Source organism: Pan troglodytes, chromosome 6, assembly GCF_028858775.2.
Source record: "Pan troglodytes isolate AG18354 chromosome 6, NHGRI_mPanTro3-v2.0_pri, whole genome shotgun sequence".
Classification (NCBI taxonomy): domain Eukaryota; kingdom Metazoa; phylum Chordata; class Mammalia; order Primates; family Hominidae; genus Pan; species Pan troglodytes.
In genome coordinates this window covers 23,193,093-23,337,271 of record NC_072404.2, presented here as the reverse complement: position 1 = coordinate 23,337,271, position 144,179 = coordinate 23,193,093, and the positions used below count along the sequence as shown (strand labels likewise).

The following is a 144,179-nucleotide window of genomic DNA, read 5'->3' as shown; positions in this document are numbered from 1 at the left end:
AAAAAAGAAAAATTCAGAATATCCAATCCTTTGACCATCTTAAATTTAACCAGTTGTGTTTACATATGATCTTTTCTGAGATCCTTTTTAAAATACTGTAAAGTGAGAGGTACAACATTTTAATGTTGTATGTTGTTTTTCCTTAAAGGACCAGAAAGTACTGACCACACACAGACAGATTTTCTCTGTGTTCTGCTGTAAAGTAGATCACTATTGCTGTTTTCAGAAAATGAAGCCAGTCTAATTCCAAAGAGTTCAAATTTTCATCAGAAATACTGCATTGCCTAATCTCGCACGATAAACAACAAGATTCACTTTACACTGCAGAGATTCTTGGGAGGGTGGTAGTGTTCGCTTGAAGCAGCTCTTCTAGAGATGCTAGTAGTATCTATAAGTCACCAGAAAATTAGTTGCTAGTTGCATTTCTGAGAAATTTAAGTCAGAGTCTTGAACCCCACCAAATTCTCTATCCTTTGCCTAAATGCAAAGCACTTAGAGCCCTGTTTGGCATAGCATCAGCACTGTACAATTGTTAGCTTTTTATGGAATAATAGCAGGCATGCTGGTCTTGTTTATTCTCTTATGAAGGAAATGCTTTCACATTTTCCCATCAAGTACCATGTTTACCACAGGCTTCTGTAGAAATATTTTATTAGGTTCCTTTCTATTCTGAGTTTTCCAGGAATTTCTTTAAAAATCATGAATAGGTACTAAATTTCATCTAATACTTTTTCTGTACCTGTTGAAATGATTGTGTAATTTCTCTCCCATAACCTGTTAATGTGTTGAATCATTGATTTTATTATACTAACTTTCCATTCTTGAGATAAAACCAAATTAGTCAACATGTTTTGCCTTTTGTATTTATTACTAGATGTGGTTTGCTAGAATCCCATTTTGGTGCATCTCTATTCAGAATGAATTTGACTGTAATTTTCCTTTCACTTAGAAACCTTCTCAGGTTTTAGGATCAAGTTTTTACTACTAGATTCAGAAAATAAGTTGTGAAATATTCCTTGCTTTTCTATTTTCTCGATTAATGTTTCTAGGGTTAATATTATATGGACCATAAAATGATTGGTAGACCTTGCGTGTCATGTCATTTAGTCTTTTGTGTTTTTTTGTAGAATTATTATAAACTGATCCATTTTATTAACTTGTGTGTTTCAGTGTCTTTTTGCATTTCTCCTTGAATTGATTTTGTTAAATTATTAAAGAATTTATTCATTTTAGCTAAGTTTTCAAATTTAGTGATATAAAGTTGTTCAGACTACCCTTTTAATCTTTGCCATTGTGTCCCTCGTTTCATTTCTAATGTTTGTGAATTTCCTCTGGTCGACTTGTTCAATCTTACTGTAGTCTGTCTTTTTTTTTTTTCTGGTTTCTCAGCCACATTAACTTTATTATTTATTTATTTATTTATTTTTAGTCTTTTTTTTTTTTTTTTAAGATAGAGTCTTGCTGTGTCGCCCAGGCTGGAGTACAGTGGTGTGATCTCGGCTCACTGCAAGCTCCACCTCCTAGGTTCAAGCAATTCTGCTGCCTAGGCCTCCTGAATAGCTGGGACTACAGGCGCCCACCACCATGCCCAGCTAATTTTCCACATTTTTGGTAGAGATGGGGTTTCACCATGTTGGTCAGGCTTGTCTTCAACTCCTGACCTCAAGTGATCCACCCACCTCAGCCTCCCAAAGTGCTGAGATTACAGACGTGAGCCACCGTGCCTGGCCATCTTTTTGTATTTTGGTATGTCTTTGGGGAACAGGTGGTGTTTGGTTACATGGGTAAGTTCTTCAGTGGTGATTTCGGTCCACTTGTCACCCAAGCACTGTACACTCTACACAATGTGTAGTCTTTTATCCTTCCCTCTCCTCCCACCCTTTCCCCACCGAGTCCCCCAAAGTTCATGGTATCATTCTTATGCCTTTGCATCCTCATAGCTTACTTAGCTCCTAATTATGAGTGAGAACATATGATGTTTGGTTTTCCATTTCTGAATTACTTAAGCTAAAATAATAGTCTCCAATTTCATCCAGGTTGCTGCGAATGTCATTATTTCATGCCATTTTATGGCTGAGTAGTATTCCATGGTGTATATCTACCACATTTTCTTTATCCACTCATTGTTGATGGGCATTTGGGCTGGTTCCATATTTTTGCAATTGCAAATTGTGCTGCTATAAACATGTGTGCAAGTATCTTTTTCGTATAGTGACTTTTCCTCTGAGAAGATACCTAGTAGTGAGATTCCTGCATCCAATGGTATATCTACTTTTAGTTCTTTAAGGAATCTTAAATCACACTATTTCTCATAGTGATTGTACAAGTTTACATTCCCACCTACAGTGTAAAAATGTTCCCCTTTCACTACATCCCCACCAGCATCTATTAGTTTTTGATTTTTAAATTATGGCCATTCTTGCAGGAGTGAGGTAGTACCTCCTTGTGGTTTTGATTTGCATTTCCCTAGTACTTAGTGATATTGAGCATTTTTCCATATGCTTATTGGCCATTTGTATATCTTCTTTTGAGAATTGTCTATTCATGTTCTTGGCCCACTTTTTGGTGAGATTGCTTGTTTTTTTTTCTTGCTAATTTGTTTGAATTCTTTGTAGATTCTGGCTATTAGTCCTTTGTTGTATGCATAGTTTGTGAATATTTTCTCCCACTCCATGGGTTGTCTGTTTACTCTGCTGATTATTTCCTTTACTATGTAGAAGCTTTTTAGTTTAATTAAGTCCCATCTATTTATCTTTGTTTTTGCTGCATTTGCTTTTGGGTTCTTGGTCATGAAGTGTTTGCCCAAGCCAATATCTAGAATGATTTTTTCTTCTAGAATCTTTATGGTTTCAGGTCTTAGTTTTAAGTCTTTGATCCATCTTGAGTTGATTTTGGTCTAAGGTGAGAGACGAGGATCCAGTTTTATTCTACTACATGTGGCTTGCCAGTTATCCCAGCACCATGTGTTGAAAAGGGTGTCATTTCCCCACTTTGTTTTTGTTTGCTTTGTCGAAGATCAGTTAGTGCCCTATTCCCAACCTGCTGGGATTACAGGCGTGATCCTCCTCACCCAACCACATTTCTTAGTTAATATTTTTAGTTGCCAGATAGAAGAAGTTTAAGATTTTAAGCCAACTGAGGGGGGTCGAGGCTAAGTGTTTAATTTTAAATGCCTTAAATAGCCAGTTTTGAACATCTTTAAAGGCCAAATCCTTGTAAGGATTTGGCATTATTTCTGTGTTCTCTATTCTGTTCCATTGGTCTATGTGCCTATTTTTACAACAGTATCATTCTGTTTTGGTGACTATCCTTATAGTACATTTTGCAGTCGGATAATGTGATGCCTCCAGATTTGTTCTTTTTGCTTAGTCTTACTTTGACTCTTTGGGCTCTTTTTTTGGTTCCCTGTGAATTTTAGAATTTTTTTTTTCTAGTTCTGTGAAGAATGATGGTGGTATTTTGATGGGAATTGCGTTGAATTTGTAGATTGCTTTTGGCAGTAAGGTCATTTTCACAATATTGCTTCTACCCATCCATGAGCATAGGATGTGTTTCCATTTGTTTTTGTTATCTTATGATTTCTTTCAGCTGTGTTTTGTAGTTTTCCTTGTAGAACTCTTTCACCTCCTTGGTTAGGTATATTCCTAAGTATTTTATATGTTTTATAGATATTGTTAAAGGGGATTGAGTTATTGATTTGATTCTCAGCCTGGTCGCTGTTTGTGTATAGCAGAGCTACCAATTTGCATACATTAATTTGGCATCCTGAAACTTTGCTGAATTTATTTACCAGTTATAGGAGCTTTTGGAATGAGATTTTAGGGTTTTCTAAGTATATAATCATACCATCAGCAAAGCGACAGTTTGACTTCTTCTTTACCAATATGGGTGCCCTTTATTTATTTCTCTTGTCTGGGTGCTCTGGCCAGGACTTCTAGTACAATGTTGAATAGAAGTGGTGACAGTGGGCATCCTTGTCTTGTTCCAGTTCTCAGGGGGAATGCTTTCAACTTTTCCATGTTCAGTATAATGTTGGCTGTGGGTTTGTCATAGTTGGCTTTTATCACCTTAAGGTATGTCTTTTCTATGCCAATTTTGCTGAGGGTCTGAATCATAAAGGAATGCTTGATTTTGTCAAATGCTTTTTCTGCGTCTATTGAGATGATCATGTGATTTTAAAAAATTTTCTATTAGTCTTTAAAAATCAGCCTTTGGGCATTTGATTATCTCTATTACATCTGTTATATGTTTAATTTTTATTCATTTTTGTTCTTTCAGTTTCTTTCCATTTCTTTAGGTTTTGTTTATTATGTTAAGTTGGTTTTAATTTGTCTCCACATTTTTCCTTTTAAAAACTGGTCTGTCTGTCTATCTTTCTTTCTTTCTTTTTTATTTTATTTTATTTATTTTATTTTATTTTTTTTACCAAGTCTCACTCTGTTGCCAGGCTAGAGAGCAGTGGGACAATCTTGGCTCATTGCAACCTCCGCTTCTCAGGTTCAAGCGATTCTCCTGCCTCAGCCTCCCGAGTAGCTGGGACTACCGGTGTGTGCCACCATGCCCAGCTAATTCTTTTTATATTTTTAGTAGAGATGGGGTTTTACCACATTGGCCAGGATGGTTTCAATCTCTTGACCTCGTGATCTGCCCACCTCAGCCTCCCAAGGTGCTGAGATTACAGGATTGAGCCACCATGCCCAGCCACATTTCTTATTTAATATTTTTAGTTGCCAGATAGAAGAAGTTTAAGATTTTAAGCCAACTGAGGGGGGTTGAGGCTAAGTGTTTAATTTTAAATGACTTAAGTAGTCAGTTTTGAACATCTTTAAAGGCCAAAACTTGACGATGAGCAAATGAGGCAAGCACTTGTCTCTGCATTTCATAGGGCATGGCTAATGACTGAAGTGTCCTTTCTTTATATCCTGCATGTTGTAATGAATGATGTCATTAGAAAATTATCCCTTTCTTCAAGCAGAGGTATTAATCCTTGGATGTTGCTCAACCCACAGACTAATTAAATCCTTATTTTCTCTCTTCTCTTTCCAAAATTGTATCAATCATTGAGATATAGAATGTACATATTGTAAAAGCCTTATTGGTAGAAGCATCACATGACTGAGTAGTTTCTTCTATCCACTTGTCCATGCATAGCAAAAGCAGCATTTTATACATGGATTATAAATTATATTTTACTGTAAAAAGCAGAAGGACAGCACAAATCTGATCCTGATTTGCAACATTTCCTATTAATTGCTTACACAAGATATGTATTTCAGTACTTTTCCAGTCCATTTCAGAGTTTCTTCTGGAGAAAAACATTTCCATGTTTAAGGTGCCATCATTATCTGTGAATTAGGGACTAAAATTAACTGCATTGAAAGCCAATGCTGTCATATTTGTGATTTTAAAACAACTGAAGTATGAGATTTTCCTCCTTTAAAATCTTTCTTCCAAATAAATTATTTTAATGACTATGGGCATGTTTCCTATATAAAATGTGCCTGGCCCATGTAAGTGTTTAATAAACTTCTGTGAATGAAATGAATATGACATTTTTTATTTGAGAATTCCTGCTATGTATTGTATCTGATGCCACAATTTTAAAGGCATAACTTGACATTCTGTAGTTTCAGGAAAAATATTTTGTAATTCCAACAGCTACTCGTGACAACACCTGCAGTCCCTGGGTGGTGGGGCTGAGGTTGTGAGACCCTGCCTGTTAAGGCATTTCAAACCAGTATTGAGGCTATATGTAGGACTTGGACATAGTCCTGGTACAAATTATTTCCCTCCAAACCAAAAGAGTATATAAATTCAAACATGTTCAAATTGATTTATGTGCCTGATATTTTTTAAAATGAATATTTCAAACTCTTAAAACTGTCCATTGTGTTTCATTTTTGAGGAATGAGCCTTTAACACTAGCAAAGATGTTTCCTTAAACATGTCAAATCTCATTCTATATAACAGTATCAGATGAAAAGGGACTTATATTTTATTCATTTAGCAATGTATCTGCCATTTTCTGAGGTGTGTGGGCGGGGGGTGGGTTGTGGGAAAGATAGAGTGTTGACCAGTGGTGATTTCAATTCCTAGAAATGAAAATGTTACTAGCTTTGGAGACAAAACCATCTTGGATTAGAGACAATCACCAGGATTGACACTATTTACACAAATGTAGTCAGGCACCCACCATCAACCTACCCAAAATCTAAAATCTATGAGGTAATATTCTGTCTGAATGCAGATGCTAGGTCCTGGTATATTATATTTCCAGTTCAATAATGTGAATTGGAGGTGAAGGTAGTTTGACTGTGATTTGAATAACAAGAATAAATAAGTGATTTCCTGGAAAGAAGAGATTGCATTGGATTGTAATGAACAGAAAATTATTTCAGATGGATTAAGCAATACTTTGGGGAATACACTGTAGTCACCTTTGAGAAGGCGAGCTTCTTCTACTTAATCTTCCAGTTCTTCAGCTGTATGTAACATGATAGGCAATCTATTATTTTGTTCAATCTTTGGTTTTTCATAATAACATCGTCACCTGTTTTTCTTAATGATTTTCCTCTTGTTTTTGTTTCTAGTATCTGCTGTATGAGAACATTTTATATGCTTACTCTCAAATTTTATTTTTGGTTTAATAATTCTGCTTTTTCCAATAAACACCTTTTATGGTTTGAATAGTTTCCCTTCCAAAACTCATACTGAAATTTAATCTCCAATATAGTGGTGATTACCTCACCTCCAACTGAGAGATGAGGTCTTTGGGAGGTAATTGGATCATGAGGTCTTGGCCCTCCTGAATGGATTAGTGGATTAATGGTTAGTGGGTTTTAATGGGTTATCATGGGAATGGAACTGGTGGCTTCATAAGAGAAAAAGAGCCCTGAGATAGCACACTTGGCCCCCTCACCATGTGATGCCCTGTGTGCCCTTGGGATTCCTCAGAAAATGCCCACCAGCAAGAAGGTTCTCACCAGATAAGGCCCCTTGACCTTGGATTTTTCAGGTAAGGAATAACTAAGAAATAAATTCATTTTCTGTATAAATTACCCAGTTTTTCATATGCTAAGCAACAGAAAATGAAGTAATACAACATATTTTTTTCTTTTAATGATTATACCCCTAAGATGCTATATTGCTCCTCCCTTTAAGCTCGTGTTACCCAAGGCACGATAGTTGCTTAGACAGTAATATGTGTGAGGGTGACCCTCTTGATGAGTTGAGTTGGTTTAGAGATGTTGGTAGTGATTTTTCCCTAGAGGTGCTTTTTAAGAAGACCATTGGGATGGAGTAAAGGACAGAGTGGGAGGATGGGAGAAGGACATGCTCAGGAATGGACAGATTTGCTTATTCCTGTTGTTAACCCTTCACCTTCCAGCCAGGCCAGAATTGTGCTCCAAGTATATTCAGCCACCTTCAGTGGGCACTGGATGGGCCCTGGCTTTCCTGTCTTGTGGTGGTGATATGTAAGGCAATGATGTGCTCAGAGGGATGCAGGAGAGAGAAAAGGACACACAAAAATCGCTCTGCCCCATCCACTGTGTCTTTGAATCTGGAGGGTTGCCTGAGTCATAGTGGAAGAAGCTGGAAAGATGGGAGACAGGTGAACAAGAAAGCAGTAGCTGCTGGGTGACTCAGGAGTGTGGTCAGTCCTTGTGTGTGGCAAAGAACAAGGAAGGAGATATTTGTGCAACATATATCACCACTTCCTGGTCCTTCCTATCAGTAAATCAGTTCTTGAAAGCACTCCCTCCCTATTCTTGTATTCATGACTCTTACCTGAACAACATAATTCACCCTGCCAGGGACCAAAAAACAATTCAAGAAACCTTTTCTTGGACCCTTGCCTTCATTGTGCCATGGTCCACAGGAGGTTGTATAATTTATTAGTGGGCCTTTTGTGTTTTATCATTTATGTCCCTGTCTGATGAGTAACCCATTTTATTTTTTAGGCAGCTGATGTGGCAGTTGCATCAACAAGCAGCTATAAAAACTAAGCATCTGTAAATCCTTTTGATAAATATTTGCAAAGTTTCAGAATCCTCATGTCTGATCAGTGTAAATCAGCAAGCAAGACAGTCTCCTAGGAAAGCCATTTGGAGACGCAGTAGTGCATTCTGACCATGGGAACTTCCTCATGAGGGTCAGGGATAAGAAACTCATGAGGTCTTCAGCAAAGATAAATTAGCCTTCACAGAAGCAGATGCTTCAGACTATTGATATTAAATTTTACTGGGTCAAACATTGAAAACCTTGCTTCTGAGCAAGGAGGAGTTGGAGGATCAAAAGTCTGGTTGAAGGGGGCAAAATAAGAGTCCATAAAAGACATCCCTGCAGTTTGCCCTCCTATTCTCATTGAACAGAGGCAAAATTGTACATGATGTGGAAGAAAATTTTAAATGAAGTTTATGTAAATTTGCAACTATAAATAAGCAAAGTAAATAGACTTTAATATAGATATACCCTTTATGATATTTTCCTGAATTTTGAACATGGACAAAAATATCCTCCCCCCTGCAATATATTTTTCACTTGGGCAATCCCTAATATTACCTGCTTTGTTCACTAAAAAGATATTAGAAAGTAAAATCCCAACTGGATCAACAACCTAATGGGCTAAACTCAGCAGTATAAAATTAGAAAATAGCTTCATTTTTCTTCTACCAGTTTTGCAAACCTCTCTGTTAGATATTCCTTCCTTTTTCCCCATGATATTTTATGGGCACTTTCAGTTTCATTTTTTTCAGGTATTAAAAGTGCAGTCTGGTCTAAACTAAACTTCTGATATCCAGTTTAAAGTTTTTCCCTTTCTTTTGGGCCTGACCTAGAAGGTTGGGCAAGAGGTGTGGTGAGTCTCTCCTCTCTTTCTTGTTCCATATCCTTCTGACATGAAAGATGTCATGGTGGTGATGTGCCTCTGGATCTTCCAGGGCTAGATGGGACAGAGGATTAAGACCTATTAAGACCTAGAAGACAAAAAGAGTCTCATGTACTTAGCTGGTACTGTTTGTAGAGCTTACTTGGCTGTCATGGGCTCTCTGTCATGGCAGGCTCTTTCTTTAATAGGGCACTATTGTGGGTTTCCTGGTCAATTCCTTGCTGCAGGAGTTGCACTTTCTGGTGAACCCATTTCCTTCTGCTCTTTTTGCCTGTTGTAGTTATACCTGCCACCCCACAGTTTTACTTGCACTGGGATCACTCAGATGTGCAAACAGCTTGTCTGAGTGAACTTCTTTCAAGGTTACTCAATCCCAGTGGTCTTCTATAGTCTTCCAACACTGGGAATACGGGCCACTTTTGAGGAGTTCATCATTTTATCTAATTGTTACATCTTGGAACAGGTTCAGCTTCTATACCTCAGGAAGTATGATGGTAGCAGGGGGGCGTGTGTGAGAGTGATTTTGGTGAGAGAGACTTGAGCAGTTTCTGCTCATCCAGTCATGGCCTGTAAAAGGCAACATTTATGCTGGTGGAATGAGGCATAGGCCAGCTGAAGACATTTACATTGTTGTAGTTCAGTATTAAACCCAAATAGCCAGATGAAAATTTCTAAACATTTGAAGATGACTTTTGGAGACAAACTGATGTATTTTAAGATTCAAATGAATCTGAGACGATGTCCACTAACTACCATTCAGAATCCACACAGGGGTTCCTGACTGGACCAGTGAGAGTGTTTTGGTTACAAAGGAGGGTTGAGAATGTTTTTATCTGAATGTGCCTGTAGGTGTCACCAAAGTAAATGACTCCTTTACCCTTGGTTTGATAACGGGGGCAAAAAAGTAAAGTAAAAAAATGATATTTTGTAAAGCCTACAGGGGTAAAAAAGTAAAGTAAAAAATGATATTTTGTAAAGTCTGTCTATGTTGTTACATTGACAACACAGAATAGCAGCAACAAGGTCATTCACAGTAAGTCTGCAAATTCTCCTTCGATTTTGCAATTACGATTTATCTTAGATAATGAAAGTGTACTTGGCAAGGGAACAGTCTTCAGTGTATAGCAAGCAAGGAAAACTCCTTTCTCCTCCCCAACAGACACGCCTCCTTCAAGACAGGAGAAGTTTCTTCTTTACCTGATTCTAGTCACTCATTAGACACACTGTCTTTAGGCAAGGAATACTGATGCCTCATGAAAGAAAAAAAATTACATGGGCATTGGTAGTTAAAGAAGAAAAAAAGTGAAGACAACATTTAAAAAAATGATTGGGAAACATTCAATTCCAAAAGTATTTAAATTTTTTTCCTCTGTACTTTTTTTTTAAACTATAAATTTTGATTCTTTAGAAAAAAAATCAAAAAATATTTTTTCTTCAGAAAAAAAATCCTTCCTTTTAAGGAAGGAAAATCCACTGCAAAATGATCAGCTAGAAACTCTTATCTCTGAGCTTTCACAGCCAGGGAGGGTAGGTGATGTTACCCAGAAAGTACTTGGACTTGGCACTTGTATTTCAGTACTGTGAAGGATGTTTCCAGCTGGGCTCACATTCTGTACGTCATTCTTCTCACCAAGAGGCTAAAACAGCATTTCATCACAGAATGGCCAAGACCGAGACCCACTGAAAGAAGAATGCTCAACAAAAAGGAATTTACACAGCTCCAGTGCCATGTTAACAGAGTGTGAACAGCCTTTCTTATGTTAGCAAGAATTTTGTAGGCCTAATGAGAAAAAGAATCCTCTCTAGAAACTTCTGGTATTTAAAGTGAAATCTAAGCAATTGAAAGACACAGAGAATAAAGTCTCTGGAAATGTTATTTGTCAGTGAAACATGGCTCAGGACAAGAAAGACATAAAATACTGAGAATTATCAGCAGAACGTAGAAGAAAAAAAAATTCAGACAAGGACAGACTATACTTGTTATTCTAGAATAAGTACTACATATTGTGTGAGGAAGAATTGAAAGTTGACTGTAAGTCTTCATTGTATATGCTTTGTGATAAATAAGCATATGCGAATACTAAGAGTAATCTTAGGTATTTCAAAGTAATATCTTCAGATTCTAAGTAAGGATTTAAGCATTTTCTACTGACTTTTTTTACCTATAAAGCCCTATGCCTTTCTGGTATTATTACCTATAGATACATAGTACAGTCATAATTCTGTTGTCCAGATTGAAAAAAAAACAAAGTAAACAGCATCTTTTACAAAGTTCTGTCATAATGAGACTTATTTATGTTTGGAACATTTTTTTTCTCTTTGGTAATGTTGCTCAAAAAATTATTCCACTCAGTATATACAGTAAAAAGTTTTAAATGTGCTTTAAAAATATTTCTTAAAGTTAAAGATAGAATTACCACATGGCCCAGCAATTTAACTCCTAGGTGGCATATACCCAAGGGAAATTAAAAAAAAAACATATGTCCACACAAAAACTTGTGCACAAATGTTTAAAGCAACATCATTCATAGTAACCAAAAGATGGAAAAAACCCAAGTATCCATCAACAAATGAATGGATAAATAAAAGGTAGTATATTCATATAAGGAAATATTATATGACAATAAAAAGGAATGTGGTGCTGATACTTGCCACAACATGGATGGATTTTGAAAACATTATACTAAGCGAAATAAAAAGCTGATCAAAAATGACCACATATTATATGATTCTATTGAGATGAACTTTCCAGACTAGGCAAGTCAATAGAGACAGAGATGGCTGACAGGGATGGGGCGGTCTGGGGAGTGGGAAAGGAGATTAGGAGGTGACTGCTAATAGATATGGGAGTGACTTTTGGGGGTGATGAAAACATTCTGGAATTAGATAATGGTGATGATTGCACAGCGTTGTGAATATACTTAAAAACTACTGAGTTGTGTCCTTCAAAGGGGTAAATTTTATGGTATGTGAATTCTATCTCAATTTAAAAAGATGGATTGTTTGTTGGACATGATGAATTCAGTTTGAATTTCCTTCATTAATGCTTCCATGAAGAGAAAGTTTCTCATTTGATCAATTAAAGAGTGAAAGGGTAGTCATAGGACTGTACCTCTGTTTTACTTGTAGGGATAGAGAAAAATGTCTAGGAGACATGTATTATACTGGGGTAGACAGATGGATGTAGTCTTTTATTAGTCACTCTGAAGACCTTTTTCCACTGTGCAGCCTGTCAGTGAATACAAATAAGTCATTGCCTAAGGTAAATGAATCACATTAAATTCAGGGGGTGAGGAATCCTAAAATAAACAGTGGATTTATATTAAAAATAACACATTTGGCCAGGCACAGTGGTCCACACCTGTAATCCCAGTATTTTGCAAGGCTGAGGTGGGCAGATCACTTGAGCCTAGGAGTTCGAGACTGGCCTGGGCAACATGGCAAAACTCTGTCTCTACGAAAAAAATACAAAAATTAGCTGGGTGTGGTGGCACACACTTGTGGTCTCAGCTACTTGGGAGGTTGAGATGGGAGGATTGCCTGATCCCAGGAGGTTGAGGCTGCAGTGAGCAGTGATCACACCACTACATTCCAGCCTGGGTGACAGAATGAGACCCTGTCTCAAAAAATAAAGAGAAAAGTAAAAATAACACATTTGCAGAGTTTTGTGTGTATATGCATAGATATTATACAGGAAACCAATTTAAAATTTTTCTGTTTCTGCTTTTACTCTTTCTGAGTGAAATATAGTGATACCCAAAAACACCTTTAAAACTACAAGTATAATTATTTTAAGTACAATACTTTCCCCTTGCAAACAATATGAATAAATTACATTCAGTTCCAGACAATCTTGTCATTATATGGTTTACTCCAGTGGCTTTGAGTATAAAGTGTATTTATGAAAACCCAATGGAGTTTTGTAACTAGCAAAGCCCCAAATATGCTCCTAACTATAACATGTGGTGTTCAGTCTGCAGGTGGATATTCTGAAGGCTTTTTTGTACACCTTGGACTGTTTGTGTTTTACCATGTGCTGCTGTTCCTCTGGCTCAGGATGGATCCCTGTGAACAATAATCAGTAAATTAGTGACAGTATCTGTGATGACATTTATTTTCAGCTCTTTGAAATGTTTATTTTTACTTCTTAATGTTTTTAAGTGCACTTAAAAGGTGTCTAAACATTGTTCCCTCCAGAAGCCAAAAAATAACAATTTTTACATAGTTGCATCAAAACTCATTAAAAAGTACGGGTAAAGCTCATGCATTTCTAGGCAGCCTAACGCTTAAAAAGAAAAGATGAAAGAGTAACAACAAAATAAATCTAAAGCCTCTTCTCCAAAGACATCAAGAACTACAGACATAAAATTAGGTCTTCCGGGAATAAAGACCTCATCACTGCATTTGGAGGCTCTGTCCCCTCTTCAGCCTAAATTCATTTTCCTTTATTGTCCTCGCCAATATGAAGCCTGCCAGTAGACAAGGTCCACCCATATTTGTTTGAAAGACCTCACCATGAAATAAAAGATAACAGCAGAGGGGACTCATAATTTATATCCTAGAAAATCAACCCAGTCCACTATTCTTCTTCATAAGAAGACAGCCAAAGATAACAAAAAACATAAATAAAACCAGCAGCACAAAATAACTAAAACAAGAACATTTACTTTAGAAGAAACAGATAATTCAGAAAAAGGAGAATGTTAAAAGAACCTAGTTATGCAATTAGCTTGAAAATTTGAGACGATATTGCATAAAAATTTGAGAGGATATTGCATCGAAAAATAAGACTAGAAAAGTACAAAAGAACAATGGAGAACAAAATAAGATATTTTGTCTTGAAGATGCAATTGCAAAAATTCAGTAGACAGTTATGAAGATGAAACTAAGAAAATCAGAACAAGAGAAAAAAGACAAAAGAAAAAAATTTTAAAAAGATAAACATAGAGGTTCAATCCCAGAAGCTTGACATTGACCTCATATTCTGGGAAATAAGAGAGGGAATTGGAGTGGGAGGAAGTTAGCAATGGAAATATGCAAGAAAAGTTTTCAATACTAAAGCACCAGAATTCTTTAGGCCCATTGGGTTGCCAGGATGCTGAAAAAATTTATATCTGAAATTTCAGAACACAAGGAATTTTTTTAAAACTTTATAATTAGGATGTAGTGAACACAACCATATTTATGATTCATAATGTTAAAATAAACCAGATTGACATCAGACATCTCACCAACAATACAAGATCTGAGAAGCAATGAAACAATGCTTTTGAAGCTCTGAGAAAAATTCTAGGCTTAGTCACTTGGCAATCAAGTGTGATGGTAAAATATAGCTATTTTCAGACTTTCAGAAACTTTCTCTTATGTACTTCTGTAAGGAGGTTACCTGAAGATTTGCTCCAGTAAAACAAAGGTAAAAACCAAGAAAAAAAATGGGGGAAATATACAGAAAAATAACCCAGTTCTATTGAAAACAAATCCCAGCGCACACATCAATTATATACGAGATCTGGAAATCTAAGCCCAAATTACCGTAAGGCATAATCAAGCTGAGACCAGCAAGGTGGTATCAGAGTTAGTGTCTAAGGTTGCAGGGAAAGGAGAGAAAGAACTAATGACAAGGACAAGAAATGAGACTGCAAAGTTACAGGAAGTAAAGTTCGTTCTGATTGTATGTGATTTTTCTAAGAGCAGTGAAGACTGAATATTAGAACTGAACACTTTTGATAGGTATAGACAGTATTAACTAGAAATTACTATCTGAAAGCATGTGACAGCAAAAATACAAAATTAAGAATGGCTTAAAAACAGTTTGTTCTATTCTAAAAAGAGCTTCAATAGTCAGAATTTTAATAAAGAATTTCCATTAATTCACAAAGTCCCAGGTTCCATCCAGCTATTTTCCTCTGCTGCCCAAGGGTATGATCCGTGTCAGTATTGTCTGCATTCTACCCAGCAAGAAAAGTGGAGGCAAAGCACACAGCGCTTGCTTTGTGGAGATTTGCTCACCCCATTTCTGTGTACATCTCATTGACTAACAGTCACATGACTGTACCTAAATGAAATTGGGTGTCACTGTGTACCTGTGGAGGTTTGGGCAGGGGGCTGTCTATCTGTGAAGATAATGAAACTGATAATTGGGGACATAAAGGGCCTTTTCCACAGACCCCAAGCAAAAGTTCTTTTGGTGGTAGTTTGTAAAATAGGTCTTAATGGCACATTTTATTCCCTGTTGAATTTCCGTTAAAACTTCCATTGTATTTGTGAAGACACAGGATGCAAAGATTTTTAGAAAACAAATAGAATGGCTAAATCAGGGCATTAGGGTTTTTGCAGAGATCCATGAATTGATAAGGATCTCCAATATTGTTATTAAATAAAATAATTTTTACGTATTTATTACTATTCATATGGGTACACTTCTGATTCATAAAATACAATTTCACATAACTGAATTTATTGTAGCTTATTGCATTTTTCATCAATGTCTACTTGTGTAAATAGAATTGTTGGGTATCATGGCTGTGGGGGGCATATTGTCATTTGGGGGTGATCTGTGAAAATTTCTGATTTTAGAAAAAGTGACCTCATACTAAAAAACATTGGGAACTATTGTTATCAGATGTTTTGGTAAAGATTTGTGTGTTATTTATTCTTGGCTTCGTTTCATAAGCTCTGCCTTGTCTTTTTGCCTGAATTATTTCTCTTCTCATGTTGCAATATTTTATCGTTTGTAGGGAACCTTATATTGTTTTTGAAACAGGTTGGGTATAAGCATAAAATCTGATAATAGCTTCACCTTCTCTGCAGCCAGGTACTGGCTACTGGGGTGGATAACATTTTAGTATCTAGGAATTGCAAAAGAACTCTCATCTAGGTGTATAAGGATTTCCAAGTTGTTGGGGCAGTGGCCTTTGGATGTATAATTGTCCTTTGAACCCATATTTAATTTTGCCCTTTTCTCGTTTGAAATGGCTTGAAATGTGCATCAATTTTCAACTGGCTTCTAGTTTCCTGGAAATCCTGGTTTCCTGTTAAACCCTTCAGAGTTTCTTCTCACACTCAGTGTGCCCCAGACTTGCAGTGCATTTAGCTCTTCATCGCCTTACTCATCATCTCTTTTGAATGCTTCGTTTCTTTCCCTCCTTCAGTTTTTCACTTTTGTTCCCTGGATATTTAACATTTTTGTTATATGTGGTCAGTTCTTTAAATCATAAGTGGTACTATTGGCTTGTTTCCCTTTTTTCTTCTACGATGGGGAGGAGATACTAAGTATTTTCCCCTGGAGATCTTTAGTTTTCTTTTACATTTATTTGTAGCCTTCTCTGGGGCTATTAAATGTAGACTTCCTCTAAGTTATCTTGAGTTTCTATGGATTAGCTTGTCAAAATAGTCAAACATAACTGACAAATATACAATCTTCATCTTGGCTTGGGTCAACCCCCTGCTCTTTTATGAGCTGTACTGAGACCTTTGAAGTACTAGTTCCTCTCTCCACTGATGGCTGCTGGCAAAGATGCAGGCAGCCTGAGGTTGATGGCGACATGGGCAGGTATCATTGCAAATAGCTGCGGCATTGTAAACAATGCAGAGTATCTTGCCAACGACTACTCATTGACCTTGTTTGGCTCTGGGAGCAATGAGGTAAGGCTGTTGAAATAAGTTTGAGATTATGAAACACTAGACTACCATCAAAAACATAAAAATAGGATAATCTTTTTCAGCAGAGTATGTAAGAAATTTTCATAAAAAGAAATAATTATCACTCTGTACAGACTGGGGATTTTCTTTTGGTTTGAAGAATTTGACATTTGCTGTGATTTACCAAAATAAGTGTTGATGGACCTAAGCTGAATGTAACCTGAGCTGTGAATAGAGCCAGAACTGTGCAGAACTTCCAGTCATCTCCATAGAAATACAGAATGCATAGAAAATACAAGGGTAAGAAGAGGAATCATATGGAAGAAGAGTAAACATCTGGTATTCAATGTTTATAACTCCCTTTATATAGGATATGCAGATCTTTTTAGGTTAAGCAATTACCCAAGTGCTAATCAATAGTACAGAAGTCCAAAGAAAGCCAGCTGGAGTTCTGATCAGGAAGTCCATATTCCACAGGAGGCTAATAGAAGTGCTTCTGTTTTTTGTGTTTCAATTAGCAATCCATATGGAAATTAGCAGATTGAGCAGAAATTTGCTTGTATTGGTGAAGTGGGTGACTTATAAATTAGGATACTTTCACTGCTTGGTAAAATTTTAAGTTTTCAGGAGAAATGATTTCTTTATAAACATGTTAGAGACATTCTGCATATTTATATGCCAATGGAATAAGAAACCAGTGAGGCCTTACCATACCCTTAAAATAGTGCCCAAGGCTTGATCCCTAAATGGTACTGTGGCCACCCATTGATTTATGATTTTTTCAAGTTGTCTGGAGTTAACTATCAGGGTACTAGGCCCTGCTTCTGGAAGGCTGTCATAATTGGCTTCATTAATTTTTTTATGTTGGTGGGGCGGCTGATCACTTAAAAGGACAATGCTGGCATTTCAGTGAAACTACAGTACAGGTTGTTTTTTGCCTGCTTGTTAATGAATGTTTATATAACTGTAAGTGTGGGAGAATTTTGTATGAGACTTGCTTTCGTTACAACTTGGCAGCTCAGTTTTACTGAATGGTTAACTTCCAAATCAACCTGAGAAAACATAAGAACAAAGAATGTATTATTGGCTATGCCTATCATTTAAAATGTTAACTATTTTAAAGAACTAAAAGTATGCCATTTTCTTTAAATTTTACTATATCTTTGATTATTAAAGGTGAACATTATTTGTGTTAGCCATGTGTATTTTTATTTTTCTGAATGTTCAGTTCATGCTCTTAGTTGAATTATCTTGTATATATTTTATCCAGCTTGTTTTTACTATTTAGGTTTCTGAGGTTTTACAATGGGCAGAAATAAAAAATTTTAGATCTTTAAATCTAGTAATCTGTTCCTTTGTTTTTGAGCTTATTATGCTTTTCTTTTTCTTCTGTGAGTGACAAATTTGCTTATTTAATTTTATTTTTTATGTTATAATATTTGGTGTTTTTTTACATTTTACTATCATTATTTTGGAATTGTTCAGAACTGTTTCTCAAACAAATCTCCTCCTCATTCATTTGGAAGGCCTCATGTATTACTTTCTTGATTCTTACGTATTTGACAGTACCGTGCTCTTCACCTCGTTAGAACTTCATAACATGTTAATATTTCGTAGTGCTAAACTCTCTTCTCCCATTACTCTTCCTTTTCAAAATGCTCTTAACTCTTCATTATTTATTCTTTCACATTAAATCTAGAAATATTTCAAAAGAAGCCCCCTTGACATTTTGGTGTAATTGCTTCACAATTATAAATTTGAAAAGATCTAACATTTAATAATAGTCGATTTCCTCATCCATGAACAGGGAAAATTTCACCATTTGTTCATGTTGTTTAAATGAATAACTCAGAAAGGACATTCATGGTTCTTGCTCATTTGTTTAAAAAGACTATTTCTATATATTTGTCGTCCTTGTCTACTATTTTTGTTCTATCTTATATTTTAACCAGCTATTGCTGACATGCCAAAGAGTGATTGCTCTTTTGATTTTATCTGGTATCTATCTGATTTACTGAAATTTCTTATGTAGTCTAATAACTTGTCAATTGATTATCTTGAATTTTCTAGGTAGACTAGCAAAATTCTTTTTCCTTTATATTTTGATAATAGTTGAAAATCCTAGAAAAATTCAAAATACTGGGATTATGAGCATCCTTTGTCTATTCCAGATTTTAATGTATGGGCTGCCTAATAGTTCCTCTATTAAGCAAGCAAATAGCTATTTTAGGTAGATTAATGTTTTTGCATATAAATAACATACTTTTTCATCCTGATGCTAACAAAAATTTTAAATCAGAAATGGGGCTGACTTTTATCAAAATGATTTTTAGCAGCTTTTGAGCTAATCAAATGTTCTGTGTGTTTGTTTTGCGTCTCTTGATATATTACATAGAGTTCCGATTATTAAACTCCATTTATCCAAGGAGATGTTTCCAAAGCTAAAACTCAATGAACCCAGCATACATTAACACTTTATTAAATCTCTCATATAGATATCATATATATAACAAAAGGAAATTTTACTGACATGTTTGTTTTTCTTAAAACAGCTCCTCAATCATATCAGATATCTAGAAAACAAAGTTGAATTTTTTTTTTTTTTTAATATTAAGGCTGAACTTTCCCCACCCTTCATTTGTTTATTTGTTGCCTTAGGCTCGGAAATGGGTATTTTGCTTGGGAAGATTTTTCTCTTTTCAATTATATTTGGAAATTTTACTGTTTCACAAAATGGCTTGCCAATGTTTTTCTTTCACATAGCTTATTCCTTCTCATACCGGTTTCAGGAAATTATCTGTGGCCAACACTGTTTTGTTATTTTTGTTAGCATGTGACTCACGTCCTCTGTCTTCCTTCCTTCATTTAGTTTTTAAAAAGCTTAAAGGAAAAGACCAAGGGATTGAGTCTATGTAGCAATGACAACAATTGAAAAAAATACATGTGTAAATGCTAAGATTGAAAGAATCATTATTTAACTAATAATCTTCAATTTTGTACAAACAAATTATATGTAACCAAGGTACTTTGTGAGCTATCGGGGACTTAGACTGTTATCTTTTAAAATTGAAATTTGCAGGCTGAGGTTGTTAATACCATCTTTTTAGGGAAAGTCCACATTAATCACTTTTTTTTTTCTTGGGGCTCAGCTTTTGTGTTCCTTGGCTGTAGCATTCTGTACAAATTCATTATAAGTGAAGGAGATGAAGAGAGTCAGTAAAGGTTTTAGAACATCTCTTCACTAAATAGCATAATGAGAAAGCCTGAAGACTAGCTAGTATAATGAGAGAACATGAATGGTCAGATACATCATTGCAGAGTACAAAATACCTCTCTTAATACAGGCACTTGTGCCATTTAGTCATGGACCAAGCATCTAGAAGATATTTCGTGGGTAGACTATATGTACTAGCAACTAGTATTTGAAAATAGTTTGATTAAATCCATTAAAACTCAGGGAGATGAAATAGGAGAATCTGAACAGTTACTAAAATGGGGAGGTCAATCACATTATGAGAAAAAGAAATTCAACATTGTTACTTATTTTTTTAACCTGATTACAGTTTATAGTTTAAAAACAGTAACAATTTCTGGATGCTATGTCAACCAATGAAAAAAGGGAAGAGAAATGTGGTTTTGAATCCCCTCTGCCATTTATCTATGTGGTTGGGCAAGTCAACCTCATTCATTTTCAGTTTTTGTATTGGTGAAATACAGATAATGATAAACATCTATCTCATGGAATTGTTTTAATTTTTTCTTGAATCTTCATGTGTAAATATACATGTGCATATGTTTATATATGTATATGTATGTATGTGTGTGCATGTGTGTATATATATTCTCTAGCCCGTTGTTATTCAAAGAAGTTCCAGACTAGCAGCATGGGCATTACCTATGAACTTGTTAGAAATAAAAATATCAGCTCTACCTAATGATAATCAGCATTTTAACATGGACCCCCCCCCAGGGGCTTCCTTTGCACATTAAGTATAAGAAGTGCTGCCCAGCCTAGCACAGGACCTAGCACAGGGTGGTGTCCAGTTAGTGTAGTTTTCTTCTTTCCAAATTAAATGAGTTTTAACCCATGAACTTGACTACCTTTGCCATAAAAAGAAACAAAAACAACCCAACAATAACAACTATAACCGCAAAATACAAGATTGATATATTCTCTCATTTGAGCTTATTTTTGGTAGTCCTCCCAAACAGAAAATATATATACATATATATGGGATTTCCTTCTCTTTGACATTATTTATGCTGACCTCTTGAAACAGAATGTTAAAATTGAATTTTGAGCAAGATACCAAGAAAAAATAGAGATGAATTTCACAAGACAGATCCTAAATGTAGAATTCATCAGTTCCGTAATTCTTGGACCCTTCACCAGATGGAAGATATAAGACTGAGGCAGAGTGTGGATTGGAAGAGAGTGGATTTCAGGGGAGAAGATATCTTTGGAGAAAGCTATGTTATGAGCTATACACCTTGGAGGCGGGGTGCCTGCTCCCTATCATCAAACCTAATGATGAGGCTTCCAAGGATACTTGGGCAATTTCATATGTTGCTCCTGCATTGAGGCTTTTGGTAGTGTGGCTCCCAACAGGGCTATTTACAGGGCAAAAGATGCTAGCTGCTGCTGGTAATGAAGTCAGTAGAAGAGCAATGTTGGGATTTGCCAAACATTGTTGGGGCTAAGGGATGTTTGTTTGCCACGGAACCAGTGCTGTGCTGAAAAACTGATTCTTAAAAAAAAAAAAAAAAAAATCCACAAAAGCAGTCCTCTTCCCATCCTCAATTTTTAGCACTTCTGGCAGTGTATATAGGGAAGTTATAACCTACCTGAAGCTGTTAATTTGACATCTTTAAACGTGGAGTTGGGCAGAAACAACCACAATCTGCTCTATTGAGCTTGTAGGAGCTGGCTCCAGCACGCAGAGAGCTAAAGACTTAAAGTGACTGTAAGACTGTTTATTATCCGAGAGTCAGTCTTTGACCTGGTGCTAGAGGAAACTGCTCCTATTGAATGAGGTTTAGAGGACAATTGTGGGGATAAAAATACCATATTTCAATTAAGTCACGTATCGTCCTGGGTCAGTATAGTAGTCATACACATATAATACTTTCAAGTTTCAGCTGCCAGCTAGAGATTCAATCTATAGGTCAAACTTCATTCCACACTGGATATTCTTTCTGATACTGCCTTAACAATTTAGATGTGTTTTGTAGCATCTTGTATAGTGAATCCTTAACAATTATGATGTTCTTGTGAACTCGACTTTTTCCTGATGCCTACATAAATGTTCTCCTAAGACCAAAGACTGTTTCTTGTACTACCTGTTTTTTTTTTTTCTTTTTTGAGACAGGGTCTGGCTTTGTTGTCCAGACTGGAGTACAGTGGTGGTATCGCAGCTCACTGAAACCTTCCCCACCCCCTAACCCCCACCCTGCCGGCTCGAGGAATCCTCCCAGCTCAGCCTCCCAAGTAGCTGGGACCACGCACCACCATGCCTGGCTATTTTTTGTGTGTTTTTAATAGAAACTGGGGTCTCACCATGTTGCCCAGGCTGGTCTCGAACTCCTGAGCTCAAGTGATCCACCCGCCTTGGCCTCCCAAAGTGCTGGGATTACAGGCGTGAGCCACCATGCCTGGCCTATTTCTTGTACTTGATGTAACTTTTCCTTCTCCACTAAAATCTTCCAACCTTCACTTCCTATTAAAGAATATGGCTGACAGCTGCTTGTTAAAAGAATGGAATTAAATTTTTATTTTCAGTGACTTTTTTGTTTTGTTACTAAAGCAGAAATAAATTTTAAAAGCACATCAAAAGAGGAGAAAGACATTTCTTGTGTAAGCCTGGCAAATTTGGCCCCTTAATATGGAACATATTACAGGGAAAAAGGATATTTGCAAACCTTTTTATGTCGTATTCTTGAAAATGTCATGTTTGCAATCTAAATGGCTACTGAAGATAAAATGTTAGAATTTCTTGAGTATGTTAGGTCAAGCTGCCTTCCCGATAGTACCAAGGTCAGTGCTGTGTGCCTAGCCTTCCATACATAGTAGGTGCTTATCAGTGTTGGATAATGTTCTCTTACCTCTTCCATAATGAGAGACTGAGATGATAATAAAATAAAATTAAATGTACATATTTAACAACAGTCACCAGAATTCTTCTTAGAAAGAATTGGAAATGTTACTTCAAGAGCCCATCCAATAGGAAGTTGGATTCCCAGAGCTTTGGTATTGGCTGGCACCAAGGTTCTGGGGAAAAGGCAGACAGTGCCTATAGCTATGAGAGACCGGGAAAGAACCTGTTACTTCTTCAGAGAGGGAGAAGGGCAATGAGAGAATGTATAAAATGAAGCATGGAGAGAAAAACCAACAAGATGATGAGAGCTAGGATTACATAAAGTGAAAGGCCAGTGGCAAGCCTGGTGGGGATGTAACCAAATGAAATTTTAAGATAGATGATACCTATTATTTCATTTGAAGTTGATTTTTGTGGCTGGAACATGAACTCTTTTCTGCTCTATTCCAGGAATCATTTAAGAAAGTCTACCATACCCTCAATTTTTTTTTTTTTTTTCTCTTGAGATGGAGTCTCTCTCTGTTGCCCCGGCTGGAGTGCAGTGGCGCCATCTCGGCTCACTGCAATTCTCCTGCCTCAGCCTCCTAAGTAGCTGGGATTACAGGTGCCTGCCACCATGCCCGGCTAATTTTTTGTATTTTTGGTAGAGACGGGGTTTCACCATGTTGGCCGGGCTGGTCTCCAACCCCTGACCTCAGGTGATCCACCTGCCTCGGCCTCCCAAAATGTTGGGATTACAGGTGTGAGCCCCCGCGCCCGACAAATAATCCCTCGAATTCTTACTGTGTTTGCTTATTTATTTGTTCTGTAGAAATCAGAGAAGATTTGTTTCAAGTTTAGGTTGGAACAGAAGAGAGAGAGCAAGTGTGAAAGCAGAATTCTAGATCAAGAAGCCACAGATATAAAGATCTTCACCCTCCTTCCCCATGCCATATGAGCGGGTAGAGAATATGGGGAGGTTTTTATTTTTTATATTTACAAAACCCATGGACTTGTTTGGAGATGAAAGGATAAGTGAAATTAATGGGGTGTTGTGTAACTGACATTTGGGTTACAATCTCATTATTGCCTATGTTTATATTTTGGTTTGACAGTTCTTCCTTTTGAAAAAGATCTATCTCTAATAGACTTACTATAAATCCCATGCATACATCACACCAGCCTTTTTCTTAAATATTCTTGAGGTCAAAGTATTAGGAAATTGGAAAGCATTTTCTTGGGAAAAGCTTAGCCCAAACAACATCTTGATTCATCAACTTGAATGGGAAAATTTTTGAGCAGCAATTTAATGGCAGTGAATAATTATAATCAGCTGCCTATATTGGCAAGTATGGCAAAATGCCTGACATCTGGATCTGCACGGCACAACATCAAGATCTTCACACACTCAAAATTAGGAATGGATGAGTCAGTGTAATCCAGCATTATTGTGCATATACAGTAAAATCATCCTAACATAAAAACTATTCACTATGAAGAAAAAAGGAGAAGACTTTTTGTAAGCTACTCAGTATTTTAAGGCTAAAAATGAACTTCCTAGATTAAATCTTCCTTTCTATCTTCCCAGTCTTTTTGTTGTTATTTAAATATCCACATCATATGTCAGAAGACTGACAATGCTAAATGGTGGCATGACTGCTGGATCATATGGTAAGAGTATGTTTAGTTTTATAAGAAATCACCAAACTCTCATCCAAAGTGGGTATATCATTTTGCATTCCCACCCTCAATGGAAAGTTACTGTTCCACATCCTTGCCACCATTTGGCATTGTCAGTCTTCTGGATTTTGGTCATGCTGATTAATGTACTAGTATCTCATTATTTTAATTTGTATTTCCTCAATGACATATGCTGTGGAACATCTTTTCATACGCTTACTGACCATCTAAATGTCTTCTTTGGTGAGGTATCTCTTAAAGTCTTTGGTCCATCTTTTAATCGGGTTGTTTTCTTATAGTTACGTTTGAAGAGTTCTTGTATATTTTGGATAACAGTTTTTTATTAAATACGTTTTTGTAAATATTTTATCCCAGTCTGTGGTGTATCTTTTTCTTTTCTTTATAGTGTCTTTCACAGAGCAGAAATTTTTAATTTTAATGAAGTCCAGCTTATTAAGTGTTTCTTTCATGGACTGTGCTTTTGGTGTCATCATCAAACCCGGTGTCATCATCAAACCCAGTGCCCTCTAGATTTTTTTTTCTATGTTATCTAAGAATTTTATAGTTTTGTGTTTTATAGTTAGGTCTGTGGTCCATTTTAAGTCAACATTTGTGAAGGGTATAGAGTTTGTATATAGATTCATTTTTTTATATGTGTATTTACATTTGTTCAAGCATCATTTTTTGAAAAGACTATCTTTTCTCTATTGTATTGTCTTTGCTTTTTTGTCAAAGATCAATTTACTGTATTTATACAGGTCAACTTTTGAGCTCTCTGTTCTTTTCCATTGATCTGTTTGTCTATTTTTCAACACTATTACATTGTCTTGATTATTGTAGCTTTAGAATTAGTTGCAAACTGAGGTATTGTAAGTCCTCCAGTTTTGTTCTTCTCCTTTAATGTTGTTTTGGCTATTCTGAGTCTTTTGCCTCTCCATATAAATTTTAGAATTGGTTTGTCTACATCTGCAAAATAGCTTGCTAGCATTTTTATTGGGGATGCATTGAATCTATAGATCAAGTTGGAAAGAACAGATATCTTGACATTATTTAGCCTTCCTATCCATGAACATGCAATATCTCTACGTTTATTTAGTTCTTCAATTTTTTTCATCAGAGTTTGGTATTTTTCCTCATATGGATCTTGTACATCTTTTGTTAGACTTATACCTGTTGCATTTTTTTGGTGCCAGTGTAAGTGCTATTGTGTTTTTAATTTCAAATTCCACTTACTCATTGCTGGAACATAGAAAAACAATTGCTGTCTGTATAGTAATCTCATATCCTGCAACCCTGCAACAAAGGCTTATTAGTTCCACGAGGCTTTTTGTTGTGAATTCCGCACCCCCCCCCTCCAAATTTTCTGCATAGACAATAGTGTCGTCTATGAAAGAAAGGCAAGTTTTATTTTTTATTTTCCAATCAGTATACTTTTTATTTCATTTCTTGTCTTGTTGTATTAGTTAAGACCTTCCAGGACAATGTTGAAAAGGAGTGGTGAGAGAGGACATCCTTGCTTTTTTCCTGATTTTACTTGAAAAGCTTTTCATCATTAAATATGATGCTAACTGTAGGTCTTTTTGCAGTTATTCTTAAACAACTTGAGGAAACTCCCCTGTACTGCTACTTTATTGAGGGTTTTTATCATGAATGGGTATTGAATTTTCTCAAGTGCTTTTTCTGTGTCTGTTGATAAACAATATGCTTTTCAGGTGCACATGAAACATTTACCAAGATAGAATGTGTATTGGGCTATAACATATGTCCTAACACATCGAAAAGAGTAAAATCATGCAGTTTGCTCTCTGATCACAACAACTAAATGGAAAAAAACTAGCCAAAAGATATATGAAATACCTTCAAATTTGAAAATTAAACAACACTTTTCATTAAAACAACACAAGGTCAATGAAGAAAAATCACAAAGTCAATAAAAAATGTAATGAAATGACACCTAAAACACAGAATATCAAATTTTGAGAGATGCAGCTAAAGCAGTGCTTAGATTAAAAATTACAGTTTTAAATGTTTATTTGAAGAGAAGGAAGTAGGCCAGGCACGGTGGCTCACGCCTGTAATTCAAGCACTTTGGGAGGCCAAGCCGGCTGGTTCACTTGAGGCCAGGAGATTGAGACCAGCCTGGCCAACATGGTGAAACCCTGACTCTACTGGGAAAAAAAAAAAAAAAAAATTAGCCTGGTGTGGTGGTACTCACCTGTAAACCTAGCTACTGAGGAGTCTGAGGCATAAGACTTGAACGATGGGGGCGGAGGTTGCAGTGAGCCAAGATTGCGTCACTGCACCCCAGGCTGGAGGACAGAGCAAGACCCTGTCTCAGAAACAAACAAACAAACAAAAAGTAGAAGGAAGTATAAAATAAACTCTCTAAGCCCCATACTTAAGTAGGCTAGAAAAGAGAAGGGCTAATTAAACCCAAAATAAGTAAAAAACAAAACAAGGCCGGGTGGGGTGGCTCACACTTGTAATCCCAGCCCTTTGGGAGGGCAAGGTGGGTGGATTGCCTGAGGTCAGGAGTTGAGGCCAGCTTGGCCAACATAGTGAAACCCCGTCTCTACTAAAAAATACAAAAAGTTAGCTGGGCATGGTGGCGGGCGCCTGTAATCCCAGCTACTCAGGAAGCGGAGGCAGGAGAATCACTTGAGCCTGGGAGGCAGAGGTTGCAGTGAGCTGAGACTTTGCCATTGCACTCCGGCCTGGGCAACAAGAGCGAAACTCCATCTCAAAAAGCAAAACAAAACAATAAAGATCAAAATTAGTTAATTAAATATCAATGAAACAAAAGCACATTCTTTGAAAACATCAATAAAATTAAAAATATATAGGGGTATTCATAAAGAAAAATGAGAAAAGACAAATTACTAATATGAAACATGAGTCACTACAAATCCTAGGGACATTTAAAAAAGGATAACCAGGAGAAGTCAGCAATCCCTTTATACCATAATCAGACAGACATAAAAATAGTATAGGCCAATATCCTTTATGAACATAGGTACAAACACTCTTAACAAAGAATCAAGCAATATACAGAGAAGATATTATGGGCAAGTTGGATTTATTTCAGAAGTGGAAGATTGGTTTCATGCTTGAAAATCAATGAAGTTCACAGAATTAACAAAGGTGAAAAATCCTTTATAAAATTATCTCCATGGATGTAGAAAAATACGTGGTAAAATTTAACATTCATTATAAAAATTCCCAGGAAACTAGGAATTGAAGAAAACTTTGTTACCTGAAAATGTATTTAAGGCATCTGTGAAAATCCTGTAGCTAATATCATCTTTAGAGGTAAAAGGTTAAATGCTTCCTCGTCTAAGATCAGAAACAAGGCAGAAAATGAACTCAACTCTTATTCAACATTTTACGGGAGTTCTTATCCAGTGCAATAAGGCAAAACAACACTTCATATTTAAAAGAAGGAAGTAAAACTGTTTTTTATTTGTAAACAATATAATAAACTGTGTAGAAAATCTGATAAACAAAAATGCTATTAACATTGACAAGTGAGTTTAGGTTTAGCTATCTGTAAGCAGCAGTGGTAGCTTACCCTAACTGTGATTTGAAAGTAGAAATAACAGAATCCAGTTTATTCAAAGGCTGATTCTCCAATGACTACTTATTCTTCATTTGATATCTAATTTTGAATATACCATATCTCATGTGCACACAATTGAATTAGTTTTTTTATCTATACGGAAGTTCTCAACAACCTGACCTCAATCCTTGTAGATTGTTAGCTGTGTAGATTAATTAGCTGATAAAAACATTTGGTAGAAACTGTGATGCATACATTTTGGGTTCATGAAATTTAGTTCATATCATACTTCCAATCCAAGAACTAGATACTGATATTTATATTTTGAGGGGAAATGCAGTGGGATATTAATTTATTAAAGATAGAATTTCCGATAGTGAAAGTTATAATTTCCCACTTTGGAAAACATAGACAAAGCATTTTTTCTGGAATAGAAATCCACATGTTGGTATTTTTTTAATAAGCAGCATTTGCACTTAGTTTTTTGGCCAATGCCAGATCTGGGAGTTAAAAATACACTTAAAACACACAACTTGGGAGAACGCAGCATGGTGTTAGCATAACCAACAGAAAAATGTCTTCATTATTTAGTTGCATTGATACTTGTTTATTTACATCATTACTCAAATAGAACATTTTAAAGGAGACTAAACTCCAAACATCTGTGGACATTCCCTGCATCTGTTTCTGAAAATAATCGCTGTGCATTTATTGTTTACATCAATTGGCATGGAGTCTCACTCTCTCAATATTTACATATTGTAAATCTGCCAAGCTGCCTTAGAGTACATGATCATCACATTTGAAGGGATAAAAAACTAAAGATGAGAGTTAATGATCAGAAATTGATAGAGTTAAAAGCTTCCTTGTTGGAATGAGATGAAGGATTTTAGAACCTACCAACAAAAAGAGATTGGTGCCTTGTCATTTAATGACTTCTGTTTTATTGCAGCATATCCATATATCCATGAAAGTATGAATCAGATTTAAATGCAGAGAATCAAGAGCATGGTAGCATTTATAAATATTTGAAGGGTATAAATGTCATGAAGAAGCAAACTTTCACATAGAAAATGAAAAAATGTTGGAACTTGGAGCACAGCCATATATTTAAGGCAAATGGAAGTGTAGTTCAAGTATGTAGAAGAAAAATTGTTCCATGAATAATCATTTATATTATTTTGATTTAAAAATCAGTATATTAGTGGACATGCTATTTTTCCTTATGTACATCCCTAAGGTCTCCTCTTACTCTTTAAATTTTAAAGAGCTCTGGCCCATTTAGAAGTAAATAGCTAAGTGAAACAGACATTTGAACCTCACAAAGCTAAACTATAGCAGATTAATTGGGCATCTAACCATAAAATATTCCACATGAATAGAAAAAGCTTTTTGAAGATAAAGTTCTGGTGCCATTGTTAATGAGACACTGGAATGTTTACAGAAGGGGGGAGAGTGGCAGTTTAATATACTTCATGACTAGATAAAACCTATTTCCTTGTGTATAACACAAGCAAATAAATAAGGCATTATTTTCACACATTTTCAGAAATACCTGTCAGCAGGTGCCTTTAATAAAAGGTTTTTTTGTGTCTTCACTTTTTTTCAGAGTTAATAATTTGTTTACATGCCCTTCTTTTTTCAATATCCTTGTAGCTTCTGGTGAACCACTATACCCCTAAAATAGCTTATCACTTTATCTTAAAAAAATTCATGAAAAGTGAATGAGCAACTGAAATAAAAATACAATAGGACTTTATATGTGTCTACCTACAAGGTTTTGTTTCTTTTTACCATAATATGCTGGAAATCATGGCAACAGCCAAAGTAATTTCAACCATAAATTGTTCTAACCTGAACAGTTAAAGAGGAAGCCCCCATCATTCAATATCAACTCAGCCATATCTTGATTCTGTAAATATATTTAGCTACTTTCACTTTTCCATGAGATTGATGTTACAATAAATTTGATATGAAGAAAAAAATTATTTAGTTTGCTTTAGGAGAATGTGTGTGTCCATATGTCACTAAAGATGAAGGGCTAGCCCCCTTTATTTTTCAGCATTATCTTCTGTGATTTATTTCTTATGAAATAATATTGTTTTCAGTGTGTTTAAGACAACACTAAATGGTAATCTTGTTAGTGCAAAGGGTCTGGAGCATTTAGAGTTGTTGGCCAACATTTTGTACAACTTAGTATGTTGGTGACAAATTTCTGTATGAGCCACCTGACATCTGGAATAATGCTCTCTTATTAAAAAAAAACAAAAACAGATACATCTTGTAACTGGAAGGTATAAAGACTGAATTTTTCTAAAGTAGGGGTGTGCAAACTGGCTAACGTTTCAAATCTGTCCTGTCAGGTTGATAATAAAGTTTTGTTAGAACACAGCTATGTCCATTTATTTAGATTATAGTTAAATAATTTCAACAGAAACAGTATTGCCTGCATAACCTAAAATGTGGATTATGAAACAATTTACAGAAACAATTTTTTTACAGAAACAGTTTACCAACTTCTGCTCTAAAACGTTAGAGAATTAGTGGTTTAAGTTGCAAACTAACAAGAGAAATGGACTTACAACTTTTAACAATTTGGTGTTTGGATTCCATTTTTGCCTGACCTGTTCTTGCCTCGGATTTAAAATGCAAATTTTGCAAATACATTAATAGCTAGTTCTTATGTTAAGTTCTTAGAACTTAACTTGATACTCAAATTCTGTTCCTATAATCAAGACTATTAGTAGTTAAAGAAGAAAGCAGTCTTAACATGGCTCTTGGCAGAGTTCTCTGAGAGGTGGAAGAGTAAAGTAGAGGGGTAGTTGCACCTGAAACCTACTGGATCCTAATGAGAGCAGAAACCTCTCTTAATAGGTCAGTACAGAATTCACTGAACATTCAAAGGTAGTTTGTGGAGAGTCCCTTGATCCATCACAGCCATCCTAACCCCCATGCTCGAGACCTTTTTCTTATGTGCCCAAGTATAGTAGGAGGAAACTTTTTAAGATCAGTGAGAGATAGTTACTTCAACTGTGGCCTAAGAAATATATCCAGGGTGATAATAAAAAGAAGCTCATTATTAAGCTTTCTGTAACTCCTTTTGTTACTTAAAATATGTTTCTATTAGTTGCTATTCAAATTGTTGTATTTCTAAATCTCACAGACTAGATGATTTTCGAGTTAATTCATATAGTTCTAGGAAAATGACCCATAAAAAAAACCTCTAAACCCAAATCATGTAAGTCATCTATTTGTGTAGTTTTGGAAAATATCATTAAGGATTCTTCTATTGAGATTTTTTGAAAGAAGTCAGTATTTAGATTGGTGCCTAGTATATATAGAACTTACAATTTATAGTATTCAATTGATATCAGACATCAAACAATCTTCTAGTATCTGTTGAAGGAGTATGACTATTAAGACATACAAAGTCCTTTTTTTCTTAAAAAAAAAAAAAAAGGAATCAAAGCAGAAAACAGAAAATTCAGTTTTAAAATGCATGGGAACTTAGTATCTTGCAGCACTTACTGCAAGGAATTTTATAGCCAGGGGTGCAAGATAAGTGATCCTTCTGCCTTGGCTTCCCAAAGTGCTGAGATTACAAATGTGAGCCCCTATGTCTGGCTGCATTATCTTATTAAATTGTCCCAAGACCACTATTACTCCAATATTATAAATGGAGGCTTATAGAAGTTAAATAATATAATAAAAATTCAGGGAATAGGGTTCACTTCTCCAGAGATTATTAGAGAGCCTGTAGCTCTCTACATCTGTAGCTATGCCTTAAATCAACCCACTGGTATTCAGGAGATCTAGTTGTTGTTTTTTTTCTGGTTTTTTTTTTTTTTTTTTTTTTTTTTTTATCCATGATAAAGGACAACTGACAAACTTCTAGTGGGTGCATCCTTTGGTTCCCAAACCAATGCTTTATTATGGATCTTATTATTATTTTACTTAAAATTTGCATATAAATAGAGTTTTAGAACTCTAACATGTTTTGAATATTAAAATAATAAAATGAATTGGGAATATTTCCTTTTTTATGATCTGGGATTATTTAAATGACATTTGAATTGTCTATTTTATTTTTTGATATATAGATGGAACTAAGTCAGAAAACCAAGTGGTCCTCGTCTGTTTTTTTACAAGAGGAATTTTAACAAGTGTAATAAAATCTTTGGTAATTGGTCTATTCATGTTTTCTACTTCTTGGGTCAAATTTGGTAATTTATATTTTGGAGATCTGTTGAAATAATGTGTTATCATACAATATGATGAAGTTTTGTTCTAAGAATGCAAGAATTTTCAGTATTGGGAAACCTGTTCAGTGTAGTTCATTACAATGAACATGTTAAGGGATAAAAATCCAAATGTCCATAGAGTAGATGCTTGTAGAAGTAACTGCCAGTTGTCCTTCGTATCTGTTCTTCACATCTTTAAAGATAATAAAATCCCAATTTTAGCTGGCCACATGATTTCCCGGAATAAATATTTTCTCAGACTCTCATGGATTTACTCATGGCCATATCACTAACTTCTCACCAATGTAATGCAAGCAAAAGTAGCATATGCATCTTTTGGCAATGTTTGTCCAGGAAGGGGACTTGCCCTTGATTTTTTCCATTTTCTTCTTCTTGTTTTCTAGAATTAAAACATGATAATTGCCCCTGAAGCAGCCATGGGGCCACAAGCTGCTTGTTGAGGTGGCAGAACAGGAGAGGAGGAGCCTGGGTGCCAACGGCTGTGGGTCTGTTTTACCAGCCCTTGACTTACTACATTTATACAATAGAGAGGAGTTCCTATTTGTTTTAAGCCACTGCTATTTTCAGTTATCCATTTCTCACAGCTGAACTTACCCTATATGACAACCATTGGCACCCAGGTTCCTCCTCTCCTGTTCTGCCACTTCAACAAGATGGTGTCTCCTTATGTTGCCCAGGCTGGTCTCGAACTCCTTGGCCCCAAGGAATCCTACCACTTTGGCCTCCCAAAGTACTGGTATTAAAGGTGTGAGCCAAAAAATAATAATTTTAAATAGTTGGAAGGCATATTATATTCTTAGATGGAAATACGTACCAATATTATAAAGATATCAGTGTTCTATTTTTATAAACATATAAATACAATGCAATTCCTATTAAAATGCCAACAGAGTTTTCTGTACTCAATTTCCAAAAATGATACTTTATAATTTTTGGGGCCAGGCGTGGTGGCTCACTCCTGTAATCCCAGCAATTTGGGAGGCTGAAGTGGGCAGATCACCTGAGGTCGGGAGTTCAAGACCAGCCTGGCCAACATGGGGAAACCCCATCTCTACTAAAAATATATAAATTAGCTGGGCCTAGTGGCAGCTGTCTGTAATCCCAGCTACTCAGGAGGCTGAGGCAGGAGAATTGCTTGAACCCGGGAAGCGGAGGTTGCAGTGAGCCAAGAGGGCTCCACTGCATTCCAGCCTGGGTGACAGAGCAAGACGCAGTCTCAAAAAAAATAATAATATAAATTTTTTTGAAAAAATTAATCCTCAAGGATCACCAATATTTTTTGGGAAAAATGAGGTTAGAATTGTCTTACAAAATATTAGAATATAGATGAGAACTACTTATGAAATCAGTATGGTTTGGCATAAGCATAGAAAAATACATCAGTGGGGCAGAACAGAGAATCAAGAAACGATTATATGTAAAAATGTATTTTAATTTGGTGGGAAATCTATGATTTATTAAGTTGCATTAAACACTATCCTTCTGAAAGAAAGTAGGACCCCTGATTTCTATCTGTTCCATACCAAGAAGGGCTCCAGCTCATTTTTGAAAACACTCCAAACCCCATTTTCAAACTCCATCCACATTCTGTGGAAGCAGCCAACCCTTGGCTCTCTCTCGGACTTAATGGGTACGTGCTCCTACAGCCTTGCCTGCCCTTCGAAGCAGGCCCTCACAGAGCCTATTTGGGGAGGAGTTCTGACGATCACAGGACTTGCAGCAGAGTGTACATTGGAATGGGAATAGATAAATGGACTCAGAGAAGCCATGACCTTTAGCCCTTCAGACTGCTCTCTTCATAAAGAGGCACATGACTAGAGGAAGGCCAGATCAGACTAAAGAGTGTGGACTAGAGCAGGGCAACTCTTGCCTGGGTCTCAGTGAAGTAGTGTCACCATATTCTTTTTCCTTTTGCCATTACAAGTGCAACAACCTCTTCCTCAGCCAGAATATAGGAGTAAAGATAACTTTGAGCAGAAATACAGCTGACCTAAAAAGATAATATTTATTTTTGGGTGTTACAGTGGCATCACTGCTAGCCATTCCTTACTAATACATATGTATATCTTTGTATGTATACATATGTCTGTACATGGAAGTTTATCAACTAGTTTGTTCATCTAAATGACATGTGCCTAAATCTAAAAGGACATATGCCTGTGGGTATCTGTACACAGGGAAGTACATGAAATGATGGGCGCTAAAATGTTAATGGTGATTATTTAAACGTGGTATCTCGGGGGGTGGGATATCATGTTTTTACTTTCTTTCTTAGAATTTTATGTCATTTGAGTTTTCCAAAAGATTGTTATTTAAGTAGCAAGAGAAAAAGAATGAAACCATTTCATTATAGAGGAAAACAAAAGACTAAGCCTGGAGAATGTCGGCCAGTTTCTCTCCTTGAATTGGACTTCCTTCTCATCCCAATGATTGTGACCTCTTTTCTTCTGGTAAACTGCAGTTTGTTCCCAGAGTTTACCTAGATTTCAACAATTTTATAGGATAGACATCATGAAGTTTTCCCCAGTTTCACTAAATGGATTGGCTAATTCATGAGAGAAGGTAACCACAATAATTAAGCTCTTAATGTGTGCTATGGATGTTAGCCTTATGCTGCGGCCATATCTGGGGCTGGTGTGTTGATAGGGTTACCTAGTGTAAAGGGTCCATGATAGTGGTCACATCCTTCTTTCAAACTGATTTCACAATGAAATGATGTGTCTAGGAAGGGAATTTAGGAATCAGTTGTGGAGATCTGGAAGAGATGTTGTAAAACCCCTAGGAAGAAAGAACATCTTCCACCTCTTCATGCTTGGGGCCTGGACTGACCTCCCAGATGCCTGCCTTTAGCCAGTATTTCTGCTTGCCAGTTATAAAAGTTGGGTAACATCTTAAAGAAGATGATAAAATAACCAAGATAACATAAGCAGTAAGATAAAGTGGTATAAAATGAGCACTATAAAATGCCAAAGTAAAAGCCAAGAATTAATAACAAATGATAAACGTTAGAAAGCCAACGATGAAAACTAGAAACTGAAGACTAAAGAAAATAAAATTGAGTTTAAAAATAATAGCTTGAAGAGCAACATACAATCATAAAATACAATATGTAAATTAGCTAAGATAATAAAATTGTTAGACTAATAAATGAGGGGTTAACTGGGACCCTTTGGGGGCTACTGTGAGCAGCAACTGAGCTTCAAGCTCAGTTTTTCCTCCTAGGCTAGGAGTCTGTTGGCAGTGATTTCTGAACTTTGAGGTTCCCATATGGTTGATTTCAGGAGAGCGGAGCCCTGAGGTTTTGGCCGTGAAGGTCCCTTCTTGTATTTTCCCTATCATGACCCCACCCATCATTTCCAGTCAGGCGGTTGACCTCCTTACCTCTGTACCTCCTCAAACATGATTGATGCAATGTTTATTTTAGCACATACTCAAATATTTGCATTTCTTTGTACTAGTTTATTTTGGTAAAGGGAAAGATTAAAATGAAACAAACTTAGCAAAAGCCCCTAAATTTTACATTTAGCCCTTATTCTCATTTTTTTAAAAAAGAAATCATTAAACACATGAGAGTCTCCTAATTTGTAAAGCCGGTTGTTTAAATCACTTCTGTGCCAGTGCCAATTCATATTGCAAAATTATAATGTTCATTTCATTATATATATATGAAGTACTTAAAGATCTGATTTTTCCCCACATTATCAGCTGTATAACAGGAATGGCCTACACTGCTTTGAGTCTTAAAATCTAGTTTTACCAGGGTTTTATTTCAGTCCTGTAAATAAATGAAAAACTTTTATTAAATGAAATTGATGTCATTGAGATTTAAGTAATGAACAAGCTTTTTCTTAAGTAGGTTAATCATTTTATTTAATCAACCTACAATGATTATGTCATAAGCAAAATGATTTAAATTAAACATATATCCTTGAATAAAATTTCACCTTCATTTGATTCCCATTTGACCAAATCAGTTGTAGTCACACACTGTATATACATAGTACTGCATGCATGTATTCACTATAAACAGGCAACAGATGGTAAATATATCAAAACTGACACACGAGAATAATTGTGGTTCAGAAAGATCTTGAAATCTGGGAGAATTTGGTAAGACCTCCAAGGGAGGCCTCATCAGAGGTGCTCAGTGGGAGAAAGCAATAAGGCCATTTGGAGATTTGGGCATTGACTGTTTTCTAATTCATTCATTTCAGAATTAGTGACTACTCTCCTTGAGGTAAGATTTCAGCAATATAGTCTACAAAACCTCTTCAAAAGTATTCATTAAATAACAGCAACCCTAGGATTGCCTCTTAAGGATTAGCTAAAGTTATTTTAGTTTAATATTTCAGACCTAAATGAACTTCTCTCAAATAGTCCTAGATGGTTTAAATTGGTTTTGATGTCACAGTTGTAAGGGAAGCCTCGGTATTGGTGGACCTACTGGAAGATGAGAAAACAGCAGGCATGGTGGTGCCACTGTACAGACTGCATGACAACATTATCTGGCAGAGCTCAAGAGCTGCCCTCAAAAAGCCACAGAACTCAACATACAGCGAAGGGCCACCTGCATGGCAAGGCCATTGTCCCCCTTCCTATGCCATGACTTGCTTTGCGGAACCAAGTTTAAATGTATTTCAGATGCTTACGGATCAAGTATGCTTGAGAAACTATATGTATTCCTGATTCCCAAGTACTTTGGGAAATGATACTGTCAGAATCACTGTTAACTCTAAGTCCCCTCCATCACAAGTCCTGAGGATGGATTGACCGAGAAGGTCTAGTTCAGCCGTTTCTTAGGACATTATTGATCTCAGACAAAACAGCAGCTTCTACAGGAAGCATTTGGCTGTATAACATAATCAAAACTACTGTTTTGAACCCTGGGCTTATAATTATGTCTTTATTTCAGAGTGACCTCATTAAAATATTTGGAGGAATTTGCGTAATTACTTACAAATTTTTCTATACTCTCAAGCAGAACTGACCCTTCTTCTGGGAGTATAGGTGTTACAGATACCACCTACAACTTCGCTGCTTTGCTCAATGGATCTCAGTTTTGTCTGGTGCTTAGAAAAAATATTCATACAGGCTGGGCACAGTGGCTTACACCTGTAATCCTAGCACTTTGGGAGGCTGAGGCGGGTGGATCGTTTGAGGTGAGGAGTTCAAGACCAGCTTGACCAACAACATGGTGAAACCCCATCTCTACAAAAATACAAAAATTATCTGGACATGATGGCAGGTGCCTGTAATCCCAGCTACTCAGGAGGCTGAGGCAAAAGAATTGCTTGAACCCAGGAGGCAGAGGCTGTGGTGAGCGGAGATCGCACCATTGCACTCCAGTTTGGGCAACAGAGCAAGACTCTGTCTCAAAAAAAAAAAAAAGAAAAAGAAAAAATATTCATACAATCTCTGGTTTACTCCATTTTACTGTTATTGGCACCCCACACTTGGGAGAAATCTTTGGTTTGAAGACCAGGTGTATGTACATCTGTGTCTTCTTTGCCCAGTTCTGCCACAATGTTAAGAACAGGTATCTAGGCTTGTTTTATGTTGACTGATCTATTATCTTGCTGACTTTGCTCAGTAAGACTCTCTTAAGTAGCTGTAGCCTTGAAACCTCCCACAGTCACTAAGAAACCAGAACGTTTAGGCTTCCAAGACTATAGAGATATAGTATCCGGGGAGCGAAAGGGACACTGAACACAGGAGTGCATTTGAAAAGTCCACTTTGACCCACATTTTGTAGCAGGTTTCTGCCAGGTAAGCCTTTGTACCTATTTTCTCAGCTTGAGTTCAAGGATAATGTTTAGTTTAACTCACTTTTTTTAGAAGCCTGGCCCTTTCCTGCCCTTCCACATCTCCAAGACAGCTTGCTTAAAAAAAAAAAAAAAAAAAAAAAAAAAATCCCAGTGTATGCTCAGATCATACCAATATAACTTCCTTGCTGTATTTTCTTCTACCTCTTGGATTCCCCATTTTCAGATTCATCTTCCCTGGCTCTAGCTCTGTAAGCACCAACTGTGTGTTTTCCTGACTTGACTTTTGATCCCAGAATCCTGATCATCTCTTACATTTTACATAGTCTTTCTTCAAAACGATAATTGATATTAACCCCCACTTTCAGTATTATCCAATTATTTTAGTACCAATGTACCATTGTTACAGACATTTCATTCCAGGCATGTCTCATTCTACAGGCAGGCATTGGACAAAGCTAAGACCAAGAGAAAATTGATGAAAGTGGTTCAATCCAACGTAAGTTAGTTCAGCCTAGTTCTGACTATAACAAACTTGGTTCAAAGGGATTCAATCTAGGTTAGAATAATTAAAACTGGTGACCACAACTCAAATTGGAGATTCAATTTCATGTAGTTCTGTGCTAGTCAGTAGCCTCTTTAAGATACAGTAGGAATAAATTGGAAAAGGAATGTTTTCTTCATTTGGCATCTTAAGACCTTATGTCTGTAAAAGAATTCTTTACTCAGTAATATTCATATCAATCTACTTGAATCTAAGTAATTTCATTTTGAGAAACACTAGATAAAATGTGCTCACTCAAATGGAAAGAGGTTACCTGAAATCTTAGAAAAATATAGATTAGAAAATACATACCACTTCCAACATTTTTTCTTTGAATTTCTAAATGGTAAAATCATCCATGTCTGAGGATATGAAAACAGAAAGCAGCATAACTTTTAAATCCAATATTATTAAGGGAAATGGGGAAAGAAAAGAGAATGTTAAAACTATGCAAACTATTTCCATTTGAAATGTAGTTCTTAAAATTCTAAACTTTGACCTATACTTCTTAAACTATTGAGTCAACACCAAAAAGTATATATTTTTAGGTATCAAGTTGTTCCAAAATCAAAAGAAAGGAGTCTTGTATTAAAAGGATAAAAATGTGTAGTGTAAAACTCATTTGCCTTTGAAGCAGTGTTCATATCCAGTTTTTAAAACCTACCTAAACATCTTATTCAAGCACCATGTTTTTTCAATCACTTTTTGGCAACATATCTTAAATTTAGAATTAAAACTGTTCCATTGAAGGCTCCCAGAAAAGAGAAAATGAAAAATTAAGTGCTGATTTCAGGCTTATTGAAGTCTCTGTCTAAATCTGCTTTTGAGAATTAATAGTGCCAAAGTTATTTCATTTGTGACTTATTTACCATTTGGCTGAAATGAAAGAATAGAAATCATTATCTTATCACATCTCTGCCCCCAGGGCCAGCAATTTCCCTTCAGTGAGTACCTCCTAAGACAATAATTTTTATAGAGAAGTGATGTCTTGTTTGAAAGCAAATATTCTCTTGGCCTCTACTGGAGATGTCTTTTCACACTTAATGGATGGATGGTGCTTAATGTTTGTGTTGTCCTTTGTGAAAAGCTTGGCATTTTTGATACTTATTGTATTGCATGCCATGCAAAAGAATCAAGTTATCGTGCAACTCTTTTTCATTTAGATGCAGCCTAACTAGTGAAAATAAATAGTATCATCATATGAATCTAAGTGATTTGAGGGCAAATGCCTTGGAAAGAGGAGAAAACTATGTATCATTGAATCAGAATGTCAAGGGATGGAAAAGATCTTTGAGATCATTCAGTCCAAACTTATTTTAGTTAGAGGTGACAAAATTAAAATTTAGAGAGTTTTGGGTTGCTCTTCAAATTCCACAGATTGTTTAATGCAAGAATCAAGCCCAGCTTCCACAGTTTTTCTGGAAATGAATTAAGTAAATGTCCACAGTGTACTTTTAATCAAAAAGGAATCTCTAAAGTTGCTTGGTTGCCCACAAGCACTGTTAGTCAAGCTGTATATTGTGAATACCATGATTCAGTTAGAAAAAAAAAATACACTTCTGTTTTCATTTGAAGTTGGGCCACAAATGCTCAAATATGCAGTTGGCAGAAAGCTAAATTTCCATCAAATAATTTTGTTTTGTTTAGTTGATTTTCCCCATCTGACCCAATGTCCAGCCAATTTTGAACTTAATTGAAGGGCCCTATTGGGGAGCCTTAGATGATCATGATGATAATTATTCTGCATGATTCATAAAGCTTTCTATAGTTCTCTGGGTTAACTTTTATTTCTGGGAAATGGCCATGGCAGTGGTTTTGAACATTGGCTCAACATTGATATCACCAAGGGGGCTTTAAAAATATTAATGTCTGGGTTGCAACTACAGAGATTTTTATTTAATTGGTTAGGGTACCACATGGGTATCAGATTTTAGCTTGAATGCTCTCTGGGTGAATCTAATGTGTAGCTAAGTTGAGAAAAACCACTCGGTAAGGAAAAATGGTTACTGTCACTATAGCCAACTGGAGGACCTTGGAAATCTCAGCTGCTGCTCCAGTCCTCTTAGGAATCCTCTTCTCGCTCTTGTGTCTCAAAGCTAATATGGTAGGCTACTATGTTAGGGGTCTCTCAAGTAGGAAGTGCTTGCATTTCTCCTTTTTGCCCTTAAGAAATCTTTTCCTGGAGAGTTCCTATTTGGACTCCAGTATTTTCCTGTATTAACATGGCAGAGATGTAAGAATGTAAGTGAAAACCAAGTGTACTGCCATGTTGGTAAGACAGTCAAGTAAAAAGGGCCTCTTGGCAGAACTTTCTTCTGGTCTGTGCACTGGGAGGAGTGTGCACTGGGGTGGAGCCTTGGGAAGTTTGCACTGTTTCTGAGGGGAGGAGCCTGGCTTCTCTTGTTCCAGGTGGAATCTGGGATTCAATCTGTGAGGTGGGAAGCCAGCTGGCAGGACTGTTTCCCATTTTTTTTCCTCCCTCTTTGCCCAATACATTCCATTTCTCTCTTCAAAGTGTCTGAGAGCCTAATCTCTCATGGTCATATGACAAGGACTCCGTTTTTAGCTGAACTAAGGAGAAAGTCCTACAACATTGGGTCAGAAGTCCCAATGCAACGCTTCCTGGCTATTAAGGGTTACACACACTGGTATTCTGCAGAATACTCAAAATCAGCAAAGTGATGCTGTGACAGACCCTTTTTTTATTTCTTTTTGGTCTTAAATACACTTTCTAGTTGCCAAAGTTATAGAGGGGACTTGATAAATTTACCTAAACCAACTTCAGTATAATATTTCTGTTCCATTTGCAAAATACACCCTTCCAGACTTCTCTAATTTTATACTAGGTAGTTTCCATATTAACCATAGTAAATAAATATGTACCTGCTATTGCCTTTAAAGTTCTTTGGATAAAGTTACCCATATGAGATAGAGCTTAGTAATATGTCAAAACCTACTCTTGGGACTCACAAGTTAGGGTTTATATTAACATTTTTTGGCCCATAATGTTTTATATTAATATCAATTCTCTCCTAATCAGTTGTTCCCAAGCCTTTGAGGCCACCTCAGTTTTGGTTTCTAGCAGTGAATTTTATATATGTCATATGAGCTGGTTTTCAACTAAACCATCCCAAACATGTCCTCCAAATTTGGAGGAAAACTAAGAAAATTAACATTGTATTTCTTTGGAATGGGGTAATGATAATCAAATAGCCACCCATGTAATTTTATTATATTGATTATAAGGTAATTAACCAGTTCCACAGGTTCTAACAGATCCAGTCACCTTTTTCCTAACACAGTTTGGCAATCCCCTTCTCCTTGGTGCCTCTTTGACAGGCATTGCCATCCACATGTCTTTTCTATTATAACCCCCAGCCCTGACTCCCCCTCCAAACTCTTCATCTTCTAGTTTTCAAGTTACTCTACTTCCCATCACTGTGTGCTGTGTCCAGTATGTTTTTCTCTTTGTGCAGAAACAGCATGATTTGTTCCAGCTCCTTATCCCAATGTGTAGTTTCATTCTTACATTGGGATTTGATGCAAAAGATATTCACCCAGGTAAGGGAAGGGTCTTGAAGTTCAGACTCATTTAAGAAAATTGGCACACTTGCTGAATACCTTGACAGCTTTCTAAAGCAAGAGTCATATCAAAAAGAAACAGTTTAAATTTTAGTTTTCACCAGTCTAGCTTACTACAAAGGAACCAGAAATCGTGGGTTATTACATGAAAGCTCCAGTTTCTTTTGCTAGGCTTCTGATTTGACAGCTAAGGCCATAGATGTTCTAGGCAGCCAAATTTGTCAAAATTTTAACAATCTGACCTCTAACAGAAAAGCTGATCTGTTACAGATGGAAAGAAAATACAATTTGAGATCCATGTGAATTCCTTTTTTTTCCCCCCAAACTATTTACTCATTATACGTTTAAAGGTCACCAGTATACAACGGTGTTTCAACTATCTGGGAATTTATTCACTGCTGGTAACCTAAATGCGGCTGCTCTGTTTTTCATTACTGGCTGGTATTTTTAAGTCTGAACTCTGACCTTCTAACTTAGAACAAAATAACTTGGTTTCAACATTCTCAAACATGGCAAAGAGGTTTCTTATTCCCAAGATGACCACAGGAACCGATGTCATGGTATCTCCTTCAGTAACCAACATTATTCTAAACAAGAGACTCATATTTTTGTCACATTGGGCTAAAGATGAAGCCACCTTTGCAAAATTATAACTGAGGAAATGATGACAGTGAAAGAAATCAGACCTAACTGCCTCCATCTTTCTTCTAACCTTTAAGCTGTCCTTGTTCATTCCTGAGCATAGGCTGAACTAACTTTGGGAAGGAAGTCAGTTCATGGTTTGACTCTGAAACAAAATCGATAATAGTCCTTTCCTGAAAAGCCACCCCCCCACCCTTCTTGCCTGGGGATCAGTCTATCTTTGCAGGACTAACAAATTAGCTACAAGATTAGAAATTACAGTTTAGGGGTCATGCAGCCTCTGGCTGCAAAAGTCTGAACCTCTCCAAATTGCTCCTGGGGATAACATCACTATTATAAAACTTAAGATCAGTGCTTGAGATATTTTGCAGACCCTACACTGGATGGATCAACTGACACCACCCAGACCGGTAATCTGGCTCAACCAGTTCTGCCATCCCACCCAGGAACAGAAAACGCAAGAAAAACTCACTTTGACCCTCTATGATTCCATCTCCAACCTGACCAATCAGCACTCCTCACTTCCCAAGCCCCTACCCACAAAATTATCTTTAACTACAGGAGACAGGAGTAATAATAAAACTCTGGTCTCCCGCACAGCTGGCACCGCGTGAGTTACTCTTTCTCCATTGCAATTCCACTGTCTTGATAAATCAGGTCTGTCTAGGCAGCGGGCTAGGTGAACCCATTGGGAAGTTACACTGATAGGTGAAAGTTTCAGTTAAAACATTGCCAAGTGTCTGTTGGAGCAGGATAATATTGTCTCTTTCAATAACTTGTTTTTATTCTCTCTTTAGAAACAGTTCTTTGGATGGAAGAATAAAGTTATCAATAGTTTTAGCTGCTTGGTGGGATCACATGTGATTTCCATTTGTTTGATGAGGTTTTTCCATGTTTTAAAACTTGTCACTATAAAAATGTGGGGCTTTTTGTAATTAAAAAGAAACCTACCAGATATTACAATTATAATTAACGTTGTCGTTATGCTTTTTTTTTTTTTTTTTTTCAAATGAGTGGTTTTTTATCTGTCATTCTGGGCAACGGTTTTGAGGAGGAAATTTGCCAAGACTGTAGTGCTTCTCACACTTTAATATGCATAGTAACCACCTGGGATGTCATTAAAATGCAGTTTCTGATCCAGCAAGTTTGGGGTGGGGCCTGAAATCCTGAATTCATCTTATGAACTCCTTGGCAATGCTACTGCTGCTGCTCTGATAACCACACTTTGAATAATACCGCTCTGACCCGTGGTTTTTTTAGCTGACACCAAAATCACCTGGAGGGCTTGTTGAAATGCAGTTTGCTACTCTTCCACCTGCCCCACCCCATGACTGATTGAGTATATCTGGGGTTGGGCTTGATAATTTGCATTTCTAAACAGGTTTCCACGTGACATATTTGCTGCTTCAGGAACCTCATTGTGGCCGCTGATCTAGAGCCCTGTTAATCAAAGCCCTGTTTCTGGACCACACCAGCATCACTTGGGAGCTTGTTAGAACTATAGAATCTTAGACCCCACTCAGACCTACGAGGGTAGAATTTGAGAAGCACTACTTAGTCTCTTTGTGCTGCAGAATCAACAACTCAGCTTTAGCTTGTTAGAATCAACTGTGGAACATTTAAAAATCCTGATGCCCAGGCTGAACCAGGAACAGCTTCATTAGAATCTCTGGGGCTAGGGCCAAGGCATCATTAGTTTCTAAAGCTCCCCAAGGGATTCCAGTGTACAGTCATGTTTGGGAACCACACTGTAGATGGAACTGAAAAATCCAGAGAGAGTAATCTTGGTTCCCAACAGAAGGAGACTTGGAGGACTAATTTTCCCTGTTGCCATCCTATTAGACAGTGTGTCATCAGCCACTGGACCAACAGGAAACACTTGGGGCCCAAGCATTAAATTGCTTTGATCACTGGATTTTTAGCAGCCTGCATACACATATCGGCTTTGTTGTTTGGCCTTACTTTGTTCTAGCTTTGTTACATACCAACTGGAGCTAACCTCTCCTGTACTCTGTCATCTCTGGGCTGAGACCTTAGAAATATAGCCCATGGGTCATTAGCTTATTTCCCCACCTCACTTTCATTCAAAAGGTATATTCTCTATCAGATTTTAATGGGAACAGAAAGTTCTCCTGCATGGATAGGTCAGGATATAGTTTAAGCTAGAGAGAGAAATAGTACATAATTTTACAGATACGAGATGATTTTTGCAATGTATTAAATAGAACAAAATACTGTCTTTGAGCACATATTGGTCATTTTACCTAAAAGCACAGTTAGGTTTTGTGCGGGCATGTGAGCTGGAATATTTGCCATTATAAGCCTGTCCTAATATTCTCCAGTTTTAAAACACTAGGCAAGCCAAGTGATTGTGGTTGATAGTTGATTTTGGAAAAAGTCACTTATTACTCACCTATGAAGAAGTGTTACATTGTTATTTCCAAGGGTTATAAAGGCTACATTTAATTCTGGATAATGTTGAAAGGGTGAGCTACATTTCTACATACAAACCAAAGGAATTCCTGCATGGATAAGAGCTGTGATCTATTTTGTTTTGGCAAGAAAAGCATAGTTTATGAAGAGAATTGAATTTATTCCAAATACCCTCCTCAGAGACGAGAAATATGTTTGAAATGTTGCTTCCTTTGTACCTCTGTCAACTTTTTAATTTATTTAAATTTTTTTGAATCACCTTCTACTACCTGTCAGGCTAATGATTCCTGTAAGCTGATACCCGTTGTCTGAATTCATAAGTTCCTTTCACTCTTCCTACATTTCCTTCCCTAGTAAGGTGGCACCTGTTGACCTTGCTGCCTGCCTGATTCCACAGAGGAGACTACTCCCAGCACCTTCTCAGGCATCTCGTTCAGGCTGTGTGTTGTCCCTGTCAAGAAGCTCTCTATCTCTATCCTTATGCCATCTCCCCTGAGGACAGGAAGCACAACTACATGCAGAGTTTCAGATATGCTTCAGTTTGCCTTCTCATTCAGGTGGAAAACAAAATCTCCTTCATAAACATTATTGAGAAAGTTATTGAATAGACAAACCATAAACTATGGCATTTTTATTACATGGAAAACTCAAAAACAAACGTCCTTAAGGAATCCTCCTTCGTTCCTCCATAAATGTTACTAAATGTTTAACAACTATCTTTGGGGGTAGAGGTGAGAGGCTTGATTTGTAGCATTTGCTAATTTCAGTGGCATAAAGATTCCTATCATGAGTGACTTCAAGCTGTTGCGTAGAGATGTGCACAATACACTCTTGCAGGTTATTGTGAGTCAGACCAGGCCCAGCACACCAAAATATTAGGTGCCAAAACATTTGTGATATTTTAGGCTTCCAGATCTCATTTTCCTTTCATTTTCAAATGACAGGGAGACTTATTAGTCAGAAGATGTCTCAAAGATATATATTTCCCTAGCAGATGTTGTCTTTGTAATCTACTCCTGTATGACTGTTTTTCAGGACGGTTTTAGAATCATCTCAGGAATCTCCAGTACAATGTACTTTTTCGTCTGACCAGCATTCTCAAATTCCTGTAAAACTCAGGGTGAGAAGCAAAACAGCTCAGTTATAATCCAATAGTATATTCAGGAATCAAGGTGTAGTGCCTAAACCATAAGTCACAGAGCACGAGAATGTTTAGAGCTGATTTAAAAGCCATCTAAAGTTGTGTTTCTTAAAAAAATGTAAGTCCATGTATGTCCATGGCTAGTGAAAATAAAAATGGAATGGCCTCCTAGACATGTTATGTCTTCTACCCCCTAGTTGAAATCATAAAATCTATGAATATTGCCAACAATTGAGGTTCTACCAATTTTTAGTCTGTATTGTTATAAGAATATTTTTGTTTTTGAAAATCTATTAAAATGCTCAATATAATTTGAAAAATTTATATGCCCTACTCTTTTCAATCTCAAGATTCTAAAATACCTGGCAAGGGAAAAAGCAATGTGACAGATCCCCTATTGTACCTCTGCCTCTCATTGAGAAACTCTGATCTAAAGACTGAGCCACCTGCTAGAGGCCACCTAATAAAACAACTGGTAGTAAGACGGGAGAGTTCCCTGGTCCACCTCACAGGACGTGTGACAGGGATGTGGCTCTCTGTTTGGCTGCTGCAAGCTCAAACCCTTATGGGAGGGGGAGCACAAAGATGGGCAGGTGTGGGAACTAGGGTGAGCGCTTTTGGGCTTTCGCCCCACAGCAGCATCTAGGGCTGGGTGCCTGTGACTGTTGAAGCCCCAGTGTTACATTTGCTCTTTTAGCTCTGTAGTCCACAGACGGCTTAAGTGTTAAGCAATTTAGTGGACTCCCCTTGGTACCCAGCTTCTTGTCCAGCGTCCAGGAAGGATCAGGTCATACACAGATTTGAAGGATGAATGCAGGGGTTTTATTGAGTGGTGGAGGTGGCTCTCAGTGGGATAGATGAGGAGCTGGAAGGGGAATGGAGTGGGAAGATGATCTTTCCCTGGAGTTTGGTTGTCCAGTGGCCGATCTCCTCTCTGATTGTCCCCAGCCAAACTCCTCTCGGTGTTCATATGCTTCTTCTCTACTCTCCTCCTCTGCCATGCTGCTCTGTCATTCATCTGCTCATCTGCCTCTGGAGCTTGGGGTTCGGGGTTTATATGGGTACAAGATCAAGGGTGTAGTAGGCCAGAAGGCAACTTTTTGGGCGTGAAAACAAGAATGCCTGTTCTCATTTAGGACTGTGGGTTTCCAGGCTTAAGGCTGGGGGCTTTCCTGGTAGCATTCGTCTACTCAGTATTTCCCTCTCTCCTGTCCCTATCAGTGGGGACCACAATTTTTTAATTATAGAAACAAATATACTACCACCCTTCTGATTAGACTTCATATTAAAAGGGTTATGTATTTGTTTTATATATTTCATCCTTCTGAATGGCAAAGTCCTTTGGAAACCAGTTCAGTAACTTGCAAAGCAAAACATTTAACTTAAAGTTTTCATATGTTTTAATACAATGTTTATCTCCAGGTAAATGTCTATGAATAACCCATACAAATGCATAGAAAACTAAACACATTAGATATTGTATGGACTATATTTTATGTTTCTTAGGCTAACATTAAATATACATCAAATTCTCTTGCCCCAGAATAAATAGGTATAATTCCTGTAGCAGGGTACTATGGAAATCCTATGTTAGCCCTAAAATATTACATAGCGAAATGCAAACCTGCTCCTTGTTAATTTAATAGCATTGTTTGCATCTCTCAAGATACTTTGGGGATACCAACTGTATGAAGTTAACTGGACACAATTATTTAAAGTAATTTACTAATTTTGGTTATATAAGTATATTGGAAATAACAAAGAAGCAGTGTATATATGCTGTTTCACAAACCTAGATTTCACCATTATTTTGTGTACTGGTGTTAGAACATGTGGAATGTGAATTGCTATAAATTTTACTAAAGAAAGTACAGAAGTGAGGCAACCATCATAATTGTTTCATGTGTTTTAAGGTGTTGCTAATGCTTTCCTAGATGTTAATTTTCCATTACATTGTTGTGGTTATGTTATGACATCCTTGCTAGTAAGGGGTAAGCTTAGCAATATTTATATGTAGCTTCTTAATGACTGTATTCCAGTTCTGGTTAGTCTTGCCTTACTATAGATGGCTTCTCTATGAGCATAAGGATGGTAGACTTTCAGGAGCAAATTAATGCCTACAGGATTTGCATATTTCTTACTGAAACAATTCTCAATCTTCTACCAGTCCAGTTTCTAACAACTTATGTCATGTGAAATCCTTATATTTATATGAATGTAAATTTTTAGTGTCCTTCCTTCAGAGTTGGATAAACTTGACTTTATAGCTCTGTCACTTTCTCACTGTTAAGTTTAGGCAAATTATGTTCAATCTATAAACCAACCTCAGTTTTTTGTTTTGGAAAACTGGACAAACACTTTGGGGTTCGTTGTGAGAATTATATGTGAAAATGAGCATAGTCCTGGCACTATGCATATATAACTCATTACATGATATGCACATATAGGCATAAATACATATAGACATGCATGTGTATCAATAAATAGAGATGGAAATAACCCTATATGCATATAGAACTTAAGACTTTTGCATAGTCCTTGCACAAACTGTCACACTTTGCTGCAAATCTTTGGAAACCTTTATAGCCTCAATGTTACCAGAGATGACATGCACTGCTGTAAACAAGGAGAATCTTTCATGACCAGAAAAGAATTCCTATTGTCTGTGGGTGGACATGATAATCTTTTGTAGAACAGGGACTTTTTAAGAGGTTGGTTCCAGCAAGCTTGTTTCATAGATTCTTACATAGAAATGTCCAGTGATCAAATGAGCTGTCTAAATAGAACTATAGAATGAGAACTGGAGGAGTAGTCAGTATCACCTTGCCAACCTCTTTATTTACACAGTGGCAGACAGAAACCCAGAGAACTAGAAAAATGACATTTGAGGTTTCGCACGCTAAAAGTGAGCACAGAATTACTTGCCGTTTCATGTTGACGATTCTGGAAAACTCATTTCTTGTTAGGGCTTGCATGATCTTAGCCCAAGAACATTTTGAACACAATGCCAACCATCCAGCTTGGGGACAAATGGAACAAGCTTCTCAAGATGAACTGTCTAAGTATTCAACTGGAAGCTGGGAAACAGCAGTAAAATAGCCAATCATTTTGTTTCACATGTTATATATGATGGTAGATTAATTAGTGTGAACCTTGTGTGGGTAGGAGCAGCATGTAATTCAGCTCTGAACCTTGGCCAATAGGAGGCATCTAATAAATTTATGTTGTGAAGCATCTAGAATACCATAGGTTCCCAATTAATGTGCATGCAGAGCAATTAGTACATGCTGGATAAATGTTGAATTAAATTTGGGGGTTGTAGGTGTACCAGGCCACTGAACACTATGATAATGATTTTTGTATCATCCACATTTTCAAATTCTCTAACATGAGAACAAAGAAGAGAAACAACGTAAAGTACAAGTTACATACAAATGCAGAACATAGAAATAACATAAGCAAAGAAATCACATTTGGAACATAATTAAAGAAAAGTCCATTTGTAATGTGTTTGTGTTTAAGAGTTTTATTCTTGGCAAAACAAATTGTTGCTTGAAAGATGAAAGACTTATTTTACAAATGGCTTCAAATGCAATTACTTTCTACAGAGCAATTAGTTACCGATAGCATTTTAATGGAATAATATGAATGAATAAAAAACATATGAACCTGACTCCCCTGAATTCCAATATGATTGCAAATGAATGGAAAAGATACTCTTATGAATACTTTTAGATTTTTAAATCCAGAAATTGTTGTTGGTAGCTTGCTATATATGAAGGATCAAACATGTATCTGGGCCAGGTGCGGTAACTCACCCCTATAATCCCAGCACTTTGAAAGGCTGAAGTGGGAGGATTGCTTGAGGCCAGGAGTTCAAGACCAGCCTGGGCAATATTGCAAGACCACCCTGTCTCTAAAATTTAAAAAATAAAGGAGAGATGTATCTGAATTTACATATCCTTGTTCAAACATTTATTCATTGCTTCTACACACATTCACTGAGAGCCTAAAATATGCCAGGTACAGCAAGCATTTGTTACTTAGGGAGTGGACAACACTTTAATTAGAGCTTTGAGCATCAGAAATCCAAATTTTAAAAATGTTCTCTTAATTTTTGCACCTTTTTGTCCTTGGTACTTGTGTAGACATAATTGCCTTTGGTATGCCAAGGTGCAAAAGTGATAAATTAGCTCAATTAGGCCACATCTTGCAATGATGTACTTTACCTTCTATCAGCTATTTGGGTAACTCTGATATATTTGCTGCATTTTCAATTACATACACTTTTTCTTCCTCATCTTGGTTGTAGTCTTAAGGTCTGTATCCTTGAGATAATACATTTCATTTGTTTCATAGGTTACATAGAATTACAGTAGATGTCTCCTAGGTTTTCTATTGGCTTTGTGTGATGCTTAGCTTCTCAAATGGAATAGATAACATAAACCCTAATAATCCCTTGTGAAGATTTTAGCGCCAATCTAAACGGTAGAAATCAAGGTTCCTGTTACTTTGAGTCCTTCTAAGAATTTCAGATACCTTTTATGTTTTCTAGCAGAGCTGAGAAACCTCAAGTGTTAGAAGATTTGAGGTGTGGCTCTTTCAGAGAGAAAATTTTGAAAATCTAGGTTGATGTTCCCAAAAGCTCCTAACATAAAAATACAGGCTTGACCTACACTGTGATAGCAAAACTCTAAAATTATCAAGTCCACTTCTTCAAAGGAATACATGTGGAAATATTGTCACAAGAAGGTGAACAATCTTTTATAATATAAACAGTAAAGATAAACTGTTAAGTACTCATGATACATTGGTCCATACCTTTATGAAGGAATCCATAATTTTGAACAACATTAGACTTTGGGGGGCTGGGGACATTACATAGCAGCACATACATAAGCTCATTGTAGCTAATATATGCTAAAGGTTATATAAGCTTATGTAAGCTAAGTTTTCAGGTGAAATTTAGTTGACAGCTTGTATGGTGAGTAGAAGGTGAGACACCTGGATGGAGGCGGAGGATAGGCCAGGAAAAAGAATTGAAAAAAAATTATTGAACTATAATTTAGAGTATTACATTTTACCTGGTAATGCACTTGTACACCTCATACTTATCTGTATAGCTGAAACAAAAGTAATGATATTTATTCTATGTCGGATGCTTTCTGGTATATTTTCAATTCTATTGCATAACATTAAATAAACACTGTATCCATCATAGAGATTTCACAAAAAGATAGTAGTAAAAAACTTCAGTTGGAAAGGCACTGAACTTGAAGGCAGTAGTGGGGACAAGGCTGGACAAGTGTAGAGGGAAAGGATAGTCAGTCTAGGGCAAATAGGATGAGGCTTGTGAGGCAATTTAAGTAGGTACTTACTCAACTTCTTAACATTCTAACCCTTTACTTGCGACCTGTGAGTGAGTGCCTCCTTAAATTTTACTCCTTTGCAATTCACTCCATGCCCTAATCTCAGCTCTGAAGACCTTCCTTATAGGGACATACCCATTTCATTCTGGCAGAAAAATGACATCAGAACCAGGAAGATAAGTGAGTTCAGAAAGAAAAATAGAGCAAAGATTTTTAGGGCAAACAGCAGGTAGAAAAAAATCACCCAATAAACCAGTTTGCAGCACAATATTCCAGGGGGCAGATCCAAGTTAGAAAAGTCCAAGCAAAGAGGAGAGCTACAAAAACAAGAGGCTTAACCTAGAAAGGCTGGATGTTGCCAGTGCCAGTGATCTTCTGGCTGGGATGAAGCACTTCTGTTCCAGGGGCAGTAGTTTGGTTAGAGATTATGTTTTGTCGTATGTATTCCGAAACCCAATAACAGTGGCTTAAATAGAGGCTTATTTTTGTCAAGTAGCATCAAGTCTAGGGGTGGACAGTATAAGGCTGATACAGCTGCTTTACGGACCCTACCAAGGACTCAGGCTTCTTGTTCCATCATCCTTAGCGTGGACCTTCGTCATCACAGATGCAATTTGGCCACGCCACCCCTAGCCTCACACATTCCAATAGTGGAAAGAGGAATAATAATAAGAGGAGGAAGAAAAGGAGAAAGCAACAAGAAGGGGACAGAAAAGAATACTTTCCTAGAAACCCTCAGCTGAATTCATCTTGGGTCTTCTTGGTCAGAATTATGTCATATGGCCATTCCTAGCTGCAAATAAGGATGAAGGATGTTGTTTTTTTAAACTGGGTACATTGCTGTCTCCCTCCCTTCACTAAATGCTGGAATTCTGGTAGCAAAAAAGGAAGAATGGATATGTAACTTGTATTGTTGGCCATATACAAGAGGAACTAATCCCAGAATGACCAACCCATGCAGAGCAGTTAATTGAGAACACCTGCTAGTGAAGGAAATAGGTGTTTGCATTCCCATTTTACACCTAAGAATGCTGAGGCTCAGAGGGTAAGCAAAGGGCAGGGCTCAGATAGAAACTCCAGTCTGTTTGACACTAAAGCCAGATTTTTTTTTTTTTTTGACACCGTGATACTCTCCAAGGGTAAGTCAGCATGTATCAGTTCCTCTTTCCCAAGTTGTTATCTGCTGGCTCATTTGGCCAAATTTTCTTTTCAGAATAAGAGATAAAAACCTCCATGAGTCTGTAGCTAACAGAGAGAGAGGAGGGCATCATGTTGGGAAAAATAACTCATCAGATTAATTATCCTGAAACTTAGATTCTAGAGAAAAGGGAGGCAAGAAAGAATGTCCCAGTGTTGCCACCTTTCTGGAGGTTAAGGAACCAGTGTGTCTGTTTCAGAATATTTGGGGAAGTTCAGTGCCAACCCCTGGGCAACAGCGTTTGTCCTATGTGATCCATGGATTAGGTAGATCAGAACCACCTGGTGTCTTCTACAAAATGCAGATGCTAGACAAACATTCCTGGCATAGAAAATCAGAACCTCTGGGGATGGGGCCTGAGCATGTGAATTCTAACAATACCCTCAGGTTAATTATGATGTACAATACACTTTGGAGTCGATTGATATTAAGTATTAATAGCATTTATTGAGCACCTATTTCAACAAGCACTGGATCAGACACAGATAGATATTGTTTAATCCCAACACCCTTGCAAGATCCACTGTCTTATTATGTTCAGGCTCAAAGAGATTAAGTATCTTTTCAAACTCAGTTGGTTCTTAAGTGGCACTGGGGATTCCTTCCTGGAGTTTATTTCAGTCATCTTTCTTCCTAGGCACCAGACTCATAAGAATAGGGGAGCATACTATATTGTTTTCTTTAGAGAACCCACTTAAATGAAGTTTCTAGGTCCATAAGAGAGTTGAGTGTGTAGCTAAGGAGAAAGACACATTAGACAAATACTGTGGTGGTGTGAGTTGAGGCAAGAGAATTATGGATGGAAACATCTCTCTCAAATGTCCATATTCTAACTTTGGAGTTAGGTTTCTCAGCTTTGGCATTATTGAGATTTGGGGCTAATTTATTATTGTGGTGGGGGCTAGGGGGCTGTCTTGTGCATTGTTTAACAGCATCTCTGGCCCCTCCTTACCAGATTCCAGTAGCCATCTTCCCTTTCTTCACTGGTTATGACAACCAAAAATGTTTCCAATCATTGCAAATGACTTCTGGGGGCAAAATGGTCTCTGGTGGGGAACCACTGGGTTGAAGTATAAACCCTGGTAAAATCCCATTCTGGTGGTTTCACTGACAGAAAATTCTACTTATGCTCAGAGGCAGGAAACAAGGCCATGTGAGAGCGAGGGGAGACCTGCCACTATATCGGGGTCTGCTGACTCCAGCCCTGAGGGTGCATGGTGAAGTCGGCCCTCTTCCTTTATTTGGGAAGGCTAACAAGAGGGAAGGGAGAAGAGCAGGAAAACAGATACGCCAGAAATCTGCCTTTGAATCTGGGCTGAAACGGCAACAAAGAGGGCAGCAAAGACCCAGCAGAGAGCTCTCACTTGGCTTGGATATTGTCTTGTCTTTTCTGGGAGTAACTTTTTTTCCTTAACAGAACCATTTCATCTGAGTTAGGAAAGCAGTAAATAATTAAGCTAATCTGTTTGTGAATGTGGTTCAAAGAAGCCTCCAGAAATGGTGGTTCTGTAATTCTAAAGCAGTGAAGCCAAGCACAAAAGCAAACCTTCATCAGTATAATGCACTGAATGTGGGGCTGGGAAAGGACTGACTTTAATTATTCATCCTCAACATCTGGAAGGTCAATTTGGCTTTTAGAATTTGATTATATTTAGGATTAGGGTACATTTTGTTGTCAAATGTTTCTAAGGCCACAACAGGGACAATGGCTTGCAAATGCGTCCATATTTCTTACATATTCTCTCTTCCCAAACCAAGTTTCCACATCTTTCCTTTTTTCCATTTTTCATTTATCTTCTTTTACTTATTTTTTTTCCTTCAATCCTTTACCTCCCACTCTCTTTGTTCTTGTGATTTTCCACACTTGTGTTCACTGTTCCTCACTGGGGACTTTGTACTGACCGAGGATTTCCTAACCATTGATCTGTGGAAGCCTAGGCAGTCCATGGAAGATCCTCCCTGAGGTTTGTGTAACCCTTGAAATCATGTGCTGCATTTTGTGTGAGTGGGTCTGCTTTTTTTCTATACAGTGGGTCCTTAGATCCCCTAAAATTCCCAGAGTCCTTGACCTGAAAGCGGTAAGAGCCACTGAGGAGCATTTGCTATGGACTTTCAGCATAGAAAGGGGAGGGCATGAGCATGGCAGTGCCTTCTCTTTGGCAGGCTCATTGCCCTATTCCCTCATTTAATCCACACAGCTTCTATATAACATTAGGTGGTATTATTTTCATAGGTAGCTGAGGACGTGAAGACTTGAAGACGTTAGGTAATTGACAAGGATCTCCAACTTTCAAAATGGCTCCATGCTCAGAATTTAAGTACTTCTTTTTGATACTTGCTCAACAGCCTCTTGCCTGGACTTAAGATTGAGCCATTGATAATTAGGCCGAAATAGAAAGGACTTATATCCCCATGCTCTCCCCACCAGAGATGGTAAAGAGAACTCAAGTGGGCTGTAACCAGCTTCCTAGAAAGAAAGATGATTAGAACAAGGATATTCTTCATTGCATTACTACAATATTTTGATAGCCTACACTATAAATACCATCCATGCCTTCTGACTGCTATGTTAACACAAAGTGCTATACCAACACAAAAGGCTGATGGCAATAGATGTGAGAAGAATGAATTTATAATTCAGTTTCACTAATTTGTTGGAAACTCAATTTTTAACATTTTAAATTAATTACTTTACAATACTTATTGCCAGCTAACCATGTAGTACGCGTTAATGGCAGGTTTAAAAATAGTGAACCTTAGTTTTGATTTCACACAATGATCCAATTTATGTTGCCCACTCCTCTCTGACATAAACAAAAGGCTTATTAGAATGTGGTCACTTCTCTCAATTGCTTTTGGAAAAGAAAAAGGTGACTCATCATTACTGTTTTTAGTTTTGAAAATTTTCTTTCAGTGTTTATTTGTTCTCCTTATTCACTTAATATTAGTGTCAAACATTTCCCCATGTTTCTGTCATTTCCATGTTGCTATATAGTCATTAGACTTATTTTAATGGCTGTATAATATTCCATTATGATGATGTATAGTAACTTAAACACTGTCTTTTTGCTGGATATTTCAGTAATTTTGTATTTGTTGACAATTGAAATGAGTTGAAAGAAATCTTGTGCAAATAGCTTTTCTCTTCTATTGAATCATTTTATTCCAGGGTAATAGATTGGCAAATCTATTTTGAGTCATGATGATTAACTTTTATCAGAGATTTTAAAAATGTGGTTCTCTTTATAAAAATCAAAAGCCTTAGAATTTTGTATACACTTTGACCCAGCAATTTCACTTCTAAAAATTCATTGAAAAGTAATTGTTGCATGTGTGTTGAGAATAATAATGACCATCCTCACACTCATGTTGACTCTGTTCTGTGAATAAAATGGGACCCATTTAAAGATCAGGTAACAGGGGATCAATAAAATAAACAACGGAGCAATGAAATAGAACCTTTACTCTGCTTAATGTTATTCTATAGACAAATAATAGTAACAGTAGATAGGAACAGTAGAATAACAGTAACTAATATTTATTAAGCACCTAGAACATGTCAGGTATTGTGGTAAATTCTTCATGTCCTGTGCATTTTCATTTAACACTCAAAACCTGAAAGGATTCATTCATTCCATAAATATCAAATGCCTATTATGTGCTTGGTATTATACTAGATGCTGGAGATACAATGCTGAATACCGTAAAGTCCTATAGTTATGCTCCTAAGGAGTTGGTGGACTGTAGGGGCAGATGGACATTAATTCCATCCCTAAAAGAGAGGGAATGAGGGAGAGAAGGAAGGAATGTAGGAGCCTCTGTTCTCTGGCATCTCCATCACTCCTCCTTAGCCCCCAGTACTTCATCTGCTTTTCAGAAAGCATTTCTTGCAACTGTAAAAGGTTAGGGAGGGGCTGATTAGACCTCATTGATGAGGGCTGTGTAGACCTCATATTAAGTGCCCAAGGCTGTAGAGATGACTACCTGGGTTCAAGGTTGGGCTGCAACATGTAGTAGTAGGCAAGCTACCTTTTCTTTTCCCCAATTTCCTTGAGTAAAAAATGGGATTAATAAGAGCTCCTACTTTTAAAATTATGACAATCATTTAAAGTATGAAATGTAGTGCTCCAGAAAGTTTAGCCACTATTACTAGCTATATTGGTGATGATATGGTTGGAATCTAAAATTTTCCTTTTGCTGACTAGCATGTAACACTATTGACTTTTATACCTTATTGCCAATTACTTGTTTTTTTTTTGAGGCAGAGTCTTGCTCTGTCGCCCAGGTTGGAGTGCAGTGGTGCGATATTGGCTCACCACAACCTCCACCTCTTAGGTTCAAGCAATTCCCCTGCCTCAGCCTCCCCAGTAGCTGGGATTAGAGGGGTATGTCACCATGCCCAGCTAATTTTTGTATTTTTAGTGGAGATGGGGTTTCACCATGTTGTCCAGGCTGGTCTCGAACTCCTGACCTCAGGTGATCCACCTGCCTCGGCCTCCCAAAGTGCTGGGATTACAGGCGTGAGCCACCGCGCCCAGCCGCCAATTACTTTTAAAGGCAGAACCTGTGCAAAAACAACTGTTTGAGGTAGTATGTAGATATATATATGTTAATGTGTGTGTATTCATATATATTGAGTAGTATGAAATCAAACTTATAGTTGAAACTGTGGACACTAGATTCAACATAAGTTGTAAGTTTCATTATTAGAAGTGAGAAATTGAGAGTTGTATATTATTCTGTTCCCACACTGCTATAAAGAATACTACCTGAGACTGGGTAATTATAAAGGAAAGAGGTTTAATTGACTCGCAGTTCTGCAGGCTTAACAGGAAGCATGGCTGGGAGGCCTCAGAAAACTTACAATCATGGCAGAAGGCACAGGGGAAGCAGGTGCCTTTTACACAAGTGTGACAAGAGGAAGTGCCACACTTTGCAACCATCAGCTCTCCTGAGAACTCACTATCATGAGAACAGCATGGGGGAAACCACCTCGATGATCCAGTCATCTCTCATCTAGTCCCTCCCCTGATATGTAGGAATTACAATTTAGATGAGATTTGGTTGGGGACACAGAGCCGAACCATATTAAGTTGAAAGATATGCATTAACTCTTGATAACCTAGTATGTTCCAAGCATTGTTTCTTAATGATGTAAATATCTAGATCTACAGTAGTCCCCCTATAACAGAGGAGGATTCGTTCCCATATCCCCAGTAGATGCCAGAAACTTTGAATTGTACCAAACACTATATATACTATGTTTTCCCCTATAAATACATACTTTTGATAAAGTTTAATTTATAAATTAGGCACAGTAAGAGATTAACAACACTAATAGAGCAATTGTAACAATATATTATAATAAAAGTTACATGAATATGATCTCTCTCTCAAAAAAAATCTTAATATATTCTACTCAGCTATTTTCAGATGGTGTCCTGGGTAGCTGAAACTGTGGAAAGCAAAACCGTGGATAAGGGGGAACTACTATACTGAAAATGTACAAAACAGAGAAGATTTCATTGAAGAAGTCTGCTGTTTCTGGAATGGGAAATTGAGGTAGGAATTTAGACAAACGTTCTGAATTTCAGTGCCACATGGCAGGGTGGTGAGGAGGAAGCAGGAGCCAGGGTTCAAGCAACTAATGAGTTCTCTAGTTGCTAGTTCTAGTTCTCTTTTGAAGAGAAAAGAGTTATTATTAGATAATTCTCTTTTCATCTTTTTTTTATTTTTATTTTTTTGATATGGAGTCTCACTCTGTCACCCAGGCTGGAGTGCAGTGGCGCGATCTCTACTCACTGCAGGCTCCACCTCCCGGGTTCACGCCATTCTCCTGCCTCAGCCTCCCGAGTAGCTGGGACTACAGGCGCCCGCCACCACACCCGGCTAATTTTTTGTATTTTTAGTAGACATGAGGTTTCACCGTGTTAGCCAGGATGGTCTTGATCTTCTGACCTCATGATCCACCCGCCTCTGCCTCCCAAAGTGCTGGGATTACAGGCGTGAGCCACCACGCCCGGCGTCTCTTTTCATCTACAAAAGAAATATGTCAGAATAAATTTGTAGGCATTCTTCAGTCCAGAATTTTATGATTTTAGTATTGTAACTTGCATCATTGTTTTAATAATGAGAATATAATTTTCTAAAAGAATGGTTAAATATATTTAAATTGTCATACAGATAAAAATTGAAGCTCTCATCTTCTATAACATCATTGGTACTTTTGAAGCACAACTGGAACAGTTATTGACTGTGATTCTTGCTGGGACCAATAACCTTCTACAAATACCAACATCAGTTTCCATGAAAGGCAAAGAGCTGACAGGTATACAGACTGCACCCTAACATTAAGCTACCAGGAGAAACTTCCAAGTTACCCTCTTGTTACTTGTGCCCCAGAGGTGAACACTGTAAACTGCTACAGCATGCAATTTAGGTAAGCATTCAGGTAACAACAGTGCCCATGATGAAAAAGATAATGACTTTTCATTGTCTGCAATCTTTCATTTGGGCGAACTTAGAAGGATTTCTTTTAATAAGGAAAAAAATCTTTCCTGAAATGTAGTCAATTGTATGATGAGGAATTATACAGAACATTTGTTTAAATTGAGATATAATTCACATAGCATAAAATTCACCCTTTAAATGTACAATTCAGTGGTATACATAACATTATAAAATTAGATCATTTTAAATGGGTCTGGCACACAGTAGCCACGTCATACTTGTTAGGCTCATTTCCTTACATCAGTACATTTTGAGCCTGAAATAAATGACACAGGAGATATCTGGGATGGTTTTGTTTTCCATGACCCCCGTGGTATGCTGAAGCCCTCTCAAGAGAGCCAGTTGTCTGCATCTCTTCACAACTCTGTGTTGACTGACGCCACATAAGTAGCTTGAAATAGGCCATGATGGGAATATTTATATCATGGAAACTGACCAATGCTACAAAATCAGAGCTTTTTTATTGTTTGAGAGCTGATTGTTAAACTTTGACCGGCACATCACTGCTAGTGTATATCAATTTCTTCAAGAGTACAATTTATTATTATTCAGGGCCACATTCGGAGCCTCGTCTCTTTGTCATGACCAACAAATTTAAATCCTCATCAACTGGAAAGAGGAAACTTCAACTGGATAAATACTATATTCATAACTAGTATGTTAATTCTATATTACTTTTGGGGGATGGTTTTAAAGAAATTTTATTGCGATAAAAAACATAACATGAAATTTACTGTCTTAACGATGTTTAAGTATACAGTTCAGTAGTGTTAAGTGTGACTTATTAATTTTTTTGTCATCCATAGCATGGCTTGTACTATAGATGATGGGTTTCATTGTGAAATGTCCAAATGAGTTTTGAAATTTCATTTGTAATGAGGTAGTTAAATTTTATTCTGGTCAGGCTTATGCTCTCAGAATTAGTTTTTGGCTGATTTATTTCTGGCTAGTCTTTCAGAATATCTTACAAGCAACTTTATATTAAGATGACGAGCTTTAGGGAATTTGGTAGCCAGGCATCCTGGACCTCCTTCCTAGAACACTGCAGTTACGTGATGCAGCTTGAATGACCCCTGACATCTCTGATTCTCAGGTCCAAATTCCAGATTCCTAGGAAAGTACTGGGATTCACCAAGTTTGGGCCCAGAAGACACAGCTGCATTGTTCTTATGCTTCCTCCCATAGTGATGGTTTTGAAGGACATGGTGGTAGGGGCAGAGTTCAGGACCTGTTACTTCATATTAGAGAGATGCTGGGCAGTTAAAGCATCCAGTGTCTAGTAGGAATGGTTTTCATATCAGATGATCATAAATGATGACTTTAAAGAAAATATTTCATCAAAATAGTTGGTATTTAATTAGGGATATTTAGAATATTGCAGCATAATGTAGATAAAATTGGCATAAAATTTCTGTAATCTTAAAAAGAGAAATAATAGAGTGAATTAACATAATTCATTTGGGACTGTATCTGGTTAAAATTTTAGTTGTATAATCATACAACTAAATTATACAACTAAAGTTGTATAATCCTTGGGCTTACAAAGGAACTGTTCTGCCTGACAGTTTCTGGTATGATTTAAGCATAAACACATGTATTCTCAGATTGTTCAAATGAGAAAGGAGGTTTTGGAAAATCTCTACCCCATTTAAAGTGGACAAACTGTGATAGAAACAGTTGAAGTAAATAATTTCTGGGCACTGGACAGTTTACAATGAGGCCTGGTCTTCTTCCAGCCTATGTTTCCCGAAGAGGCAATTAGAGTATATGAGATAGCATGGAGATTTGAAATGTGAGTCACTTCTACCGTTTTTACAGTATTTATTAATTATATGATCTTGGGGATTTCACTTGAAATTACCTGAGCCTCAATTTCCTGTCCATAAAACACAATAATATCTATTTGACACTGTTGTTTTGAAAATTAAATAATGTATGTGAATATCCTTGCAAACTATGTTGTTTGCATACATATAAAGTAATGTAAATTAAGAGTAATTGTAAAAACCACAATTACTTTTTCACCAACCTGATATTTAATACTTTTACTCAGTTTTCAGTTACAGGTTATCTCCCTCATGTTTAACCAACCACTTACACATATTTAATGTCTATAACTTCCTCAACCATTTTTGGCACTCACTATGTGGCGGATACTGTGCCAGTTTATTGGAATACTAAGATCTATCTAAAGTAATCCCTGTTCTCAAGTGGCTAAACACAAAACTCTTTGTATTGAATATAAGTTGTTGCCATCAGTGCTTATCTTATAAAGCCATACCTGAAAAGCGCTAACAATTGAAATACCAGGATTTTGCACATGTTCTTCACATTCAGTGGGCTATAGGTTATGCAATCCTTACAGTGAAGAGTGTAACAAATAGTAGGCTTGAGAGATGGCCTCTCCTGGAAGGATATTTCTGGAAGAGGATTCTTTGTGGCACTTAGGTTGTGTAAGTGTATCTTCATTAGTGATTGTGCATCTTCTATATAACATAGAGATTTCAGTTTATCAGAAAACATGCTTCATCCCTTTTAAAAATCCAGATTTATTTATGTTGATGGCTACAAATTAATCCATTGAGGTAGACACTGTGATACACCACCAGAACTCCCTTGCAAGCTTCAAAGACTTATTCCTCTAGCTGCCTGGAGTGCCACAAAATACCACAAACTGTGTAGCTTAAAACAAGAGAGATTTGTTCTCTCTGAGTTCTGGAGGGTAGAAGTCCAAAATCAAGTTGTTGGGAGGACCTTGCTGCCTCAAAGACTTTGAGATGAGAATCCTTTCCTGCCTTTTCCAGCTTCTCGTAGCCCAGGTGTTCCTTCACCTGTGGCAGCATCAACCCCGATCTCCACTTCTGTCTTTGCATAATGTTCTTTCTTCTGTGTCTCTGTTTCCACGTCTATGTACAAATTTTTCCCTTTGATAAAGACACTAGTCATAGTGGAGTAGCATCTTCCCCCAATTTAGTACAGCCTTAAACGAAATACCTTTGCAAAGGCTGTATTTCCAAATTAGGTTACATTCACAGGTACCAGGACTTAGTACTTGAATGTATCTTTTGGAGGGACAGGATTTAATTCATAATATCCTGATTATTCCTCTATAGTATTCTTATTAATTAGACGTTCCTATGGCACTTTCAATAATGGTTCTGGAAAATTTAGTTTTGTATAATCACATTTTGTTTATTGAATGTATAGTCAAGGGAGACAGCAGTGGGCCGACTCCTGGCTTATAAAACAGCTCAGAAAGTAATAGCCTTAACTGAACTCACTAAACAGAGTACAAGAAGAATATGTTTTCTGTTCTAAGGACCAAGAACATATCTTGAACCCTTTGCAATTTTGCATCTCACTCAAGAGTGTGAATCTACTGATTTTTTTTTTTGAAAGGATATTTGGGAAGAATGTAAATGCCCTTATTGTGACTAAATGTTACAAGGCACATTCTGGAGCTATTTCGTAGTGTGGTACTTTGAACTATGGCATACAAAAACAAGTGTCAATGCCAGAAGGCTACCCCCACAAAGTGACATTTGGTATTATGGAGGATGAGTTAAAGCTACCATCCTACCAGCCACAGCAGAAGCTTCCCCTGTAAGGGTCACAGGAGTCCCTTGCATCTTGTCTGTCATCTCAGACAATGTGCCAACTGTGTCTTTGGGAAGTCTGTTGGCAAGGAAGCCTGTGATATCTGCTCCCAGTGCTGCAACGTGATCTTTCTTCTTTTCTCTTTGTTTTTTTTTTTTCTACAAAAAATGGCAATGAAGACATCTATTGAGGAGGGAAATGACATAAACCATTGCAAATAAAATAAATTTAATGAACAAGACAAGCTGATCTGGAAATCAAGGGATACTATAGTGTTAGATGAGGCTTTATACTCATAAATAGTTATGTGTTTTGGTTTTGTGTTGTTTTTTATTTTGTTTGCCTTTTAGAGCATATGGTAGCATCCTCTATATTTGATAAAAATAAAATTATAAAAACTGAATAAGAGGCATAAAGGAACTTCTAAATCTGAAATCTCCTAGGATATATATATAATAAAATGTACTGAGCCTTGAAATTCAGAGCTAAATAGGAATGATTGTTTATGATTTTTGTCATGGCTTGTAGTGGTCATTAATAGTGACAGACAAGGCAAGAACTTATCTTTAATTGTGCTGGATGGCTGTTTGTAAAACTTGAAACATCTTCTGATATGTTAAGAGAATATGTGTATTCTGGACTAGGAGTTGACGTATGAATTAACAACTTTGGGCTATAATATAGTGTGAATTACTTTCACCAAGAAAAGAGATGTTTTAAGAGAAATAACTGGCTCTTGATATGTGAATACTTAGTTTGAGCCCCATTTTAATACCTCAAGTGTAAAAGAATAAAAACCATATGGATTACATCTTCCTTCAAATATCCAAGTCAAGAAAATAAAGAGAATATGTGCTTGACAAAATGATTGAACGTATTGCAAGTAAGTAATACAAATTTTGGCTGATTTAGCTATTTCAAATGGATTTCATGCTTCTATTTGGGAAGTTTGTTTTCTGTCACTTATACTATAAAACAATTATCTATTTTAGAAGCAATACAAGTATCATTTCATGATACTTAAATACATTCAAATGTCTCCTTTCATTCCATTCTTTTCAATGCTATGCATAACAAAACTAAAAGGAATGCATATAGCTTATTCAAAGTACTAAGGGTTTAGAGTGTTTTAACTAATTTTTTATCTCTATTAATTTATAAATTCCTCATCTTCATCAAAGACCACTTGTCTTAGATAAATATATTTACAGTCCTTGCCTGATAATTCGACTCTAGCTTCAGATGCTTTTTTCAAGTTACATCTGTGCTTGGAACCATTTTTTTCTTTATGTCCTTCTTTGGTCTTCCAGTTTGAAAACACTCTCTATTATTCAAATACTTCCTAAAATACGACTTCCTCCAATACAGTTTTTAAAAACTACTTAGATGACACTTTTATGGCCAATATAAAAATACCATTCAACTATATAAGAGTTTAAGATTTGCCAGGAGGAGACTCATGGTCATTCCTTCAAAACTATTCATCCATAGTCTTGGAGGCTATAAAGCAATCTAACAAGTGGTACCACCTTTCCAGCTGTTCAACTATTTGAATAAACTCTCAGGTCCTGACAGTGACAGATCTGGATAGAGAGCAGCATTGTGGCCAAAGGTAACAAATATTTAGATCCGTAAATTTTGGTTATTAGTAAGTTTCTAGGACCACATCAGTGATATAGATATGGAATCTAAGTGTGAGGACTGTGGCATGTCAGCATCTTTTGAATGCTTGGTTATGGAGAAGCAGAAAATCCTTTCCTGAGAATGGCTGAGAATGCTTAATGAATCATAGGACAGCCTGGTATGAAGTCCAAAGGCACAGCCATCCTAGGTCAATGTGAAATAGTTGTGCCATATTGTCTCTCTAGAACCAAGAGATTAATAATAATAAAAAACAAGGAAAAACAGACAAATGTATTTCATTTAATGTAAATATTAAGTCCTAAGGAATGACAAATGTATTCCTATGCTTAAGTGATAGGGATTTCTGCAAAAGGTTTATGAATTGTTAATCAGATATCCCAACCCTTACACCTACATATTTCCCTAAGAAATAAACTCTGGTCTGGATCTACCAGGCAATGTTCTTCTACTTTTCTGAATAAGAGTTTAAGCTAACTGAATTCTTTCCTACATTAAGAAAAATACATACAGAATAAATAAAAGTCTTCTCACATTAATTGGCTCAATTTAATTTCTGATGAAATGCCATTCTAAACCTTACTTTGCAGAATGTTAATATTTTTATGGTTAATATAGAAATATTCATTAGTTTTCTCTTTAAGGAATCAAAAATTTTTTATTCAGCTGATAAGAATAAGAGTGGAAGTTGAAATACATAGAGTTATGGCATTTAGTAAAATGTCAAGCTTATTACTAATTAGTCTTCACAGTATTTGTAGCTGATAAATTTTCTAATCTCCAAACTGAATAATAAACTTTCCAGTCCTTGCTTCAGCTACTGGTTCTACCAACTACCTGCTGAATGCTCTACTAAGCCTAGGCACCCAGTCTAGACTTACAAAAAGTTTTCCAAGATCTTTACTTTCACAGAACACACAGTTTCCTGAGGTAGAAAGTATTGGTAAGAATAGAAATATTTGCCTAGCGGTATTGCTAACAGAATTAAGTATAGAATGATTATGAAAGAGTTTAGTGCATTTTTGTTTTGTTTTGTTTTGTTTTGAGACAGGGTCTTGCTCTGTTGCCCAGGCTGGAGTGCAGTGGCATGATCTCTGCCCACTGCAACCTCCACTTCCTGGGTTCAAGCAATTCTCATGCCCCAGCCTCCTGAGTAGCTGGGATTACAGGTGCATGTCACCATGCCTGGCTAATTTTTGTATTTTTAGTGGAGTTGGGGTTTCACCATGTTGGCCAGGCTGGTCTCAAACTCCTGACCTCAAGTGATCCACCCACCTTGGCCTCCCAAAGTACTGGCATTACAGGCGTGAGCCACCGCGCCTGACCATGAATTTTTAAAAGAGAATATTAATGGTTATTAATAATTTTAAAAGAATTAGGTTAATAATTATTTCAATGTGATTAATCTGTTTCTGAACTACTTATTGTCCACATGAGATTTACTATATTGGATGAGCTAATACTTTCTATATTTAAATTTAGTAAGAACTCATCAAGTACAGCTTCTCACAAAAAATAGTCGTTGCTATTTATCTCTTACAAAAATAACCATTAGTGGCTGGGCACGGTGGCTCACGCCTGTAATCCCAGCACTTTGGGAGGCCGAGGTGGGCAGATCACGTGGTCAGGAGTTTGAGACCAGCCTGGCCCATATGGAGAAACCCCATCTCTACTAAAAATACAAAAATTAGCTGGGCGTGGTGGCACGTGCCCGTAGTCCCAGCTACTTGGGAGGCTGAGGCAGAAGAATCGCTTCAACCTGGGAAGGAGGAGGTTGCAGTGAGCTGAGATCGCACCACTGCCCTCCAGCCTGGGCGACAGAGTGAGACTCGATCTCAAAAAACAAAAACAAATAAAAACATTAGTTACCAGATAAATGTTTTTCTTTTCATTCATCCTCACATCACTTGTATGCACAAAACCTTAAGGAGTCCACGTTTTGGCTGTTAGATTTTTTTTCCACCTGGATTCCAACTAGGAATTCACTTCAGGATAATCAGAAAGTGGAGTTAGCTGCTCAAAGAGCACCAACCGGAAGGAGAGAGCAGAGGGGCTGAGAGCCCCGATGAGAGAGGAGGTCGGCCCCCTGCAGGATGTCTCAGGCATTTCTAAGCAGTGAGACAACTTTGGAGCAATACCTAATATTTTAACATTTGAGCCTTGCATCTTGGATTAGGAGGAAGTCCAGGAGAAAGCCTCCGCAGGTGATTGGTGTGTGTGCATTGGGGTGAGCGTCAGGCTGGCTCTAGGTCCCTGTTGCTGCTCGCATAAGAGCTGGGCACCTCTGTCTAGGTGTAGGTCAGCCTCGCCCTTCTCTACCTTCTCCCCCGACTGCTGCAGCTGATCCTTCAGATTCACCGACCCCTGGGGCTCTTCTCTCTTCGTGCGGAATGAAGAGAAACTCCATTCACTTCTCATGACCAGCGCGCTCCCGGGAGAAATCCCATAGTAGGACTGGGCCCTTAACTGCAGTCCTTTCCCTGTCAGGGTAGGCAAGAATGTTGGATGGGGAAGGTTAGAAGGACTGTTACGGGGTGTGGGTGGGGCTCCCACTGTGCCTGGACCCACTGTTCGCTCCAATTTACAAGTCTACTCCGAAAGTCTTCATCTTCTGCATCTTTATGGCCAGATATTTTTGTTTCATGTTGATTTTTGTTTGTTGTTTCCTTGAGGCTCTCTGTTGTCTGTATGCATCCTGTCTGCTAGACAGGCCCACAGATGTCAGACCTGTTAATAATGACCTCCTAATCCAATTCATTTACTATGTAACCAATAACAGATTTAGAAACATTTTTGTATATAACAAGGACCCATATTCAGAATGTGAACATTGAATCCCAATTTATCCCCAACTGTGACTGAAGCTGCACCAAACACACAAAGACAAATTGTGAACTTGGATGACACAAGGAAGGGACTCCAGGCTAGACTGGAACCAAGGCCCTGGTTATAGTCATCCCAGATTCTTTAGAGCAAATTCTAAACTATATCCCACAAACACATTGTAAGTTGTATTTTCTTATCTACACCTAAATAATTGTTTAAATCAAATAGGCAGTAAACTTTGTGTAACCTGCTTTGCCATTATCAATCCTTTAGTGTCTTCACAAATTTGAATTAAACGACCCATCTAGGTGTACTATTTTTCAGCAAAGAATCTCTTGCTCAGACTGAGCAAAATCACACCAGTGTTGCTTTAAGGCTTCCTCTGCCTGGTTGGCTTTATCTGATACCAGAATAGGATGAAGATACAAGTATTGTTGAAAATAACATGGATGTGTTAAAATTTACAGATGGTATAATGTGTACCAATTAGCATTAAGAGGTCATTAATGGACATTAGAATGTTGTAAGAGAACGTGCCAAACTGCAAGTTGACGTCATTGGGAGAAAAAAGCATTTGGGGCCATCATCAGAACGAAGCTCTTTTTAGCCTGCAGGACAATTCTAATGACTTAAAGAAACATGATAAGAGATTGGGGGCTCTCTGCTAGAGGTTTAATACCTCATTAGATCTGTTTTCACATTCCTATTTTATTTTCCTAGGATTCTGTAATCTTATATATTTTGTTGTACTTGAATTTTTAATACTGCTATTAGTAGCCACAAACATAAGATCAAACAAAAAATATTTTCTTCCTCTCTGGGTGACTTATACTTGAGATTACCCTGACACATGCAAAAGGGAAAGATAGAGGTAAGGATTGCTAAAGGACATAGTTAATTAAAACCGATAAAAATATAGGACCAATGAACGTGAGTCAAATCGGATGTCCTGAAGATAAATATAACTTCGAGCATGCGTTAGACAATGTACATGCTTGCGCAACTTCACTGTCCCTGATGCCCAGCAATTCCAGGCTGGATCCCCAACTCCAGGATGACTTTACACGATACAGAATATAAATGTCTCCTTGCTGTGTTTTGTAACAATAGTAAAAGGCTTTTGCATTTGTGACTTCTAAGTATATCTAAGAATCAATGTAGGAGGCTTTGTGTGCTGGATATTAGCTGTATCATCTTTGATGCAACATTTAAATTTCAACTACTTCCATTTCCTCTTAAGGTGAAAAAATTGTGCTGGATAGGCTCTAATGTTCATCCAAGCGCTACCATGATTCATATCAGAAGAAAGAAGTACACTTCTTTCCTTCCTAATAAAATTAATAGCACTTATATAATTTTAGTGTTTGCTAATGGATTAACACTAATACAAATCTGCATAGAATATAAACAATTCAATGGAAATGCCAAACCATTTAAAGATTTAAATATTCTATGGTCTATTGCACTGTATTATAAAGGCAATTATACTTTCACTTTTTTTCTGGGCCATTGAATTCAACCTGTGAGTATACTTTTGGTTAGAAAATTTGTTTTAAAATGAGGCTGGCAGGAGTTCAAGACCAGCCTAGCCAGCATGGTAAAACCCCATCTCTACTAAAAGTACAAAAATTAGCCTGGCGTGGTGGCACACACCTGTAGTCCCAGCTACTCAGGTGGCAAGGCACAAGAATCACTTGAACCTGGGAGGCAAAGGTTGCAGAGTCTCAGGATCACGCTACTGTACTCCAGCCTGGGTGACAGTGCAAGTCTTAAAAACAAGAACAAAACAACAACCAAAAAAACCCAACGACAACAGAAAAAACCATGACTGGGCACAGTGGTTCACACTTGTAATCCTGGCACTTCAGAAGCTGAAGCAGGAGGATTGCTTGAGCTCAGGAGTTTGAGACCTGCCTGAGCAACAGAGTGAGACCTAATTTCTACTGAAAATAAAAAATTAGCTGGATGTGGTGGCACCTGTAGTCCCAGCTACTGGGGAGGCTGAGGCAGGAGGAGATTGAGCCCAGGTGATTGAGGCTGCAGTGATCTATGATAGCACCACTGCACTCCAGCTGGGGCAACAAAGTGAGACCCTGTCTCCAGATAAATAGACACCTTTTTTCTTTACTTACTGGATTTCTGTGCCTTTGAGTCATATAATATATGATTACTCAAGTGACAAAGGGCATGGTAAGGTAGATTTCTATCATAAAAATATACCCAGTTAAATTCTAGTTGACACATTATTAAAGATTCAGAAAATATATAATTCTTAAAATGAAACATGTTGAGATAAATGTAGATTCCCATGCACTTATAAGAAATAATACAGAAAAATCCTGTGTACCCTTAACTAGTTTTCTTCATTGGTAATATCTTGCAAAACCACTGAGTACAATATCACAACCAGGATATTGACATTCAAAAACACAAGATACAGAACACTTCCATCATCACAATGATGCCTCTGTTGCCCTGTTATAGCCATACACATTTCCTCCCATCACCACATCCTTCCACACCTTCCTTAATGCCTAGTGACCAGTATTCTCCATTTCTGTGATTGTGTCATTTCAAGAATGTTATATAAATGACATACAGTGTGTAATCTTTGGGGATTTTTCTTCCTTCATTCAGTATAGTTCTCTGGAGATTTTCTCAGGTTGTTTTATTTAGCAATTGTTTGTTTTTTATTGACAAGTAGTATTCCAAGGTATAGATGTACCATAGTTTATTCACCCATTAAGAAACACATGGTTTTTTTTCTGTTTGTGGCTACTATGAATGAAACTGCTATAAACATTCATGTACATGTTTCTTTGTGAATATTTTAATTTTTCTGGGACAAATGCCCAGGAGTGCACTTGTATGGTGTTTGCATGCTTAGCTTTTTAAGAAACTGCAAAACAGTTTTCCACAGTGTCCAGGCTATTTTATCTTACCACCAGAAACATATGAGTGATCCAATTTTTCCACATTCTCACCAGCATTTGGTGTAGTCAACTATTTTTTATTTTAGCCATTCTGAGAGCTTTGTAATTATACTGTGGTATTAATTTGGATTTCCCTAACGGTTAATGATGTTGAGCATCTTTCCAGATGCTTATTTGTCATCTGTACACCATCTGCAGCAAAATTATTCTTCATGATTTTTGCCCATTTTCTAATTGGATTTTTAATTTTTTGACTATTGAGTTTTTAAGACTTCTTTATGCACTCATTTATCAGATATGTAATTTGAAAATATTTTATCTCAGGCTATAGCTTATCTTTTCATTGTCCTAACAGAGAAACAGGATCTCTTACAGAGCAAAAGATTTTTAATTCTGATGAAGCACAGTTTATCAATTTTCCTGATTTGGACCATGCTTTTGGTATCAAATCTAAAAGTTGTCTAGCCCTAGATGCAAAGATTTTCTGTGCTTTTTCCCTGCAAGTTTCATAGTTTTATGTTTTAATTTAGGATCTTTTCAATCTGCCTGCCTTTTCTTTTTCTTGACTTATTGTACAGACTAGCACTTCTATCCCCATTTTGAATAAGAGTGGCAAGAGTCACCTCCTTGTACTCTTCCTGATCTTTGGAGGAAAGCATTCAGCTTTCTACCATTAAGCATAATGTTAGCTGTAGGTTTTTAGTAAATGTTTTTTTATCAATTTTGGGAAGTTCTCTTCTGTTCCCCTTTTTTTAAGAGTTTTTATTATGAAGGGGTATAAAATTTTTGTTGAATACTTTCTCTGCATTGATTAATCGTATGATTTATTTTCTTTAGCCTGTTAATATGGTGGATTACATTCATTGATTTTCAAATATTGAACCAGCCTTGCATCCCTAGAATAAGCCTCACTTGGTCATGGAGTCATGGAGTATAATTCTCTTTATATATTGTAAATTCTATATTCTAATATTTTGCTAATAATTTCTGTATGTATATTCATGAAGGATATTGGCCTAAAGCTTTCATTTTTTGTACATTTTTGCCTGTTTTTGGTATTATAGGGTGTCTTTGTATGTTCTGGCTGCTGAAACAAAATGTCTTTGATGGAGTAACTTAGAAACAACAGAAATTTATTTCTCACTGTTCTGGAGGCTGGAAAGACCGAGATAAGGTGCTAGTGGTGTCTGCTTGAGGGCCCACCCCTCATGGATGGGGCCCTTTAACTGTGTACTCACATGGTGAAAAGGGCCGACATGCTCTATCAGGCTGTTTTTCTAAGGGCAGTGATTTTATTATTGAGGGCAGAACCATGGGCTTCCTCCAGGAACACAAGGCTGGTTCAATATTTGAAAATCAGCTAAGATAGCTGGCCATATTAATAGGCTAAAAGAGAAAAATCATATAACTATACTAATCAATGCAGAAAAAGCATTTGACAAAATTTTATACCCATTTATGATTAAAACTTTAAGAAAAATAGGAATGGAAAGGAACTTTCTAAAATTGATAAAGAACATGTACTAAAAATCTATACTTAATATTATACTTAGTGGTAAAAAGCTAATGCTTTCCTTCTAAGATCAGTAACAACAGAACACTAGAAGTCCTTGTCTCCTAATAGTATCACCTTGGGCATCAGAATGTCAGGATATGAATTTGAGGGGGGAGCATAAACCTTCATATTATAGCATAGTATTAAAAAATGAATTGGGCTATTCATTTATTTGATCTTGGGTAAGGAAATTTCAGTCATGTGATATGTGCTTTATGGTGGGTAAGCACAGGTACTATGAGAATCCATAGATGGGGCCTGATTCAATCTGGGCAAGAAGGTAGGCAGGGGTAGGGAAGGCCTGCTAGAGAAGATGATTAGGTTGGTGCAAAAGTAATTGCAGTTTGGCAAAAACCTAATAGAGGAGAGTAAACCAGGCTAACTAGGTAGGTGGGTAAGAGATCAGGATGTGTAAGAGAAAACAGTGTAGAGGGGATAGTGGTAGAGTTCATTAGGGGGCCTGCCTTTTTTGTTGTGTCTAGAGCCGAATGTGTGTCTGTTGGGGATTGGACAAAAGAGGATCTTTAAGGGAGACAGAATAAGAGGTAAGACTAAGGTGTGAATAAAGACTTAATCCTGGACAGTCTGGTAGGACCTGCTAAGGAGTTTGAACCAGTAAGTACAATGGTGGGGAGTCATGGCAGAGTGTCAAGTCCAGAAAAGACAAATGATTGTTGACTTCAATGTATACAATGGAACTTTTGCCTGTGAGTACTCGCTGTAATAAGGTATGTAAAATGTAAAGTAAAATATATTCAACCAAGACTAGATTTTCTTTAGATTGCATTTCCTTAGATCTCTATTTAGACTAGAGAGAGATTGTTCCTAACATAAGTAACAAATCCATTTTTTTAAAGAACCAAAACAATTTGGGTTGCCCATTTAAAAACTGAAGTCCAACTCTCATTCTTTTCCCACTGCCTAGGAAAATATAAACCATTGGATGGACATGTTTTCATTGAAACATTTAAGCACTTTTTTGTTTTCTTCCTTTTGGCCAGTCATAATTTAGGTTTTTGTAAATTACTAGTCAATTTGTCTCCCTTTAAATATTTTAACATACATTTAGTGAATAATTGTGAACAAGGGCTCATCACTTGTGAGACACCTGAAATGTCTCATAGTCTCATCCCACAAGTATCATATGATTGGAGAAAAAAGACATATATGTAGGAAAAAATTCATAATAATACAGGATGATGTGTGATATCAAATAAGTGGAACTGACAATAAGGGTGATTAAAATTTAGGGAAGGCAGAGAACACTTTGAACATGATGCAAGCGGAACTGGCTTCTTTATCTTTTCATTCATAGCTTTATTGAGGACCTGTCCTTGGCATTGAGCTAGATAATATCCCTGTTCTCATGGGGCTTACTTTCTTTGAGGGAGATAGACATGGTAAAAATAAGACCGTTTCATTACGAATATGAAACAGGGCAAGGTAGACTAAGTGAAGTGGGCACTATTTAATCAGGGAGGCCTCTCTGAGGAGGAGACATATATACTGAAACAATGCCAAGAAGGAGCCAGCCATGATTTAAGGTGAAAATTCTAAGCAAAGGTACCAACCAATCCAAGGAATAAGCTTGGGGTGTTTGAAGTTCAGAAAGAAGGCCAGTGTGGCTGAAGGGACTGCAAAGAACAAGAAGAGATGGTAGAAAATAAGATCAAAAGTGTCTAGATCACAAACGTCATGGAAAGCCATTTCAGGATTTTAAGTAGAGGAGTAAAATAAAATGTTTATTAAAAAGACAATCTCGGCCATGCGGGGTGACTCAAGCCTGTAATCCCAGCACTTTGGGAGGCTGAGGCAGGTGGATCACCTGAGGTCAGGAGTTCAAGACCAGACTGGCCAACATGGAGAAACCCCATCTCTACTAAAAATACAAAAATTAGCCTGGTGTGGTGGCGCCTGGCTGAGGCACAAGAATCCCTTAAATCTGGGAGGTGGAGGATGCAGTAAGCCGAGATTGCGCCACTGCACTCCAGCCTAGAAGACAAAGACTCTCAAAAAAAAAAGGCTGGTGACTGGAGAAAGAAGGAAAAAATCAGATTCATATGTGTCAAGTGCTACTGGGTGTACCAAGGGTTTAAAGAAGTGACCATTGGACTTGACAACATAGAAATCCTGTGACCCTGACAGGAGCCACTTCGGTGGAATAGCAGCAAGTGAAGTCCCAACAGGAGTTGATTGAGGAGGAAGTACAAGCCATGAAACACATTTTTTGTGAAAGTGATTAAATGCCTTTAAAAATGTTCTGCTAAAACATCGCCTTCTGCTGAAACACTTTGCGTACTCCTAAAATGTGTTTTTGAACGTTTTTTAAGTTGGAAGGAAATTTAGAGATGATCTAGCCCAATCCTTTCATTTTACAGATGGCCAGAATAAGGTCTGGGGAATTTAACTAGTTTGCAGAGCCAGATGCCTAACTTACAGTTTGCAGTTTTTGTTTTTTAATTCTACACTGCTACTAATGGTAACTAACATTTAATTGAGTGCTTACGAGGCGCCATATACTATGTCTAAAGCTTTACATATATTAATATAATTCTCATGATCTTATAGAGTTCTAGTAAAATCTCCATTTACAGCTAAGAAAATGAAGGCACAGAATGTTGAAGTATCTTGTTTAATGTCATATATCTGACAAGTTCTGTGGAGCCAGAATTCAAAACCCAGATACTCAGGAGGACACATTCTTGATCGGTATTTTATTCTATTATTTTTATTAGTTCCAATCCTTATGACTCTGTTTAAAATGAGTATCTGCATTATTGTGCAAACACTTCTGAGATCTCATCACATACCTGATCCCACTTAACTTCAGTCTATCCCTCCATCACTTTTTGTGGAAAGTGCTATCTAAGTTGGAGGTTCTGCTTGAGTATTCTTAATTTTTCTTCTTTTTAATGCATACGGTGGTCAAAGTAAATAGCTAACATATTGGCATCAAACCATTGCCTATTGAAGCAAGCTTTGAATGAAATTGGTTTGTCATTGACCACTGTAAGAAACTCATTTGTAAAGATAATAATGAAAAACATCATGACTCTTATGTATGCTTGCCTGTCTCTGAACTCCACCTCTGTCAGCATACTCAATAAATTGCCTCTTTCCAACATTTATCTCCTATTTCAGGAGAAAGTTTTGTGGGAGCATCTACCACATTGCAAAGATTCAACATTTCTCCTAAAAATAGGAGTTTCTTTTAGATATAAGCAATGAAATTTCAAGCAACAATATTACTTCTCTCATGTCCTTTGCTTTTTTAAGATCCGAACCTCAAGATTCAAATGGATTTTCATTGAAATTCACCACGATCCCCTCTGCAGCTGTGGTCTGAAAGTACCATTTCTGCATTTATTTTAGCCCATGGAATAACTGTGCTGAGAAACCACAGAGCCAATCAGATTCAAAATGTTAAAATCCTTCCTGCTTGGAGTTTTCCGTCTTCACATCAAAGCATTTCATGCCCGTCAGCAACTTTTTAATGCATTTGCTCCTCGTTTGCACAATTTCCATTTAAAGACGTTCCTTGGCTGACTTCTCTGATGAAGTTTCCTGCTTGCCAGGAGAGCACGCTAATGCAGAAATTACAAAGGGGGCTTCACGTCCCTTTTCCGGAGGACCAGATATTTCAGATAATTTCCAGCTTCAGTTTTGGAGAAACTACTGTTTTTGCACCAGAGGAAAATAAACTGATTTTCAGTGTGAGCCACCTGTGAAGACAGAGACAAATATAAGTAAATGAGAATGTCATTTAGGAAGAGAATTGAAGACACAATAGAAGCATTTACTAGACATACAATAATGTCATGTCTTTGTTCTAACTTAAGCTTGCATGTATACAATGGGGTTCAAGAAACTTGGCAAGAGTTTTTTTTTTCTTAAACTGAGTTAAACAGTCTTGATTGCCTTCTTTTAATTAAAAGAAAAATAATACATATAACAATAGATTTGAAAAGGAAGAGCCCAAATCACCAAGGGCAGTAATCTTCTGGAAAATGTGAATATTCATGAGTTATAGCAAAGCGATGAGAGCCAACACATCACTTTTTTTTTTGGCTCCAAGTAATCAATTCTTTGCCTACAGCCAAACCAGGCCTTTTAATAAAATTTTTATTACTTAAGTAAAAAGATAAATTATTATTTAGCATTCATAAGTCAAAAATAATAAACCCAGAGTTTATATTTTATTGATATACCTTTCCCATCATGTAAAACTATATTTGAAAACAACTTGTTTCATCAAATCATGATATTTCTGTACTAAACAACAGAGTTGAATGAAGTTTGGCTTAAATATCCTTATTTTATTTCTGTATTTGTCCTAAATCAATTCACCATGGTTCAATATTTAGTTGATAATAAGTGAACTGGCTAATATATTTATTTGATAAATAAATAATAAATAAATACATTTATCTATTGAATTTTCATCCTATACTATGTAATATTCATAACTATATAAAATATACAAATATGGAGTTCCCATTCTATGACTGCTAAATTAAGCACATCTAGATCAGCCTTTTGTCCATTTTTCATGTTTCCTTCCTTCTCTTAGGAAGAGTTGTGATTTCTGAAATGGTGGGAAAATTTGAATACCTACATTTCACCTCTACTTTTTCAGGGAGAGGTTCGTGAAGAAGTGATTGGGAAAGAGAGCAAGTCTTGGTTGGACAGTGTGGTAAGTCAGCAAGGGTGAAAAGAGAGGGGGTCCCTGTCAACTATATATATAGTTCTTCCAGGGAAAGAAACATAGCCTCAAATTTGCTTTTCATCCTGTTCTGACATTGCAAGGAAAAAATAGTGAAACTCCTTGGACCACTTTTATAACTTGCAGTGTTCTCACTGAGCTACATTTTTTTATTTGCTTGCTTCAAGGACTTAGAAGTCTGTAAAGTGCAAATCTACAAATAAAAGCTTAAAATCATAGAGTTAATCACAACAATAGGTGAGAAAGATATAGCACGCAGAATGCCAAACTATTAGCTGATTAACTGAAAATCTGTATATATTTTTCAGAGGTTAGTGGAGAGATCAATAGAACACATTTAATTAGCCATGTGCTTTGTTTTACTGGGACTGGAGCTACATGTCTCTCCCACTCTGCCAGGCTTTTAGGACTTCACAAGCTTAATATATACACACACACATACATATTTTTTTAGTTTTATTATATATATATATATATATATAGACACACACACATACACACACATGCTTATGTATTTTGATTATCCAAAATGAGACTTAATATCCAAATCATGTTTAGTTACATTGCTAAAAAAGTAAGAAAAACTAGCAGTCTAATTTACATTCTTTAACGAGCAGGAAGATTGGGAACTTTTGGTTTCAAGTGCATAAAATGCACTGTTTTCTTTCATATATTATGAAAGAATGTTTATATTTTATAAAAGATTAAAGCATGTTACGCATCTTAGAAAAAAGTGTCAAGAAAATATAGTTTTCATGACTTAGTACTTTACTGGAATTTTTTTTTTAACTATCCATTTACTTTGGGAGAAATTTTATGTTAACAACTATTTTCTAGTCATAGCACAGATCTAGTAAGGTTAAAATATAATTTTAAATAACATAAGTAGGGTTCATAAATTTTCACTCAGGAAAAACAAGCTACTTGGGAAACAGATAACATGCTTAGATCTCAACACTTACCACATAAAATCCACATTGAAAAATAGCTAATATATATATTTTATTAAAGATGAAGTTATAATATATAAATATAAAAAACAGCATGGCAGTAGAGCTGATGATTTTAAGAATGGTGGCAAGCTCAAGCTCAGTAGTCAAGTTCTATACAGTTGATATTTAAAGTTCTAAGATCTGTGATATGTATATCTATATATAGAGATATCCTTTTCCTCTGCCAAACAGGAAGCTATAACCACAAGCTGTTGAATGCAAGTTACCTATTGAAAACTTACTACAACAGCGGTTCCCAACCTTTTTGGCACCAGGGACCGGTTTCATGGCAGATAATTTTTCCAAGGACCAGGGTGGATGGGGGATGGCATTAGATTCTCATGAGGAGTGCGCAACCTAGATAACTTGAATGCAGAGATCACGATAGGGTTCATGCTTTTATGAGAATCTAATGCTGCCACTGATCTGACAATAGGCGGAGCTTGGGCAGTAATGCTGGCTTGCCTGCCACTTACCTTATGCTATGTGACCCTGCTCCTAACAGGCCACGGACAGGTACTGGTCTAGGGCTTGAGAACCCCTGCCTTGTAATAAATAATTTATTTTTCTATTCTCCAAAAGATTCAATAGAAATGTGAGGAGGAAAATTGCAATTATTTCTGAACCTTCCCATCAGCCTTGTCTCTGATAGAATTGGCCTGTTGTGGACGGGCTTTGTGTAGATTAGAGAAAGAAGAAGATGCTCTTTTGGTGTAATTGTTCAGGTGAGTCCTTCATGTCAATTATTTCATTCTTGTTCTTGTTACGTTGTTTGTATTAGTCTGTTTTCATGCTGCTGATAAAGACATACCTGAGACTGGGCAATTTACAAAAGAAAGAGATTTCTTGGACTTACAGTTCCACATGGCCGGGGAGGCCTCACGATCATGGCAGAAGGCAAGGAGGAGCAAGTCACATCTTATGTAGATGGCAGCAGGCAAAGAGAGAGCGAGCTTGTGCAAGGAGACTCCCTTTTTTAAAACCATCAGATCTCGTGAGACTTATTCACTATCAGGAGAACAGCAAGGTAAAGACCCGCCCCCATGATTCAATTATCTCCCACTGGGTCACTCCCATAACACGTGGGAATTATGGGAGATACAAGATGAGATTTGGATGAGGACACACAGCAAAACCATATCATTATCCTTTTTATGGATAAGTTACTAATCATAATATATAGTCATTTTTTCTGGAGGTTACTGTGAAATGACCTTCCCTCAGGCAAGAAAACCTAAATATCACAACCCTCAGATTTTATGAGTCCCTTTTATGTAGGAAAATAACTGATATTTTCCCTATCAAATCAATAATGTTCAGCCAGGCATTTATTTTTTATTTTTATTTTTCAGGATGAAGGTAAAATCTTGCAATTCAAAGTAACAATGTGGTTCATTTGACCAAATAATTACTGTGGACTTTAGGACCATTTATTCAAATTGCTGTCTTTGATTAACTCAAGAACTCTTGGTGCCTTTTTTCTTCTAACTTTCTTCAACAACTGTAATTAATCACAGAATTTGTCATCAATCTTTCCACCAAGGCCATGAATACTCTTTGAATGAATGACGATTCTTTCTTTGTGTTAAGTTTCTGTGCCCCAAGGCTATTAAAATTTCATAGTTTCTCCACATTCTTCAAAGCTTTCAACTTTTGTCTAAAAACAACATGACAGAACAAGATCTATTATCTGGGTTTATGAATTAATCTGCATTCAAATGCCTGGTGATTATAGCACTTAAACCTGTTTATCAAAGCACAGGGCTTTTGAAGAAAGTATTTCTGAAAGTTGTGCCTATAAAAAGGGTAGAAAAAGACTCCAAGACTCTGGTATGATCAAAGCATTTGGATCAGGCAGCCATTCAACCACGTGGACTATTGGGACAAGGATTAGGCCCCCACAGAGTAGCTAAGTTTATAAAATGATTCAGAGGAGCCAAAAGATCAGAAAATAGTAGGATTAGTTGTCTGTTTTATTGTTCTGGGATTCTGTTTCTACATTATGAAAGATCAAAGGGGTTTTCCACCTCTTCCCATGTTGATGTCTAGAACCTCCTTTCCAACTAGTGTGGTAGGGCTTATCAGTATATGATGAAGATTTGGGATTTTGCATCTGGCTTTTAAACTTCTTTGTGTAAACTGGACCTTTATCCCTTCACTTCATCCTCTTGATATGGAACATCGCCTCCGATCTTAATCTCTCCGTCTTTGCATGGCAACAAATCAGAATTGTTGCTCTTCTTTTCCCCTAATTCTCTGACATTTTGTAATTCCTTTCTTCTGTGCTCTACCTACTGCCCTGCTCCCATAGTTCTAAATGACCTGTAGAAGGCCTTCATCACCCACGCCTATCCTAGTATAGGATCAGTTGGCAGAGGGACTCCCTGCTTTCTCAAAGTCTTCTCAACATGGAGAAATGCACAATAGAAGAGAAGGGGAAATATGGTTAAACAAAGTAAGGATTTAGTTTTTGGAGAACGTTCAAAAGAAAGTTGTGAAACCTATGGGAAAGGTTTAGAGGAAATAGTCTCACTAAGAGCTAATGGGGGCTAAAGATTGTTGTAGAGTACATGTCAAATTACAATGCCTGGAAGCAAAGCAACAGTCTGGTCCCCAAAATAATATGAGGAAAAATATATGGTCAAATTGTTATAAATTCCATGTTTTCATGGTAAAAATGTTGTAGTCAATAGGAAAACAATAGGTAAAACTAGATTCAAACTTCATACACGGAGAGAAAGAGAAACTCAAGCAGAATAAATCCTCCACAAGGATTGTTGTCCATTGCATTTTGACATCATTAACTTGGGCAATTACCTCAGTGCCCAATTAATATGATGTTGGAATGGATTTCTAAGCCCACATTGCTCACCTAACCCTGTAGACTCTTCTCATTATTTTTGTTGTTCATTCTGTTATGTGCCAGGCAGTGGTCTAAAATTAACTGAATATCTTACTATACCCAGGCCCCATCTTAGATGTTTAATAGAGTTAATCTTTACAACTAATACAGGAGTTATTAAGAAATAATTTTTAGGCAGCTGGAAAGGGTAAAGGTTCTCAGTGGTAATTTTCCTGTAAGAAGCAGCAACCCCCAAACCATTTCTTTTCTAACAGAAAGGCAGCTTGAAGGCCCAGACCAGCAAGCTTTGATATGCAAATGCAGGCCATTAGAAACTGGGTCTACCCAATATGGCAATTCCCACCTTCCTCTTATCACAAGGTATGCCCAGTGTCATGGCCACCTCCAGATAACTCAACATGTTCAGGACATCATGGCAGCCCACATTTACATATTAAAAGACTAAGGTGGGAGGACCAGGTTTTTCTGTGGGCTACGTGAATGATGCACCTGGTCAAACCAATGCCCTGGGCCCTATGCAAATCAGACACTGCCTCCTCCAGCCTCCAATATAACTGACCATTTTTCTGCTGCACACAGGATTTCTCTCTTGGAGCCTCCCTCCCTCTGTCTCTGTATGGGGGAGCTGCTGCTTTCTCGCTTGCTTGTTAAACTTTCTGCTCCTTAAAACTACTCCATGTGTGTCTGTGTTGTTTTAGCTAAATCAGTGTGAGACCAAGGACCCTGGGGCTCCTCCAGTCATTGCAGCTGTATCACAACTACCCTGACAGGTGAGTTGTACTACCCTAATTTTACAGAAGATGAAACTAAGGTTCAGGATGGTTAACCAACAAAGGTCCCATGCTAATAAATATTAAAGCTTAGACTTCAGGCCTGACTTCATTGATTGGGCATTTTATCAACTGTATATATTTAGAGTTCTAAGTCCATTGTTGAAAACTTGAGATTAATTCCAGAAAGATTTGGAGATATATGACATGAAAGGAAGGAGGTCATAGTTTTTAGGTCAAATGATGTAACAAAGTCAACATATCACACAATTTTCATTCACCTTATGCTGACCTTTTTAAATGAAATGACATGGGTAATCAGGGTCACCCTTCCTGGAACTAGGTAGAAAGAAGTGATGTTTCCTTTAGCTATTTAAGGATCAGCCTCCTACATTCATGGGGAGCTTATTATACAGGGCAATGTGACAGGCAATGGGGATATAAAATAAATGATTTCATACCAGAAGGTGTTTTTAGTCTTAAGGAAGGAGTAAATATGCAAATGAGTAAATTCCATCAAGTTTAAGGCACCATTAACTTATCTCTTACTTTCCTTTCCAAGGGAAAAAAGATGTCAAACTATATCATGCCTTCAGTTGTAGGATTTGAATATTCCTTTTAGAATCAATTATGTAGAGTATATGCCATTGCCAGATGTCAATGCATTTATAGTGATGATGTTACAGCTGGGATGAGGATGGGCCCAGAATAGAGTCAGAAAAATCTTTCTAGGCCAAGTGACCTTTGAATGTGGAAAGGTAAGGAGGAAGTGGTGTGAAGAAGAGATGTGCAGGCTATTCCATGCAGAATAAACAGAATGGGTAAAAAAGAATGCCTTTCTAGCTGGGACCCAGCCTGGTGTGTCCTGGGATAAGGAAATCGGGAGGCTGTGTTGCTGGAAGTCAGGGACCCCAAAAGGAGGGACCGGCTGGAGCCACAGCAGAGGTACCTAAATTGTGAAGATTTCATGGACATTTATCAGTTTCCGAATAATACTCTTATAATTTCTGATGCCTGTCTTACTTTAATCTCTTAATCCTGTTATCTTCATAAGCTGAGGATGTACGTCACCTCAGGACCACTATGATATCTGTGTTAACTGTACAAATTGACTGTAAAACATGTGTGTTTGAACAATATGAAATCAGTGCACCTTGAAAAAGAACAAAATAACAGCGATTTTAAGGGAACAAGGGAAGACAACCATAGGGTCTGACTGCTTGCAAGGTTGGGCAAAATAGTCATATTTTTCATCTTGCAGAGAGCCTATAAATGGGCATGTAAGTAGGGAAGATATTGCTAAATTCTTTTCCTAGCAAGGAATATTAATAATTAATACCCTGGGGAAGGAATGCATTCCTGGGGGGAGGTCTATAAATGGGGGCTCTGGGAGTGTCTGTCTTATGCAGTTGGGATAAGGATTGAAATATGCCCTGGTCTCCTGCAGTACCCTCAGGCTTATTAGGGTGGGGAAAAACCCCCACCCTGATTTGAGGTCAGACCAGTTTTCTGCTCTCAAACCCTGTTTTCTGTTGTTTAAGATGTTTATCAAGACAATACGTGCACTGCTGAACATAGACCCTTATCAGTAATTCTGCTTTTGCCCTTTGCCTTGTGATCTTTTTTGGACTCTTATCAGTTTCTGGTTTTGCCCTTGTCCTGTTTCCTCAGAAGCATGTGATCTTTGTTCTCCTTTTTGCCCTTTGAAGCATGTGATCTTTGTGACCTACTCCCTGTTCTTACACCCCCTCCCCTTTTGAAGTCCTTACTAAAAACTTGCTGGTTTTACAGCTCAGGTGGGCTTCACGGTCCTACCCATATGTGATGCCACCCCCAGAGGCCCAGCTGTAAAATTCCTCTCTTTGTACTCTTTCACTTTATTTCTCAGCCGGCAGACACTTATGGAAAACAGAAAGAAACTACATTGAAATATTGGGGGTGGGTTCCCCCGATTAGGCTGGGGCATCACTGGGGGCCTGGAGGCAGGATGCTGGTTAGGAATGAGGCTCCCAAGGTTCAGGCCAGACTGAAGGTCTTAATGCTAGGGAGTATGCATTAACTTATTGCAGACAATGGGAAGCCACTGGAGAAACTCAGCAGGAAGCTGAGTCTATCTAACATCTTTTTCTTCCTTGTTTTTGGGTATGCTCCTATCAGAGGCTTTACAAATAGCTACTGTTATATCAAACTACATGCAACTAGTTTTCCCTGCTGGACTTCCATAGTTGTGAAGCCATGATTACCAGAATTTCTCATTCAAAGATTCTTGGTGAGTTTCACTCCTTGGAGTCTTTCATCTCCTTTCTCTTGATTTCTCTTTGCCCTGATCTTTACTCTGTAATTCTACTCATTTGAAATGCCACTTCTCCTAGGTATTGTGTCTTGTTCTTCCCCAAGTGTACAGCAGCTTACCATCATTATATGAACCCCCTTATACTTTTTTGAGCTCTTACTGAACTTCTCTTGATTTATATATTTTGGTATATTTGGTCTTTTAGATTGAGCTCTTTGAGTATAGAGATGGGATCTTAATGCCTTATCAATTCTATGTTAGTATCTGTTTTGAGCTCAGTCTAATAAAGATGACATAATAGGTATATTGAATTGTGTACCTATACACATGGAAAAAACATCCCCTTTCCATATCCCGTGTTCTGCCTGTGAGAAGCAACAGAGGGAATAAAATGCCCCTACATTTGTATGCTTCTTAGTGTGATAGCCAGCCTCCAAGGCACTCCCAATGATCCCCACCTCCTAGAATTCACACCCTTGTGAAGTCACCTCCTATATCATACCAGCATCAGTCTGTGGGATCAAATAATATGGAGAAAGTGATGGTATGTTACTTCTGAGATGAGGTTGTAAAAGAATGCTAGCTACTAACACCTTGACCTCTCTTTCTCAGATTTCTTGCTCAGGGCAAGCCACCTGCCATGTCTTGAGAACACTCAAGCAGCACATGGCGAGGAATGGAGATGGACAGACATGGGCCAGCAAGAAACAGGCTTGCCAGCAACAGCTTGCGTGATCCTGAAAGTGGGTCCTCTAGCCCCATGTGACTGTTGCCCTGGCCAACAACTTAACTGCAACCTCAAGAGATACCTACCCTGAGTCAGAACCACCCAGTCAAACTACCCCTGGCATCTTAACTCAGAGTAACTGTGAGATAATTATGATGATTTTAAGCTTCTCAGTTTGGGGGTAATTTGTTATGCAGCAACAGATAACAAAACACTTAGCAAATGTTATTCCAATGTTATTTGATTGAGGGCCATAGGGATACAGGAGAAAAGAAAGGTGAACACTCAGGTTTAGAAAACAAAAGAAATTACAATCAAATTATTTTTCTAATAAAAAGTGGGTACTTTGCAATTTTGCCTTAGCTTCATTTTAAGGTAGATCTATGTCAGAGTTCAAATTCAGTGTTCAGTGACTTATTGCCTGACTGTACAATGATCTGTCTAGTCTCCTAAAGGAAGCCAGAAGAAAAGAAGAGTGATCTGGTAAAAAGAGGGCTGAGATCCTCCAAGAACTGAGTTTGTGTTCCAGCTCTGTCACTTACTATTTGATTATCAATGGGCAATTTATGTAATCTGTTTTAAATCATGGTTTCCATACCAGTAAAAGGGATATAATAATTTAGATCCTGCGTATCTTGAGACTAAATGAGTCAGTGTGTGTGGTGCTTTATAATACTGATGTGTTTTTGACTTAACAGGCCCCGTTGACTGGAGGATGGCCATTTGACAACACATTATTTCCTGAGGAAACTTTTGACTTCTGGTGACTTGGGCCCCAGGCAAGTATGTGCCAATCACAAACTTTCTGGCTCATCCTAGGCTTCTCAGTCTCTGTCCCTCTATATTGAATTTGATTTTGAGAGGAAGGCATCCACAAGAGTTGGTGTGAACCTAATACTGTCACAAAGCTGGGAAAATTTTGGGCTCAATATTTGAGACAGGAAGAGAACCCCAGCTGCCTTACTGAGACTGATTTTTATAAAAATGAACATTTCCTATCTTATATTTTGAGTACAAATTTTTGCATATATTCGTAACTCACCTTATACTTTATATGTATTCAATGCTGAATGGAATTTTGATTGATTGATAGACTTAAAATCTGATAATCATTTTCTCTGCCATTTTCCAAAAGAACTGGAGTTTAAGCGGACTATTTAGAGGCCTAGCATGTTCAAAGGCTTTCAGGGAAGATATTGAGTAACTTCTGTAGTAGATGCTATTGGTGCCCAACACTTATTCCCTCAGTGCCCATGATTTAAAACAGATTCCATAAATTGCCCATTGATAATCAAATAGTAAGTGACAGAGCTGGAGCAGGAACTCAGTTCTTGGAGGATCTTAGCCCTCTTTTTACCAGCTCACTCTTCTGGCCTCATTTAAGAGATTAGATAGATCATTGTAAATTTAGGCAATAAGTCACTGAACACTGAATTTGAACTGTGACATAGATCCACCTTAAAATTAGTTCCTTTTATGGCTGATTAGTATTTCATCATATATATTTACATTTTCTGTATCCATTTGTTGATTGATGGACATTTGGGGTGGTTCCATGTTTTTGCAATTGCAAATCGTGCTGCTATAAACATGTGTATACAAGTATCTTTTAAAAGTATCTTTTAAGAGATACTTTTAAAAGATACTTGTATACACATAATAATAAAATAATGACTTCTTTTCCTCTAGGTAGATACCCAGGAGTGGGATTGCTGAATCAAATGGTAGATCTACTTATAGTTCTTTAAGGAATCTCCACACTGTTTTCCGTAATGGTTGTACTAGTTTACATTCTCATCAACAGTGTAAAAGTGCTCCCTTTTACCACATCCATGCCAACATCTATCATTTTTTGATTATGTCCATTCTTGCAGGAGTAAGGTGATATCACATTGTGGTTTTGATTTGCATTTCCCTGATAATCAGTGGTGTTGAACGTTTTTCCATATATTTATTGGCCATCTGTACATCTTCTTTTGAGAATTGTCTATTCAGGTCCTTAGCCCACTTTTTGATGGGTTTTTTTTTTTCTTGCTGACTTGAATTTCATGTAGATTCTGGATATTAGTCCTTTGTAAGATGTATAGTTTGTGCAGATTTTCTCCCACTCTGTGGGTTGTCTGTTAACTCTGCTGATTATTATTATTTTGCCATGCAGAAGCTTTTTAGTTTAAGTCCCACCTATTTATCTTTGTTTTTGGGTTCTTGTTCATGAAGTCTTTGCCTAAGACAATGTCTAGAAGGGTTTTTTCCATGTTATCTTCTAGAATCTTTATGGTTTCAGGTCTTAGATTTAAGTCTTTGATCCATCTTCAATCGAGTTTTGTATAAGGTGAGAGATGAGGATCCAGTTTCATTTTTCCACCTTTGGCTTGCCAATTAACTCAGCACCATTTGTTGAATACAGTATCCCTTCTCCACTTTGTTTTTGTGTTGCTTTGTCAAAGATCAGTTGGCTGTAAGTATTTGGCTTTATTTCTGGGTTCTCTATTCTGTTCCATTGATCTATGTGCCTATTTTTTACAAGTACCATGTTGTTTTGGTGACTATAGCCTTATAGTATAGTTTGAAGTCAGGTAATGTGATACCTTCAGATTTGCTCTTTTTGCTTAGTCTTTCTTTGGCTATACTTTGTCTTTCTTTGGCTATATGGGCTCTTTTTTGGTTCCACATGAATTTTAGCTTTTTTTTCTAGTTCTGTGAAGAATGATGGTGGTTTTTTTGATGGGAATTGCATTAAATTTGTAGATTGCTTTTGGAAGTATGGTCACTTTCACAATATTGATTCTACCCATCCATGAGCATGGGATGTGTTTCCACTTGTTTGTGTCATCTGTGATTTCTTTCAGCAGTGTTTTGTAGTTTTCCTTATAGAGGTCCTTCATCTCCTTGCTTAGGTGTATTCTCAAGTATTTTATTTGTTTTGCAGCTATTATAAAAGGAGTTGAGTTCTTGATCTGATTCTCAGCTTGGTCATTGTTGGTATATAGCATCGCTACTGATTGTGTACATTGATTTTGTATCTGGAAACTTTCCTAAATTCATTTATCAGTTCTAGGAGCTTTTTGGAGGGGTCTTTAGGGTTTTCTACATATATGATCATATCATCAGCAAACAGTGCTAGTTTGACTTCCTCTTTACTAATTTGGATACCCTTTATGCACAGAAAATCTAAGGTCACATACCTCAAGGAACTAGAGAAACAAGAACAAACCCAAACTCAGCAGAAGAAATAACAAAGATCAGAACAGAACTAAATGAATGAAAAAGCTTGTTCTTTGAAGATAAAATTGATAGGCCATTAGTGAGATTAACCAAGAAAAGAACGAAGTTCCAAATAAGCTCAATTAGAAATGGGAGACATTATCACTGATACCAAGAAATGCAAAAGATCATTCAAGGCTACTGTGAACACCTAGAGGAGTTGGTTAAATTCCTAGAAATATACAACCCTCCTAGATTAAACCAGAAAGAAATAGAGACTCTGAACAGACCAATAACAAGCAGCAAGATTGAAATGGTAATTTAAAAATTGCCGACCAAAAAAGACAGATTTACAGCTAAATTCTACCAGACATTCAAAGAAGAATTGGTACCAATTTCCAAAAGATAAAGAGGGAATCCTCCCTAAATCATGCTATGAAGCCAGTTTTACCCTAATACCAAAACCAGGAAAGGACATAAAAAATGAAAACTACAGACCAATATCCCTGATAAACACAGAGGCAAACATTCTCAACAAAATACTATTTTTAATTGACTGGTAAATTGAGTAAATGTTTGAGTTCTGTAAGCTATTCTAGCAAATTACTGAAACTGAGATGAGAGTTTTGGAAACTCCCAGTGTATAGCTGGTCAGTCAGAAGTACAGGAGGCTGGGACTTGCTATTGGCATGTGAAGTGTGGACAATCTTGTGGGATCTAATTTCTGATAGATAGATAGATAGTGTTAGAATTTAATTGCATTTTAGGACACCAAGTTGGTGTCTGCTAGGAACTGGAAATAAACCCTACACATTTGGTATCAGAAGTGAAGTGTTATTTACAGGAAAGACCATTTAAATAGATAGATGTCTTTTGGAGTAATCCAAAACTGGTTATTTGTGGCTCTAAAGGAGAATGTCCTCCCGTGGGGAGCTAGGTGGGCCTGCAAGGAAAGCCTGCTCACTGCATAATTTCTTGAGCTGGAAGAAGCACTCTACTTGCCCCCAGGGCAGCCCTTTTGGTTGATGTATCAACAAGCAGACTCCCACCTACCTATCTTCTGTGGTGGTCTCAGGATACTCATGCATCCTTGTGAAACAGAAGTGGGAATCCAAAACGCGTCACTGCCCCAACCTAGTTTCCTGTCTTTCCCATGCTCTAATGCATATAGGTCACCAAGTCTCCTGCAATACAATTCAATTATAGAGCATATTCCATCCAATATGTCTAAATATGTGAATTATCAATCGTTAGTACTTAATATGGTAAACAAAATAGAGGAAATGAATAGATATTGGTTGAGTGAACAGGGGTTTAGGTATTCAACAACTCTTTATAGACAAAGATGGTTCTCAAATCAGAGCCACAGTGCTCCCATCTTGTTCTATTTTCATTGCAGAACAACATCTGTTCATTTACATGGTGTATTATATATAATGAGACTGTAATTAAGGCACCCACAGACTTCTCCTCTTTTGGCCAACCAACATCATTTCCATGGTCCCTTCCTCTTAAGCCTGGGTTTCCAACTCTTTAATCATCACTGCTCTCTTCTAGATCCAAATGTCCCACTTACTTTTAAACTGTGGTGACCTAAATGGAAAGCTATCATAATGATGCTGTAAAAGTTTGGCAAATTTCAGCAGAAGCCAACATCTGTTTGGTCCTTTCTCATTATCTTCTTGCTGGCTTTTCATTAAAGAGTTTTGGAAAAGCTGTAAAACGTATTTTTGAAATTAATTCAACAATATCCATTCTGGCCCAAGTCTCTGCATGTACACAATTTTTATGCACAAATTCATTCATAAATGAAGGGTTTTTAAGCTTACACATATAAGCCTTTATACAATATTTTAAAATATTTTGCATGTTCTTTTTTTATTTGTAGTTTTGACTGTATTAATTTAACAGTGGCATGGCTTTTGAATAAATTATTATGTTTTTATTTAAACCTTTCCCTTGGTATATACCCATTGAATAAGAAAAAGAACAGTGTTACATGCACTTACCATGTGCCAGAAAAGGGTTTTACATGTACTAACTTAATTTTCATAACAACTCAGTGAGCCAAGTACTAATGTCATCTCTATTTTTCAGATGATGCAGTTTAGGGAGAGAGAGGCTAAAGATTTGCCGAAGATAAGCCCAACAAGTGAGGGTCAGAGGTGGAACCTAAGAGCAGAGACTGTAGGGTGAGGCTTCTAGTGTCCATTATGATATGCTGTTGTATGTACGTGAACACCTGGGTGCACTGGCCCTTTGGTAGAACCTTTTTATTGGTGATCACGAATATACACAAGCAGAAGTTTTCTTTGTGTTTAAAGATGATTTTTCTAATATAGTAATCATACTTGAGTACTGATGCTGGTTTAACTGAAGAAATGACTCATGACTATTTCTTTATGGTTGTACTTTCTAAGCTCCCTTAAAGGTTTCATTTATTTTTTGTTCTGAGAATATAAATCCTACAGTTGGTAAATTTAACTTTTTTTGTTCAAATATTGAGCTCAGCTTGCCATTGTGAATAGCAAATGTAGGAGCCTCCACGAGCCCTGTAAAATTAGCCAGGCAGCTGTGATGTACATTTTAGGCTACCTACAAATACAGAAGAATGCTTTTTGCCCTGAGTATAATTCATTTCAGAGTCAGGTTTCCAGAACAGAAGATACTATTGTCACTACCCAGGTCTTCCTGTGGGGCTTTCGGAAACTGTATTGCCCTTTCAAAGAACTCTTGATACCTTTCTGAGAGGACTGTCTACACTATGAAATTAGTGGTGTGGTGTATCTATACCTCAATAAACTTGCTCCAGCTAAACCTATTTGTTCCTTAAAGTTTTCTTTAAACTTGAGGGAAAATAATTACCTTGATAAATAAAAATCATATCCCAGCTTACTTTATTTGCCTTAAAAAATTGAACATAATATTAAAAATTTCTCTAAAAAACCAAGACTAGAGGTGCTTTCTCTACCTATTTAAGAAGGTTATCTTTCTCTACCTATTTAAGAAGGTTATTTGAGAAAACTCACAATCCTGTCCCCAAATGTGCCTTTGAATTTACTATCTATCTGTGTAGAGTAGAAGAAAGCAATGCTTCTAGTCATAGATAAGCATTTCAAAGAAATTTTAACACGTACTCTTTACTCCCTAAATGTTCTCTAAAACAATGATTTCTCTTTAAAAATATTATATGCATACAGTTTTATGGTAGGATCTGCATCTATTAGGAAATAAACATCTTTTAGTATGCTGATTTGTAAAGAATTCATAGCAAAATGAATTCATAACAAAATATGAACAATGTTTACCTTTCTGGAAGTAGAATGGGGACTGTTGGGAATGGAGATGAAGACTTCACTTCATGTTATTCATTTCCTGAAATGATAAAAAAGAAGAACAAACTCTGTACATGTATTTCTTTACAAGTAGTTATGTGAGCAGTGAGATTGAGCTGCTTTGTTTTCATACATTTTTCTGAATTAAATAAAGTTAAATGATTTGTCTAAGTTCACACAGCTAGTTAGTGGCTAGACCTAGAATCCTGGTCCTCTAACAATATCATCTTCCCTAAGTATTATTTATAAAGTATATCCCATTAATTTAATTAGACCATAAAACCAAGCTTTAGAACAGGTATAAATACACATAAGAGATAAATATAATGACTCATAGGTCAAATGAATTGTAATTGTGTAAATATTAAGTGCTAGAAATTATTAAGTGCTAGAAATAGGCTCAATTCAAAAATAAAATGATGCACAGTTGAAGGAAAACTCATTTTTTAAAGATGGTGGATTCTAGACGAAAACAATGGAGGGAAATGGCCAATATGGCTGTCTAGAAGTAGCTACTGTGTGTAGCTCTCATGGAGAGAAACGGGAGGGATGAGTAAATACAACACCTTCAACTGAAACATCCCGGTATTCACAAAGGGAGTAATCAAGGAAACAACTTGACTCATGGAGAACAAAGAAGGAAAACCAAGACAGGACAAAGCCCATCTGGGAGAAACATGGAGACAGGGGACCCTCCCCCACCTAAGGAATCCATGCTTCTTTGACAGATCTTTGCAACCCTTGGGACAGGAGATATCCTTGTGAACCCAGTCTACCAGGGACTTCAGTCTGACAGAGCTACATGGAGTCTTGGCAGAGCAACCACTCAGACATGCGTGGAATCACTGGAGCCTTAGATACTTGGGCTTTCCAGCAAAAGTAGCTGCAGCTCCAGCAAAGTGGGAGGTTAGACCCCTGTACATACCCATAGAAAAGAGGCTGAATCCAGGGGGCTGAGCAGCAACAGCCTGCAGGCCCCACGTCCATGCTACCTCACAAGATAAGACCCACAGCTTAGAATTCTGGCCAGCCACTGGTAACTGGTACCAGCATTGTAACTCCCTAAGGAAGAGCTCCCGGGGGACAGGCAGGCCTCCATCTTTACTGTTCAGGTACATTAGCTGTTCCAACCTTCAGGCTTTGCAGAATCCAGGCCAATCAGGGGCAGAAGAGATCCCCCAACACAGCACAACTGCTGTACCAAACATGGCCAGACTACTACTTTAAGCAGGTCCCCAGTCTCATTCCTTTTCACTGGACAGGACCTCCCAACTGGGGCGCCTCCAGCCACCTCTCCCCCAAAGGTGTTCTCTGGCCAACAGAGATTAGTAACTTCCCAGGGATGGAGCTCACGGAGGGGGTGGGCCACCGTCATTGCTGTTTGGGTGACTTAGCCATTCCAGCCATTGGGCTTTGGAGTGTCTAGGCAACCAGGGCCTGAAGCAAATGCCCAGCAAAGCATATCTGCTCTACCAAAATGTGGCCAGACGTCTTTTTAAAGCGGGTCCCTGATCCTGTTCCTCCTCACTAGGCAGGATCTCCCAGCTGGGGTCTCCAGCCACCTCCTACAGGTGCCTTTGGGCCAGCAGCAGGCACATACCTCTCTGGGTCAGAGCTCCCAGAGAGAGGGCCAGATTGCCATTTTGCTGCTTCACAGCCTTCACTGGTGATACCTCCAGGTACTGGAAAATGTGATGTGACTAGGGATTGGAGCGGGCCCCAAGCATACTGAAGCAGACCTACAGAAAAGTGGCCAGACTGCTACATGGGTGCTTGTTCCCATATCCCATATCTCCAGGTCTTTCAGGCCTGGGCCTCTAGCCATCCCCCACCAGAGCTATCAAGCCCATGGCAACTTGGCAACTCCCTGGACAGAGCACCCTGGATCAATTGAAAGCTTCTCCTGTATTGCTTTATTTATTTTGATTCTTATTCTCCTTGGATTGGAGTTTGCTTCCCTCCTGAATCTCATGATCCTCTTATCCATATTCTGAATGATATTTCTGTCATTTCAACCAGGTTAAGAACTCTTGTTGGAGAACTGATGCAGTCATTTGGAGGACATATGACACTCTAACCATTTGAGTTACCAAAGTTTTTGTATTCGTTCTTTCTCACCTCTGTGTGTAGATGTTCCTTTAACTGGAGTGTAGGTTGAGTATAATCCATAGACTTCTTTCCAGGAGCTAAAGAATGAAATAGCCAGTATAAAAAAGAACCTAACAAGTCTGACAGAGCTGAATAACACAATACAAGACTTTCACAGTGCAATCACAAGTATTAACAGCAGAATAAACCAAGCTGGGGAATGAATCTCAGAACTTGAAGACTGGTTCTCTGAAACAAAGCAGTCAGACAGAAATAAATAAAAAAGAAAAAGAATAAACAAAACCTCTGAGAAGTATGGGATTATGTAAAGAGGCCAAATCTATGAATCACTGGCATCCCTATAAGGGATGGGGAGAAAGCAAACAAGTTGAAAAGCATATCTTAGGATATCATCTATGAAAACTTCCCCAACCTTCTAGAGAGGCAAACAGTCAAAATCAGGAAATAGAACTCCTGCAAGATTCTCCACAAGAAGATCATCCCCAAAACACATAATTGTCAGATTTTCCAAGGTCAAAATAAAAGAATGTTAAAGGCAGCTAGAGAGAAAGGGCAGGTCACCTACAAAGGGAACCCCATCAGACAGTGCAACTCTCAGCTAAAACCCTACAACCCAGAAGAGAGTGGGGGCCTACACTCAACATTCTTAAAGAAAAACATCATCTTCAAGAATTTCATATCCAGCCAAACTAAGCTTCCTCAGTGAAGAAATAAGATCCTTTCCAGATAAGCAAATGTTAGGGGAATTCATTACCACCAGACCTGCCTTACAAGAGATCTTGAAAATAACACTAAATATAGAAAGGAAAGACTGCTACCAGCTAATACAAAGATACACAGACCAGTGTCACTGTAAAGCAAACAAGCTACCATAATAACCAATTAACAGCACAAAGACAGGATCAAATCCACACTTATCAATACTGGCCTTGAATGTAAGTGGGTTAAATACTCAATTTAAAAGGCACAGAGTGGCAAGCTCGATAAAAAAGCAAGATCCAATGGTATGCTGTCTTCAAGAGACCCATCTCATGTGTAATGACACTCATAAGCTCAAAATAAAGGGGATGGAGGAAAACATACCAAGCAAATGGAAAACGGCAAAAAGCAGGGGTTACAATTCTAATTTCAGACAAAACAGATTTCAAACTAACAAAGATAAAGACAAAGTATATAATGGTAAAGGGTTCAATTCTACTAAGAGACATAGTTGTCCTAAAATATATATGTACCAAACAGGAGCACGCAGATTCATAAAGCAAGTTCTTAGAGACCTACTATACAAAGAGACATAAAGTCTCCCACTGTTATTCTGTGGGAGTCTAATATTCCACTGACAATATTAGATCATCAAGGCAGAAAATTAATAGATATTTAGAACCTAAACTCAACATTGTACCAATGGATCTGATAGACCTTTAAAGAACTCTCCACTGGAAAGTAACTGAATATACACTCTCTCATCACCACATGACACATACTCTAAAATTGGCCACGTAATTAAACATAAAACAATCCTCGGCAAATGTAAAAAGAATCAAAATCATACCAAACACTCTCTCGGACCACAGTACAATAAAAACAGAAGTCAAGACTATGAAAATCACTCAAAACCATGCAATTACATGAAAATTAAACAATATGCTTCTGAATGACTTTTGGGTAAATAATGAAATTAAGGCAGAAATCAAGAAGTTCTTTGAATATCATGAAAATAAAGATACAACATACCAGAATCTCTGGGACACAGCTAAGAAAGTGTGGAGAGGGAAACTCATAGCACTAAATGCCCACATCAAGAAGTTAGAAAGATCTCAAATTAACAACCTAAATTAAATGGAAAGAATTAAAGAAGCAAGGATAAGTCAACCCCAAAGCTAGCAGAAGACAAGAAATAACAAAAATCAGAGCTGAACTGAAGGAAATTCAGAGACAAACCATTTAAAAGATCAACAAATCTAGGAGTTGTTTTTTTTAAAAAAATTAAAGTAGATAGGCCACTAAATAGACTAATAAAAAAATTAAGACAATTAGAAATGATGAAAGAGATATTACTGACCCCACAGAAATGAAAACAACCTTCAGAAACTACTATAGAGACCTCTCCACACACAAACTAGAAAACCTAGAAGAGGATGGACAGATTCCTGGACATATACACCCTCCCAAGACTGAGCCAGGAAGAAAATGGTTTCCTGAACAGACCAATAATGAGCTCCAAAATTGAATCAATAATAAATAGCCTACCAACCAACCAAAAAAAAAAAAAGCCCAGAGCCTGATGGATTCACAGCCAAATTCTACCAGATGTACAAAGAAGAGTCCATACCATTCCTACAGAAACTATTCCAAAAAACTGGGTCAGTTGCAGGGCGGGGACTCCTCCCCCACTCATTCTATGAAGCCAGCATTATCTGGATACCAAAACTTGGCAGAGACACAACAAACACAACATGAGGCCAATATCCTTGCTGAACATTGATGCAAAAATTCTCAACAAAATACGTGCAAGCCGAATCCAGCAGCATACCAAAAAGCTAATCCACAACAGTCAGGTAGGCTTCATCCCTGGGATGCAAGGTTGGTTTAACATATGCAAATCAACAAATGTAATTCATCACATAAACAGAACTAAAGATGAAAAACACATGATTACCTCAATAAATGCAGAAACGGCTTTCAATAAAATTCAGTCTCAGCACTCTGGGAGGCCAAGGTAGGCAGATCACCTAAGGTCAGGAGTTCAAGACCAGCCTGGCCACCTTGGTGAAACCTTGTCTCTACTAAGAATACAAAAATTAACTGGGCATGGTGGTGTGCACCTGTAATCCAAGCTACTAGGGAGGCTGAGGCAGGAGAATTTCTTGAACCTGGGAGGTGGAGGTTGCAGTGAGCCAAGATTGCACCACTGCACTCCAGCCTGGGCAACAATGCAAGACTCCATCTCAAAAAAAAAAAAAAATGAAAAACAAAAACAAAAACAAAATTTAAGAAAAAGAAAATAATGATCTTATGGTTCATATTCTGATATTCTGGCACTCTTTCAGAGTGTAACAAGACCTTCTAATTAGACTTCATATAAACTCTTTACTTTTAAATATCTTCCTTTTTTTTTTTTAACAAAGGTTGGCAGAGTAGAGACATATCTTTAAGGGAAAATCTTCCTACTTAACTAATCATTTGTCCATCTGTCCATCCTATGCCTGTCTTCTTTCTCCTTGTTTTCCCTCAATATGACCACATATTGAACACCTACAATATGCCAAGCATTGTGGTAGGTTGATTCCTATTCCTATTTCCAAAAAGTCTTAGCTGCCCTCTTGGAATCAGCGAACAGCTACATATATAGGATTCTTGGAGTATCCTTTTTCCATTGCTTATAGAAACACACATATGCTTTGCTCCTTGGACTGCTAACCCCACTAAGGAAACACTGTCCCAGAGGGATAGTTCCTTTCCATATAGAAACAGTGATGCAGCACTGAGTAGGCACTCAGTATTTACTGAATAAATTCATCAATAGCTGTGACAGCTTTCCCCTCTCCATGCCAAACTCCTAAGTAAGCTTTGAAAATCCTTCAAATTTACTTCTATTCCTTTCCATTCTACCATTTTTGAAATGGAAATACATGAAGGAAAATGGATCCTGAATAATTTCAGCCCAAATTCCTGGGGGAAAATAGTAAGAAAAGGGAAATTGCTACTTATTTGGAGCTGCCCACAAGTTAAATTTTTATGATAAGATAAATTCTCATTATTTCAGCATTACCTCCTTCCTAGTAAAATTTATCATTGGTAGTTACCCTCATTTGCATTATTTAATATGCCCTGCTAGGATAATGTTATTTTTATTTTTTTTCACATGTCAAAACAGAGGCTTTGAAAAATTAAATAACTGGCCACACAAAGAAGTCACTGGGTCAAAGATGGGGCTAGTATGAGGGTTTCAACAACCTGTGTAAGAAGGGACAGGTGCTGAATTAGTGGAATGTAAGAGTTGGCACTGAGCAATAGGCAAGCCCAAAAGAAAGAAGGCTGACTCACCAGGAAATGGAATTAGAACAAAAGGTCAACTTTCTCTCACAGATAAAGGAAAACTCACAAGTCATATCCCTGACAGGACAAAAGCAAAGCCTAGACACTTCAGCAAAAAAATAGCATGCCCAGAATATGACTTTTCTAGGAAAACTTTTGAGTAACACTTACTTACATATGGGAAAAATGTTTTAAAAACTGGGTACATATTGGGATAGAAACAATTTCCAGGTACGCATTAAGGATATTTCTAGATCTCTTGTCTCCTCTGGGTACAACTAGGTGTACAGAGAAAAATATTTTAGGAGTTTTCATTTCAAAATAAACAGAACAAGGAAAATAAAGAATTCATTAAAAGAGTATAAAATTAATTTTAGTTGCAAAATAGTATGACTACCATTTAAACTAAGAAACAGCTCTTCTAGCACTGCTACTATGGGTTCAATTCATTACAAGTGATAAGATGTGGAGGACATGAAAGGGAGAGAAGGGTTGGACAGGAAAACCTTCAGGAAGATGGGGGAAAACCACTAATAGTCATTGGTTCTAGTAGTCCATTAAAACATTTTCCAGCCTACTTATTGAAGCTGTGGAAAAACTGGGGACTCATATTTCTCACTCTAGGATGTGGAAAGTTTAAATTACAAGAAGATAGAAAGGGAGGAAATGGCAAAAGGAAGGAACACCATGAGTTAGTTACAGCTAATCTCAATTTATGGATATTTCTTAATTTAAGAAATGCAGGGAAAATCAAACAAAACGATGGGGATTATAACAAAACTGCCATGAATTTATGTACCAAAAAAGCTGAAAAAACAGGGCTTTCTTAAAGCTTATACAAATGAAGAGAAACATTAGACTGCGTACTTCATTATTATAATAAATACCTATTGAGCAGGCTGTCTACATAATGCATGTACATATAAGAGGGCAATAAAAAATCAACTGGGCAACTTTTTATTGTCCTCATATATACATAATGGGGCAAGTATAAGTCAATGGACCATTCTGAACATGCCCATATCTAATGAATTGGCAGCTATCACTTAGATATTAGAATTGCTAATATTCATTAAATGCTTCCCATGCTGTGGGCATATTTTAAGGAAATTTACATGTTATTTCATTGAATTCCTCTAGCAGCTCTGAAGTATTGTTACCCTCAGATAGATAGTAGATGAGAAAACTGAGGCTGAAAGAGAGTAATAACTCATCCAAGGACACATGGGTAGGAAATAGAGAAGCCAAGGCTTAAGCCTAAGGATAATTCTCTCAGAGTTCATGCTCTTTCTACTATGCCACACTCTTTCACCTCCATCTTACTCTGGGGTATCTACAGCTTGATGAGGTAGAGAAAGGCTTCTAATGACATGGAAACTAAAGGCAGTACTCCTCAGGAGAGAGGGCTAAATAAGAGTATTTAAGATGATAGCATGGAAAACAGACTGCATGTTGTAAACACCTAGCACAACGCTTGGCATATTGTAGGTGTTCAATGTATGGTCATGTTGATGGAAAACAAAGAGGAGAAAGAAGACAGGCATAGGATGGACAGATGGACAAATAGTTGGTTAAGTAGGAAGATTCTCCTTTTCCTTTGAAGTTTACAGGGATCTGCGTGAAAGCCAAAATTTCAAAGAAATGGAGGGAAGCATACACAGCTGAGGTTGTGCCAGAGCTAGGGTTCTTACAGGAGTGGAAGAACATCATCCCATCAGGACATGAAAGTTGGAGACATGGTCTCTAGGACTCCAAAGAGAAGGCATTTTTATCCCTTCGCTCATGCAAGATAGGCAAAGCATTTAAATATTTGGGATTAGAATATATTATATTCTATATATATATATATATATATTTTCTATATGTGTGTGTATATACAAAATGTATACTCTCCCAAACTTTTGAAATCCCAAATATGTTAAAAAAATACATATATATATAAAATATATATATGGCTATATATGTAGGGGAATAGGTATGTATATATATAGATAGGTATAGACACAGGCAATTGCAAGATATATATACCTATATATACATACACACCTTACAATTGCTTGTTTTGTCATTTACTTTTGTTAAACTTAAAGCTGTTTCTGTGTTAACTTGTTTGCAAGGATTAGTGTAAGAGAAGAAAGTGATTTTTTGGTTCCTTGTCTTTTCTCATGCCTACTGTAGGTCATGGTAGGCTTTTTTTGGTCAACATTACAATCTGAATTTTTAGCATCATATTGTAATAAGCTTTCCCTTGTTTTCCTGATACACTGAAAAAATTTAAGAGCATTCATGATGCTGTTGAATGTTTCTTTAAAGAAACAGATAATAGGGGCTGGGCGCAGTGGCTCATGCCTGTAATCCCAGCACTTTGGGAGGCTGAGGTGGGCGGATCACGAGGTCAGGAGATTGAGACCATCCTGGCTAACAAGGTGAAACTCTGTCTCTACTAAAAATACAAAAAACTTAGCAGGGCATGTTGGCGGGTGCCTGTAGTCCCAGCTACTTGGGAGGCTGAGGCAGGAGAATGACATGAGCCCAGTAGGTGAAGCTTGCAGTGAGCAGAGATCAAGCCACTGCACTCCAGCCTGGGTGACGGAGCAAGACTCCATCTCCAAAAAAAAAAAAAAAAAAAAAAAAAAAAAAAAAAAAAAATTTAAAATTAGAGAAAACCTGAAGTGTTTGGAGGTTTTGATCAGATGTATTCTCAAGTGGAGGGCTTCTATGAAATAGCATAGCTGTAGGAAGGGGCAGTTAAGCATGAAACCCTAGGTAGCATTAAATAGAAGGCAAAATAAAAGTTGCATGTTTTTAAACCACATTTCTTAAAATATCTTAACATGTCTGAACCATGCCTAAGCCTATTTTATCAAAGTTACCACTAAAAAATTAGCTAAGTGTCTTCAATTTACATTTCAAACATTTCTAGAGTAAAACTCTTTTTGGTCACTTTCCTTGATGTATTGGTAGTAAATTATATTTTTTACAATATACATGTATTTCATGAGTTCTTATTAATATAAAAAGTAAGGCATCATTTTCACCCTTTCAGAAAAAAAAAAAAAACAAAACACAAAAAACACAAAACCAAAGAGGAAATGTCACCATCCAAAGACAACAATCTTGATATTTCCTATAGGGCTTTGTGTGTGTCTTGGAATGGAGAAGGATGATAAGCTTCTATAGGATTCTCAGGCAGCCAAGATCAAGACATGTGCTCTTCTTGCTCTCTGGGACTCACTGCCTCTAAGAGAAGTGTGGTCTAGGAAATCCACTGTGATGGCTGTATTATCTTAAGTCTGTAGTTCCAAAAAGAAAATAGAAATTCTACCCACCCTACAAAGTAATAATCCCATCTCTAGAAAATCAGGCACAATGAAGTGATTCTTTAAATTATAGATAGTATATAAAATGACTTCAATTTTCCAAACAGTCTGCATTCTTTTGCATATTCATAGCTCATAGATGACTCCATAGTGACCTGGCAGCAACCTCTCTCCTAATTGGGGCCTGATTCCCAGGTTCCAGGTCTCATTTTCATTCTAGAGAAGATTCCCCCACAAGATTGTTTTATACTTAAATCTAAGGAGACTCACAGGTATTTGGTTTGCATTTCCTTTTCTAGACAGAGGCTACTGATTATATCCTGTACTAGAATAAGTTCCTGTATACCCTTTGATATGGTTTGTCTCTGTGTCCCCATCCAAATCTCACCTTGAATTGTAATAATCCCCACATGTCATGGAAGGGACTTGGTGGGAGGTAATTAAATCATGGGGGTGGGTATATCCTGTGCTGTTCTCATAATAGTGAATAAATCTCACGAGATCTGATGATTTTATAAAAGGGAGTTCCCCTCCACATGCGTTCTTGCCTGCTGCCATGTAAGATGTGACTTTGCTCCTCCTTTGCTTTCTGCCATGATTATGAGGCTTCCCCAGCGGAACTGTGAGTCAGTTAAACCTCTTTCCTTTAAAAATTACCCAGTCTCAGGTATGTATTAGCAGGGTGAGCATGGACTAATACAGTAAGTTGGTACTGGTAGAGTGGGGTGCTGCTATAAAATTACCTGAAAATCTGGAAGTGACTTTGGAACTGGGTAACAGGCAGAGGTTGGAACAGTTTGGAGGGCTCAGGAGAAGAAAGGAAAATGTGGGAAAGTTTGGAATTTTCTAGAGACTGTAGGGCTCAGAAGACAGGAAGATTTTGGAAAGTTTGGAACTTCCTAGAGACTTGTTGAATGGCTTTGACCAAAATGCTGGTAGTGATGTGGACAATAAAGTTCGGGCTGAAGTGCTCTCAGATGGAAATGAGGAACTTGTTGGGAACTAGAGCAAAGGTCACTCTTCCCTATCCAAAGAGACTGGAGGCATTTTGCCCCTGCCCTGGAGATCTGTGGAACTTTGAACTTGAGAGAGATGATTTAGGGTATCTGGCGCAAGAAATTTCTAAGTGGCAAAGCATTCAAGCAGAAACAGAGCATAAAAGCTTGGAAAATTTGCAGCCTGACAACGCGATAGAAAAGAAAAACCCATTTTCTGGGGAGAAATTCAAGCCTGCTGCAGAACTTTGCATAAGTAATGAGCTGAATGTTAATCACCAAGACAATGGGGAAAATGTTTCCAGGGTATGTCAGAGACCTTTGTGGCAGCCCCTCCCATCACAGGCCCACGGGCAGGGGGTGGGGGTGGGGGATGGTTTCCTGCACCAGGCCCATGGCCCCCCTGCTGTGTGAGCATAGGGACTTAGTGCCCTGCATCCCAGCTGCTCCAGCTGTGGCTAAAAGGGGCCAAGGTACAGTTCAGGCCATGGTTTCAGAGGGTGCAAGCCCCAAGTCTTGGCAGCTTCCACATGGTATTGAGCCTATGAGTACACAGAAGTCAATAATTGAGGTTTGGGAACCTCTGCCTAGATTTCAGAAGATATATGAAAACACCTGGATATCCAGGAAAAAGTTTACTGCAGGCACGGAGCCCTCATGGAGATCCTCTGCTAGGGCGGTACAAAAGGGAAATGTGGGGTTGGAGCCCCTACACAGAGTCCCCACTGGGGTACTGCCCAGTGGAGCTGTGAGAAGAGGGGCCACTGTCCTCCAGACACCAAAATGGTATATCAACTGACAGCTTGTGCTGTGTGTCTGGAAAAGCCTCAGGCAACACCAGCCTGTGAAAACACCTGGGAAGGGAACTGTACCTTGCAAATCCATAGGGGCGGAGCTGCCCAAGGCCGTCGGAACCCACCTCTTGCATCATTGTGACCTGGATGTGAGACATGGAGTCAAAGGAGATCATTTTGGAGCTTTAAGATTTGACTGCCCTGCAGGAATTTCAGACCTGCATGGGGCCTGTAACCCCTTTGTTTTGGCCAATTTCTCCTATTTGGAACAGATATATTTATCTAATGCCTTTACCCCATTGTATCTAGCAAATAACTAACTTGCTTTTGATTTTATAGGCTCATAGGCGGAAGGAACTTGCCTTGTCTTAGATAAGATTTTGGACTATGGACCTTTGAGTTAATGCTGAAATGAATTAAGAATTTGGGGGACTGTTGGTAAGGCACTATTGGTTTTGAAATGTGAGGACATGAGATTTGGAAGGGGCCAGGGGTGGAATGATATGATTTGGCTTTGTGTCCCCACCAAAATCTCACCTTGAATTGTAATAATCCCCCCATGTCATGGGAGGAACCCAGCAGGAGGTAATTGAATCACGGGGGTGGGGTTTTCCTGTGCTGTTCTCGTGATAGTGAATAAGTCTTGCTAGAGCTGATGGTTTTGTAAAAGGGAGTTCCCCTGCCCATGCTTTCTTGCCTGCTGCCATGTAAGATATGACTTTGCTCCTCATTTGCCTTCTGCCATGATTGTGGGGCCCCCTCAGCCATGTGGAATTGTGAGTCAATTAAACCTCTTTCCTTTATAAGTTACCCAGTCTTGGGTATGTCTTTATTATCAACATGAGTCCAGACTAATACACCCTCCTTTCTAAAAGATCCTTTCTTAAACTCAGGCATTAGGCTGCATGGCCTCTTAACAATTAAGAAGGTTATTAGTTTTACTGGTTTCTCACTCAACATTTTTTCTTGTTTTTATCTCTCTTATCTGGATTCATATTTTACTTACTGGAGTATGTTCACAAGTAATTCCTGGACATCTGAAAAAATGAGACTAGCTAGTTTTTGTGTGATACCTATTAATAATGCCTCTGAACTAGTGTTTTATGAAATACACTTTGGAAAACAATGACATAAATTTACTTACATTGACCAAAAACATTGAGATTTCTTAGTTAGATTTGATTTCATCAGGATCAAACTTTCTTGTCACCAGTGAACCCCCATAAATATGGATTCAAATGGACCTCACAGAAAGAATTACCAGGAATACACATTTATCTTCCCTTACTATATTTTTGAGTCATAGACAAGTAAGCAGAAAGAGGATATCAAACACTTTTAACGTAAAGTCTTAAAGAACGACTTCTCAAACAAGGTAGAATAAATAAAGTTGTAGACTTATTAGAATCCCTCTACCCCACTCTTTCCACACACCCCCCACATAGGTAAATGAAACCATATAAAGGACAAGAAGATACACATTTTTCTACTTGTGAGCCAGTATTACTATTGAGCTTTGTATGGCCAAATTTGTTTTTGCTACCAACTTAGGGAAAATGAGAAAATGAGATTTAGAAAAGAACAAATGCTATGGTAAAGAGTGAGGCCAGAATCCCAGATTAGAATAGCAACACTATTTGAAGTAGGACTACATAAATAAATGTTTTTCATTTATACCTGGTAATTTCCATCCTCCTCTTCCACCCTCAAGTTCCTGTAGTGTGAAGGCATTTGAAGAAACATAATGAACTCTCTCTGGGAAATATAGAGTTAACTTTGAAAGACAAATCTCTTATTGGAGATAGGCTACATGAGATTTTTCTGGATATGGAAAATAAATGTGATAACCTTCACCTTCATTTCCTGGAGTAACCCTGACAAGTCCCCCCCATAATTCCCACTTGGGAACTTGAAATAAGATTTGATTTCAGTCCCTACAATGCACATATGGTGTATGTACAAATAGCTTCTAAGCCTTTTGATGTCCATTAAGAGGAAGGAATGGGGAGCTGTTTCCTGTAGGAATATGGGGCACTAGGGAGCATTAAAGAAAGAAACAATGGCAAAGGAAATGTCAGTCTTTTGCACTCATTATGTTTCTACGAACAATGAATTTCATGAGTTTTGAGGCCTTTAATGGATGCGTTACATGTTCCAATTTTGTTCCCACAACTATCTTGGGGAGCCATACATAATAGATTTACATTTGAAAAAACACCCAACATCATCCCAACCCTCCTTTCCTTGGTCACCTAATGGGGATATTGGATTGTTGTGATTCCAGACAATATGAAAAGCCTTTTGGAACATTTGTAGTTAGAAGATCTATTAAAATGCATGATTATATCAAGTCTTGTTCCTTCTGCCCTCCAATTCCCCACATTAATTTTCTTGGGGAAAGAGAATATTAGAAAAACAAATAAGAAAATAATAGCCCTTCATAAATACATCAACCAGAAATAATCTCAATATATATCCTTCAAGTCATATAAGTATGTATATATTTTGTCAAAGAATTAAAGAGTTTTGTGTTATAACAAAGGGGATTAGTTTATTTAAGCACAGTTATTAAAATAGAAGTCTATTATGTATTTTACTTTCCACAAAACTTTGTTTTTGCCAAACACCCTAATTTTTATTTTTTCTGACCTTAAAGCATAGTAATACTTTAAAAGTTTTAAATGGACTTTGTATGACTTAGACATTTCACATGTATTATTGAGCTTGTACCATCCAAATCCTTGGTTTGTTCCAAAGTTACAGAAAAAGAAATCAAAGTACTTGGGATAGTGCCTTACTCAGAAATTCACATATGAATTTTTTCAATGGACAAAGCTCCAGCCAGAGTCTAATCCACACTTAAGCTTTTTATCTTAGGACTTTCAATGTTGAATATGGTTGAACAATAAATATTGAGCTAGCAATTATGTAACACCTGTAATTTCCAAAGAACTATGTTGGAAAGTTTATTTATAAGACAATTCATGGTCCTATAACTAAAAATGGATGACTCCTGTTATGTTTTTAGAGACGCTCTTTAGGAGAATTGTTTTGTACTCAGCCTCCACTGTGTAACCAGTTAATTAAATCATTCAGGAATGAAAGTTATTTAAATTTCAAATGATACCAGACCCAGCTCAGTTCTTCCCATTCCTCTCCTGTCTGTATTTAGAGCTGTGCATCATGTTTCTAATTGCCCCTCCTCTTCTTCTAATAATTTTCAATCTCTAAAGAAGAACATAAATGAGGGCAGGAAAAAGCTTTTTATTGAGTATTAAGTCCTCAGTAATACTCTACATCAGCAGGTGCTTAGCACTTATTATCTTATTTGACTTTTACAACTATTGATATTGATATTTCTGGTTAATAGCTATTTGTCCTCAAAATTCCATTCTCCCTTTTTTCCTGGGCATGTCTTCCCTATTCAAGATTATGTTTCTCAGCTTCCCATGTGGTGACAGTCATGTGACTAAGTTCTCACTAATGGGATCTGAGGGAAAGAACAAAAGCTCCTGTGTGTGAGACTTATTGAAAAACAACTGCTCATCCCGGACTTCTTTTCATCCTTCTTGCAGGCTGGCTGAATTTGCCAAGACCCGGCTTTGCCCTTGCATGTGTGAAAAATGGCCTCAAGTATGACCCCATGGCAAGATGGAAAGAAACTGTGCTCTTGAATAGCTTAGAGGTTCAGAGCCCCCCAACCAGCTTGAAACGCCCACCTCAAAACAATGACATGAGAAGAAACAAACCTCTAATTTAAGCCACTGTCTTTTTAAGAGCATTGTAGTTTGAGATCTCTTTCTTTCAGCCGTTGAGTCCCCAGCTAAACACTTACTGACCTTATCTTACAGGTCAAGAAAAATGAAGTTCTGGGGTACAAGTCACTAATGTATTAGAAATTTTCCAGCTCTCCCTCCTTGCCCAGCAGAGTATATTTCCACTCAAACACAATGAACCCATTTGGAATGGGACAAAACAAAATGGGGTGGGCCTGGAACAAGAGAAAGTTCAGCTACACAGGATCCAGGTCAAAACTCTTTAATGCCCCCATTTCTGGATCTCAAATGAACACCTCTTTGTCTAGCAGTTCTCCTCCCGCGGTTTGCTTTCCCACAACAGCTTGTCAACAGTGTAAGAAGTTCAAAAAGAACTTTTGGGGTTGCAGGTTGCAGGTTGTGTGGCATCATCCCAGCTTGTCTCAACACCTCTGATGAACAGTAGCGGAAGAAAGGACTCTTTCCACATGAGTTCCTCGGCAGTCCCCGTCTCTTAGGGACTTTATAAAAAAATCCATCATCTTGTCCTACTAAACCCAAGTAAATATAATTAACACTAAATGTGTGTTCTGCTCATCAAATTGTACAGCCATAAAGAGATAATCTTTGTAAAATAAATGACTAGGCTTCCTTGATAAGTCAATAAGGCAAAAACCTTGAGAGTAAATTAAGACAAATGGGAAACCAGCTGGAAGAAATCAAACAGGCAAAGAAGGTGGGTTGGCTTGTGTTTGGGAAGATAAAACACAGCATGAAGCATTTGCACATTTACACAAAAGCAAGATCTATAACCTTATGCTTTGAACTGAGCTAAATGCATGACTTATTTAAGAAGAGCTGGTAGCTGGGAACTGGTTGAACTAAGTGTCAAGACCAATTCTGATGATGTTTTCTTGTACTTTGCCTGTTTTTACATGCTCTGAAGATTGCCAAACAACCAGCAGCAGATGGTCCTGTATCTAAGTGCAATGCTAAGTGGTGTGAGGGATGGCATGATTGACCATTTACTCAGAGTAGCATAAAAGAGGGAATTATTGTTAAAAATGCCTCTGTTGTATCAAGTGGCTGTAAAACAGGCAAGAGGTGAGTAGACCTTCAACAATCTGTCCCTTATTGGGACAAAACCAACACTGGGTCCAACAACCCTGAGGCATTCCAACATACATCTGTAGACACGCAAAAGCTCAAAAGCTACAGCATCACTTGAAATACATCCTTAGGTGACAATCCTGCATCCAGCAACTCCATGGCCTTTTCCCAAAGAATATGCCTTGCTGTTGTAAACGTAGATTTAGACATCTCAGTTGATCCCATTTTGGCAGGATTCATTTGGCCAAAAATAATGATTGCCCCTTTCATTTTGGGCCTCTGACAATGCTTCAGAAGTTGTAGTCCAAGCACACACAAATAGTGCCAGGAGTCGAGTTTCCAATAACTTCTGGCTAAAAGCCTTAGAGTCAGCCTTTCCCAGTTTCTCATGCAAAATGTTTAAAATTAACAAAAGCCACCTCAAACTACAATTTTCAGAATCTGGGAACTCTTACATCCAAGAGCAAGATGGATACACTTGGATTGAAAAATGCAACCAAGACCCACAAATGCCAAGTCCTTGCCACAGAACAAGCTGTCCAGCTGGAAGAAACTAGAGGAATCCCCAAACCATTTGTCCTCTGACTCAAGAACACCAGAATTATACCAAGACAAAACTGTGCAGCTATCACTGTTCTGCACAGGTGTACCGCCTTGTGAAGTGATCCGGGAGACTTCTGTGTTACCAAACCCTCCTCACATACACTCACTCCCACTAAAACAGCTCCTTCTATACAAATTAGAAACTGAGGCTCCCAGAAGACAACTTGAAAGGAATGTAGAGAAACTTATGATTGTCAGATTTAGCAAATAAAAATACAAGGATGCCCAGTTGAACTTGAATTTCATACAAACTACAAGTAATTTTTAATATAAGTATGTCCCAAGCCTTAAAAGGGGACTGCAAATAATTTGTTAGTGTGAGTATGCCCGTAAGTATTTGGGACATACTCACACTAACAAATTATTTGTCATTTATCTGAGATTCAAACTTAACTGGGCATTCTATACTTAACTTGGCAATTTGAGGAAGGGCGGAAAAAGAGAATACATTATTACATTGCATCATGGAGATACAGACCTTAAAAATAAAAATGTTGTAGGCTGAGGCCAAGACACAGAAGCCTTTGCAGCAGTGCTAATTGGGCATTATAAGTTTATATTTATTAACTCTTTTCAGAAATCATAATCTTGAAGGAAAATATCCCAAATCATTTCAATACAGACAATATCCCTACAAGGATACTACTTGACATATTCAATCAAAACAATATGAATTCTTACAAAGTAAGAATTGGACTAGAATTTAGAATGTATGCTCATTGGCCTTTTAGCTATTTATAGCTGGAGTCCCACAGATACCAAATGTCATGAATGGAAATCCACATGCCCATCATTGACAATCTAAACAGAACTTGTTTGATTAAGAATAAAGGAGGAGGAAAACAACAAAGGAAACTATATTTCAGAATATGGGAACGTGATTACTATCCCAAGAACATAAAAAAGTACTTTTACACTATCTGACATAATCAAAAGACTATGAATTACATGAAACAAGAGCCAGAAGGTACAAGGATGAATTAAGAAGCTTGTTAGGTGAGTTAAAGACATTTCAAGAAATTGAAAATATAGGAGTATTAGAGTCTTTATTGAAATCAGTGAAGGAATTGACAATGTCTATCATCGAATTAGAGTTTAAATATCAGATGCTGTCTCAGAACTCACTCATAAGAAAAATCAATGATAAAGAGATGATAGCTCTAAAATGGTAAAAAATAATAATAATAAAGTACACGAGTTAATTTAAAAAGGAAAAAAAGGTTTGCATAAGATTTGCCTTCTGCAACAATAAATTCCAGAAGAGAGTAGAAAAAATCTATAAAATTTGAGTAGATATTGCTCCTCCAAAGTACATATTTACTCGGTTTTCCTTGTGTAAAGAAGTGAAAAAGACATTCTCACATATGAAAGAACCAGAAAACATATCACATGTGTACATTTCTTGAAAATACATTTCAATGGGAAGTTTAACATGTGCTCAAGAAATTAACCAAATTATTAATTCAAAACTAGGTAGGTTCTGGAGAAAAAGCCCTGACAGTTTTCATAACAATCTGAGGAACACCAAGGTCCATGCTGGCTGAGCAGTGTGGTCTCTAACAGCGGTTTTTAAATATGAATGCACATGATAATTACTGGGGGAGAACATTTAAAAACATCGAGATTAGACCCCCACTTCAGATTAATTGATCAGAAATTCAGAATAGTGGATGGAAATGTAGGCATTGAAAGTTTTAAAAGCTCTGCGGCTGATTTTAGTGTGTATCCAGGGTTGAGAACCATCCTTTAGATAAAGAACAAGCATGAAATCAGATCTGAGTTTGAACTCCTTCCTATGATTTATGGGACATGAGGTGATTGCAGGCAGATGGCTCAACCCACCTAGACTTTATCAATTTTAAAATCTGAGATAACTGTATCTCTATCATATTATTAGCATAAAATTAGAAAATATATGTCATTCACCAAAGGTGGGGTTACACAATTTGTAGCCACAACAAGGCAATATTTTCACAGTATTTTCTGGGAATGGCAGTATGCATATGGTGTTTTTATTTTTCCATCATAAATAAGAGTTTTGTAGTTAAGCAGGCCTTTCTCCTGTACACCATTAAATTCTATGTAATTCTAAATATATTTCAGTTCTGCCGAGAGCAGCAGCTCATTTGCCAAACTTTAAGGACCTCTAATATCTGTCGACTCCCGCTTTTAATCTGAACCAAACACACTGCTCTCCTTGCCGAATATTCACGCAAACCCAAATGGTCCCACATAGCCCTGCTCACTTCTGCCTTGGTGCGGCTGCTCACATGGGTCAGTGGCTCACACCTGCTGTCTTTTCCTCTCATTGCTCTTTCTTAACTCTAGCTCTAACTGACCTTCTATAGTGCCCTCTAAATTTACTACAGTTCTCCAGTAAATTTATATATTTACTTATATATTTATATATTTACTACCTTATATATCATAGTACTGTATTATTTATTATTTTGTATTGATTTTCCCCAATCTAAACTTTAGTTTCCTGTGGATGGTGTAGGAAGAAGAAAGGGTGATATGGAAAGAGTATTTAACAATACACAGAAATGCCCATCAGTGGTATTGAACAAAAGTAGTTCACTAAATGAATCTATAATATTGACTTGATTATGGAAAATTGCATCAGGCAAAGACTGAAAAAAAAAATAAACTAAAGGGTTGGCAGTGGTAACCTCTTAGTGGTAAGATTATGAGGGACTATTATGTTTTCTTCATATTTTTCTCTATTTCCCATGAGCTGCATTTATTAGTTCTATAGTAAGTCAGCATATGCAAAATGGCATATACAACAAAATCAAAATTTTCAGAAAGCAACTGTTAAAAAGATATGAGGAAAGTATACAATAATTATTAATAGTATTCATAAAGGAAGATATGAGTGGCAAATAGCACATGAAAAATTGCCAAAGATTATTTATCAAGGAAATGTAATTTAAGCCACAATCAACTATTACTACACAAACCAGAACATAACTAAAATTAAAAGGTCTGACAACACCTAATAATGACCACAATGTGTATCTATATTAAATGTTCACAGCAATGCCTGTAACAAAACATTGGAGATAACCTGACCCTAGAGAAGTAGTTGGAAAATTGTTTAACTTCAAAGCAGAATATTTTACAGCCACCAAAAGTTATGTTTTGATAGAATTTTAAATGATAGGTTGAAAGCTTACAGTATTGACAAAGCATGTCAATTATCAAAAACAGTTAATTCTGGGGGGGTGGTGACAGAGAGCTAATTTTTTGCCTACATAGTTTTCCAAGTGTCAGTATGCATTACTTATATCAGAGGAAAAAGCAAATAACAAATATTAATGTGATGACTTGTTTTTGGAATACAAGTACAATTACCTCAGCAAAGGAGTTCATGTTTCATGAACCAGTGACCCTTAATGCTGATTGTTCAATGACTTGGATTTCTTAGGTAATAGCTTTACTTGATATATTGTGTATTTTTGGTTTAATTGTTGGTCAGTTTGGTATTCCATATGGTAGTGCTACTCAAAATGTGTTGTGAACCCTTGGTGGCCCATAGAGTCAAAACTATTTTCATAATAATGCTAAAATATTATTTGCCTTTTTCATTGTGTTGACGTTTGCAGTGATGGTGCCAAAGCAATAGAGGGTAAGATTGTTGGTGCCTTAGCATGAATCAAGATAGTGGCACCAAACTTTACTAGTTATCACTGTATTCTTTGCTATCACACACTCACTGTTAAAATAAATAAAAAATTTAAAAATTAAAATAATTACTTCAGAATGTCCTTATGAAACAGTGAAAAATTACCATTGAATCTCTGTCCTTGAATATATGTGTTTTAAAAATTCTCTATGCCACAATAGGAAATGAACCTAAAGTATACCAAGTACCATGGTTGTCTTAAGGACAAGCACGTGTGCTGTTGATTAATGTGGGCTGAACTGTCACTTTTTTAGAGCATGGGTAACCATTGTTACTTGAGCACCACTCTTCCTTGAAATGATGACTGACAGGAAGCTATCGTTATTCAGATCTAATATTTGACAGAAATTTTCTTGAAAATGATCAAAGTGAGCCTGTTACTTCAAGGGGGTCAACTTCAAGGCAGTCTCTGTTGTTGGTGATAAAAATCTGAGCTTTCTGGTAACAATTAGGATTTTGGAAAACTGGTATCCATTGCCATGAGCTTAATAGTTTCCTAATATTTAAAGGCTTTTCCGATAAAATCAATTTTGTTATTATTAACATGATTTTTCCAGTCTGGGCAACATAGCAAGATCTCATCTCTAAAAAATAGCCGAGCATGGTGGTGTTTGCCTTTAGTCCCAGTTACTCAGGAGGCTGGGGTGGGAGGATCATTTAAGCCTGGGTGGTTAACGCTGCATTGAGCCAAGATTGTGCCACCACACTTCAGCCTGGGTGACAGAGCAAGACCCTATCTCCAAAAACAAAAACAAAATGAAAAACCCTATGATTTTCTTTTAACATTACATGATGGGATGGATCAATGTTTGGAAGAACTACCTAACTTATTGAGCCAATCTTTTCCAAATGACCAGTCTGTGATGTTACAAAATCATTCAGAGGTAAAAGATCCATTTGAAGTGGAAAGAGAGACTGATTGTTTTTAATGTTGCAGAGTATGCAAAGTTCACTGATACAGTTTCAGATTCCATGCTGCAACTAACTTTTGAGAAGCTCTGTTCCACCTCTTTTGTGTATGAGGTGAGATTTTCTATGTATACGTCAACCAAAATAACATATCACAGCAGATTAAATGCAGAAGCAGATATGAAAATCTAATTCAGTCATTCTCAATAAAGCTCTGAGGTTAGAAGTCCCTCAGGTATTGAATATAAATTATCATCAATTTTCTGGTACCTACATTTAACAAAAAAGGAAAAATTCCCTTTCTCACAAAATGATCTCAAATTAATCTTGATAAATTATTGTCTTACATATTAGAGAGGCAGAACTCAATTGTAACTTTGTTTTTTGGAATTTCTCATATTGTTGAGCTCAATACCAAAAATACATCATACCAATGTGTCAGGATTGGGTTCAGCAGCGGATAATATAAAACCAAAATTATAATGAAGGACTTTTTTCTTTTTCTTAAATGTTCAGATAAAATCTTGAAAAAGAACAAATGTGAGAGACTTGAACTTTTTGAATTTAAAATTTAATACAAAGCTACAGTAATCAAAACAGTGTGGCACTGGCATAAAGACACACATATACACCAATGGAACGGAATGGAGAGCCCAGAAATAATCCCTTACACATATGACCAAATAATTTTCAAAGGGATGCTAAGAACACTTAGTGGGAAAAGGACAATCTTTTCAACAAATGGTACTAGGAAAACCGGATATCAACATGCAAGAAAATAAAGTTGAACCCTTACCTAGCACCATATAAAAAATTAAAATGAATTAAAGACCTAAAAATAAAGGCTAAAAGTATGATTCTTAGTTAAAACATGGGGCAAAAGCTTTATGATATTGGATTTGGCAAGATGTGATATGGCACCAAAGGCACAGACAACAAAAAAAAGAATAGACAAATTGAACTTCATGAAACTTAAAAACTTGTTTTTTTCAAGTCAGGGTCTCACTCTGTCACCCAAGCTGGGGTACAGTTGTGTGATCTCAGCTTACTGTAGCCTCAACCTCCTAGGCTCAAGTGATCTCCTACCTCTGCCTCCAGAGTAGCTGGGACTATAGGTGCATGCCACCAAGCCTGGCTAACTTTTCTGTATCTTTTGTAGAGAAGTAGTTTTGCCATGTGGCCCAGGCTGGACTTCAGCTCCTGGGCTCAAATAATCTGCCCACCTCAGCTTCCTAAGTGCTGGGATTACAGGCATGAGCCACCATGCCCAGCCAACTTAAAAACCTTGTGCATGGAAGGCCACTATCAACAGAGTGAAAAGGCAACCTATGGTGTCTCAGGTCATTTGTGCTGCTATAACAAAAATACCTGAGCCTGAGTAACAATAGAAATTTACTTCTTATGGTTCTGGAGGCTGAGAAGTCCAAGATCAAGGTGCTGACAGGTTTGGTGTCTGGTGAGGGCATGTTTCCCCCTAGATGGTGCCATGTTAGTGTTTTCACATGGTGGAAGAGATGAAGGGGCAAAAAGGGGCTAGCAATTTCTCTCCAGCATTTTTTTTTTTTGAAGCAAAACAAAAGCACAGATTTATTGAAACAAAAGTACACTCCACAGAGTGGGAGTGGGCTTGAGCAAACAGCCAAGAGCCCTGGTTACAGAATTTTCTAGGGTTTAAATACCCTTTAGAGGTTTCCCATTGGTTACTTGGTTACACCCTATGTAAATGAAAACCTGGCCAACAACCAGTCTGATTGGTTGTGGGAGGGAACCAGTCAGAGGTACTTTCCATTTTTCATTTGTAAGACAGTGGAAAGGGGGGATTGCAAAGCGAGTGGCTTCTTTTTTCTTTTTTTCCTTTGTTAACAATAAGAAACTATTGAAACTGGACTGAAAGAAACTTTGGAAAGAATGACATAGAAGTAAACTGCCATTCATTATATTTTTGATATATAAGAGGTATGTGTTTGTGTGTGTGTGTGTATTTTGTTCAAATAGAGATATAGTATGTATCTTGAAGGACTTCATAAGATATATATATATATATATAATATATAACCTTGATATATAGATATAGATATCTCAAGTCCTTCAAGATACACACTATATTCATATTTGAACAAAAGTAAGAAAGGAATACTCATAATATTAAGTAACAGCTTAAAGTCATTCAGGTAGTAACAGGCAAGTTCAACTGACCTGTGGCTCTGAAGCTATTCTCTTCCCACTCATTCGTGGTAAGAGTGTGTGACAACCAGTAAAAGGAAGACACCTAAGCCATCCAAACCCTGTTTCCACCTTGGAATCATAACGTACTCAGATTACATAGCAATTAATAATCTCCTGTAAAAATTATATGATTCAAATTCAATGAATTTCATTTATAACATATAGGAATGTATTATGTTAATGGTGAAACACTGCATAAAAAAGATGAAACCCATTCACACTGTCAGACTTAAGCCCATTTTATCAATGGCCAGCAGATTCCAGAATATACAAACAAACACACTTTCAGCAAGCAGTTAACTGAGAAACAGCATGGTTAAAGCACTGAAAACAACCCATAAGAGACAACACATTGCTGTTGTTTAGGGTGACTAAATTGGTAGATAGAAAAATTCTATAGACACAGTGTTTGGATTTTAGCAAGTCACTGGCCAAAGCATGTGAGAAAGAATGAAGGATAACAATGAATAGTAATAGAGAATGGATGGGTTCAAAAGCAGTAGGTGGACTATATCCATAGTGTTGACTAGTTGATTGATACAAATCTGAACTACTAACATTGCTTTGTGATCACATCCCATACATACTTCCACATTGTTCCAATGAATACTAATCTTAGATGTATAAGTTGGATTTCCATTATGAATCTTACAAGATTACAAGATTAATAATGCAAGATTCATATGGATTCATAAGATTACAACATTCAAAATGCAAATACATCTTATAGGTAGAGATTATTCTGTTCTTTTTTTTCATACTTTTAAGTTCTGGGATACATGTGCAGAATGTGCAGGTTTGTTACATAGGTATACACGTGCCATGGTGGTTTGTTGCACCCATCAACCTGTCATCTACATCAGGTATTTCTCCTAATGCTATCCCTTCACTAGCTCCGTACCCCCCCGACAAGCCCCAGTGTGTGATGTCCCCTCCCTGTGTCCATGTGTTTACATTGTTTAACTCCCACTTATGAGTGAGAACATGCAGTGTTTGGTTTTCTGTTCCTGTGTTAGTTTGCTGAGTATGACAGTTTCCAGCTTCATCCATGTCCCTGAAAAGGACATGAACTCATCCTTTTTTATGGCTGCATAGTATTCCATGGGGTATCTGTGCCACATTTTCTTTGTCCAGTCTATCATTGATGAGCATTTGGGTTGGTTTCAAGTCTTTGCTATTGTGAATAGTGCTGCAATAAACATATATGTGCATGTGTTTTTATAGTAGAATGATTTATAATCCTTTGGGTATATACCTAGTAATGGGATTGCTCCCTCCAGCATTTTCATAAGGGACTTAATCTCATCCACAAAGGAAGAGTCCTCATGACTTAATCACTGTTCAAAAGGCCCACCTCTTAATACTATCACATTGGCTATTAAGTTTCAACAAATGAATTTTGGGGAGGACACATTTAGACCATGGCATATAGAATGCTGGAAAATGTTTGTTTGCAAATCACATATCTGATAAGGTATTAATATCCATAACTCCTAAACTCAACAACAAAAAACAACCCAATTCAAAAATGAGCAAAGGACCTCAACAGACATTTGTCAAAATACAAGACAAATGGCCAGTAAGCACATGAAAAGATGCTGACTATCACCAATAACTAGGGAAATGCAAGTCAAAACCACAATGAGATACCTCACATGCATTAGAATAACTAAGATTTACTTTAAAAACACCAAACAAACAGAAAGTAACAAATATTGGCTAGGATGTAGATAAACTGAAACCCTTGTGAGTATTGGTAGGAATATAAAATGATACTGCTATTGTGGAAAACAATATGGCAGTTCCTCAAAAAATTAAAAGTAGAATTATTATATGATCCAGTACTTCCATTTCTGGGTATATACCTAAAAGAATAGAAAGCATGCTCTCAAAGAGATATTTGTACATCTATATTCATAGCAGCATTATTCACAACATCTGAAATGTGGAAGCAATCCAAGTGTCCATGAGTGGGTGAATGAATATACAAAATGTGGCACATAAATACAATGGGATATCATCTAGCCATAAAAAGAAAAAAATTCTGACATATGCAACAACATGGATGAACCTTGGAGACATTATGCTAAATGAATAGGCTAATCACAAAAAGGTAAATACTGTATGACTCCATTTAGCTGAGGTAGTTAGAGCAGTCAGAAATCAGAGACAGAAAGTAGAATGGTGGTTCCCAGGGGCTGGAGGAAAGGGGAATGCAGAGTTGTTGTTCAATGGGTATAGAGGTTCAGTATTACAAGATGAAGAGACTTATAGAGATGTGATGGATGGTGGTGATGGTTGTACAACAATATGAATGTAGTTAATACCATGTACACTTAAAATGGTTAAAATGGTAAATTTTATGTTATGTGTATATTACCACTATTTTAAAAATTGGAAAAAGTTCGGATAGGTCCTCCATTCTGGTGCAGTGATTCTACAATATGGCTAATGTCTTAGGCTTGTTACATCTTTCTATGCTGCCATCCTTAGCATGTAGTTTTAATCTCTGTATTTGCAAGATGGCTGCTTCACCATCCATGAGCTAGGCAGGAAGGAGGAGGAGAGGGAACAGAAAGCATTAGCAGCTGCCAGTCAGCTTTGCATCTCACTAGCCAGGACTGTGTCACATAATCACCCAAAGCTTAAAGATAGTCTGGAAAAGTGAGTTTTATTACACTGTGGTAGAGGCAGACGGGGGAGGAATGGATTTGAAAATACAGGTTGATCAGCCAGTCCAAGTGTCTGCCATATTCAGTGGGCAAAGAAGTAACACTAATAATGGCTTTTCTCAGTGGAAGGAAAAATAACGGAAATGTATCAGCCCCAGGAAAAATTGACATAGGCATATACTTTCTCCTGAGTGAATAGCAACAGCATTGACAGGGTGGCCAAATGTGATACTAACTGTAAAACATACCCTGTTGAGAGGTGGAGAGTAAATATAGAACTGTGTGTATTTCTTTTTTAACAGAGATGAGGTCTCGCTATGTTAACCAGGCTGGTCTTGAATCCCTGAACTCAAGCAATCCTTCTGCCTCGGCCTCCCATAGTGCTGAGATTATAGATGTGAGCCACCATGCCTGGCTAGAACTTAGTTATATTTTTAAAAACAAGAAAAACAGTCAGCCTTTAATTTTCCTCATAGAGAAAAGACTTTAGGATTAATAACCTAATTACAGAATAGCAAACTTAGCAGTTGCCAACCTCTTTCATTTGTGTGGTCCACAATCTGTAGGGAAATTAAAAAAGGGAAGACCCAGTGTTTGTAGCTAATCCTCACGAGTAAGTCATGTGAAGATGTCACATATCCATAATCAGTACGGGGGGTTTCATTCCTTCCTCATTTATTGTTTATTAACTATGTGTGTGGCCCTGTACTCTCGAGATAAAGAATTCTCATTTCAAAAAGCTTAACATCCCAGTGAAGTTTGCTCTTCATTTTAGTCTATATTTACAGGAGGTTTGGTGAGCCAATTGATGTAAAACGGTATACAAAATGGTTCTAACATCAAGATATATCTCTATTTTATATACTTGAACTATAAAATCATTTGTTCTACAATTAGGGCATCTAGTGCATAATAAATGATTCTGTGACTCTTACTGGAGACTAGCCGGGACATCATTTTCTTGAAGCCAAATTCTTTGGAATTATTTTAAAGTAGGAGGAAGAGAAGAGAGCATATAGCTATGCATGCACAGAAGGGTGAACTGGGGAGGGAGGTGGAGGCAGAAGAAAGATTAGACTGGAAGTTTCTCTCAGCTGAAACAAGTGACTAAATTTGGCCAAGCGTGGTGATTCATGCCTGTAATCCCAGCACTTTGGGAGGCTGAGGCAGGCAGGTCACCTGAGATCCGGAGTTCGAGAACAGGCTGGCCAACATGGTGAAACCCTGTCTCTAATAAAAATACAAAAAATAGCCAAGTTTGGTGGCACACACCTGTAAATCCCAGCTACTCGGGAGGCTGAGGCAGGAAAATCGCTTGAACCTGGGAGGTGGAAGTTGCAGTGAGCCAAGATTGTGCGGGAAATGACTACATTTTATCATCTTTCTTGAAAGACAGGAATTGATAAAAATAATTTTTAAGGATCAAAATTGGATTCTTTATGCAGCTTTCCAAAATTTCTGTGGTAGGAAATAATTGTATATAATGCTTTATCACTTTTTTTAATACCTGATTTAAAACTTTTTTTCTTTAAGCCAAAATTTATTTGAAGCGGCTGTGAAACTTCTTGATGCATTTTTCTGGTTTGGAACCTGATGTTAGTCCCAAATAAAAACAAATACCCAGTCAGATCTTTTTAATAGTCTAAGAAGATTAAATACCCCAAAACCATAACATTTTTGTGGGTATGACATTCTGAAGTTTTGCTTTCAACTCTACTTCCAAATCTTTAATTTGGGCAGGAAGAAAAGAAAGAATTTCGGAATTTATGTGGCTGTTAGGGCCAGTCAGAACAATAGATCTGCTTCAGCCATGCCTTCTGTAAATAACCAGCCCTATTCAACCCAAAGAGCCTCTTAGTTCGGGTTAGTCAGTTCTGGTTCTGTATAACTTTGAACTTAACATTTTGGAATCCAGAATGTGGAATGGTGGAAAACAGTATGGCAGTTCCTCAAAAAATTAAAAATAGAGTTATTATATGATCCAGCACTTCCATTTCTGGGTATATACCTAAAAGAATTGAAAGCATGTTCAACGGAATCCAGCCCCTTAAACAAGTTATAATATTGGAACATCACTGCACAAACTAACCTCTTTATTATGAAAATCTTGTGGGGTTTTTTGGAAAAGGGGAAGATCAGTTATACAGTTTATTGGAAAATATTTATGAATAAATTCTACACATAGTTTTAAGTCTAGGCTAATATGATTCCTGATTCTGCATCCTGTCACTCTAATGGAATAATTACTTTTCCACCTGAAACTTTATTTCATTCATTCTTTGTTAGATGTATTAAAGTCCACACCTCTATAATAAAATTTAAACTTAATTTTTAAAGTTTAAATAAAGTTTAAGTTTAAATAAAATTTAAACTTAAAATTTTTAATTTGTTTTGCTCATATGTAAAAGTCAAGGCATTTTTTGTAGATATCAAGTGTTAGTAACATAAATACAGTTTTCAAATACAAGGCAAAAGAGAAGGGGAGGCCCAGAGCACAGGAGATCTGACCCTTTGTCCAAATTCTGTCATCAGTCAGTGGTTAATCTCCCTTAAATTCCTTTTGTTTTTCATTTTAAATAAAGCTAACATATTGAGGCAAAATATCAGGATTTGTTTATTTCTAGAATTCCATGTATCTCCTAAGTAGTAGAGGAAAGTGTATATTCTATTTACTGTTTATATATCTTTAAATCTTTTCAGGATATCCGGCACACCAATGTTGTTACATCACTGAGTACCCTACAGTTTACAAACTTACTCACGCATCACATACACTATTAGATTGATGTTTATTATCTCTTTAGGCATAACTTCTAGGCAGACTTCTTTACGAGGACCAGAACAGACTGTTTAATGAGAAACACTTCCATTGAGCAAAGAGCAAGATTTACACTTCTGAAACCTCATCTAGTGGTTTCTATAAATATATGACCTATTAAAATCTAAATTCAAAGCATACCTAATACTAAAATTGTTTAGCTATTCCTGAGATTCAAAAGAAGCTGTACACTGCTGATTAGAGCATATACACATTTTTGCAAAAAGAAAAAACAAAAACAAAAAACATACCAATGCTATCACCCTTTGTCATTAGCTTCATATCAATATTTTGATATTATTTATCCAGGACCCTGCTTGAGACAACATCTGTTCCATATTTCTTTTAGTATTACCAACCTTTTCAGGTTTCTTAAAACCCACTTCTAACAATAAACTTGATTTCACAGGACCCTTATTTCCAACACTATGAAACAGGCTTTCTTGGTTGAATGTGTACTCTATAGTACTTAAATTATGAAAATATGTTTTCAATTAAAAAAACTTCATTAGTAGGTATTTAGCTGGATCTTAGTTTCAGAATGTACCAGTGGGGACTGTATTGACATCTTTCTCTTCATGGCTATTCACTAAGTGATTGTGATGGTATTTTCCATAATGCTCTGTTTGTTATTTTTCTAGTGACTTTTCCTATATTTTGGATTAAAATGATATTCCTTGCCCAAAACTCTCTCCAGCGATCAGACTTTATAACTGTCCTCGAGGGTATCTTAATTGCTTCTCTAATGACTTCATGCAAGAAGCACACACATGCTCCTCCACAAATACAGACCCAGATTTGTATTAGTATTCATTCATTGCTTTCACAATCCTCTCCATTTGTTAATATTGCTCTATTCATTCATTCAATAAACATATAGAGCACCTTTTATTTTCTGGGCACTATGCTAGGTACTGTGGACATAAATGCAAATATTAGATTTTTTTTGTCTTCAGCAGAGTGCAATCCAGTGTCTTAGACATATTTCCAAGTTTTACTATGCATGGTGATTAGGTGCTGTGAGGTTAGCAAGTGAAAAGAAATCAGCAGAACTCATAGCTAGAAAAAGTTTGAAGATTAAAAATAAGAGTGAAGACAAGGGGCTTGAGCTATTTTAAAACATTATGGCATCGAAGCTAGAACCTAACACTCTTTTTATCCTCAAGGGAAGTCAGCTTATTCTCCCACACTACGTGTACCCTATAAACTAGCTTCACAGCATGACTCCCACATCAGGAATTCTCATTCCTCAGATAAAAGCTGTCGTGGGCTCTGTGTGAAGAGACCACCAAACAGGCTTTGTGTGAGCAACAAAGCTGTTTATTTGCAGGTGGGCTGAGTCCAAAAAGAAAGTCAGCAAAGGGAGATAGGGGTGGGGCCATTTTATAGGATTTGGGTAGGTGGTGGAAAATTACAAAGGGGGTTGTTCTCTGGCAGGCAGGGGCAGGGGTCACAAGGTGCTCAGTGTGGGAGCTTCTGAGCCAGAAGAAGGAATTTCCCAAGGTTAATGGCTCAGTTAAGTTGTGGCAGGAACAAATCACAATGGTGGAATGTCATCAGTTAAGGCAGGAACTGGCCATTTTCTCTTCTTTCCTGATTCTTCACTTGCTTCAGGCCATCTGGATGTATATGTGCAGGTCACAGGGGATATGATGGCTTAGCTTGGGCTCAGAGGCCTGACATTCCTGTCTTCTTATGTTAATAAGAAAAGTAACATGAAATAGTATTGAAGTGTTGGGGCAGCAAAAATTTTAGGGGGGTGGTATGGAGAGATAATGGACAATGTTTCCCACGGCTGCTTCAAGCCAGATTAGGGGCGGTGTGGGAACCTACAGTAGGGGAGACTAAGCTGAAGGAAGATTTTGTGGTAAGGTGTGATATTGTGGGGTTGTTGGAAGGAACATTTGTCATATGGAATGATTGGTGATGGCCTGGATGTGGTTTTGTATGAATTGAGAAACTAAACGGAAGACACAAGGTCTGAATAAGAGAAGGAGGAAAACAGGTATTAAAGGACTAAGAATTGGGAGGACCCAGGACATCCAATTAGAGAGTGTCCATGGGGGTTCAGCATAATTACTTGCTTGGTTGGCAAGTTTTGGGGCTCTATCCTTGAGTTTTTTTATCTTGTCAGATACAAGGCCAGATTGATTTAGGTAAAAGCAACACTCTTTATTTAAAAATACATGGAGTTTTTTATTTTTTTATTTTTTATTTTTATTTGTCAGTAAGTCAAGGCCTCCGCGATTTTGGAGGAAAGAGAAATGCAAAGCCAGCAACTGCAAAGCCAGCAATTGTTAAAGAAGGATTAGAAATGGCTAGGAGAGAGTGAGTGTGATTGACAGTGTGGTGGAGATAGCTGGGGAGAGGCAGAGGGTGGCATAAGAACGGGAACAGGAATAAGAGTGAGCATAAAAGTAAAGAATAGGACTTCATCAGGGTGAAAATATTGGCGTGTACCCTGTTAACAAAGATTATCCACTTTAAGAGAGACTTAAGGGTAGTGGTTTGAGGTAAAACCAGGAGATATCAGTTATGATGGTTTGAAGGAAAAGCGTAAACCGGCAGTGTAAACAAGGGCAGGGTATTTACGAGTAGTCGAGAATGGGGAATAGGAGTATGACTAGAGAGAAGATAGTAGGGATGACAAGTTTTTGGGGTGCACTTCAAGTTGGGCTGGTGTCTGGAATGAGACTGGGGCCTAATAAAATGGAACGTCCATACAGGAGCTCAAATGGGCTGTACCCTGTAGCATCCTGAGGACAGGCCTGAATTCTGAGAAGGGCAAGTGGTAAAAGTATTGTCCAGTCCTTTTTAAGTTGGAGGCTGAGCTTGGTGAGGTGTGTTTTTAAAAGACCAATAGTCCATTTTACCTTTCCTGAAGATTGAGGACGGTAAGGGTTATGAAGGTTCCACTGAATATGCAGAGCCTGAGAAACTGCTTGGGTGATTTGACTAATAAAAGCTGGTCTGTTATTGGAGTGTATAGAGGTGGGAAGGCCAAACCAAGGAATTATGTCTGACAGAAGGGAAGAAATGATGGCAGTGGACTTCTCAGACCCTGTGGGAAAGGCCTCTACCCATCCAGTGAAAGTGTCTACCCAGACCAAGAGGTATTTTAGTTTCCTGACTCAGGGCATGTGAGTAAAGTAAATTTGTCAGTCCTGGGCAGGGGCAAATCCCTGAGCTTGATGTGTAGGGAAGGGAGGGGCCCTGAGAAATTCCTGAGGAGTAGTAGAATAGCAGATGGAACACTGAGAAGTGATTTCCTTGAGGATAGATTTTTACGATGGAAAGGAAAAGAGAGGTTTTAAGAGGTGGACTAGTGGCTTGTAACTTACATGGAAGAGGTTATGAAATGAACTATTTGCCTTGTGTGGGAGGAGATTGATAAGTGGAAGTTTCACTGGGGGAGTAGGTGGGAGTGACCCACGAGAAGGAGGAAAACTGGCCGTGGACAGAAGTTGGAACACTAGCTGCTTTTTTAGCTACCTTATCTGCATTAGCTTTGCCCTGAGTGATGGGATCTGATGCCTTTTGATGGCCCTTGCAGTGAATGACTCCAGCTTCCTTTGGAAGTAAAGCGGCCTTGAGAAGAGTTTTTATTAAAGAGGCATTAATGATGAAGGACCCTTGCTTAGTGAGGAAACCCTGTCAGCCTATATAGCAGCATGGTGGTGCAGGATATGGAAGGCATATTTAGAGTCAGTATAAGTATTGATGTGTAGTCCTTTTGCAAGAGTGAGGGCTCGAGTTAAGGCAATGAGTTCGGCTTGCTGAGAGGTAGTGGAGGGGGGCAGAGTGGTAGCCTCAATGATAGATGTGGAAGATACTATAGCATAGCCTGCCTTTGCCGGTGAGTGGTGATTAGGCCTGGTGGAACTGCTGTCAATAAACCAAATGTGATCAGGGTGAGGAACAGGAAAGAAGGAAATATGGGGAAATGGAGTGAATGTCAGGTGGATCAGAGAGATACATTTGTGGGGGTCAGGTGTGGTATCAGGAATAATGTGGGAGGTCAGATTGAAGTCCAGGCCAGGAACAATGGTAACTGTGAGAGACTCAACAAAGAGTGAGTATAGCTGAAGGAGCCAGGGAGCAGAAAATATATGCATCAGGTGTGAGGAAGAAAATAGATTTTGGAAGTTATGAGAACTGTAGAGAGTGAGTTGAGCATAGTTTGTGACTTTGAGGGCATCTAAAAGTATTAGGGCAGTGGCAGCCACCACACAGAGACACGATGGCCAGCCTAAAAGAGTAAGGTCAAGTTGTTTGGACAGAAAGGCTACAGGGCGCAGTCCCGGGCTCTTGTGTAAGAATTTTGACCACACAGCCCTGTACGTTGGCTATGTGTAATAAAAAGGGTTGGGATGAGTTAGTGAGAACTAGCATGGGAGCAGCTTCTAGGGCTGTTTTTAAGGAATGGAAAGGGGAGTGCGGAAAGGATTTAGCATCTATGGGGTTAGCTAGGTTTTTTTTTGTGAGTTTATATAATGGTTTAGTCAGGATGGTAAAACTAGGTATCTAAAGGCAGAAGTACCTAACCATGCCTAGGAAGGAAAGGAGTTGTTGTTTTGTAGAAAGGATTGGGGTTTGGGAGATTAGCCGGACACAGTCAGCAGGGACAGCACGTGTGTTTTCATGAAGAATTATGCCAAGATAGGTAACAGATGAGGAAGAAATTTGGGTTTGACTGAAATAATGGGGGCTGTCTGTGAAGTCTTGCGGCAGTACAGCCCAGGTAATTTTCTGAGCCTGATGGGTGTCAGGGTCAGTCCAAGTGAAAGCAAAGAGAGGCTGGGATGAAGGGTGCAAAGGAATGGTAAAGAAAGCACGTTTGAGATACAGAACAGAATAATGGGTTAAGAGGGGTTGTAGAGGGAGGTATTGAGGATAGGAGAGTGTATGGGTTTGGCACCACAGGGTGGATAGGCAAGACAATTTGGTTGATAAGGTGCAGATCCTGAACTAACTTGTAAGGCTTGTCCGGTTTTTGGACAGGTAAAATTGGGAATTGTAAGGAGAGTTTATAGGCTTTAAAAGGCCATGTTGTAACAGGCAAGTGGTAATGGGCTTTAATCCTTTTAAAGCGTGCTGTGGGATGGAATGTTGGCATTGAGTGGGGTAAGGGTGATTCAGTTTTAATGGGATACTAAGGGGTGCATGATTGGTCACCAAGGAGGGAGTAGAGGTGTCCTATACTTGTGGATTAAGGTGGGGAGATACAAGGGGAGGATGCAAAGGAGGCTTTGAACTGGGGAAAAGGGCAGCAATGAGATGAGGCTGTAGCCTAGGAGTAGTCAGGGAAGTAGATAATTTAGTTAAAATGTCTTGACCTAATAAGGGAGCTGGGAAGGTGGGGATAACTAAAAAGGAGTGCATAAAAGAATGTTGTCCAAGTTGGCACCAGAGTGGGGGAGTTTTAAGGGGTTTTGAAGCCTGGCCATCAATACCCACAACAGTTATGGAGGCAAGGGAAATAGGCCCTTGAAAAGAAGGCAATGTAGAGTGGGTAGCCTCCATATTGATTAAGAAGGGGATGGACTTACCCTCCACTGTTAAGATTTACCCAAAGCATCTGTTATGGTCCAGGAGGCTTCCAAGGAGATCAGGCAGCGTCAGTCATCAGCCGCTAAGCTGAGAAGATGTGTGAAGGAGTCAGTTAGAGAACCTTGGGCTGGAGCTTTAGGGGCTCTAGGAGTGGCTGCTAGGCAAGGTGGACAGTCTGATTTCCAGTGGGTCTCTGCATGGGTGGGACATGGTATAGGAGGAATCCCGGGCTGCAGGCATTCCTTGGCCCAGTGGCCAGATTTCTGGCACTTGAAGCAAGGTCCTAATGGAGGAGGTCCTGTAGGAATGCTTGACCATTGTGGCTTAGGCATGTGTGGCTTAGGCATTTTAAGATTCTTGTGTGCTGGAGATGTGGCTGGGGTTTCTCTCACAGTGGAGGCAAGGAATTGCAACTCAGAAATATGTTGCTACTTGGCTGTCTCTACTCTATTATTGTACACCTTGAAGGCGAGGTTAATTAAGTCCTGTTGTGGGGTCTGAGGGCCAAAATCTAATTTTTGGAGCTTTATTTAATGTCAGGAGCAGATTAGGTAATAAAATGCATATTGAGAATAAGACAGCTTTCTGACTGATCCTTCAGGATCTAGGGCTGTAAAGCGTCTCGGGGTTGCTGCCAAACAAGCCATGAACTGGGCTGTGTTTTTATATTTGATGAAAAAGAGCCTAAACACAAACTGATTTGGGAGAGGTTGGATAAATGAAAAGGGGCATTAACCTTGACTATGCCTTTAGCTCCAGCCACCTTTTTAAGAGGAAATTGTTGGGCAGGTTGGGGAGAGCTAGTCGCGGAATGAAACTATAAGACGTAAGCCGGACTGGGTGTGAGGAGGGGAGGTGATAGAAGGATTATAGGGTGGGAGAGCAGAGGCTGAGGAGGAATTGGAGCCTGATTCAGCCTGGCAGGGAGTGACCTGAGGAGGAACAGTCTGGGGAAGAGGGGAGAGGTCAGATGCATCAGTAGAAAAGGAAGATTGAAAAGACTCAGTGACGCTTGGGATTGGGACTGAGGGGACAGGCGGGAGGGAAAGAAGGAGGATTTGGGACAAGTCAGATTGGAAATAGAGACTAGGGAGGGACCCACGTGTAAAAGAATGCCTGGACGTCAGGCATTTGCCCATTTTACAACAAGAATTATATGGATCTTGTAGGATGGAAAAATCGAAAGTGCCATTTTCTGGCTATTTGGAACCGTTGTGGAGTTTGTATTGGGGTTAAGTGGTATTGCAGAAGAAAATAAGGGGTTTAGGTTTTAGGTCAGGTGTGAGTTGAAGAGGTTTTCAGTTCTCGAGAACACAGGCTAAGGGAGAAGGAGGAGGAATGGAGGGTGGAAGTTTTCCTATAGGGAAGGAGGCAAGCCCAGAGAAAAGAGAGGATAGAGACACGGAGAGAAGGGGTAGGGGGTGATCGACCCCCAGGAAACTGGTGCTTGCCACTAAAGGTGAAGGATCAAGGCAGGCTTCCCCATGGTGATCAGACACCTCTGAAACGTGGGTGAGTAATCAAGCAGGTGTTCCCACAGTGATTAAACTCCAAGGGAAGACTGTTTTCCTGAGTCCGTGACTAGCGCCAGAGTTTTGGGTTCACGGATAAAACGCATCTCCTCTGTCTCTACCAGAAAAGGAAAGGAATTGAAATTAAGAGAAGAGAGAGATTGAAGGATGGTGCCAAGATTGAAAGTAGAAAGAGGTTTGAGGGATAGTGAGAGAGGCTGGAGAAGAGAGTAAAAAGAGGCCGCTTACCCGATTTAAAATTGGTGAGATGTTTCCTGGGCTGGTTAGTCTGAGGACCCAAGGTTGTAGGTGGATCTTTCTCATGGAGCAAAGAGCGGGAGGACAGGGGATCAATCTCTCAAGGGAGGTCCCCTGCCCAAATGTCACGTGCGTCCATGTGAAGAGACCACCAAACAGACTTTGTGTGAGCAACAAGGCTGTTTATTTCACCTGGGTGCAGGCAGGCTGAGTCTGAAAAGAGAGTCAGCAAACGGAGATAGGAGTGGGGCTGTTTTATAGGATTTGGGTAGGTGGTGGAAAATTACAGTCAAAGGGGGTTGTTCTCTGGTGGGCAGGGGTGGGGGTCACAAGGTGCTCAGTGGGGGAGCTTCTGAGCCAGGAGAAGGAATTTCCCAAGGTTAATGGCTCAGTTATGGTGTGGCAGGAACAAATCACAATGGTGGAATGTCATGAGTTAAGGCAGGAACCGGCCATTTTCACTTCTTTTGTGATTCTTCACTTGCTTCAAGTCATCTGGATGTATATATGCAGGTCACAGGGGATATGATGGCTTAGCTTGGGCTCAGAGGCCTGACAAAAGCCTCTCTTCTTTTGGGGCTCTTTCCATCTGGTTACCACCTTCCACCATCCTCCCTTGCTGTTGTTCACCAACACCCCAGTCACTCCACATTTATCAAGAACCTTAGCCCTCTGATCATTTTCTTTCTCACCACCATTTTCCAGGCCAATTTCAATATCAATGCAGACATCCAACAAACTTGCTTCACAGTTCCCTGATCGCTTCACTTCCAGCACCAGCACACCAGGTCTCTCTCTCTCACCATATGCATCAGGGCCACACCCTGGACTTTATCAGTGCCTTAGTTTTCTTTCCTGGATTCTTAAACTTTTGGTAGTGCCTTCCTTATCCTCCCCACATTTCTCCCACTGTCTTATTTTCAGCACTCCAGTTATTTGACCACATCAAGGCCACCAACATTTTTACTGTTTACATTCTGTCCTTCTGCCCATTCTTGTCTTCTTTCCTTGAACTGAGAATGCCTAAACCGCATGGCTTGTGAATTCATTTACTTGAGCCTGGGTGCACCTGTTGTAGCACCCGCCGAGAAAAATGCAAAGCTTAGCTCAATCCAGACCCTTCCTATACTCTTACACCTGAGAAGCTTGGCATACCTGGCAAGAAGGAACAAATGGGTGTGATGGCATACCCATGGTCTCCAACTCGATCCAAACCCTTATTGCTGCTCTCTAATCATTCTCTTCTGCAGCCTCACCGTAATTACTTGAAACTTCTACCACTCTCAACTGTCCTGACTTGCTTTGTTACTGATTAGTTTCAACAGATGATTGAAATTTTAATTCATGAGGAAACATATATATGTTTCCTCATGGATTAAATACACACATATATATATTCTCCTATTGAGAGAGAGGAGAGGAGATTTATTATGGGAATTTATTAGCTCACAAGATTTTAGAGGCTGAGAAGTCCCACAGTGTAGCTAATGGTATCATTCAGTCTGAGTTCAAGGCCAGAGAACTAGGAGAGCCCATAGTGTAACTCCCAGGCCAAAGTCAAAGGCCTGAAAACTGAGTGGGGGCAAGGATGCTGGTGTAAGTCCTGCAGTCTGAAGGTCCAAGAGCCAGGAGCTCCCACCAGTGCCCAAGGGTGGGACAAGGTGGGTGCCGGGTTCAAGCAGAGGGAGCAAATTCGCCCCTCCTCTGCCTATCTGTTCTCTTCAGGCCCTCGTTGGATTGGATTATGACCGCCCATGTTGAGTGAGGGTGGGTCTTCTTTACTCACTCCACTGATTTCAATGCTAATCTCTTCTGGAAAGGCCATCACAGATACACCCAAAAATAGTATCTTACCGGCTATCTGGGCCTCCCCTAACTCGATCAAGTTGACACCTAAAATTAACCATCACACTTGTATATACTGAGTCACCTGACTCATCAAGGACCCTCTCTCCTCTGCGGTCAGCCTCGCCTTTTCAATGTGTTAACACATTCAAACTCCTCTCAGACAGAAAACAGAGACCTTTTCCGATTCTGTTTTCTACTCCAGCTACTTCTCTCTGGTCTCTTCCTTTCATACAAAGTGTCCACAAAGAAAGTAGCATGCAGTGTTAGCCTCCACTTCCTCACCTTCTTCTATATTTAATCAATTATTGATTTTAAAATAGATAATCCACATAAAATATGTGTATATAAGATATAAATGATACTTACAATATATGCGCTGCTTAGCTTAAGATTAGCAATGCCTTTAAAATAAATTTGTATTCCTCTTCCCAACTCCTCCTTCACATAAGGGCAATCAAATTTTTGCTTTTCTCTTGTTTCTTTATGATTTATACATAACTAAACAATATATGGTTCAGTTTTGCATGTTTTGATTTTCTGTAAATTCTATCATCTTGTTAGTTTGTTTCTGTGGCTTGTTTTGTTTGTTGCTTTTGCTCACAATAGCTCTGTGAGCTTTCTAATGATAAACAGAGCAGATGTGGCTTATGACTTATATTATCTGAATAGATTATAAATGAACTTTTTTGTTCTCAGTTGCTATTATTACACTGAACCACATGAAACTGCAGTTTTTGTAGTTTCACAGCAATTTAATATGGTTTAATCTTTACAAACAAAACGCTGCAGACATTCTTGTCTATGTCTCTTTATGCCATGTGTGAACGTTTTTCTAGGCTAGGGGTGAAATTCATAGTTCCAACAGGATGGGCATCTCCATATTTACTGCATCATGTCAAATTCTTTTCAAAAACTATTATACAAATCTATATCCCCACCATTAAAGTATAAATGATCCCACTGTTTTACACTTTCAACACATGGTATTTTTCCCTCTGAAAAAATTGCAAAACTGAGAGATATAAAGTTATACTTGGTTATATTTTTAATTTTAGTTTCCCTGATTCGTGATGAGGTTAACTGTGTTTTCACATTTTAATTGGCCACTTGTATTTTCTCTTCCATTCATATTTGTGCCACTTTCTGTTTAAAAATTGTTTAGTAGGAGTTATTGACAAGTTCTGAATAGTAAATTTTTTCAGTGACACAGATTGTAAGTACATCTTTTCACTTGTGGTGTGTATTTACCCCCTCATTTAAAAAAATTATTTTAATTTCTGGGATACATGTGCAGAACATGCAGGTTTGTTACATAGGTATGCACGTGCCATGGTGGTTTACTGCACTCATCAACCCATCATCCAGGTTTTAAGCCCTGCATGCATTAGATCTTTGTCCTAATGCTCTCCCTCCCTACCCCCTCAATTTTTAGTGTGTTTTGAATAGAAGTTCTTAATATTAATGGAGTCAAATTCACCAACTCATTTTTTTCTTTTTTTGCTTGTTAAATCCTTTCCTACTTGATAGTCATAAAGATATTTTCCTACTTTGCCATCTAAACTTTTTGAAATTTGACTTTTACATTGAATTCTTTAATTCATTTAGAACAGATTTTTGTATGAGATGCAATACTGCATCTGTCATATATTGTTTCTCCATAAGCATTGTCTATTTCTGGGCTCTCTCTTCACTTCTACTGGTCTATTTGTGTATTTCTGCACTAAAGAAGCCATGATATCTGCTAGGGTAAGTTGTTACCCTTCATTTTTTATGTCTCGACTCATTACCACTTCTACCCAAATCTTTAAATCACTCTCAAATTTCAAGGAAAATTCAGTTTAGGTTTCTGGAAGAAATTTCATTGACCCTATATATTAATTTGGGGATAATTGGCATATTTAAAATATTACATTGTGTATCTCTCAATTTAGATCTTTTAAAATATATTTCAAAATGTAAACATTTCTCCATGAAATGATTGATCATCTCTTGTTAAATTAATCCCTAATTATCTATGTTTGGTTCTACAAATGACATTTTCTGTTTGTTAACTTTTGTGTATTGATCTTATATCATCACTTAGTCACTTAGCTAAGCTCTTTTATACATTTGAGTAATCTGTCTGTAGCCTTCTTTGGGTTTTCTATGAAAACAATAATATCTTCTACAAATAATGAGAATTTTGTTTATTCTTTTCTTATTCTTTCTTTTTTATGTGGTTTCTGCCATCCTTAGTTCATTGTTGAATATGCATGGTAATAGTGGGCATCCTTCTTTTGTTCCTTCCTTTAAAGAAAATGATTTTACCACCTCTCCAATGAATATGATATCTCCTTTGAGAATTTTGTATGTACTCTTTTGCCAGTTATGAGAATTTCCTTCTATTCCACGTTCACTGAGAGTTTCTAATGTGAATGAATATTGACTTTCATCTGCAAAAAGAGATGATTTTATAAGTTGTCATTATTTTGTTAATTTATGTTAATGGTTTTGATGCTAATTAGCCTTTTATTTTTTGGATAAAGTCAATTTAGTAATTTGTGTGTGTGTTTAATGAATTGCTACATTTAGATTGCTAATATTTTGTATTGGATTTTGGAATCAAGATAACAATCATGGCCTCATTAAACAACTTAAAGAGGAACGTGTCTTTTTTTTTTATTTTCTGGAAGAGTTTATGTTAAATTGGAATATTTGCTCATTAAATATATTTAGCAGAATTTATTATAAAACTGTGGACTTCAGTTTTATGTGAAAAGATAGTTTAACTTCAATGTTTAACTAATTTCAATGATTCAGGATTGCACAGGTTTTCTAATTCTTTCATAAGTCAATTTTTGCAAAATATAACTTTCTAGAAATGTGCCCATTTTATCCAAGTTGTCATTATAATTGAAAGTTGTCTATAACATTCTGCTATCATTCTAGTCCTTCTGAAGTTGTTTTCTTGTGATTTGCTAATATTGTATCTATCCCTTTTTTCTTAATTTGTCAGAGACATCTAGATTTTAACTGCTTCAAAGAACAGAGGTAGGTTCATTAATTTTCCATATTCTTATGTTTTATTAATTTTTGCTTTTATTTTTGTTATCTTCTTTCTCTACTTTCTGGATTTATTTTTTCAATATTATTCTAAATCATTGATGATTACTTTATTAATTTTCATCCCTTCTGAAAGTCTATAAATTTCTCTCTGCACTATTTTATCTGTATTCCATGTTTTGATATATAGAATTTTTCATAATTGTTTAGTTCTAACGTTTTCTAATATCCATTTGATTGCTATTTTGATGTATTATTTAGAAGTTTGTTTTTAAATTTCTAAATATATGAGCTTTTTCATAATGTTTTCATCACTGGTTTTAAACTTTATTGTGATTAGAGAACGTGGCCCACATATTATGAAATATTTCTTTCATATTGGTTAACACTAGTTTTATAGTTTATTATGTGGCTCTTATATACTTATATGGTCAGTGTCACATGTGCTTAATTCTGTTGTCTCTAATTGTTTCATGCTTTATTCTACATACAGCAATTAGTTCAAGTATGTTGTGGTCTTAACATTTTTTATGTATTACTGTTTTTTTGTGAGAAGATACGTTTTTGATTTTGTCTATTTAATTTCTGAATTGCCAAGCACTGTGTCTCAAAAGCACACACGATGATTCAGGAATCTCTGCTAATATTTACTATATACAATTTTGAATTGTGAAATTTGGTAGATGGTAATTTAGAGTTACTCTGTCATTATGTAGTCATCCTCTAACTCAAATTATGCTTTTTTACTTGAAGGTCTATTTTATCTGATAATAATATAGCCACAATATATTTTTTTACCCTTTTATTTAAAAATGTTTTGTGTCTTTAAGATTGCTGATGTATTTTGATTAATTCCTACCATCTTATTTTGTACTTTCCTTTCCAGCTTAATACAGTTTATAATTAATCTGTATCTATTTGCACTTCCTACAAGGACTTTAGCATGCTTTAACTCTGAGCATGACCTTTCTGACTTAGTCTTGTTTTTGTTTCTCCAATTTCTCTGCGGTGAGCACGCCCTAAAGTGACCCCCTATGAGTCATGCCCTTGCACAATTTTCTCTGCTTAAGTGCGGACAGAACCTGTGCCCTGCTTCTAACCAATGAAATACGGCAAAGACAATGGGACATCACTCCCTTAAGTTATTTTATATGATAAAAGTGATGGGATGCCACTTTAATAATTACTTATCATATACATCCTGGAAAGAAATCCTTTTGGTGGCTTGAAGAAAATAGCTGTCATACTGTGAGAAGGTCTATGGGATGGGGTGGCCTTCCTGCAGCTGACAGCTAGCGAAAAGTCTGGGCCCTCAGTGTAGAGCTTAAAGGAAATTAATTCTGCTAACAACCTGAATGAGCTTGGAAGTGGATTCTTCCTCAGTGGCCATCCAGGTGAGAACACAGGCTGTGAGACCAGATCAGGGAACCCAATTAAACTGTGCCCAGACTCATGACACATGGAAACTTAAGGTCAATAAATTTGTATTGTTTTAAGCCACTAAATTTGTGGTACTTTGTTACACAGCAATAAAAAATTAATATACTCTAAAATTAGACATTATTATTGAGTATTATATTTAACATTTGTTTAGATTTACTCACATTTACCACTTTATTTTCGCTCACCCTTTCTTCTTGAACTCAGTTTTTCTGAAAGCATTTTCCTTATTTCTGAAATATATATTTTAGAAGCTCCTGTAGGGAAAAGATGTTTGTGAGGACTCTCTTGATCTTTTTTAATCTAAAAATGACATACAATTTTACAATTCTAGATATGTAGCTATAAGCATTTTTTTCATGGATTTAATATGATCTCACAGTTTACTGGTTTCCATTGTTGTTGTTTAGAATTCATCTATCACTGTAAATATTTCTTTGGAGGCAATGTTTTTCTCTCTGGATTTTTAAAAGTTCTTTTTCACTGGTGTTCTACAGTTCAGTGAAGACTGGGATTTGTTTTGCTTTCTAAATCTGAAGATTCATGTCATCTGGAATTCTGGAATTGCTCAGACGTTTTCCCTCTGAAATTATCTCTCTTTCATTTCTCTGATATTTCTTTGTGTAATTCTGATTTGGATATATGTTGTATCTTACAAATATTTTTTATGTCTCTCCACTGCTTTTATACTCCCTCTGTTTCTCTGTGTTCTGTTGGAGCCAACTACTTCAGCTTTATAGTCTAGGTTTGTCATTCTATCTTCAGTCATGTCTAATTGGCTAAGCAGTATACCTATTGAATTTTTAATTTTAAGTACTGTAATTTTCATTTCTGAATGTCCTATTTTTAGTTTTTATTAGAACTGCCTAGTCATCTTTATAGTCACTTCTTCCTCATTCATGTATGTGACTTTTTTTTCCAACTTTATTCTTTTTCTTTAACTTTAAATACAAGTTTTGCAGTATAAATGTAACTAGTCCATTATCTAGGGCTGATTCTGTTGTTTATTGTTTCTACTGAAATTGAATCCTATTTCTTCTTTCATTTTGTAATTTTAGATTCTGGGATAATGTTGGGACTTTATAAATGGAAGTTCTTTGAGGTTGACAGTTGATTCATCTAGAGAAAATTATTTGCTTCTGTCAGGCAGTTAAGGAAGCTTCAAACCTAGGGTGGCAGGAGTCTTTTTCAGACAATGCAGTCGGTGAGATAGGGAATCCTGTATTAGTCAGAATTGTACAGAGATTAATAGGATGGATGGGTGGATGGATGGATAGATATATAAGAGAGATTTATTAGGAGAATTGGCTTACACAATTATGAAATCTGACAAGGTCATCTGCAAGACGGAGAACCGGAAAAGCTGATGGTATGACTCTCAGCACAAGGTCAAAAGCCTGAGAACCCAGGAACTGCTGGTCCAAGTGCCCGAGTCCAGTGGCTGGAGAACCTGGAGTTCTAATGTCCAAGAGCAGGAGAAGAAGGGTGTCTCAGCTTGAAGAAGGAGAACAAATTTGCTTTTCCTTTGCATTTTCATTCTATTCTAGTCCTCAGCTGATGGGATGGTGCCCATCCACACTGAAGGCAGATTTTCCTTACTCAGTCCACTGATTCAAATGCCAATTTCTTCCAGAAAACCCTCACAGATGCACCCAGAAATAATGCTTTACCAGCTATCTAAGTATCCCTCAATCCAGTCAAATTAACAAAATTCACCATCACAGACCCTAACCTAGGGCCATCTGAGGACTAGCTCTGACTTGTAAATTCTCACAAGATGCTCAAAAAATTCACCAGTTTTATTTGTTTCTTCATTCAGGGCAGGTTGTTTTTAATTTTTATTTTTTTCCTAATTTGCAGTTTCACTGAAGATGTAATTCATTATGGGTTCCAGAATTTGAATCTAACTCTCCCATTGTGCCGACCTGAGTTGATCTGTGTCACAACTGAAGCCCCAGGCCCCTGGAATTCACAGATGATTTCACTGCTTACAGTTCTCTGAATTGGTCCTTCCCAGAACCTTTAGCCTCTGATAACTCCAGTGGTTTCCCTTACTCTTTCCAACGCAGGCATGCATTTAAATGTGTTTTTCATTTTCTATCTACTACTTTTAGGTGCTTTGTAGCAGGATAGATTTTCAGGATATTTACTCTGCCAATACTGTTGGAAAAGGAAGTCTCTGTCTTCTCTTCACCTTCCTGTAACCCAGTTTTGCCCCTAGCATTTTACAGATTCTATTCCTGCTAAGGTCACCAGTGACATCATAATTCCTAAATAAATACTCATCAGACCTTTTCTCACTCCGTAGCTTTCGAAACCTTCGACCACTCTTTCCATGAATCACCCTTCTCCCTTGTATTATCTCATAATATTACACAGGCATGCATACACACACACGCGCGCGCGCACGCACACACACACAAACCTTGGCATCTGCCATTATGAGCTCTTAGGATGTTATTTCCACACTGCCCTTCTTTCTAAAAAGGTCTACTAAGAAACATTAAAACAAAGAAATTTTCCTAATCCTCTATCCAATGAGATCCTGAACATACATCTTAATACCGCTGTCGCTTATTCCAAGAACCATTTGTCTCTCAAGTCTGCTCTGCCATTAATCTATTTTTTCATTAAAATTTATTTTTATTTTTTTATTTTTAGATATGAGGTCTCACTGTGTTGCCCAGGCTTGCCTCAAACTCCTGGACTCAAGCAATCCTTCTACCTTGGCCTCCCAAAGTGCTGTGACTATAGGTGTGAGCCACTTCACCCAGCCTTCCCTTTTTATCTCGAATAATATTCCTTGCCTTAAATTCTATTTTGTTTCATATTGGTTGCATGTTATACATTTTCCATTCTTTTACTTTTCTATATTCTTCTATATAATGAAAATCTCTTGAAAGTAGCATATTTTTTTTTCCAATCTGGTGATCTTTAGCTTTTAATTAGAGTACTTACTTTGTTGACATTTCATGTAGTTACAAATATATTTGGGTTTAAATCTATCATCTTACTACCTTTTTTAAAATTATACTTTAAGTTCTGGGGTACATGTGCAGAATGTACGGGTTACATAGGTATACATACGTATACACGTGCCATGGTGATTTGCTGCACCCATCTACCCTAATACCTATGTCATCTACATTAGGTATTTCTCTAATGCTATCCCTCCCCTAGCCCCCAGCCCCCGACAGGCCCCGGTGTGTGATGTTCCCCTCCCTGTGTCCATGTATTCTCATTGTTCAGCTCCCACTTATAAGTGAGAACATGCGGTGTTTAGTTTTCTGTTCTTGTTTTAGTTTGCTGAGGACGATGGTTTCCAGCTTCATCCGTGTCCTTGCAAAGGACATGAATCCAGCAGCACACCAAAAAGCGTATCCACCACAATCAAGTCAGCTTCATCCCTGGGATGCAAGGCTGGCTCAACATATGCACATCAATAAACGTAATCCATCACATAAACAGAACCAATGACAAAAGCCACATGATTATCCCAATAGATGTAGAAAAGGCCTTCAATAAAATTCAACACCCCTTCACGGTAAAAACTCTCAATAAACTAGGTATTGATGGAACATATCTCAAAATAAGAGCTGTTTATGACAAACCCACAGCCAGTATCATACTGAATGGGCAAAAACTGGAAGCATTCCCTTTGAAAACTGGCACAAGACAAGGATGCCCTCTCTCACCACTCCTAGTCAACATAGTATTGGAAGTTCTGGCCAGGGCGATCAGACAAGGGAAAGAAATAAAGGGTATTCAAGTAGGAAGAGAGGAAGTCAAATTGTCTCTGTTTGCAGATGACATTAATCTATTTTTAAAATGTGCCAGCCCCTCTTAGAAGTTTGCCTGTTGCTTAAAATCCTATCCATTACTGATTTTATTACACTCCTGCTTCAAAGTTGATTCATTTGCTTAGAATTACTGGTGAATAAATGGCTAGGTGCCACTTTCAATGGCAAGCTTACAGTTCTGTAGAAGCTATAAAAGTCAACTTCAGAACAGCTGCCATAGGATGGCTTGGGTTGGGAGGCTCTAGAGCTATAAGTCACTTCACCACCAGAATGCCAGATCAAGGGTCTGCTTTTTAGTTGCACCCAACAGACAGGAAGCAGGCTTATCAGTGACTCTTTAGCAATGGCTAATAAAGAAGATAGCTTAGATGTGGAATCTCAAACAGTTGAATTCACAGTAGCAGAGAGTAGAATGGTGGTTATTAGGGGAAGGGGCTGGGAGAGAAGAAAGGGAAGGTGCTGGTCAAAGTGTATAAAATTTCAGGTATGTAGGGTGAATACATTCTAGAGATCTAATGTATAGCATAGTGACCATAGTTAGTAATACTATATTATATACATGAAATTTGCTAGGAGAGTATATCTCAAGTATTCTCACCACACACATACACAAGGTAACTACATGAGAAGATGGGTATGTTAATTAGCTAATGATAGCAGTCATTAACTCTCTATATTAAAACATCCTGCTGTATACCTTAAATATATTCACTTTTTTTGAAACAGGGTCTCACTGTGCCACCCAAGCTAGAGTGCAATGGCATGATCATAGCTCACTGTAGCCGTTATTTCCCAGGCTCAAGAGATTTCCCACCTCAGCGCTCCCAAGTAGCTGGGACCAAAGGCGTGCGCCACCACATTTGACTATTTTTTTTTTTTTAAGTGGAGATGAAGTCTCGCTATGTTGCCCAGGCTGGTCTCAAATTCCTGAGTTGAAGTGATCTTCTTGCCTCAGTCTCCCAAAGTGTTGGGATTACAGGCATGAGCCACCACACTTGGCCTGAAAATATTTTTAAAACTCTAAAAATAAAAAGAAGATAGCTTGGGGCCACCCTGAATATCGTTATGAGACTCATGTCTGTATGTTTTATAGTAAAATATTATTCATTTTGCTCATAAATCATGTTCAAGTGATATTTGAGTGGAAATGTTTTTCTTCCAGCAAATTCAGAGGTAATATCAAGGAGCATGATCTGGAGAAGGCAGCGTGGGTCAAATACTAAAATCCGGACTTACTGTCTCAGCAGTTGGCAAGCAACCAAGGTGAAGCTAGTGCTGTGGAAAGTCCCCAAAGGACCAGAGCAGATATACTCTGTGTCCTTTACCTCTACAGCTCCGCATTTTCAAACTCCCCCACTGGTCTTTCAGTCCATCCTCTAAATACTGTTCTTTCTCAGCTTGTGTTCTCACTCATCATCTCTTCTCATGCCACCTGACCTCCTTATGTGAGGTTCTTGGCATCAGTCATCAGATTTACCCTGACAACTCCCAAGGATACATGATTAGCTCTGATATCCCCCGGGGTTTAAAGAACTGTTGCAAATTCTTCCTGATTACCTCCTCTTAAAGGCACCTCAAATTCAATGTGACTGAAACGGAGCTCTTCCCCTGTATATCAGCTGTCAGTTGTCATTGCTTCAGCACCTAGTAAATTCTCTTACCAGCTCACTCCTTTCAGACTACTCCATAAAATCAAGAAAAGCCTAAAATGGCCAAAAACTAACCTATCCTGCATAATCATCGCTTGTAATTTTGCCCACAACTTCAGTAGTTTGACGTAAAAGATGTTCCATTCTTTACCACTGAGTAAAAAAGTTAAAAATGTTCCGTAATTTCGAATTCCTCTTTGTTCTAAGACTTTACTCTCACCTCCGGGTTCACAGCTAAGCTCCCCCATGCCTGATACTGCTGAAAGTCTTATTTCAACAAAACATTCATGTATATGTAAAAAATAAATCATCTGACAAATTGAGAATTGCTCAATTTGAAAAACAGATTCAGTGATAAAGACAGAGGTCAATATTAAACCTATGAGTAAGGTAAAGAAATGGGCGGGAAGAAAAATAACCCCAAATCGTTGACTTCCCAGAACCCAGAGGCTAATAGGACTCTCACTTCCTGCTTGAGGTGAAAGCAAGCAAAGGCCCCTCTGTTCCTATCTTGTCTTGGTCAAAAGATAAATATGAATTATTATGCTTTTCTTTTTTCATCAGTAAAGAACTTTCCATCACCCTTTTGGCAACTTTCTGCACCAGCCACTTCCCCCTCATAACTCCAGTCAACCGTTCTCACATCTGAGAAAAATAGGTGGAAGATATTTCCAGGAGCCTCTGCTGCTGAGGTTGCCCACAGTCAGGTAAAAGTGGGAGAAATTTCTGAACCACTAAAAACCTGTTCCTGAGAGACAGAAGTAGAAAAAACTTACACATATTTTTAAAAAAGAGAAGTTGAGGTGTAGGGGGATGGTGACTCAATAAAACTTCCTCCCATGATAAAATAAAGTAAAATAAAATAAAATGAAAGTGTCTGCCACTACATTCTCAGAAGCCAAGCATAGTCTTTTTATAGCCACCTCAGGGAATATCTTCAGGATCTCCAAGCATTTAGATATTCCCAACTTCCACATATTTAGCACCTGGGGTGACAGGAAGGGTGTGTTCAACTCCATTAGCAGTATCCTTTGGAAAGGAAGCTGGGTGCAGTCTTTCAGAACTGCTTAACATTTCCCTTTTAAAAAGATAGATAGGTAGAATTTAGTGAATTTTCCATATAGCTTAATTTCAATTCCATGTAAGAGCAAAATAACAAAATGGTCATATTTCTTTTATATTTGCTTTCTTCTTTTCTGAGCAGTTGGTGAGAGAGAGGTTGGTTTCCGGGAAGGTGATAATTTGGAGTCATATTTTTTTTCTGCCCATTGCATATTATAGATTTAATATTGGCTCTGGATCATTGAATCTATTCTTCAAACTGAATGATTCTAATGAGATGACTTCATTTATACATACATTGATACTTTATTTAAAGGCTCGTGTTTTGTTAAGGTCTGTCTTAGGAGAAAATGACCCATGCTTTCAATAGTAGTACGTATGCTTCAGGAAAAAACATATGGTCATCACAATCTCACCATCTACTCTACCTGCTGAGATGGATGTTGGTTTAGGCATCCAGGTTCAAGCTCTTATTTCTATATTTCTCAAATTTTGTTGTGTAGATGTTACATAATAGATGAAAGGGAGAAAAAGAGTTCAAATTAGTCCACTGTGACTTGATTGCTTTGGACTGGAAAGGGCAGAGGGTCAGTAAATAAACAGAAGAGCTGCTTCTGTGCAAAGAGAAAGAGGACAGAAGCCAATGTGGGCTGCACTAAGGTGAGCTTGAGTCAAACTGAGGAAAGGGAAGGCAACTCCTTTTCTGGTGAGACAATTATAGGAGTCTCAGGGAAAGAAGATTTTAGGAAGCATTTCTCTGCATCAGAAGTAGAATGTTCCTCCAGAATTTTTCAGGACACCTCATTAGAGATTTAAATTGCTTTCAGTTGCTGTTTGTGGGTATTGTACTGTCTCTTCGATTGCTGTAGGATACTGAGGTGGGCTCTAAAGGATTAGCAAAAGCTCTGCCTGTGTATGGCTCGGTCCCATCGCAGTGGGATTACATTCTCCTTAAGAACTCAAGACACTTGAAAGTCACGTCAACATTTTAGGCCCTGCCTGTACTGAGTTACATAATTTATTTCAACATAACTTGTTACTTTAGTTGTTATTATACTCGTATTTATTATTAAGTGATTATAATGTAGAAGGAATTGTGCTAAGTGTTATGCATGAGGTAATTTGATTAATCCTTCTACAATCTGAGGCTGGTGCTATTTTTATCCCCATTTAAAGACTGAGGACACTGAGACACAGATTTGACAGTCTGGCCAGTCCTACAGCAAATACGTGCCTAAGCCAGGGTTCAAATTGAAGACGCCTGACCTCTAAGTCTAAGATTTTAGGCTTTGACTCAAAGGATCTGCTCAGCTTATGTGCAGAACTCCTAAAAATGAAACCATAGAGACAATTTTGAATTTAGAGTTATAAAACTCACACTTAGATTTTTAAAAGCACAGTCATGAATAATATATCCTAAAATCCTGTCTTTAAATGGACTGGACTAGTTTTTCACAGGGAAAGTGATATTACTGTCCTCTGGGGGAAAAGTGATACTTTGATCTCATCACTAGAACTTCCTCCTAAAAAGATATGTCCAGAAAGGAATTAGAAGTTGAAAATGTTTCCTTTTACCTTAAGACTATTCCATACACTCTTCTAATTAAATAGGAAGATTTTATGTTAAAAGGTTTGCTTATTCTCATCTTTTCCCAAGTCTAAGAGATCCAGAGGACAATCTGGAGTCTGACACCGAGCCTCCCTGTCATTCATCATCTTTGAAAGTCACGTGTTGTGAAATGTGTACAGTTACCCTCAAGATACAAGGAAATGGTTCAAAGAGACACAAGGAGTTCTATTTTTTCAGTTTCTCTTTTTTGCAGCTTCAAAATTTGGCTTTTGGATTCCTGCAGGTGGATTTTGAAAACAATATGTTCTTCCAGGGGGCTTAGAAAATGAACGAATATGTGGAAAAAAAAGGGTGTTTCCTTTTTTTGTTAGATTTCAAAGTAACTAGTTTTCTTTCCATTCATGAATGCATACACATATACATACACACATGTGCACACACACACACTCTCCAACTTCTACTCTGCCCTCCCCACAATGATATATAAATGCATACACAAATACACACACACACACATACACACACACACACACAGTTGAGCCTTAACCAACGTGGTTGGAACTGTTTGAGTCCACTTATAAGTAGGTTTTCTTCCATCTTTGCCACTCTGGAGACAATAAGACCAACCCCTCCTCTTCTTCCTCCTCAGCCTACTCAACATGAAGATGAAGAGCATGAAGACCTTTATGATGATCCACTTCCATTTAGTGAATGGTAAATATATTTTCTCCTCCTTATATTCTTAATGTTTTCTTTTCTCTAGCTTACTTTATTGTAAGAATACAGTTTATAATACATATAACAGACAAAATATATGTTAATTGACTATTTACATTATTGGTAAGGAGTCAACAGTAGGCTATTGGTAGTTAAGGTTTTGAGGAGTCAAAATTTATATGTGGGGCCAGGCATGGTGGCTCATTCCTGTAATCTCAGCACTTTGGGAGGCTGAGTTGGAAGGATCACTTGAGCTCAGGAGTTCAAGACCAGCCTGGGCAACATGGCAAAGCCCCCTCTCTACAAAAAACAAAAATTAGCCAGCCGTGTTGGTATACGTCTGGTCCCAGCTACTTGAGGGGCTAGAGTGGGAGGATGGCTTGAGCCCGGGAACCGAGGTTGCAGCGAGCCGAGATGGCACCAATGCACTCCAGCCTGGGTGACAGAGCGAGACACTGTCCTTAAAAAAAACAAAAACCAGTTATATATGGATTTTTGACTGCTTAGAGGGTTGGTCCCCCTAGCTCCCCCACCGCTGTTGTTCAAGGGTCAACTGTATATCATTATAAATATATACATACACACTCAGTTAGTTACATATACAGTCAGATATTATAAAACATTTTTTCTTTTGTCAGTATTCTTCTTAATACCCTAAAGCCTTAAACAACACTAGAGATAACTTCCAAATTATAAACTACTTCTAGCAGTTCTGGCTGCCAAGAATGTGAAGTTCTGGAAAGTCTCTCAATGGATGCCACAACAGGGATAAAAACTGTACTTTGAACAACTGCCTTTCCAAAAATATTCCTACACATATTATTGACAGGATTACCCGACAGCAAGTAATGGGATGAAATGGTGATGCAACCTGGTTTACCCAGGAAAAGCAAGAATGCCAAACGTTGACCCAAGAAACAAACCAATATAGAGGAAAATATGACTGACCTACATGCCATGTGCATTCCCCTTTGGAAAACATATTGAGAGGAAATGAAGAATTGGATATCTAGGCTGGACGTGGTGGCTCATGCCTGTAATCCCAACACTTTGGGAGGCTGAGGCAGGTGCATCACTTGAGGTCAGGAGTTCAAGACCAGCCTGAGCAACACAGTGAAACCTCATCTCTACTAAAAATACAAAATTAGCTGGGCATGGTGGCACACACCTGTAATCCCAGCTACTTGGGAGGCTGAGGCAGGAGAATTGCTTGAGCTCAGCAGGCAGAGGTTGCAGTGAGCCGAGATTGCACCGTTGCACTCCAGCCTGGACAACAAGGGCAAAACTCCGTCTCAAAAAAACAGAAAAACAAAAATAGAATGGGATATCTAAGTATATTAAGGATATGACAGACAAGTTCACATAATGTGTGAAAGTCGGCTTACTCTGGTAATGAGGAAATTACAGTTCTTGGTGAATGGAGAAGTCCCTGGAGCCTAACCCCTAAAGTTCTTTTGTCCCACTTTCCTCTCTTCTAAGTACCTTTTGACATGATTATTTGACATTTATAATGCTCAAACAGAAAAACGTTTGGTTTAAGGGCTTGGGGAGTGTTTTAACATCCTGAATACAGAAAATACATGTCACATCCACATATGCGTGCACACACATTCACATGCACAGATATCTTCCAGCTTTTACTCCATCTCCCTGCCTCCACTCTATACCACTTAACAGCCAGAGTATTTTCTTAAAAAATATAAATTGTATCTTGCCTATCCCATGCTCTCCTTGGTTTGCAGTTTTTTGCAGGAAAAAAGAAATTCTTTACTGTGGCCTTCAAGGTCTGTCATGATTTGCCCTATTCACCTCATTAGTTCATGTTATTCTACCCAACCCTTTGCCCCCCATCTCCTGCGACTATGTTTCCTTGTGTTTCCTCCATAGGCTAAGCTTGTTTCTGCTTCCAGACCTTTTGTTAACCTGACGTGTTTTTATGGCTAGCTTTTTTTTTTTTT

General features: G+C 37.7%; 2 long non-coding RNA genes across 2 annotated transcripts; one reads left to right on the top strand and one right to left on the bottom strand.

The window, feature by feature from the left end:
• Window positions 1–74,451: 74,451 nt before the first annotated feature.
• On the bottom strand, window positions 74,452–135,745 carry LOC100613581 (uncharacterized). The gene is made up of 6 exons (XR_681200.4): window positions 134,737–135,745; window positions 133,588–133,680; window positions 102,072–102,136; window positions 92,859–92,926; window positions 90,714–90,780; window positions 74,452–75,555 (listed from the first exon to the last, which is right to left on the bottom strand). It is a non-coding gene; the product is annotated as an uncharacterized LOC100613581 (long non-coding RNA).
• LOC104007121 (uncharacterized) lies at window positions 78,185–83,426 on the top strand. Its single transcript, XR_001719103.3, has 3 exons — window positions 78,185–78,273; window positions 81,110–81,181; window positions 83,339–83,426. It is a non-coding gene; the product is annotated as an uncharacterized LOC104007121 (long non-coding RNA).
• Window positions 135,746–144,179: the final 8,434 nt, after the last annotated feature.